The following is a 144,179-nucleotide window of genomic DNA, read 5'->3' as shown; positions in this document are numbered from 1 at the left end:
CAGTGTGGAGGTCCCTTAAAAAGTTAAAAATTGAGCTACCCTATGATCCAGCCATTGCACTACTGGGTATTTACCCCAAAGATACAGACGTAGTGAAGAGAAGGGCCATATGCACCCCAATGTTCATAGCAGCTCTGTCCACAATAGCTAAATCGTGGAAGGAACCGAGATGCCCTTCAAGAGATGACTGGATTGGGGCGCCTGGGTGGCACAGTGGTTGAGCGTCTGCCTTCGGCTCAGGGCGTGATCCCGGCGTTATGGGATCGAGCCCCACATCAGGCTCTTCCGCTATGAGCCTGCTTCTTCCTCTCCCACTCCTCCTGCTTGTGTTCCCTCTCTCACTGGCTGTCTCTATCTCTGTCGAATAAATAAAATAAAATCTTTAAAAAAAAAAAAAAGAGATGACTGGATTAATAAGATGTGGTCCATATATACAATGGAATATTACTCAGCTATCAAAAAGAACGATTTCTCAACATTTGCTGCAACATGGACGGCACTGGAGGAGATAATGCTAAGTGAAATAAGTCAAGCAGAGAAAGACAATTATCATTTGATTTCTCTCATCTATGGAACATAAGAACTAGGAAGATCGGTAGGGGAAGAAAGGGATAAAGAAAAGGGGGGTAATGAGAAGGGGGAATGAAGCATGAGAGACTATGGACTCTGAGAAACACACTGAGGGCTTCAGAGGGGAGAGGGTTGGGGGAATGTGATAGCCTGGTGATGGGTAGTAAGGAGGGCACGTATTGCATGGTACACTGGGTGTTATACGCAACTAATGAATCATCAAACTTTACATCAAAAACCAGGGATGTGCTATATGGTGACTAACATAATATAATAAAAAACATTAAAAAAAAAATGAAAGAAGGAGAAATAGCCAGGTGCCGAAAGCAAAGCGGGAACGCAGAGCGATAACTGTACACCAGAGCTGAGGCCATGTGACCCAGGGCTGCGGTGGAGAACAGGAACTGAGCCCTTAGCTAAGGGAGACAAGTACTGAAGAGTTGCACCGTCCCTGTGGAGTCTGGAAAACAGCCTACCATCCTGGACTGCACTCAGAATGAACCCTGGGGTCTCTTACGAGAGAGAAATCAGAGCACCACACCTGTGCTTCCTGAAGCCGTGGGGCTCAAACCCACACTGCTCCCTGGTACCAAATCCCCAGGCTGAGACTAAAAAGCGCTCCAGAGCAATAAGCACCATAAAATCCTAGACAACTACGAACCACCTCATGACGACAGCCCAGCCATTTGGAGAATTTCTACAGAAGATAAATCCTGCTAAAATGGGCTTACGGACAAACATTACATTGCACACGAGCGACCATTAGCTTATGCAACAGAGGAGAGAGACTTTGCACCTGAGTAATGAGAAAGAGCGAGCAATCTGGACAGGACGTTAACATGAGTATGTTTAAAATGTTCAAATAAATAGGGGTGCCTGGGTGGCTCAGCCAGTTAAGTGTTCGCCTTTTGATTTCAGCTCTGGTCTCGATCTCAGGATCTCAGGGTCAAGAGTTCAAGCTTTTTTTCCACACTGGGCGTGGAGCCTACTTAAAAAAAATTAACAAAGCAAGAAATAGGACACATAAAACAGAAACAGAAATACATAAAGGGAAAAACAGAACCAAAGTGAACTTCTATAAATGAAATATATAGTCATGCAAATATATAAAGATGGTCAGACTGGGCATTCCACAACAATTCATGGCCCCGCTCCAGTTTGGGGGGAGAGACACTTTCCCCCTTAGCTGCACCTCAAGACGACCTTGGTGCCTCGCCGCCTCACCTACCTCACAAGGACCCTATTGTACTGCCCGTGAACCTGGTGACAGGTGTGCTGGGAATTCAGTCAGAAATGCAGTGAGGACACACCTGTGCTGGGATCGCGATAATTCATGCTTTGTTTCTCTGCCCTCTGTAATCTCTTAAATCTCCCCCAGCTACTGCTGAAAGCATTCCCACAAAACTGCAGTCAAGAAAGAAAACTCTGGGAGGGAAAGACAAGTCTGCACTGGCTGGGAAATGCGTTCTGAGTGCTCTGAGCCCCCTGTGAGCACAGGCCGTGAAACAATGGTAATCTGGAGCCCGAGCCCCACCTCTCTCGGCTGAGAACTTGACCTTCCCAGAGAGCAGTGTTCCTGTTACCAGATTCGTATTTTAAGCCCAGAGCAGCTCAGTGTCAACACTACCATTAACCGTGATCTGCAGAGTCACCAGGGCTTCTGGTAGGAATGCAAAACAAAGACAACGACATAGGAACGTTGCAGGTCCAGTCCACAGGAGATGAACTTTGGCAGACGAAGAAAACCACATATGAAAGTCGGGGAAGGTGTAAATTAAGAACAACCAGGCTGCAGGGGTTGCTTCCTAAGTGGTAAATCACCTGCACCCCGTTCCCCCACTAAACTTAACCCCTCGCCATCTGGCTGCTTTCTGCTCCCTATGGCTCAAATCGCTTCCCCCAGGGTCAGACAAGTCCTTACTGTATTAGCAAATCCAGGAGCAGCCTCTACACCTTTCCAGTCCTCTGCTCGCAGCACTGTTGGACACTGGTGACTGCTTCCATGTCCCTGGAAAACAGCCCCTCCCTGGGTTCTGCCCGCACCACGGGTCTGCTTCCCCTGGTCTCAGACAACTGTGTGACCTTGAGCAAGTTCTCCAAGTCTCTCCCTCTTTAGTGGGAAAGCAGAGAAGACACCACCTACCCTATCTTCCTACGGTGTCGTGGTAAGACTGGAGGGCAATAATGAGCGTGAGAGTGCCCTTAAAAAGAGAATGCTAGGTGGGGCGCCTGGGTGGGTCAGTCAGTTAAGTGTCTGCCTTCGGCTCGGATCCTGATCCCAGGGTCCTGCGATCAAGCCCCACATCTGGCTCTCTGCTCTGCGGGGAGTCAGCTGCTCTCTCTCCCTCTGCCTCCCCCCACCACCCCAGTTTGTGCGCGCTCTCTCACTCTCTCTCTCTAGCTCACTCTCTCCCAAATAAATAAATAAAATCTTTACATATATATATAATCAATATATACATAAAAAAGTAACAAGAATTCCTTAATATAATGTTCAAATGTCCCCCAACCATCTCATGAAGGTATTTTCTTTGTTTGCACGAATTAGAATAAAATAAGTTCCCCTTAGTGCAAGTGATTGATACGTATCTTACAGCTCTCTTACTCTGCAGTCTCTCTCTCCTTTTTCCTCCCTGTCCCTTGCTATTTATTTATTGAAGAAACAAGTTCAGTTGTCTTGTAAGATTTCTCATAGTCTTTTGCTAATATAGTCCTGTGTTCATGTTTAATGCGTTCCTCTTCTTCTATACTTTCTAAAAATTAGAATTAGATCTGAAGCTTGATCAGACTCAGGTGCGAGTTTTTGGCTAAGAATACTTCAGAGCCGATGTGTGCTTTCATCAGGATTCTCAGAGCATCTATTTGCTTCTCCTTTGTGAGGTCACTAATGTTCACTGATGCTCATTATCCCAACCTATTATTTCACTAGGAGTTGCAAAATCAAAATAGTTTTATTCTATTCATTTTTAGTTATGATGCTTTTAAAAAGAGAAACTCTTCATCAACTATTTGGTTATCCTAAAGAACAGTTTACATAGGAACAGCAGGGTAAATCTGGATTCTTCCCCTTTATTTACCAGTTCTCAAAGTAGCAGTTGGTTCCCAAGTGTGATACTGTGATTTACAATGAGAGATATGTATTTGGTCTTTGTCCCTATTTCTGGCACAGAGCTCCTTAAACTCTTGGAATTAGTCTTCTGTTGCGGAACTGAGGAGAATTTTGGAAAGCTCCTGAGGATGGGGCTGGTTACCAGGGGAACCAACCGTGTGACTGACCAACTGGAACTTTCAGTCCAGACCCCTGACCTCCAGGGATGGGACAGGGGCTACAGATTGAGTCCAGTCACCAATGGCCAATGAGTTCATCAATCATGCCTACGGAGTGAAACCTCCACAAAACCCCAGAAAGACAGAGTTCAGAGAGCTTCTGGGTTGCTGACTGAACACATGCAGATGCAGGGAAAGTGACCCTCCCAGAGAGCATGGAAGCTCTGAGCCTCTTCTCACATACTTTGCTGGATGCGTCTCTGCCATCTGGCTGTTCCTGATTTACGTGTACCTTTTATAATAAACCAATAACCTAGTAAGTAAAATGTTCCTCTGAGCTTTGTGAGCCACTCTAGCAAATTAATTGAACCTGGGGAGGGGGCTGTTGGAACTTCCGATCTCCAGCCAGTTGACCAGAAGCACAGGTGGCCCCCTGGACTTACAATTGGCTCTGAAGTTGGGGGATGGGCAGTCTTGTAGGACTGAGCCATTAACCTGTGGGTCCCGTGCCACCTCCAAGGAGACAGGGTCAGAATTCAGCTAAATTGTATCACACCCAGCTAGTGTCAGAGAATTCCTTGGTGGTATGGGAGAAAAAAACCCACACATTATAGTTGGTTGCAGAATCATTACCCAGCATTCTCTAAAAGTGAGCAATGAGATCATTTTGTTATTTAGTTTCATTATTAACTCATGGATTTAAGCATATTTAGTGTGTTTCAGTTATGTTCTTGATGTTCATATTATTCCCTGTTTAGCCCATGGGAGCTCCTTTGAGTTGGGTCCCTTTTGACATGCCTCCGGTAGTCTTTGATAACATCCTTGCTTTCTGGTCTAAGGTGTTCCTGGCTCATCTTGTACATTTCCTGCACCAGACCTTTCTTCAAGGACCCCCTTCTTACTTCTAGTAATGCCTCTCACTCTTCGTTTCCCTTGCCGGCTCTTCTCCCTGTGCCTTAACTGTGGTCATTGCCAGACTCCGTCTTTGACCGTCTCCTCTTATGTCCCTATAATCTCTCCCATTGGTGAAAGTCTAACCAGTAATGCTTCAGCCAGAACTCCATGCTGGTCTATACTTTCACATCCTAACAAGAACAAGCTCCTCAACCTGGCTGGACCTCCACTGCCTCTGCACCTTTGACATTTCTCCCTTCACATGGAATTCCAATTTGACATAATTCAACGTAAATTTATCGAGAGTCTTCTATGTCCTAAGTGTTGTACCTCACTGTTGATGTCGGCAGTACTAATGGTGATAGCTAGTAACTTATGGAGCACTTATTACATGCCGTCCACTAAGTTTTACATACATTATCTATTCTATTCCTTTAATAATCCTATAAGCTCAATTATTAACGCCTATTTTACAGAGGTGGAAACTAAGGTACAGAGAGCATCAGAACTTTTCCCAAGTCTCACAGCAAATAGTGAAGAGACAAGGCCAGGTTGGCCTGACTCCAGGTGATGGTTAATACTATGCGTCAACTTGACTTGGGAAAGGGGTACTCAGAAAGCTGGTAATACATGATTTCTGGGTGTCAGTGAGTGTATTTTCAGAAGAGATTAGCATTAGAATTGATAGACTGAGTAAAGCAAATGGTCCTTCCCACTGTGGGGTCAGCATCATCTAATCTGTTGCGATCCCAAATAGAACAAAAAGGCAGAGGACGGGAGAATTTGTCCTCTTTCTGTTTGAACCAAAACCCCCATCGTCTCCTGCCCTTGGACACCGACACCTGCTTCTTGAGCTTTCAGATTCAGATGGGGCTTACATCATCAGCCCTCCAGATGCTCAGGCCTTTGGACTTGCACTGAATTATACCACCAGCTCTCCTGGCTCCCCAGCTAGCAGACAGCAGGTAGTGGGACTGCTCGGCCTCCATCCCCTCTTGAGCAGGTTTCTACAACAAACCCCCTCTTGCTTCTGTTTCTCCAGAGAACCCTACTACTTTCCAAAACCCTATCTTCACTGCCACGCCATGCATCGTTCCTCTCCTCTCTGTGTGGACTAGTCCCACAAATCCTACGGACTTTACCTCAGTTCTCACGTCTGCCAAAAGCCCACACCCATTCCGATCAGCATGGCTCTCCCTCTCCTCTGAACTCCTGCACCACCAAGAAACACTTGCGAACACACTGCCATGCATCTTTGCCCCACTCCTGCTGCAGGTTCTGATTCCCCGGGCCTGGGGCACAGCCCGAGTTTCTGCCTTTCTAACGAGCTTCCCAGGGCCGCCCCAGCTGCTGATCCATGGGCCACACTTTAAGTAGCCAGGGCTTAACAGACATGTCCACATACCTTCATCGAGTGTATTTTCCAAAACGTGATCAATGGTTACCTCTGGATGCTCCTCTTTTTCTTTATATTTCTGTATTTTCCATTTTTCTATCAAAGGATACAGATCACTTTTGTCATCAGACATACATAAGTATTGAACTTTCAGCATTCCTTACAGTATTCCAAATAAAGTTCAAGTTTCTTCCCTCAGCACTGGAGGCTGTTTGTGACCTGGCCCTTCAGGGATCCCATGTCCTGATCTCCCGCAACCTCCAAACACACACGCTTATAACCACCGAACCCTCCAGATTACCTATTATTTCTCCAGGTGTCCCTTCCTTACTCCCTCCCTCCCCCACCTTCCTCACCTGGGTAGCTCAGACTCCACCTCCAGATTAGCCTCGAGTGGCCTCCCCTGCAAGAAGCCTCCCCTATCTCCCCCACCTCTCCTCTCTGCTCTGCTCTCCAGCAACAACCAAGGGCACCTCGGCCATGACGCTGTTCACCTTTACGTGTTGTTTTGTCTGCCTGCCCTGCTAGACTGGGATTCCCGAAGGCAGAGACAATGTCTTTATTTCTGTTTCCACAGCATCTAGACAGTGTCAGGCATAAAGTTGGCACTCAATAACTTTCTGAATGAATATACCAGAACGATCTATAAAATGTAATGAGTTTCCCAAATATTGGTTATTGTTATCCTCACTTTGAAAATGAACGGCTTCAGAGAGGTGAAGTGACTTGCCCTAGGTCTCAAAGCTAATCAGTGGGAAAGCCTGAATTCAAACCTCATTTTTCTAATCCTCTTTCGACTTCACCACAGCTGCTACCATTAAATATTCACAAGGAAAAAACAATGTTACCATGGGTTGCGTCAAGTTGATGGACAGCTGTCTCATACCGGAAGTTTTTCTGTCATTAATAGACCTTGATGACACATCTACCGTTAACTTTTAAGAACAGATGAAGCTGAGAAGCATGAATGTGTTTTAAAACACGAAGGGCTTTAACTCATATTTGCTAGAATAGGTGACAGATATTAAATCAGATTTTTCACAAAGAGAAGGTGGGCACACTCAAGCTGAGCTGGGCTGTGGGGGCTTTCCCTGCAGTCCATCCTCAGGTGTCCCAGCGGGTTCTTAAGCGAAGGGCACGTGGCTCCGAGCCAGAGCCGCTGTCCCCAGCAGCCTGTGTTGACCAGCGATTTACACTCCCTGCCAACATCCTCCGTATTCTGCTCAGATGACACAATACACCAAGACAAATCTCTGTCCCCAAGGAACCTACAGGCCCTGACGGACACAAACAACCACACAAACAATTTCTACACCCTGTGATAAGGGCCATGGGGTGCTAAGGGAGGCCCGAAGACCAACATCCAGCCCTGCAGGGGGAGGATTCAGGGAGGTTTCATGATGAAATGACATCGGACCAGAACCTTGAGGGTGCCTGGCTCTGCAATCAGCCAGTACTTCCACCCTCTGACCTCCCTTCACTGTTTTCCCTCACAGCCTGTGTCCTCCCCTGCAGCACGAATTCCTCTCAAGGACAAGGAATTGCTGCCTTCATCCCTGCATTCCCTGAAGCACCTAGCCCAGCAGCTACGTCCTGCTTTCCAAATCCCAGTATGATGCTGTCGTCGCTGGGCTGAGCCTGGCCAGGAAAACCTCTGTGGGCACCAGGCATCCTTCCAGGACCCCAGCCTGACCACCAGCATGTGCAGGAAGCCATGGGGCCCTGTCCAGGGAAGCAGGCTCCGTGCAGCGACAACTGGGAAAGCCAGTGTCTACACACTCTCCCAAGTCACCATGCCAGGGGTAGGTCCAACAATTTGAGACTAATCAAAAGTAGGTCATTTCCACCTGGAACCCCACTAGCACCTTGTTCAGCACCTTCCTCCCCAACCAGTGTCTCCTCCCTGCGTTTGGCAGGCACCACAGTGATACAGGTGCCCAGGCTGGAAAATTTCAGGTGGTTGTGCTCCTTCCTCCTCCTCAGGTCCCCAGCTCAGTGGGGAAGCCCCGCAGATTCTTCCTGAACATTTTTCTCAAATCTGTACCCTCCTGCCCACTGTCACCGCCGTCATTCGAATTGAGGCCTGCATCATCCCCACCACCATCTCCTGGCTCCCACTCTCCCTGCTCCAGTTGGCTACTCTGGCTTCTGTGGTTTAATTGTGTCTCCAATTTAAATCTTTAGCCTGGAGTTCAAGCTAGTCCTTCCCCCAACCCAAGCCTTTTTCCAGCTGTACTTACTGTTTCTCCAAATGTGTCCTGACATTCGCCCCTCTGTGGTTCTATTCCTGTTAACCCCGTGGACTGCCCTCCCCTCTGATTGTTCCAAGTGCCACATCAATGCCTGTCAGAGGGGACAGCACCCAACCTTCAAGGCTCACTTCAAACCCTGCATCTCCCATGAAGTTATTCCTAAGGGTCCTAGCCAACAGGGAGGCGACCATTCTGAACCCCACTGGTCTTACTGTCTGCACTTGCGCAACACTGACCACAGACAGGACCTCCTATCAGAACTATTCGTGAACACCGCCTAGGTTCTGGTTACACTCTGAAGCAGCTAGCCGTCCTCGTTGTTGCTCTACCCAAAGAAAGGGAGAGCCGGCTGGCGGCAAGAGCAAGGCTCCGAGACTAGGCTTAGTGGGGTTCTGACAGGGCCATAATATGCCCTCAGGTAAGTTATTTAATCTCGCTGCGATTCTGTTCCTCATCTGCAGACAGACTCAACATCCATCATATAGGGTGTCTGGGAGACTAGAGATGATATATGCAAACCACAGTGGCTTATAATGACCATAATCAATCCGAAACACTTCTTGAGGTGACTACACAGAACAGACTATTGCAGACTATAGAACTATCATGTCAACTCTTTAAAAGATTTTATTTATTTGTTTGTCGGAGAAAGAGAGAGCACAAGCAGGAGGAGCAGCAGGCAGAGGGAGAAGCAGGCTTCCCGCCGAGCAAGGAACCCGATGCGGGACTCGATCCAGGACCCTGGGATCATGACCTGAGCCAAAGGTGGAAGCTTAACCCACTGAGCGAAACTTGGATTACATTTCTCTTCCTACGATATGACCAGTATAGACCTCAAAGATGCCCCTATTGATTACCGGCAAGCACATTCTCCAACAACTAGGCACTCTGGATATTTTGCTCAAAACAGTTAGAATGAATTACTTAAAAGCCAACCAATCAAACTGGTTGAATTCTATGCCCTATTTGAGGTTTTGATCACTATGGCATCAAGCACTACTTTAACCTAAATCTCTACTTTCGGACGCCCGAGTGGCTCAGTCAGTTGAGCGTCTGCCTGCGTATGCTTGGGTCACGATCCCAGGGCCCTAGAACTGAGTCTCACATTGGGCTCCTTGCTCAGCAGGGAGCCTGCTTCTCTCTCTGCCTGCCGCTCCCCCTGCTTGTGCTCTCTCTCTCTCTGATAAATAAATAACATCTTTTTAAAAAATAATGAAATAAAATAAATCTCAACTTTCACTTTTTGTTTGTTTTTTGTTTTTCTGGGTTTTTTGCCTCTCTTACATGGAAATTACTGTTCCCACAACCCCAGCCCTGAGAAATACTACCAAAGGCATGGGCTAATAGGGCAGGGTACCAACCTAAATCACAGCCTCCATCTCAAGCCAACTGGGTAAACTCCCCAGCCCCATATTCACTCCTGGGGTGCCTTGAGCAAGGCTTCCTGCCCCTTATCCTCCTGAGGCCGCAAGGAAGAAAGCCAACACCACAGCAGAGCTACTCACGCCACAGCCACCAGAGGGTCCCACAGCATTAGCTAGGAAGCAAGGACACACCCTCTCCCGGAGCGAATCCCTGCGGGCGCCCCACTGCGCTTCCCCTTGCTTCCAGCCGGGAAACAGGATTGCCAGGAAACCCCGGAGCTAGCTGCACACTGATGCTGTTGAGGCATCAGTTCTTTTTTTTTTATTTTTTTTAATTTTTTGATGTAAAGTTCGATGATTCATTAGTTGTGTATAACACCCAGTGCACCATGCAATACGTGCCCTCCTTACTACCCATCACCAGCCTATCCCATTCCCCCACCCCCTCCCCTCTGAGGCCCTCAGTTTGTTTCTCAGAGTCCATAGTCTGACCAAGCAGCCAGCTTTTGTTTTTTTGTGGGGCTTTCTTTTTTTTTTTTTAGATTTATGTATTTATTTGAGAGAGAGAGAGAGAGAGAGCACCCACAGGGGGAGGGGCAGGGAGAGAGAAACTTCAGCAGACTCCTCGCTGAGCTCTGAGCCGGAGGCTGGGCTCGGTCTCGCAACCCCGAAATCACTACCCTCCGAGATCATGACCTGAGCCAGCTGAAACCAAGAGTCGGACTTTCAACCGACCGTGCCACTCAGGGGCCCCCTAAGCAGCCGGCTTTTCACAAAGGGTTCGACTCACCAGGGCCCCATAGGTCTGAGCCCTCCCCAGCTACATTCCAGTACCGCCAACGAACACGCGGTCTCTGTGGCTCAAACAACTTGTTTTCACAGAGCCCCCAGAATTTCTGCCTGGAGCACCACTTGCTCTCCAGTGTTAGTAGAGGAGAAGGAGCTGCATGTGAGACTGGCAGATCATAGCTGAGAAGGAGCCCCTCCCCTGCAGCGTTCGCCCCAGCACCCAGCATTCTTGGGGTTCAGACAAGCTGCTGCTCTATTACGTAACTCAAAGTACAGGGTCTTTTTTGCTTCCTCCTTGCAAGAGACCAGGGAAATCAGAGTCTCTCGTGACAAGAAAAATGGAAAAGGAAAGCTAAAATTTCCAGATTTTTCTTTGTTGCCCACCCCAATCCATAACACCAAGTGGATTCACAAACTTTTTTTTTTTTTAAGATTTTTTATTTATTTGAGAGAGAGAAAGGGGAAGGGGCAAAGGGAGAGAGAGAGAGAGAGAATCTTTTTTTTTTAATGATTTTTTATTATATTATGTTAGTCACCATACAGTACATCCCCGGTTTCCGATGTAAGGCTCGATGATTCATTAGTTGCGTATAACACCCAGTGCACCATGCAATACGTGCCCTCCTTACTACCCATCACCGGTCTATCCCATTCCCCCACCCCCCTCCGCTCTGTAGCCCTCAGTTTGTTTCTCATAGTCCATAGTCTCTCATGTTTCATTCCCCCTTCTGATCACCCCCCCTTTCTTTATCCCTTTCTTCGCCTACCGATCATCCTAGTTCTTATGTTCCATAGATGAGAGAAACCATATGATAATTGTCTTTCTCTGCTTGACTTATTTCACTTAGCATTAAAGAGAGAGAATCTTAAGCAAACTCTGCGCTGAGCCCAGAGCCTGACTTGGGGCTGGATCTCACAACCCTAAGATCACCACCCAAGCCGAAACCAAGACTCAGATGCCTAACCGACTGTGCCAACCAGGTGCCCCAGATTCACTTATAACAGATTTTCATTCAGGTTTTGATTGTCTCTTCTGGAGTATTTACTAAGAGACTGGAATATCCAGGAAAATACTTCTAAATTCTAAGACCTGGGGCTCCTGGGTGAATCAGTGGATTAAGCGTCTGCCTTCGGCTCAGGTCATGATCTCGGGGTTCTGGGATAGAGCCCTGTGTCCAGTTCTCTGCTTAGCAGGGAGTCTGCTTCTCCCTCTCCCTCTGCGCTCGCTCTCCCTCTCTCAACTAATAAAATCTTTTAAAAAACACTAATAATAACTGCAAGACCTTAAGGGGCTGGTTCCTACCATCAGGATGACTGCACATAAATCACCTCATATAATTCCCATAATAATTACCCCCCAGGATAGAAATTTAAGGGATTTTATAGATGAGGAAACAGAGCATAGAGACTCACCCGCCCGTGGCACAAAGCAATCCTGCAGCAGAGCCAGGATTCAATACAGGCCCATCCAGCTTAACCCACCTCCACTTAATATTAATTATGGTTGACATGAGTGTGGCACTTACAATGTGCCAGGCACTCAGCTAAGCATTTACATGCATTTTCTCATTTATATTCACAACATCCCTGTGAGGCAGGCACTAAGATCAAGTCCCTTTTCCAAATGAGAAAACTAAACTTTGGAAAGGTTAGGTGACATATGCGAGATCACACAGCTAATGAGAGGCCCAGAAACAGGATCCACCTCAAGTCTGTGCTCTTCACCACCATGTTGAGATACAGCAGATGGTGCCTTCTACCTCATGTCCTGTCACCCTCCCCTCTGCTCCCCATGCTGAAGCCCAAGGATGGCTTTTCAATTCCCCTGCCCACCTCCCGGTCTCGGCACTTGCTTTTCCCTCCACAGGGAAAGCTTCCTCCTGGCCCTGCTCTATGTGCAACCGTAGCACCTCCTTGTTCTCTAAGCCTTCAGTATACTCTTCCATGACTTTTTTTAAAGATTTTATTCATTTATTTGCCAGAGAGAGAGAGAGAGAGAGAGAGAGGCGCGCACACAAGCATGGGGGAGGAGCATTAGAGAGAGAAGCAGACTCCCCGCTGAGCGGGGAGCCCGATGCGGGACTCGATCCCAGGACCCTGGGATCATGACCTGTGCTGAAGGCAGATGCTTAACCCACTGAGCCACCCAGGCGTCCCTCTTCCCTGACTTTTTACCTAAGACACATCCCCTTCAATTTTTCTGTCATTCAGACTCCTGTTTGTCCCATCATGGCCCTCATTACAACCTACCACAATTTTTATATTAGTTTAGTTTCCCCTTTACCTGTATTTTGTCTTTCCCATTAGAATGTAAGGCCTCGGAAATGTGTGTCTTGGTCACTGACATAGCAAGTACCCAGACCATACCACGTATTGGAAGGTGCTCAGTAAAAAAAAAAAAAAAAAAAAATTTAAAGTGCTCAGTGAATATCTGAGAGATAATCATTGGAATTTGCAGCTCACTTATAGAAGAAGCAGGGAGTTTCCACTCCCAAGCTAAGAGTTCTGTGTTTAAAAGGAAGGAAGGAAGGGAGAAAGACACAAGCTACAGTCCTTCAGCTTTTCCTGTCCCAAAAGATAAGTTACCATAGCAAATACATAGCCTCTATGGAACCCTCCAGCGCCCTGGAGGGAAGACGAAATCACACACCACAGACTTTAAGCCACGGGAACAGCCCCGCTTGGCCTCCCTAGAGCTTCTGGTTCACAGAGGAAGGGACCAAACGGAAGCTGGGTCGCTGTGCAGACCATGGTCACTCATGGTCACTCGCTGGTTCGTTTTTTTCTGACAACCCAGAAGATTGGTGTCTGTCCCCACTTTGCCCAGAAGGAGACTCAAGTTCACAGTGCTGTGATGACCTGCCCAGAGCCTGGCAGCTGGGAAGGGGGATAGCCACTCATATTCCTTTAACATTCTTCAGTGACTCCCTGTTACCTTCAAAAACAAGCTCCAAACTCCTTAGGAGAGTATCTCAGGTACCCCAGGAAAGGCATCGCCTCTCGGGACTGGGGCCGTTCCTGGGATAGAAACACTACTCCACAATTCCTTGCTCTGGCGCATGCTTGTCCCTCCTGTCCACCCCCACACAGGACAAGCCCTCCTTGTCCTTTAAGATTTCGGATAGGAATCTATCCTGAGAAAATACATAGGCGGGCAAAGATGTTTATTCAAAAGTAGTCCTGTTGTATACCGTTATAACGTAGGCAGTAAAAACGAAAAACTGGTACCAACCTAAATGTCCTATTTCTCTGTTTAGGGTGTACTAGTATAGCCACTTTTGGGGGGTTGTTGTTTTGTTTTGTTTTGTTTTCTGGATTGCCAGCAGCTAGTCTTGACCGGGCAACTCTACATTCGTGGTTTCCAGCCGAAGTGCCGTGGAAGACTGGGGGACTCCTTACCAGGGCCCCTCACTGACAGAGACAATTTCCACTTGCGACAGCTACAATTCACACCAGTAGCACAATTTCTGGGCACACAGCATGTGGAGCTAGGCTGCCCGCAGTTTCTGTGTGCTGCAGGCACAACCTGATACACGTGAAGAAACAAAGACGGTGTCTGTCTTCGCCAGACCTGGGAGAACTGCGCCTCCTGAGTATCCGAGAGAGTCTTAGGGAGGAAAGCTGGCTCGACTCTCCCAGCGCGACCGGTAGGATCGTGTAATTCCCACACGCCAGACTGAACCTTGCTGAGCGTGCTGCCAGCATTACTAGCACTCGAAAGAATGCCATTCTACCTGTCAGGGTTATGCCGTACCAAGTAAACCCCAAATCCCCCAGTTCTCTCTCACCCACCTAACTATTCCAGGGAAGCCGTGCCTGGCTAGCAGGTGGTTTTCCTCCCCTCAGTGATTCTGTAGCTCGGGCCCCTTCCAGCTGTGATTCGTCCAACCCTAAAGCCTCAGCGTCTCTGCCATGGAAAGAAAAAATGTGGTAAAGTCACCTCTTAACCAATTTGGTGGACAAGTGACACACGTCACTTCCAGTTCCATTCGGCAGTGACTAGTCAGAGTCCCACTTAAGTGCATGATTCCTGGCCGAGCAGCTACAGGGAGCCACTCCTCTCCACTCCGATGGGACGAACACACATTTCTGGCAAACAGGCCGCCCTCTGAGCGGCAGCTACAAAGCCCAAAAAGTTAAGAACCACCAGCTAACGGGTTTTGTTTCCACACTGAGAAGAGGACAACTCCCACTGTTGCCGTGGTCGTGGAACAATGCCCCCTGCTCCCAGGATTTAGTACACCAGAACATACCACAGACCCGCTGGAGAGCTTCAACATTGCCTTCTCTTCACTCCGGGGACCACACTGAGTCAGGCCTCTGTTCCCATTCCTTGGATGGCTCTTAACCTAAAAAATAAACTGCCAGTCATTTTACCAGCAAATATGGGTTTATCTGGGAACAGCAGAGAATTACAAACTGGGACAAGCAAACGTAGGCAAGCCAGAACAAAAGAGGACTGCTCCTTTATAGAGGAAATTGGAAGTTCACAGGCACGGTTATAAACATCAAGTCCATTCAAGTAAACTGGAAATGTGAAGGGTAGTGGCTTTTCATTGGCTGAGTTGTGACCGTCTCTCATTGGCTGGACTGTACTAGAAAGCCTTCCTCCCTCCCACCTGGATAGTAAAGTAGTATCCACCAGCAAGGTCCCTCCCTTCCTGTTGGGTCTGCAATTGATGAGTGCTAGCATATGAGAGCTCCCCCTGCTGGCTTAGTGACTCCATTTTAAACAAGATTCTCTCACTGATTTTCACAGGGCCATTCTGTCTGTTCCTTTCCGCACAAATTCCCTTCCGCTTGCTACTCTACCATCCTTGCTGGGCAGCTCTGGCTCAGGCACTGCTGCCTGATCCGATTGGTTGTCACTAGGGAAACAGAGCTGGCTCCACTGTATGCATGTGGTTTACCAGGCAAAACTACTTTCTCAAGGAAGAACTGCCTGGGGGCGCCTGAGTGGCTCAGTAGGTTGGGAGTTGGCCTGCAGCTCAGGTCATGACCCCAGGGTCCTGGGAGAGAGTCCTGCGACCGACTCCCTGCTCAACAGGGAGTCTGCTTCTCCCTCCCCTTCTACCTGCCACTCCCCCTGCTTGTGCTCTCCCTCTCTCTCTCTCACTCTGTCAAATAAATAAACAAAATCTTTAAAAAGAAAAAAAAAGAAAGAACTGCCTGGCACAACCTCTTCTAGAGGGAGATTATAAGCATGGCAGGTACTTGGGACTTTATGGGCCAGAACAAAATCGTAAAAAACTGCACAAAGGCAGAGACAGCAGCCATCCTACTGACCATTTTCACCACTGCATCCTCAGCACTTAACAGGGTTTCAGAAACCCAGTTCCCTCCGTCTTTGGAGCCACAGCTGCTAGGACCCGGGAGGCCTCAGAGTCTGGTACCAGCAACCAGAAGAAGGCAGTAGAGAAGCTACAGTGTAGCTGAATAGGGGGAAAAAGTATGAGTGAATGAATAAGCATGTTCTTGATAAATACTTAATGACAGAAAACAGTAAAAAGAGAAAGAAAAAAGGAGATAAAAGATAAAGTATTATGGAACAAAAATAGAACACATAATTCTATAATCAGTGCGATCACAATTTAGAAATCCCACATCAAAAGCAAAAAAAAAAAATTACTTATTTTTGACAATCTTCGGCGCTTCCTACCCCTTCACTAAATAACTACCACCCGACCCACCAATGGATTTAATAGCAGCTGTCACAGTGGCTACTGTTCACCAGTTCAGGCTGATGTCTGACTGCTCTTCAAGGAAGAGTGGGTGTGCTCCTTGGCTACGGGAGGCGCTGAGTTCTTCCTTCCTAACGCATTGCATCTGGAGCTTTTTCTTTGCCGCCCACTTTTCTGGCAGCAAGTTGTATGTTTGGGGAGAGGTGGGACAGCAGCCTGGACCCAGATCCATTGCCTCAACTCCTTTTATCTGAATTCTCTTTAGGGATCAAATTTGAGAATGCCCTCTGGGTTCAATTTTTTTAAATACCCCTCTGTCCCCTCCACAAATCCCCAAATTACAAATGCACACACGCACACACACACACCAGATGTATAAGAAGACTAGAAAACAGAGAAGTGTTTATCTTTGGTTCATAGGTTTACAAATAATTGTATTTTCTCTTCCATACATTGGTATATTTTCCAAACCTATAATAAGAATGTAAGTTTTTTTACAATCAGGTTTAAAAGTCACAATAAGTGTCATTGTTATTTTTAAAACATCGACCAAATGTTGCCTCCTCCAGGAATTGCTCTGTCAACATTCTCGAAGTATCCCCTAGTGTCCTCTACCATTCACTGGGGGCACCGGATTTTAATGGTTCGCTTATCTATCTTCCAACAAGATTTGAAGCTCTTTGAGGGAAGAAACTGAATCCCCAGGGCCTGCCACATATACTGAGTATTCCTAAAGGTTTGTGGATCAAATGAAGAAATCAAGTAAGCAAGCATATACAAACTCAGGTGCTCTCAATCTAAATCCAGTTTCATCTTCCCTGGGACTAACGGGATCCAGGATTTTCTCCACCCTTGACTATAACCTGGGGACTGGGAAAAACTTGGGAAGCATATGGCAAGATTTTGAAGAACTCCCCCGTGAACAGTCACCACCAGGGTTGCAGGATCCCAGCATGAGTGAGAACTGAAATCCAAACTGGGTTTTCCTAGCAAGAGCCAAGTTTAGTCACATGGTAGCACTTGGAGGATTCCCCGAGTCTGCTCATTCCTTTAGGATCACTCACTCCACTCCTCCCAGGACCTCCCCTGGGAACAAAGGAAAACCCAGGACTTGGGACTGGGCGCTTTTCCACCAACAGCTGCTAGTAGTTTGCATTTAACCCTAAACAGCAGTTAAAAGAAATGGGGGGAGGAGGGAAACACTGTGCATCCAGTAGAAACACAGGTTTTCTCTAAATTTCTTCCAGAAATTTCTCCTAAAGCATTTCGAGAACCAAACAGGCCAGTTACAGAACAAAAAGGAGGCTTAGGAACTTTGGTCTCAACGATGTCAACTACAACTGAAGAGGAACTATCCACCACGTGAAGCCTTACACACTGAGGGTCAATCCCTTGTTCCACAAAGGATCTGCGTGGGAGCCACCAAGCCCACAGCACCCTCCACCCGCACCCTGCGGGGCAGGCTTAGGCAGGGAACGGGCTTCTCCGCCAGCTGTAGGCTGACAGGGCCACAGGCCACGAAGACCCTCCGGACTGACGTCCAGGCCTAACCTGCGAACACGACGCCTTGGCGGTCGTTAGGACTCCACGTGCCCCTCCCTCCCTGCGGTACCAGAATCTAGGCATTAATTCCTAGACCCGTAGGTTACAGAAGAGCCCCCCACATCTGGTTCTGGGCCAGCGCGCCCCACCCGCAGGACGGCTGGATTCTCTGATTTCCGCGCGCGCTCGCTCTCTAAAACCAAACCCGAGAGGAAGGGCACGGCCCAGGGCGGGGATGCCCTGAAATATTCGAGAGCCCTCGAGTAGGAAGAGACGTTCTCAAGAATGCTGCAGGCGAGGTGAGAGCGGGCGGAGGCCGAGGCGCCGCGGCACGGCCGGGAGGGCGTGTGCCTGCGCCCGGCGTGGGGGGGACAGGAAGAGGAGGGCGGGGGAAGGGGTGGGGTGAGCGCGGCCGGGACAGCGGCCGAGGCTCCTCCCGCCTCCCCCTCCCCCACCCCACCCCACCCCCCACCCCCCGCCCCGTACTAAGGCTCCCAGCCCGCCGCGCTCTGCTCACTGGCCGTGCGTCCCAGCCAGCTAATCGTCCCCGCCGCGCCTCGGGCCAAGGTGAGTTTCGCCCGCCGCTGCCGGGCCGCCCCCAGCCCCGACCTGGCGCCCGGGGAAGCCCCCGCCTCGGCTGCCCGGGCTTCGCGCGGTGTTCTGGGCGCCGGGGGTTGCTGCGTGTCCACTTCTCAGCCCTGGGCCACACCCTGGCGAGGCGGGCAGCGCCCCTGCCCAGATCCTCGCGGACTGGAGGAGGAGCGCTCGTCCTTTATTCCAGCGCCTCGGTGTCGGCGCCCGGCGGCCTCTGCCCTCTCCTCCCTTTCCGTTTCTCCTTACCCCCGCTTTTCCTACTTTTCCACTAGTCTCCCGGGTTATCCGAAACCCCGCTTCTCGCCCCTTCCTGGCTGGCATGTTTCTCTGTGGGCTTCGGCTGCAGGCTGACCTCCGGCCAGTTGTGTGTGGCGTCCTCTGAGCTGGACGGCCCGAGCTGGCCGTGTTGGCAGCTGGCGGATTCCCTTCCTAAAGGGCACTGCTCAGTCCCTCGCCCAAGTGCAGCTGGTTGGGCTTCCTGTTGTCTGTGTTTAGGTCTACTTGTTTTCTTTATAAAGCTTGGCTGGCAGTTGGTGGTGGAGAGGGGAATAGATGAAGGGATTTCCCTACTGAAAGGATTCCCTTCTTGTGATCTTCATTAAACAAGTGGAACTATAAAGAGGGGAAGGGCAGCCTTGATGAAAGACCTCCCAATCCAGGTTAATCTGGCCGGGTGCAATGAGACGAGATAGACTTGCGGGTCGAACCGGGTCACCACTTGAGCTTAGCCAAAGGAATGCTGCTTCCTCCAGCCCTGGACACTGCTAACTGTCCAGTTAGACTCCACCTAACCGGGACTCTGCCAAGTCGGGTGGCTGGAGCTGGTGAGGAAAGCAAGGACAGCCGAACAGCTACAAGCTAGGCAGAAGAGAGCCCTAGGCCAGACTCTGAAATACATCAAGCCCACCCCTCTTCCCTCCCAAGGGGAGCTGGGAACATGGTGCAGGGCCTGGTGAGCACAAAGGACTCCCAGATTCTCCTAGTGCAGGCCTGTGACTCAGCTGTGAGACCATGTGGGTGTGGCCCCCGGATGGTTCCAGATACTTTCTGCAGATGGTTCGGACAGAACACTCCCTGAAGTAGAAGGGGAACTGTGCCATCTCAGAGGGCATTTTCCAAGAGGAAGTGAGTCACACCAGGATTGGCCAGCTATCTGAAGGCGAGGTTTCTTGAGTGATCTGTGGGTGAGGGCAGCAACTGGATTGGCAGGGCCACGGTGAGATGTCCCGTTGTTGGATGGTTGGCCTGTATGCCCCCTGGCAGGCTGCCTCAGCTTGACTTGTGCGGTAGCTCTTCCCGTCAAGATGTTTTCAGCATTTGCTGCAGGTTTCCACCCCCGCCCCCCCTGCAGCTTGAGTTTCAGACTGCTGCTGTGGATCTCTATGGCCTGTGCTTCGGGGAGGCCGGGCTCATGGAAACACCGTGACAGTGATCTTGGCCTCCAGCATGTTTCAGCAAACTTCAGAAGATAATACCAGAGGGGCGCCTGGGTGGCACAGCGGTTAAGCATCTGCCTTCGGCTCAGGGCATGATCCCGGCGTTGTGGGATCGAGCCCCACATCAGGCTCCTAGCAGAGGAGCCTGCTTCTTCTCTCCCACTCCCCCTGCTTGTGTTCCCTCTTGCTGGCTGTCTCTCTCTGTGTCAAATAAATAAATAAAATCTTTAAAAAAAAAAAAAAAAAAGAAGATAATACCAGAGGCTGGTGCAGAAATGAGTTCATAGAACTCATGTGAGATCTCTTCATCCTTCACTCCTATCCTGTTTCCATTTAGTTGTCTCTCCTCGATGGCATACATGCCTTCCTTGACAGCCAGAAGCTCCTTTCTTCATCGTGGTCCTTGGCCCACCATTTGAAGTTTCTTCTTTCAGTTCTTCCAGTTTTCTTGAGGGTGTACTGGACAAAAAGCATGCTGATTTCTAGGTGATACTCTTCCCTGGCTTTTCTTACAAACAATATCAGATGGTCCCTTTTCCTTCCGTGTCTGACCTTTGACCAGCCTCTCAAGGAGCCACCCCAGTGAAGTCAGACCTTGGGCTGGGTGGAGCTGAGACTGGGTGCCTCCCGGCTTTCCAATGAGAGTTCCAAAAATGTGGCTTTTTTAGAGCACTACCCACTTGGTATGCCCTTGGATACAGCCCAATATTTCAAAGATGAGGGAAACAATGGGATCTTTTCAGGGTTATGATGTATAAATTAGTGCTCTGAGTGCTGGGAAAGCTGGAATGAAGTTTTAGCATCTTTCTTAAGCTTTTCATTTTCCTGGGGACTCAACAATTTAGGAATCTTGTACCGAAAACAAAAAGAATGAATTTGCTTATTTTTTAACAATCTTCAGCACTTCCTACCCCTTCACTAAATAACTACCACCCAACCCACCGATGGATTTAATAGCAGCTGTCACAGTGGCTACTGTTCACCAGTTCAGGCTGATGTCTGACTGCTCTTCAAGGAAGAGTGGGTGTGCTCCTGGGCTACGGGAGGCGCTGAGTTCTTCCTTCCTAACGCATTGCATCTGGAGCTTTTTCTTTGCCGCCCACTTTTTTGGCAGCAAGTTGTATGTTTGGGGAGAGGTGGGACAGCAGCCTGGACCCAGATCCATTGCCTCAACTCATTTTTTCTGAATTCTCTTTAGGGATCAAATTTAAAAAGACCTTCTGTGTTCAATTTTCAAACAACAACAACAACCACCCCCCCCCCTTTTTTTTTTCTTTTCAAAATCTCCAAAGCAAAGGGAAGGAAACCTCAAACACATTTTTAAATAACAGATGTTTGTTTTGACTGACACCCCGCCAATTATTTTCTGGGTGGGCTGTAAGAAAACTAGGGTATGGACAAGACACAGAAGAGCAAAGTAAATCAGACCTCTTGCTCTTTAGAAGTGTCCTTTTTGAAATTACGGTCTGGATCTGGGCATGGGTCCAGAGCAAACATTTGGGATTATTCAGGAGCAGACACTTTTCTAAGGAGGCCTCCTGTTCCCTGCTACTCCCAGGAGAATCAAAATGTACATTATTGTCACTTTCATTCTTACCACTTCATTGAGCAGGCTGTGGGAGGGCAGGGTGTGCAAGGAACCCACAATCTGTGGGGAAAGAATCAGAAACACAATTAGCTAGAATTCAGGATATATTTTTAAATAGTATGCCATTAGCTGGTGAACTCCCCAAAGGCAAGCACCATGGAGAGAGAGCAAGTGAGAGAGAGAGAGAGAGAGAGAGAGAGTGTGTGTGTGTGTGTACGTGTGTGTGTGTGTGCGCGCGCGCGCACCGGCCTAACATCAGGGGCGTGCACAACAGGTGTTCAGTGTAGGACCAGAAGTGGAAAGTTTAATTCCCACCACTGTGACTAACTTTGTGAAGCCCCGAGAGAAAACTACACAGAGAAAGACCACAGAGGCCTGAGCCTCTGTCTTACAGACGTCTTACCCCGGCAAACAGGCAGGGAGGACACACGGACACCAGAATAAAATGACTCCATAAAAACGCAAGAACGACGAGGTAGTCAGTCTGTGGAGCTCGCAGTGAGAGCCAAGACACAAGAAAACAGCAGGCGTGAGAAGAGAAAGAGAAGTCATGTTCAGGGTCTGGCCAGACCTGTTTATCAGGACACGTTTTTTTTCCTGCGCTCATGGAATGTGCTTTCCTTGGTGCCCTGCTGTTGCGTTCCCAGGCAGCCCCTGTGGGCCCCTTCCCCAGCTTCTCCCAGCTTCACATCCTGCTGAGCTCCGAACTAGTGTTTGCAGTCTAGACCTGGGTAGTCACACCTGCACTTCAGGGCCTGCCAAGGGGTTCGTCTGATTTATTCATTCAGTTATTTAGCAAACACACATCGTGTGCTTCATAGATAGACCAGAATAATTCACACTTCTTAACCTAGAGGATCTTAAATCTGAGAGACAGACAGGTGAAAGATTAAATGGATTGAGGTTTCAGGCGCAGGACTAGGTTGTCCTGAGTACGGAGAGGATGCTGCCTCCTCTCAGCCCCAGGCCCCAGGCACCCCAGTGAAAGTGGAGCGAAGGGTGTCACGTGACTGGGGGGGGGGAAGCACCAGATTCAGGTCCCTGAACTGGCTACTTTAGTCACCAATGGTCAGTCCTGCAGCCTGCCCCACCCAAGACTGGAGGGCCGCTGACTCAGTGGCGCAGCAGCTGTACTTGGGGAAGAGCTCCGTGAACAGCTCTAATCACAACTTTTCCCCCTTTTTCCTTCATCCTGCTTTAAAACCAGTGCACTGTCTCCTCCTTCAAAACAGAATAATTTGCTTGTAGCTGTGCTCAGTGCTGTCTGGGTGCTGGTTCCTGATGAGACTGTGGGCATCTCCTCTGGTTTTCAAAGCCATTCACCTCCATGAACTCAGACTCCTGGCTAGTCACTGTTCTGCATTCTTGTTTCAAAGGTCTACCTGACAAATCGGGAATCAGCTGGCTGCTGTACTTACGGCCCATTCGTTAAATAAAACAGAGAGGGGGACGGGAAGATGGGGGACCCAGTGGGGCAGGCTTGTGGCTTCAGAGAGGAAAGCTTCGAAATGAATGGGGACAAGGATGGGACTGGAGTGACCCGAGACCTGAGCGAACGCGGGTTAGACTGGCCTCACTCTCTTGAAGAAGATACTCAGGGGTGGCCAAGATTTCCTGCTTACAACTTACATTTCTTAGAAGTTCCTAAATTAGCTTGTTCTCCTATTATGGGGCCCCTGCCATACTGTGTCCTCTTTCTTACTTCTCTGGCTTTGCTTTTCCCTCTGCTCTGCTCTGTGCAGAAGGTGAACTGGGTGTCTGGCAGCCAGGTCCAATTTTGGCATCTTTGGGAATAAGTTGTGAAGTACCCTACCGCTCTGAGCTTAGACATAGGTTTTTTTTAAACCTGTGGTCACTGACTCCTTTCCTGAGTTATTTCAGAACTGGGGTGGGATCCCACATCTTTCTCTCATAGGTGACTCAGTCGGCTCAGTTCTCTTAAACTGCTGGACTTCCAGAACAATCCAGGCAAGGGCAACTCCATCCAGGAACCGTGGGTTGCCATCTACAACCACTCGGGCTGTGCAGGAAGGGAGGGAAAAGGGTGTGGCTCCCCTGGAATTCATCTCACAGTGGACCTTGAAGCATTGATTTGCTGACTTCTCCAAGAGAACTGCCTTTCAGATGAATCATACCAGATTCCGGTGTATAGCGTTCTCTAGAATTGCACATTCTTTGGCATGCTGGTTCCTGCACTTTTCTGGGGATTAAGGGGATAGAATTTACAATTCATAAGTGTAATTGCTCAATCCCCGCGGTCACCAACTAACTCCACCTTCTCCTCTGTAACAGATAGCATTTAGAAATCTGTGTTGAATACAGATCCGTCAGCAGCAGGAACCAGACTGAAACCATGTTTCTGATTTCTTTGGGCACTCTTCAGCCCGGGAAGGTGCCAGCCTCTCCCTCAGCCTGTGCTCAAAACTGATTCCTGGGACGTGCAGTTTTGGGGGCCTTTTTTATTTATTTTTTTAAAGATTTTTTTTTATTTATTTGACAGAATGAGAGAGAGAGAGAGAGGCGCACAAGCAGGGGGAGCAGCAGGCAGAGAGGGAGAGGGAGAAGCAGGCTCCCCGCTGAGCAGGGAGCCCAATACGGGGCTCAATTCCAGGCCCCTGGGATCATGACCTGAGCCGAAGGCAGATGCTTAACCAACTGAGCCGCCCAGGCTCCCTTTTTTAGGATTTTTTATTTGTTTTTTGTTGTTGTTTGGTTTGGAGTGGGATACTACTGTCTCCATTCAAGTTCACCGGTTTTCTCTCCACTCGCATGATCTTTTTTTTTTTTTTTAAAGATTTTGTTTATTTATTTGACAGAGAGACAGCCAGCGAGAGAAGGAACACAAGCAGGGGGAGTGGGAGAGGAAGAAGCAGGCTCTCAGTGGAGCAGGGAGCCCGATGCTTAGCTCGATCCCAGAACGCCAGGATCACGCCCTGAGCCAAAGGCAGACGCTTAACGACTGAGCCACCCAGGCGCCCCTCCACTAGCATGATCTTAAGTGATGTTAGCCAAAACTACTCTGTTCTGGCCAAAGCATTCCTTCCAATTAAGCCAAAATCCACTGAGCTCCTGTTAAGTACCAGGCACTGGGTCTTGATGTGGCATATGCCTCCAGATCATTATACCTGAATATAATGATCTGACATGTTTCCTTTCCCTCCCTTTAAACACTTTTTTTTTTTAATTTTATTTATTTGTCAGAGAGAGAGCACAAGCAGGAGGAGGGGCAGGCAGAGGGAGAAGCAGGCTTCCCGCTGAGCAAGGAACCTGATGTGGGGCTCCATCCCAGGACCCCGGGATCATGACCCCAGCCCGAGGCAGACACCCAACCAACTGAGCCACCCAGGCGTCCCTAAACACTTTCTGGTGGAAAGTTCTTGCTCTCCCATTGTGCCCCAGACCGACAGCGGCTCTTCTGTGCTTCCTGCCAAAAACCAGGTCCCCAGAAGAGTTAGAGAGATACTGTTACTTGTTCTGGTTCAAGAAACTAGATAATGAGCTTTGGGTAGCTTTGAGAAACTGCATTTTACTACCAGAGATGCAAATGTCTGTACCGCAAGCAGTAACAAGTTCAGACTTTTAGTAAAGAGTACACACCCAGCGGACAAAATTCATTTGTAAGCAGATTTCTATTTTTCTTTTTCTTCTTTTCTTTTTTTTTTTAAGAGAGAGAGCGTGTGCACGTGCATGGCGGTGGGGGTGGGGAGGGAGGCGCATTGCAGAGGGAGAGGGAGAGAGAATCTTAAGACTCTGTGCTGAGTGGGGCCCAATCTCACGATCCTGAGATCACAACCTGAGCCAAAACCAGGAGCCGGACACTCAGCCAACTGCGCCACCCAGGCGCCCTGTGAGCAGGTTTCTAAACCTAGACTCAGACTGAATCAGGTTACCTAGTTAAGCTTGGAGGGTTGAAGTTTTCGATATTAACCAGGCTTGACTGTGTGGGTTGTTCGTATTCAGACATATCTAAGAGTCCCATATACCAGTGCCAAGAGAAAAGTTGAAACCTCTGCTCTTTCGCTAGATGCTTTGTCAGCTAAAAAGACGGACACTGACCTAGCTTTTCCAAGTGATTAGAGTTTGTATTCCTCATTAGGCGATTTATGCAGAATTGGTGGGCAACTAGACAAATTCCTCGTTCAGAGCACCAATACCTGAGGTGCCCATTTCCATCAGCAGGAAGCCCAACGCCTGGGGTGAACTGGGCTTTAGATTCATTGACCATTAGAGCTGGAAGGGGTCACATGAGTGACCTAATCATTCTCCTTCCAGTTACCCACAGAGGACTGGCAATATATGTGGCTTTAAAGGTTATGTAAACTCTTTCTTTACATCTTTTAAAAGGTTTCAATAGACCTCACCAAAATGCCGTCTCAAATGGAACACGCCATGGAAACCATGATGTTCACGTTTCACAAGTTTGCTGGGGATAAAGGCTACTTAACAAAGGAGGACCTGAGAGTGCTCATGGAAAAGGAGTTCCCTGGATTTTTGGAAGTAAGTGCTGAAAGGCCCGGAAAGAGCCAGACACGAACCCCAGTGCTTCTAGCCCTGGTTGCTGTTCCTTCCTCTTTCCATCCCTTCTCTGCGGAGGCCACTAATAGAAAGGTGTCTTTGTTCCTTTACTTATTAAACATTATTGAGTGCCTACTGTTTATGAGATATCGCAGGGAAAGCAGAAGGTAGAGAAGACACAGTCCTCAAGGAGCTTATAATTTGGAGGTGAAATAAGGCTGCACACCCATAACCACAAGATGTCCGTTGAGACAGAGACAGAGAAAAAAGGCCTCTTACCAGAGAGACATCAACCAGGAAGTGGCTGCCTCTGGTCATAAACCTGGCACTGGAGATGCCACATTCTGGTCACATCCACTCTGAGCAATTTGCATCTCTTCTTAAATCCCTTCAGCTAAAGGCTTTTTAAAAATATGTGTCCTGTTCTATAAAGGAACAGTGTCGAGCATCTGCTGCATGAGAGCCAAGCAGGACTCCAGAAATCACTGCTTTCCGCACTGAAAATGCTATGAGAACACGGGAGCATGGCTTGAGTCCCACGGACTGAGGGGCCCATCAGGGCTAGGAGAGGACTCTGCCATCAGCTCAGATACCTCACTCAGGACGTTAGGCCACAAGGCACAGTTGTCCTTTTACATCGTAGGCCCTCAAGACATGGTTGTGGTACTTAACCGAAGGGGAAACGTTGCTTGACAAAATATTAGCATGAAATGCAAGCCCCTCTTTCCCTGCCACTACCGTGGTCATTTGAAAGGATCATTACTGGGGCGCCTGGGTGGCTCAGTCAGTTAAGCAGCTGCCTTTGGCTCAGGTCACGATCCCAGGGTTCTGGGATCGAGCCCCATGTTGAGCCCCATGTCGGGCTCTCCGCTCAGCGGGGGAGCCTACTCCTCCCTCTGCCTCTGCCTGCAGCTCTGCCGGCTTCTGCGCTCGCTCTCTCTGTCAAATAAATAAATAAAATCTTGAAAGAATAAAAGAGAGAGAAAGAAAGAAAGAAAGAAAGAAAGAAAGAAAGAAAGAAAGGAAGGAAGGAAGGAAGGAAGGTTACTGTGCGTGGGGTAGAGAACTGCATCAGCCTCTAATGGGTGAAGGGAGAGGATGTTGAAGGGCTGGGTCCCGTGTCTTGTCATCTGCCTGATGGTTAGCACATTAGTCAAGCCCCTGCCTCCTGCCTCGGTAACCACGGGGTTTCACAGTACGCTCTACTGACATGTCATCAATACCAGTTAAGTCAACAGATACCGGTAGCCCAGCTGTGGGCTCACAGCTGCAGGTACCACAACGCAGCCCCGAAGGAGACAGAAGACGCTTTGCTTTGCTCTTGTCATCCTCTGATAGCAGCCCCAGACAGGAGTTAGAAGATCTGGCTTTGTCCTGACACTGGGCAGGTGGCTCTGGTTTCTGGGCCTCTGTTCCGGCCCCTGTCATTGAGAGGGCTGCACACGATTACTTGCGCTCTCTGTGATGCTTCCAGGCAAGCAGACAGCGCAGGGGCATGTGTTCATCGTAAGCCTGCCCTTCGCACAGAGGCCTTCCCCTCGTACTAAACCCTTGTTAACTGTGCTGTTGCGTAAAATGAGGAGCGGGGATGAACATCACGTGAGACCCAGACTCTCCCCATGAAGGCTTTGTGGCATGAGAAACATGAAGGGCGTACGGAGTTCGGAGCACCGAACACGGTGGCGTCCTATGTTCCAGGCATGGGCCCTAATTCCAGGCACACCCACACTCGCTGCACTGACAAAGCATTTTGTTTTTTGTTTTTTTTTTAAAGATTTTATTTATTTATTCAACAGAGATAGAGACAGCCAGCGAGAGAGGGAACACAAGCAGGGGGAGTGGGAGAGGAAGAAGCAGGCTCCCAGCGGAGGAGCCTGATGTGGGGCTCGATCCCGTAATGCCGGGATCACGCCCTGAGCCAAAGGCAGACGCTTAACCACTGTGCCACCCAGGCGCCCCAAAGTATTTTGTTTCTAAAGTTGACCCTAGTGTCATCTAAATTTGACCACAGCCAGGAAGCTGGGGGTGAGGCCAGAATTAAACCAACCCGAAGTGGAGGCAGCCACACAGAGTGAGTCGTAGTTCATGGCTTAGGATGGAGTTTATTTTCCTCAAGTGGGAAGTGCGGCTGCTTTAGCATAGGGGATTTCTGGGTGCAGTGTGGAAACATCCAGCACACCTGAGACACTGAGTGTGAGTTCCCTCACTCGTGCGCCAAGTCTGTGACATTATGGAGACTTTCCCTGAATGCCCGAACCCTCCAGAGGGCCGCATTTCCCTCCCTGGTTGATGGTCTGGCCTCGTAGGACAGCCACACTTCCCACTTCTGACCGTTCACTAGGAAAGGAGTGATCTGAAACTTAGTCCCTAAATTATCTTACGCGATCTTTTCTTAAGGAGTGTCCTTTTTAAGGATTTGCCCGCGCTATCAGAAATAAACACTCGCTGAGAGAATGTAGGCTGACACTACAAAAAATGGGGAGTTTACGGGGGTTCTTAGGCAGAATCCTGTGATTCTGAAAGTTGTGGAAACGGCTGAACTAGAAACAGAGCAGGTCAGAAGGTCATGCCAGGTTCACAGTGGCAAATGCGGTGGACTGAGAATTCGGAGGAGGCCTGCTCTAGCTTCTCTGCCATGAATCTCCTCTTTCTAGAAATAGGCAGTTCCTAAGACCCCTATAGCCTATGAAAGGATACCACAGGAACCTCTTTCCTCGCTTAATAATATGAATTTACTGAAATGCTCTCTCGAGGCAGAAAAATACATTTAGGTGACCTCCAAAGATCACTTACAACCTAAAACAAGAGTTCAGATAATTGGAAGATGCTATCAATGGTTGTCAGCAGGGCCAATCAGAGAAGTTTGTCACAGTAACCACTGACCGATATTTCTTGCCTTTGTTCTTTTTTTCAGAATCAAAAAGACCCTCTGGCCGTGGACAAAATAATGAAGGACCTAGACCAGTGCCGAGACGGCAGAGTGGGCTTTCAGAGCTTCTTCTCGCTAATCGCTGGGCTCACCATCGCGTGCAATGACTATTTTGTAATACACATGAAGCAGAAGGGAAAGAAGTAGGCAACACTGAGCAACACTCCCGCCCAATGAGAGTTCTCCCGAAGGGTCTCTTACGGAATCTGTCCCACAGCTTCCCCCTGTATAAAGGATTCCATGAGCAGATCGGGACCCTCCAAAAATGAACAAATAAAATCCAGCCCCCATTTGAGAAGCAGAGAAAGAGAAGTCAGATAAGCTTTTGATTTTTATATTGCTTGCATCCTCTTGCCCCCAATAAACAAATTCCTTTTTTAGTTCCTCACTTGAGATGGAATGTTTGTTCCTTCTTCAGAAATGCTTGGTCCCTGCTTCATTCCCCAAGAGCCTGCATGCCCTGGGGCAGCCGGCGCACCACACAGCAGGCAAGACTGGCAAGCGCTCTCCGTTCAGGCTTGGAGCCTGACTTCCCTGGTCGACACGCCCCTGGAGCTGTGTCTAGCTGAGGGACCAAAACTCCAAGGATTAAGAGAAGGCACTTCAAGAATATACCCTAATTTTCTAATTACTGAGCACTGTCTTGTTTAGTTAAGTCAGCCTTTCCAATAAGCTCTTGGAATGCTGAGATGTCAGAGTCCAGTTTTCATGCAGTTTCGGCAAAGTCTCAGGTAAAACTAAGTCCATAAGACGACCGATCGAGAAACCGAGTCTGGTGCGATGCTGCGGTGACTACACACTAACATATGTTGAGTTGTCGTGAGAGGTCGTGACTGGACTGAGATGGCAGGAGACAGGTTAGCACGACTTACAGAACGGGGTGGGCCTTTTCTGTTGAAAATGAAGTGCCAGTACTAACGTCTTAAAAAACAGCAAAATGGTTCTCGCAGCCTTGTCTGCGCCCATTAAAAGCTTCAGCGTACGTGCACTGTGTGCTGTATGCTTACTGATAACAATACTCTGTTTTCATGGAGAGATGATGAATGAATTGGCACATGAAATTGTTCCAATTAAACAGGTCAGTGAAGAGGGAAACATCTGTTCTTGTGATTGGACACAGCTACATAATTCTGGGGAAAAGCTCCGTATAAGGTCATCCATATTCACAAGGAAAAGCATGCAAAAAGGAACAGCTAGTTTCCCAAAACTAGCTTTGGGAAAAAGAAATCCGTAATAAAATCAAGGTCAAAGATCACAATTCCAGCCATTTAATTTTGTCTCGGCCAAGAAATGAACAAGGTAAGACTACTCACAGGTTTGCAGTGATGGGATTATATCAGGTTCCCAAAGAGGGATTTATTACAAGATGTTTAAAGGAGGGAGGGTTCGCTCCCGGGGAATGTCCTGTCACAGAACTGGGCCACCAAGAGGGCTGCTGGCTCAGGAAGCGGTCTGCTGACCTGGGAAGCCCTGGCGGCAGCGGGCAGCTGCAGAACCACACATCCCGGATACCCACTTCCCCGCCTCTTTCCACACAGGACTGGCTCCGCACCCAAGGCTCAAGGAAGCGCATCTAATTAGCACAACTGCACTCGCATCAGAGCCCTAACTTCAAGGGAGCCTGGGAAATAAGAGTTCCACATTTTCCAACCTCGGCACATTAGGAGTTGACCCATCCACCATGCCTACCACAGTGATGATTTTTTTTTTTAGGATTTTATCCACTGATTTAAGAAAGAGAGAGACAGAGCGTGCAGGTGCGCATGAGCAGGGGGGAGGGGCAGAGGGCTGAGCAGAGAGCCTGACTATCATGACCTGAGCCAAAGGCAGACGCTCAACCGACTGAGCCACCCAGGTGCCCCAACCACAGTGATGATTCTTAATTCTAAGGGAAGTCTTCCAACCTGTAGGTTAAAGAAACTGTGGCACTAGGGAAAGAAGGCTCTAAAAAGATAACTTCTGACGGCTACAGGGAATGGAAAAGAAGCTGACCCATCACAGTCAAGCAAACTGTCTGTCTAAGGAATGTGTATCAGCCCAGCTTTACCCCTTTAGTTTACACCACCTGCCTCCTGGGACAGATGTGTTTACTGAGTATTATAAACTTGGTGTTCAAGTCACAAACGGGCAAGTGAAATTGTAACACAGGGATGTTACTGTGGGCTCAGATGTCCCCAAATCCACAGCAAGCTTTCACACTCTAAACCTCTCTGCCTGAAAACAAAGAGAACTAGTCCAGGAGAGATTCTGGGCTTAGGGCAGAGGAGTTTCAATTTATGTTCATAGTGGGTATGTAGAGTCCAAAAAATTCTAAAGCAGTGTGTTATTCCTAGAAGATGACCCCAGACTCTGGCATTCAGAATAGTCCCCAATGCCAGGGAACCATCTGGGTGTGTGTGCATGTTGGAGCTGGTAGGGGGAGGAGAATAACACACTGTCCTTATGTTAGCCCCATTGCTCAAAACAGAGAGTTTTGAGCTAGTACAAAGAAAATAAAAAAGGGTTCAAAACCTAACGTGGCTCTCCATGCCAACATAAACAACGGATCCCACAATCTGACCTACCAAAACAGCCGTGTAGGCTTCAAGAGTCACCGCCTAATGGCTCCCAGAGGGCAAAGCTGTGATTATGCCAACAGCCATCAAGAGGAACCTCTGGAAAATTCCACTCATTCTGCTACAGGGCTGAGTTGTAAAAGCAGATCCCGCCCCTCTCCACACCCAGTTCTGAAGGAAGAACAGATGGCAGTGCGGAAACGCAGCTCATTTTCTCTCTTGGACCCCATGCCCTTGTCCAAGTCCCCAGAACATGAGCCAATTACCTGTGGTTTAATATTTTTCTATTAAAGTATTTTAACATTTAAAATTTAATAAATTAATACTTTAATATTTAAATAAAATATCTAAAAATATTTTCTATTTTCTAAGCCATCTCCATGGGAGACCAAGGGCAAGTATATATACCTCTTTCTCAATTTGGCCAACTTGGAAGTGATCGTTTATCTTCTCCAGCTCTTAACCGCAGAGGGATAGTTGTGAATAGGAATTCATTCATTTGACAATTATTTACAAGGGCTATCTATGGGAATGACACTGAGCAAAGTTTGGTGGTGAATAGAAAGAGGCAGATGCCCTCAGCACCTAATCAAGATTGCAATCCGGTTGAAAGATAATAGACAAAGCAGACAAAAAATAAATAACAACACAACGGAGCATTGGCAAGAGTGAGGTAGGATGGGCACCCTTGGTCACCGTTGACAGGCAAGTAATTTCTACAGCCTTTGGGGGAGGCAAAGTTGGCAGTGTACACCAGCCCCCTTCAATGTATTGTTTTTGACCTAACGTCTCTATGCCAGGAGAATTAATCCTAACAAAGTCACAAAAGCTCATTACAAAGATTCATTTACAAAGATACTTGATGCAACAATCTTTGGAGTAGCTAAAACCTGAATACAACTTCAAGATCCAACAATAGGGTTAAATAAGTATGGGGACGCCTGGGTGGCTCAGTCAGTTAGGCATCTGCCTTTGGCTTGGGTTGTGATCCCAGGGTCCTGGAATCGAGTCCTGCATTGGGCTCCTTGCTTCTCCCTCTGCCTGCTTCTCCCTCTGCCTGTTGCTCCCCCTGCTTGTGCGCTCTTTCTCGAATAAAAAAATAAAATCTTCAAATATATATATATACTTATTTATTTTTTATTATTTTAAAAAGATTTAATTTATTTATTTGTCAGCAAGAGAGACTGCACAAGCAGGGAGAGTGGCAGGCAGAGGGAGAGGGAGAATCAGGCTCCCCGCTGAGCAGGGAGCCCGACTCTGGGGCTCCATCGCAGGACCCTGGGATCATGACCCGAGCCAAAGGCACATGCTCCACCAGCTGAGCCACCCAGGTGCCCTGGGATTCCTTTCTTTTTAAAATATGTGCGTCTGCACACACACACAAGACTAAAGGAAATACATCCAGCTGTGTTTTAGTTTCTAAGGTAGAAATTACTGGCTGGGGAAACTGTCGTCTCCAGGAAGAAGTTTATGAGATTACTTGAATTTCCTTTCTATACACTGCTATGTCTTCTAAATTTCCTACAACAATTCTACTTTTGGAATTTGGAAAACAAAATTCTAATATTTTTTAAAAGAGCACGTGTATTTATTGAGGGTCCACAAAGGCCTGTATAGAGACAGTTCTTAAGCATCACCTTATTTAGCCTTCACAATAACTTCGTTAAGGTTTTGTAACATCCAGTTTACAGATGGCAAAACCAAGACTCCAGTAACTACCCCAAAGCCCTATAGTAAGTGGCAATGTCAAGATGCGAACTCAGACGCTGTGTTTCTTTCTTTCTATTCTGCAGCTGTCTGAGGGTGCTATTTGCGTAAATTAAGTATCAAGTATTTATACCATCAAAAGAGTAAGTGATCATTGTGGGTGGGGCAAGACTAGGCAGAGAAGATTACAGGTAATCTAGTCTTTGAAGATTAGAGGAAATTCAGATAATAGCTAACATTAATTGAGCTTTTACTGTTTTAGTGTCTTACAAGTATTAATTCATCTGCTCCTCCCAACAACCAGTGAGGTAGGTACTGTTGGTTTCCACTTTTCAGGTGACCTGACCGAGGTATGGAGCTAATAAGTGGTGGAGGCAGAATTTGAACCTAGACGATCTATGGTTTTAAAAGCCGTTCTTCTCCGCGGCCTTCCTGGACATGGTAATGATGGTACAGAGGAATGTCCGGGACACAGAGTCCCCAGGAGGTTACGATGCAGTGTATTCATTTGAGAGAGTACATGTGAGACAAGAAAGGAAGGTGATAAGTGGATGACAACCGGGAAATAGTAAGTGACGTGTGAAGTGTGGTAGGTGTGGTCACTGGATTAAAAACCCTACAAAGGGGCGCCTGGGTGGCACAGCGGTTAAGCGCCTGCCTTCGGCTCAGGGCGTGATCCCGAGTCCTGGGATCGAGCCCCACATCAGGCTCCTCTGCTATGAACCTGCTTCTTCCTCTCCCACTCCCCCTGCTTGTGTTCCCTCTCTCGCTGGCTGTCTCTATCTCTGTTGAATAAATAAATAAAATCTTAAAAAAAAAACAAAACCCTACGAAGCCAAGGTTTGGGTTAACTCTACTCCTATGGGAGATGGACCCTCTTGTCTAATAGGGGGTGATCAATAATAAATATGTTCCTGTGGGGGCACCTGGGTGGCTCAGTCAGTTAAGTGTCTGCCTTTGGCTCAGGTCATGATCCCAGGGTCCTGGGATGGAGCCCCGGGTCAGGCTCTCTGCTCCCTCTCCCTCTGCCTTTCCCCCTACTTGTGCTCTCTCTCCCTCTCTCTCTCTGTCAAATAAATAAATAAATAAATAAATAAATAAATAAATAAATTCCTGTGAATGTTCTTCCCACTATCCTCCAGCACTCTTATCCCAATCACAGTCCAGCTTACAAAAGATAAATCAGAGTGGGGATTTATATTTACCTTTCTAAGAAGCACTGAGAACAAAGAAGAAAGAAAAAAACTGACCTCTGGCAAGTCATACCAAAATTAAGAGAGGAAAAAAATCAAGATGATAGGGCCACAGGGTCTGGATGAGGAAGTTGCCTCCATGAAACACTAATTCTCGTAACCTACCAGGATTCCCACTTACCTGCAAAATGATATATTCAGTCTGACTAAAGCTACCTTCTATTTTTTTTACTGCATGAAAATAGGCAAAGTCTGGAAGCAGTTATATAAAAGTAAGAATGGTGATGTCATTAATATTTTCTTTAATGCTCTTATGTTGTCCTTCCAATAAGATTGACCAAAGGAGGAAAAATCATTTCAATTAGCTCTCTGGACCACAGAACTTGTACTGTGTGATGCAAAAATCCTATCATGTTACCAAGCAGCTAATCAATGAGCAGCCCGCACTGCGGATTCTTCCTGCAAAGGCTCAGCCTGTTCCCAGCAACCTCTTCTTGGCACATCCATCCAGGCTCTCATGAGCCGTAGCAGCACTTAGCCTCAAGCCTGTTTTTCTAGCAGCGGAAGGAGGAGGACTCAGCTTTGGTCTCTGTAGCAAGGACTCTGTTCTGTCCTACCTTCATTCTGCGTGAGTCAACGCACACACAAGCTTTCTTGGCTTTCCCACAGATTTTACAACCTATGAGATAGATACTGATGTGGAGAACAAAGGCAAAAAAGAAAGAATTAAACTTCCTTATAACTTACAGCCCATTGACAAGGACTTGAGACAGGCAGAGTGACCTTCCTCTAGAAACTCAACTGCCTCCATGTTACTACTTCGCTTAGAGGTAAAAGGCAACCTGAGCTCGACATTAGCCCGACCTCCAGGACCCTCTAAGTCTTCTTTAACACCTAAAACTCCCTTTGGAAACTTCCTTTATCTCTATCCACCCCCTACCCAGGATACACGTTAGCCATCATCCTCTAAGCATATGGCTCACCGATACACATCTGAAGGGTCCATGACTAAGGTTTCATCAGACGGTAACAAATGACCTTTTCCCAATAGCAGCTAGCCCCCCTCAAGGTCCTGGAGACCTTGCTTCCAAAGTCCTTAGAGACTTCGCTATCCCTAACCCCTCCCACCTTAGAGCCCAGTGCAGCTCTTTCTGCCCACAGATCCCGTTCCTGTGCTTTAATAAAACCACCTTTTTGCACTGAAGACATCTCAAGAATTCTTTCTCGACCGTTTGCTCCCAGACCCCAACATTTTCACATCAGTTACTATTACTGTTCCCACTTTACAGGTGATTTCCTGTAATGACATTTCCTTTCAACAATGTGACTGCAAGCACCACAGGAAGTAGCAAATGACACAGAAAATGGGGTCGCTGGCCCCCGCGGAGTTTGCAGTCCAGTAGAACGACAGCTGCGCGTATCAACCCTGTGCAGGTGACAGCAGGTGGGGCAAAGACGCAGCCTGAGTGCGAGTGGTAAATGCCACCATCAGTGCTGAGAGTCCGGGATTTCATGGAGAGAGGAGTCAGTAGAAAGAAGAGAGAGAAAGATCCACTTTGGGCAGGGCAGGGTGTGAAGAGCAGAGAGGAACAGAAAATGTGGAAAAGGCAAGAATGAGCAGAGAAAGGCGGGGCCTGGCTGGGATGGTGTGCTGTCAGATGCGGGAAGGGCAAGGACCACATCATACCTGGGAGGGAGGAAAGCACGTAGTTTGAGCAAGGGAGTGACAGTTCAGCACAATTAATCAGACACAAATGACAGACATGGGAGACACTAGAGAGAGGCCTACCAATTGAGAGTCTGCTGCCCACTGGGCAGTCGTGCAAAACGACTGATCTCGATAGGCTAATCTGTAACCATCACCAGACATATTGTTAGAGCAAAAAATAAAGTAGAGAATAGTGTGCATATGTCTATCTGTAAGTGTGTCCATTTCACCACCATTTGGGGGGAAATGATAGTGGAGAATACATGCCCATAATTACTTAAATATAGAAGAAACTGATGAAACTGACGCTTCCCAGAAAAAACAGGATGGCGGGGCAGGGGGTGGGGGAGAGGGAGAGGGAAGGAGAATATTTAGGTGTCCTTTCGTATCATTAGGATATGAATCCAAGTACAAAATGAATCCATGTACAAAAAAATTAATAAAATTTAACTTAAAAAAAATCCATTGCTTTTTAAACATTTTTAAGAAATATTCTGTCTTTAGTAAATATGTATTGTTTGAATAACTACATCACAATGTGTTTTTTTAAGATTTTAACTGCACATTGTAATAAGCCAAGTAAGAGAAGCTGAGATTTGGACTAGAGTATAGGAGATGGAAAGGTAAGAATAGGGTGGAGCAAAATACCCCAGCTCCAAGCCCCCGAGCCTGCGCTTCCCACACCATGGCTTTTAGGGGGTTGAGGTGGGGAGCAGTGAGAGCCTAGTCAAGTTAGAGCATGAGTAGGGAACACTCACTCTACTTGGTGCTGTCCTCTCAAACAGTTTTATATTAAAACACAGATCTTCAGTACAAAACATAAGACCTCAAAGAAAATTCTTTCCTACAGGGTATTCCTTTAGGCTGCATTTTTTTTTAAAGATTTTATTTATTTATTCGACAGAGAGAGAGACAGCCAGCGAGAGAGGAAACACAAGCAGGGGTAGTGGGAGAGGAAGAAGCAGGCTCATAGCGGAGGGGCCCGATGTGGGGCTCGATCCCATAATGCCGGGATCACACCCTGAGCCGAAGGCAGACGCTTAACCGCTGTGCCACCCAGGCACCCCTTTGCTGCATTTTTTGGACAACCACTCCCCCAACATGCCCACACATGCACGCGGGCACACACATGCTTGCGCGCATGCACGCACACACACACACACGCACATGCACACACGTGTTTACTTTCCTCCACAGTGAGCTGCAGTCTGAGGGACCCAGTTGAGAAGACTGCATTAGGCAGTGGGGCTCACCCCATTCCATGCAAACAGCCTCATGTGGCAAGTGCCCAGCAACCTCCTCACACCCTTGGACCCCCACCATTTACCTCACCCTCTGGGCTCACTCTCATAGTAGCCCCCATCCTGCCAGCATCTGATCACACTCTTACTTATGGCCCTATTTCACCTTTAGGACCTAAAGCACACGCGCAGTTTACCTGTAACAATCCTGACTTCTCTCCTTAACATGGATTCTCCCTAATCTATGCTTTCTCAGACCACCCTGGGAAATCTAGAACCTTCCACACTACTGGAGTCTTCTGGAGAGCAGCATTCCCAGCAGGCATTTTCAGGTCTCAAAATGAGGGGCCAGGACACAAAAACAGTTTCTTAAAAATGTAATAGGACTCAATGACCGATTAAAAATGGATGGAAAATAGAAGAATTAGATGCACCTTCAAAATCTATGCAAGATCATCAAAATCTAGCCCCTAGGGCTGGGGCTAGAGTGGCAGGCTTCCAAAAGAAGACCACCCGTGATGAATCATTCTATATGAGGATTTGTCTAAATCAGACCCTGACTTGGACCTGATATTAGCCCATAGACTTCGCACATTCCTGCCGGGAGCTGCCGGCAACACTGGGGGTCAAGCGTGTGCCCTCCACTGGCATTGCCTTCTTCTCCCTGCTGCTCTGGCCTCCAACTCCCAGTCTGGTCCTGCTTCTAGCTTCTCAGCACTCACTGCTATCACAGAGGGTCAGGAAGAGGGACGGTCAAAGGAGCCACCCGACTGGACTGAGCACTACATCACGGAAGTCTACAAGAGGGGCCTGCCAAGCAGCGGGACAGGGACACTTGGGAGGTAACTGGTACACTAGGGGATGTGGGGGCTCTGGAGTCAAGCCGACCTAGGCTCAAATCCTGCTGGTTATTGTCACCTTCACGATATATTGGTAAGAATAGGCAGCACCTATTGCCCATTGTCTACTGTGCTGCATTCCTGCTGAGCTCTTAACAAGCTTTATCTCATTTAATCCTCACACAGACTCTGTGAGTTAAGTATTCTCAGTGTCCCTGCATTACACACAAAGAAACTGAATGGGTAGAGAAGGGAAGTCATTTGTCCAAGGTCATATAACTCCGAGTGATAGAGCTGTGATTCATATCCAGGTCAGACTCCAAAGTCTATGCCTCTAGTCAAATAACTAAATTGGGTAAACAGGGAAGAAGTCAGAAAATCAGCTTTGAGAATCCAGTCTTGTTATTCTCCTTATTCGACAGCAAGAGCCCCTTCCTGAGCGGCAATAGCCCCAAATCAGGAGTCAGACTTTCTGGGTTCCAATCCTCGCTTTGCTACTTAGAGGCTGTGTGACCTCTGTTTGTGCCGCTCTGGCTCAGTTTCTCCAATGAAAGACGGAGACAATAATAGAACGTACCTCACAGGTTGCCCGGGGATTAATGTATTGCACCGACAGCACCTAGAACGCTGCGTGGTATACAGCTGGCACTTGCAATTCATCCTCCAGCCAGAAGGTCCCTCCCTACCCCTCAAGCTACATTTAGCAACGCTTTGTTGAAAGCAAGAGCTTTGGAGTCGGAAAGACTTGGGTTCAAATTTTCCCTTTGCCACCTACTCTGTGGCCTTGGGCAAGCTACTTGACCCCTCTGAGCCTCAGTTTCCTCATCTATAACACAGACAAGTTGTACCCACATGGTGGCACTTGTTGGGGAGAATGAGGAAGATAAGTTACACAAGATGTGCGTGGTGGTGCTTCTCAGCCACACAAAGAGGCAGAAGCAGGGTTGTTTATTCTCGTAAAGTCTTGCTCGGAAAGAAAATCAGACCTTTGGTATGCAGTTGGTCAAACATTAATTAAAGACTGCCTCTTTAGCCAAGACTCTACCAAACAGCACAGCGCATTTGTGGCAGTAAAACTTTTGCATCCTGGTTTATCAAGTCACAAAACAAGGACACAACTGGATTTCAGTCATCGTCCGGGCACTTCCAATGAGGAACCTCAGCTTTTAAAATATCACAGGCCAATGAGTATGACAGTTGCAGTTCAAAGCAACATTGGGGCTGGAAGACCTAGGTTCTCCAGTGCGACTCTGGACAGATTACCTAACTTTTCCAGGCCTCCATTACACCACTTGAAAACTGGGGAAAACAACATCTAGCTCCATAGAGTTTTGTAAAGATTAAGGGACATAGTACACAACCTATAGAATTCTTTCCTGCTTTCCTCCTGGCCAAATGTAGACAACCCTCTTCCCCTCTAAGGTTAATCCCTCCTCCTGTGCTCTGGTGCTGACCTCCTCCCTGCCTTCTAGGAGATTTCCCTCCAGCAGCTACCTACCCTCCTCTGTGTCTTCTTTCCATCACTCCTTCCAGCTCACTCCACTCATTCCCATCAACATTTATATATGTCTAAATATCTCCTGCTACAAGAAAAAGCACTCCCTCAAATTTGTATCTCACACATTTCTTGAAAAAATTAATCTCACCTGCTCTCTCCATTTCCTCACCTTTTCCTTCTCAATTCTTTCTGATCCATATTAGGCCCATACCACTCCACTCAAAATGTTTTCACCCAAACCACCAAAAATCTCCCTCCAAGAGACAATCTTTAGCCCTTAATTTATCTGACCTTTCAGCAGCATTTACTCTTGTTAGCTATTCCCTCATTTGAAATATTCTTCTCTGGGCACCTGGGTGGCTCAGTCAGTTAAGCATCTGACTCTTGGTTTTGGCTCAGGTCATGGTCTCAGGGTGCTGGGATCAAGTCCCACGTAGGGCTTTGCACTCACGGGGGAGTCTGCTTAGGATTCTCTCTCCCTCTTCCTCTGCCCTTTCTCCCTCTCTCTCTCAAAATAAGTAAATAAATCTTTAATACATTCTTCCCTTAGGTTCCATGGGTATCATTCTTCTGATTTTCCTCCTGCCTCTCAGGTTCATTCTTATTCTGCCTTGCTAGCATTTCTTTTTCTTCCTTAAATGTTGGGGTTTCTCGAGGACATTGCCTAGGTCCTCCTCTCTTCCCACATCAACTCTATCCCTGGGTAATCTCATTTACTACACCCCCTCCCCATTCAGGCATCATTAGTAGAGTAACAAATCCGCTTGGATGTTCCACAGGCCTCTTGAACTCAGCATAAAAACTATAATCGTAGGTTTCCGGTCTAGCGTGTAAGAAGCTTGCAAATCACCATTGCGTCCCAACAACAAATGAAAAACTGAACAAACTAAAAACCAGTAAGCCTTCTTAACATCTATATCCACAGAGAAGTGAGGCCCCCACAACTGCAGAGATCAGCAGGAGGAGGCAGAGAACCACAAACGGAGCAGAAACCTCATGAATGTCAAGGTAGGGAAACCTGGAATGTACCAAGTGTTGGAGGCTCAGCGTGGGTGAGTCAGAGAGAAGAAGTCCAGGGAGACTCAGTCCCTGGGAGCCTCTCACACTTCTGAAAGTTGTACCTCCTGAGCTCTACCAGGTCTCAGGGTCCTGGGAGAAAACCCCTAGAGAAAAATCCCGAAGCGTTTCCAGCACAGGGAGGAGAAGGGGAACCATTCTGAAATACTCCAAGCATTCTGTGCCTCTTAACAAGGTCTGCCCTTGGGAGAATCCATCAGCCGGAGCCTAATCTCTACCAAAAAGAGAGGGGAAATACCCAACTCCAGCCCACTCTAGGCACCCTGCCCCATGTAAGGGGGAGGGCAGATTGAGAGCCTGCAGGACGTTCATAGTCCAGAAGCACAGGCTCACTGAGACTAATCGCAGGCCTACGAAACTCTTCTCTCCTCACACCTTACCGCTGTGTTCTTAAAGGCCTATTTACAGCAGTGCCTTTTACCCAGTACGTCATGTCTGGCTACCAAGAAGAAATTAAGAGACATACTAAAAGGCAAAAGAAGAGGGGCACCTGGGTGGCTCAGTCAGTTAAGCGTCTGCCTTCGGCTTGGGTCATGATCCCAGGGTCCTGGAATCAAGTCCCACATTGGGTTCCCTGCTTAGCGGGGAGCCTGCTTCTCTCTCGCCCTCTGTCCCCTGGCTTGTGCTCTCTCTATCCCAAATAAATAAATAAAATCTTTTTTAAAAAAATTTTAAAAAAAGGCAAAAGAAGAAACAGAGCAAACATCAGGAACCAGATTCAGACATGGCAGGGATGTTAGAATTACCAGACTGGGGGGCGCCTGGATGGCACAGTGGTTGGGCGTCTGCCTTCGGCTCAGGGCGTGATCCTGGCGTTGTGGGATCGAGCCCCACATCAGGCTCCTCCGCTATGAGCCTGCTTCTTCCTCTCCCACTCCCCCTGCTTGTGTTCCCTCTCTCGCTGGCTGTCTCTATCTCTGTCAAATAAATAAATAAAATCTTTAAAAAAAAAAAAAAGATTAGAATTACCAGACTGGGAATTTATTTATTTATTTTATTTTTATTTTTATTTTTTAATTTGAATTCAATTAATTAACATATAGTGTATTATTAGTTTAAGAAGTAGAGGTCAGTGATTCATCAGTCTTATACAATACCCAGTGCTCATTACATCACGTGCCCTCCTTAATGTCCATCACCCAGTTACCCCATCCCCCAACCCCCTTCCCCTCCAGTAACCCCCAGTTTGTTTCCTATAATTAAGTCTCTTATGTTTTGTCTCCCTCTCTGATTTCATCTTGTTTTATTTTTCCCTCCCTTCCACTATGATCCTCTACGTTTTTTCTTAAATTTCACATATGAGTGAGAACATATGATAATTGTCTTTCTCTGTTGACTTTTTTCACTTAGCATAATACCCTCTAGTTCCATGCACGTCATTGCAAATGGCAACTTCTCATTTTTTTGATGGCTGAGTACTATTCTATTGCATATATACACCACATCTTCTTTATCCATTCATCTGTCGATGGACACCAGACTGGGAATTTACAGCAACTGTGAGTAGTATGCCAGGAGCTCTAATGGATAAAATAGACAGCATGCAAGGACAGATGGGCAATGCAAGCAGAGAGATGGAAATTCTAAGAAAGAACCCAAGAGAAATGCTGGAGACCAAAAACCCTATAATAACAGAAATAAAAAAATCATCCGATGGGCTTAGTAGCTTAGACGCAGCTGAGGAAAGAATTTCTGAGCTTGAGGATAAGAATTACATTCAAATTCTCCTCAGAAACCATGCAAGGAGGAAGAGAATGCAGTGAAATATTTAAAGTATTCAGAGAAAAAAAAACACACCATCCTAGAATTCCATACCAAGTGAAATTACCCTTCAAAAGTGTAGGAGAAATAAAGAGTTCTCAAACAAGAACTGAGGAAATTTGTTGCCAGTAGACCAGTCTTGCCAGAAATGTTAAAAGAAGTTCTTTAGAGAGAAATGCGGATCTACATAAAGAAAGGAAGAGCCTCTGAAAAGGAATAAGTAAAAGTGAAATTAAAACTTTTATTTTTCTTATTCTTCGTTCATCAAACAGATAATAAGTTGCTTAGAATAATTAGAATAATAATGTGGAACATCCGGGTGGCTCAGTCGTTAAGCGTCTGCTTTCGGCTCAGGTCATGACCCTAAGGTCCTGGGATGAGACCCCACGTTGGACTTCCTGCTCAGTGGGGAGCCTGCTTCTCCCTCTCCCTCTGCCTCTCCCCTGCTTGTGCTCGTGCTCTTTCTCTCTCTCACTCTCTTTCAAATAAATACGGAAAATCTTTTTTAAAAATAGCAATAATGTATTGAATTATGTAGCAGGAAGAAAATCAGTAAGGACATAGTTGAACTCAACAGCACCAACGATCAACTGCATATAACTGATATCTATAGACCACTTCATCCCACAACAACAGATTAAACATTCTTCTCAAGTTCTCAGGAAGCACTCACCAAAACAGACCACATTTGGGGCCACAGAAAACACCTTAACAAATGTAAAAGAATAGAAATCATAGTGTCTACTCTCAGACAACAATGGAATTAAACTAGATACCAAAAACAGAAAGGGAGCTGGAAAATCCCCAAATACTTTGAGATTAAACAACATGCTTTTAACTAATACATGTGTCAAAGAAGAAATCTGAAGCAAAATCTTAACGTATTTTCAACTAAATGAAAATAAAAGCACAACTTATTAACATTTGTGGGATGCAGTGAAAGCAGTGCTTAGAGGGAAATTTATGGCATTAAGTGCATATATTTAAAAAGAAGAAAGATCTCAAATCAATCACCCACCAAACTGAGCCTGGCAGAATGGCTCCTGCAAAGAAGGGTGGCAAGAAGAAGGACCATCCTGTCATCAATGAGGCAGTGACCAGAGAACGCACCATCCACAGTCACCAGTGCATCCATGGAATGGGTTTCAAGAAGAAACGGGAGCTCCAGATGTGCGCATTGACACCAGCCTCAACAAAGCTGTCTGGGCCAAAGGAATTAAGAATATTCCACACCATATCCATGTGTGGTTGTCCAGAAAAATGACAAGGATGAAGATTCACCAAACAAGCTCTATCATTGGTTACCTATGTACCTGGCACCACTTTCAAAAATCTACAGTTAACGTGGATGAGAAATAACCATGATTGTCAAATAAGTGTATAAAACTGAAAAAAAGAAAAAAGAATCAAATCAAATCAATCATCTAAGCTTTCGCTTTAGGAAATAGCAAAAAGAAAAGCAAATCTGGGGTAAGCAAAAGAAAAGAAATAATAAGAATTAGAGCACAAAGCAATAAAATTGAAAACAGTGTATCAATCAAAAAAGCCAATGAAACCAAAAGCTAGTTATTTGATAACACCAATAAAATAAAAAGGAGAGGTAATACAGATTATAACATCAGAAATGAAATGGGGATCTCACTACAGATCCTAAACATCAAAAGGATAATGAAAGAACACTCCAAGCAATTCTACGCCCGTGAACATGATAGGCTGGATGAAATGGGCCAATTCCTTGAAAGACACAATCTGCCAAAACTTGCACAAGAAGAGAGATGACGATCTGAGTAGGCCTATATCTGTTAATGAAATTGAGTCAATAACGAATAAGCTTCCAAAACAGAAAGCACTAGGCCCAGATGGGTTCACTGATGAATTCTACCAAACATTTAAGGAAGAATTATACCAGTTTTATGTAATCTCTTTCAGAAGGTAGAAGCAGAAGAAATACTTCCTAACCCATTCCATGAAGCCAGTATTACCCTAATACCAAAACCAGAGAAAGGCATTACAAAAAAAGGAAAAAAACTACAGAGCAAATCTCTCAAATATAGATGCAAAATCCTCAACAATACATTAGTAAATCAAATCCAACGATGTTCGAGAAGAATTGTATACCGTGACCAAGTGAGATTGAGCCCACATATGCAAGGCTGATTCAACATTTGAAAATCAATTAATGTCATCCATCAAATCAGCAGGCTCAGAAAAGTCACACAATGCAAAAAAAAAAGCATTTAACAAGGGGTCCCTGGGGGGTTCAGTCAGTTAACTGTCCGCCTTTGGCTCTGGTTCATGATCTCAGGGCCTGGGATCGAGTCCCATGTTGGGCTCTCTGCTCAGTGGAAGTCTGCTCTCCCTCTCCCTCTCCTTCTGTGCTCGCTCTCTCTCTCTCAAATAAATAAATAAAATCTTTTTTAAAGGCTTTAAAAGATTAAAAGCTTTTAAATGATTAATTTATTAATTTGAGAGAGAGACAGAGAGAGAAGAGGAGCAGAGGGAGAGGGAGAGAATCCTCTCCCCTTCTCCTGGGGAACACCTGTGCTGTCCTTCCAGACCCAGCTCAAGTGTCTCTTCCTCCATGAAGACTTCTTTGAATCCACTTCCCCCACAGCCACAGTTAAACATGTTGTCCTTTGAGCCTCCACTTGTCTTTGCACATACATTGATGATCACACTTGTCACACAACACTACACTTACTTGTGTATACGTCTGTCTTACCTATTCTGGTAGACCAGTCTTTTTTTTTTTTTTTTTTAAGATTTTATTTATTTATTTGACGGAGAGAGAGAGACAGCCAGCGAGAGAGGGAACACAGCCAGGGGGAGTGGGAGAGGAAGAAGCAGGCTCCCAGCGGAGGAGCCCGATGCGGGGCTCGATCCAATTACGCCCGGATCACGCCCTGAGCCGAAGGCAGACGCTTAACGACTGAGCCACCCAGGCGCCCCTAGACCAGTCTTTTCATCACTGTGTTTTCAGAGGCTAACATAATATCCAATATGTCCTAGGAACTCAAAAATATGTTTGACAAATGAATTAATGGAGGTAGATACATGCAAAGGGATCACAAGTCGTGCAGAGTGAATCTTGAGCGGTGACGTTCTTTTGTTGCTTATGGAAGCCAACGGAGAAAGATAATATCTCCAAGCCAATAAATATGCCTCTGGGGCCGCTAATTTCAATGCAGCTTGTGACTAGAAAACTCGAGACCAATTTCATTCTGATTTCAGATTGGGCTTGGGGGTCAAAACAGTATTTTCTCATTTCTGCTGACCCTTTTACACATGTTCATAAGTTTAAACCAAACATGTGAAACTAACTCAGACACCCAGATGGAACAGCAAGCAGGAGCGATCAACACAGCAGAGAACGCACACCCGTTCTAAAGCACTTTCTACGGGTGAAATGAGTACAAATTTTAAGTTTTGTAATCTCCTCTTTATAACAAGAACCACATAAAAACTGGTAAGCTGGTTTTTTAAAAAAACTTTTTAGAAAAAAAAGCTGAATAGTCACACTTTTTCTCAATTAAAATGCCACTGCTGATACCAAAAATAAAAGTTTTCTAAGTATCAGAAGACAATGAATTCATATAAATTTTCCTAGCCTATTAAATCTTTTATCTAAATCCTATGTCAAATTTTGATGCTTGAGTTTATATATTTGCAGTCCCATCCTTCATGAACCAGACCTGGCAATTTTATTAACCAGCACAATGCTAGGAAATAACATCCATTGAGATATAATATGTATCGGGTACTAGGTTACATGCTCTCTCTTTCTCTCTAGACATATATATATATATATGTAATCTTTTTTATACTTATATGTATATATGTGTATATATATATATATATATAAAATCTTTTTAAATCTCCCTAACCACCTCATAAGGAAGTGCACTAGACCCCGGATGGATTTTAGGCTGCCCAGCGTCCGAATCCCCTGTGTACATTTGAGGAATTCCCTGTCCCATGAGTCTTGCTGGAGGCAGTCTGCCTCCCTCTATAAAGGCTGGAAAGCCAGGTACTCACTTTCCAAGACCCCCTTGCAACTGGAAGTTAGCAAGAGGCCCTGGGTCAGACTGTCAGACTGACTGATCCAGACTTGAATCAGAAGCTAGTGACCCAGAGAGGAGGAACTATAAAGAATCTCTGTTAATTAGATTCTGACCTATGTCCACATGGAATAGGGAACCCACTGAAGGGAAGATATGAGGGACAAAGAAGCCACAGACCAACATGGACGGTATAAGGAATTCAAGGACTGTGGAGTGCAGTGGTTTCTTCTAATGTCACTAGACAGAATAAAGAAAGAATACTAAGCACAAATTCTTACATTTTACCCTTACTACATGGACTAAAATCCAAGACTTTATAACTTAAAAAATAAAGTTCTCTTATGTATACTTTTCCACCATTAAAAAACACAAAAACACGCAAAGGCTTGATTATGGGGCACCTGGATGACCCAGTCCACTGGGCATCAGACTCTTGATTTCAGCTCAGGTCCTGGAATTGAGCCCTGCCTCAGGCTCCATGCTCAGCACAGAGTCTGCTTGGGATTCCCTCTCCCTCTCCCTCTCTTCCTCCTGCTCAAGCTCTCTCTCTCAAAGAAATAAATCTTAGGAAAAATAAAAAAAGGTTCGATGCTGTGGATCACCAAATTTAATGTTGAACCCACAGTCTCACGGGATCTTTTGTGCGAGATTTAGGATACTGAGCAGAAAGAATTTAACCCTGAGTACTGGAATTGGGAATTATGCCGCCATTTGGCTGACTCAAAGCCCTCAAAAACCTCACTCTCACTGAGTCTTCCTCATCAACCACTCCCTTCGTGTCCAATGAGATGCTTTCAGCCCACGGTCCTGCACCTGGAGGGAGGCACCGTGCAAGGCGAAGCCAGGTCATCGCCCACTCCACCCACAATGACGCTCATTGTCTCTGAGCCTCTAACCAGAGATCTCAGGTGCCCTAAAGAGCCAATTATAAGGTCAGTCTCCTGTGCAGCCCGTGAAACGGGCTTTGTCCTTGTTCCAGTGTTGTAGAGGAAGGAGGGATGCCGCCACATAATGGGGCTGGGAACAGGCTGGCTGGATCCAGGAGCTCCTTGGGTTAACTCCCAGTACTCCCTGGGGGAGGGGTAAGAGCATTTAAAATTATACAGAGTTTAGTTGCAATAGGTTGTGCGGGAGGAATTTTTTCTTTTGAAAGTATAAATATGGGAAAAAGGAGCTAGGTCAATGTCAGACCAGCAAAGGAGTGGACTCCAGCAGTTGTTTGGTTTCGTTTGGTCTGGCTACCCGGCATCCAAATTTCTTCCTCATGTTTGGAAATTCCGCGGCCTTAAAAGTTTGGGTGGATTGGAAGAACCCACCTCTCACTATAGAAGCTGAAACACTACACACTTGCTTCCCCAGACTCCCTCACTGCTAGGGAATAGCAGATGACCTAAGCTCTGTAAGCAGACACACCTTACCCCATTGAATTAGACATTAGTGACGCTAGAGGCACAGACCGTAGAGAATCACTGCACCAACGGGCAGGAGGGCAGCAATGCGGAGTTTCCATGAGCGAGCGGTGCCACCTAGCAGCCAGCATCCAAGCACCGGACGTTGTTATGTCCACCAGACCGGCTGTGTGACGGACGTGCACTTCAGTCCCGGCAGCTGTCTGACCGGACTTCTTTGTACACTTTCCTTTCTTGAGAGTGGTAAGCTCTCCAATACCTTTCTAGTAAGTTCTTTTTTTGCTTCGGTGTATGAGTTAACGTGTATTGGTTTGTTGCCATACACTAAGAACTCTGATGCAGGTGGTTATTTTCTCATGGAAATCAAAACTTTAGAGACGTTAAATGACCCACAAAATAAGACAGAACCAAGGAGTGGCAGGGCTCCGTCCCTCTAGTCCATCTGTTTTCCATTCCAGCACACAGCAATATCCAGAACTGAAATGTTCCCCTCTGGGAAGAAAAACTGCTCAAATCAAAGATGCTTTTACATTAATGTGGAGAAAAATCATTCACAACATTTTAATGGGAGATTAGGAAAAAAACACTTTTTTCCAGAGACGTTTCCCAAATTCTGCTAATCAGAATCTACCACAAGAGTGGAAAGCATTGCAATGTAGCTAATACTTCCATCCTTTTCAAAACAAAATGTTTCCTTTCTCTGCCACAGCATGCCAGAAAAAATGTCCCTAAGAAAGCTACGAAAAAGTCAAAGCCATGTGGTTTGAAGGTTGGGGTTCAGAGCTGACGGCCAAGAAAGAATTCTTGAGACGTCTCTGGTGCAAAAAAGGTGGTTTTATTAAAGCACAGGGACAGAACCCATGGACAGAAAGGGCTGCTGCCCAGGGATTGTGAGGAGCAACTGGATTACACACTTTAGAGTTGGGGGAGGTAAAAAGGGAAGTTTCCAAAAGGACTTTCATATGCTAATGAAGACGCAGGATCCTGGAGGCCTGGCTGTTGTTGAACTAAGGTTGTTTTTCCCTCTAGCGAAGCATCAATATGAAGACAGCTGGGAGGAATGTCAGACTCCGTCTGCCTCAAGTGTCTGTCAGTGGGTTATAAGGAAATTTAATCTTGTCTACGTTTCTTTTCCTTTGTCCCCACATCAAAAGGACAGCACCACTTTCGTCCTGCTATAAACTAGAAACCATCTTTCATTGATAATTGACTAAAGGGACATCACCCCAGGGAGGCTCGGTTCCTGTCTATCGCCACACCCTTGTGGGAGGCGCACAGGTTCCAAATCCACAAGGCCGGCCCTTTCACAAGAACTCGCAGCTGGCTTGATGACTGCTTTTGACCAAACAGTGCCCAGCCTCTCCCTCCCAAAACACTCTGGACTAGTCACGTCTTGCACAGAGTGGCCACCCAATAAATACGTAATGAATGAACACATCTTTGTCATTCTTATATTAAGAGTTCAGGGGTGCTTGGGTGGCGCAGACTGTTAAGTGTCTGACTGTTGCTTTCAACTCAGGTCATGAGCACAGGGTTGTGAGATCCAGCCCTGCGACGGGGCGGGCTCGGCGCTCAGCACAGATTCTGCTTGAGATTCTTTCTCTCTCTCCCTCTGCCCCTCCCACTCACGCTCTCTCTCTAAAATAAATAAATCTTAAAAAAAAAAAAAAAAAGAGGGCGTCTGGCTGGCTCAGTCAGTTAAGCATCTGCCTTTGGCTCAGTTCATGATCCCAGGGTCCTGAGATCAAGTCCTGCATCAGGCTCCCTGCTCAGTGGGCAGTCTGCTTCTCCCTCTCCCTCTGCCACTCCCTCCTGCTTTCTCGCTCTCTCTCTCTCTCTCACTCTCTCAAATAAATAAATAAATAATAAAAATCTTAAAAAAAAAAAGAGTTCAAAGCCACCTAATTTGGAGTTCAGATCCTGTAGAGAGCGAAATGGAGTCCCTCCTGTCAAGCAGGTGCCTGCATCAAGCAACGACCCCGGCCCTTCAGGTACCCCGGCTAGGAGATCTCGCCAGACCGAAGTCAGCTGACGCCCGGAACTGATAAGGAGCAGAAGCAGAGGAGCTCTGCAGAGACCCGAAACCGATGAAATCGCTTTAAAAAGCGAAGGATTTTGGCAGCAAACTGTCAGACTCTTCAGACGTCACCCCTCTGTGTCTGACCACTTAGAAAAGGCAACTGCCGCAAAGGCTCTGCCCGAATGATCTCCGAGCAGAACCGAGAGCCTTCCCTGCTGGAACTTCAGAAGCAGTCAGTGCGCAGAGCTGCCCTGGACCAGCCCGAGGCCCTGTCTCAACTGTGCGCCCCCAGACTGACTCCGGGTTCGGCTCCTTAGCTTCCCGCACCCTTCTGTTGGCTTGTTTGCTGTGGGGCTTGTCCTCTGTCCTGCTCTGGGTGCTGTGGAAGAAGCCAGGTTTAATCCCAGGGTGAATGGTCATTGAGTTCGGAATCCTGAACCTGCCTTATCACGGTGGTTTCACTTTGCTGTATGAGTGAATGAAGCTGACGTCGCGGAAAGACACGAGCTGGGTGCGCCTTCACAGCCTGCTCATGACAGATCCCAGCACACGGAGGATCTGAAAACCAGAAATTCTTTTCTTTTCTTTTTTGTATTTTTGTTTCTGTCTTTCATTTCTTTTGCTAATGCCCAACTTCCATTCCCTGATATTGTCGGTGTTGAAGAAGATGAACTGGGAGCAAATAAGGCATGACCAGCAGGGCCGGACTTTCTAAAGTCGGCCTAGAAAAGCAGAGAATTCCAGGGACAGGGATGAAAGCTCTGGCCCAGAACAGAGGCTGTTTTCTGCCATTGCTGCTGGGTCTCAGAGAACATTCACTAATAGAATTAGACATCCTATTTTCTCAACCCTGAGCTAAAGGAAAGGCAAGATCCAGCATTCTCAGTGTCCAGGGTTCCCTTTTACCTACTGGGGGGGGGGGGCAGGGGGGAATAGTTTATATCCAATAAATATTTTCATCCTGTCCAGGATCAATATTCAGTGACTCTGAAGATAAACCTAAGACGAACTCTGCACCACAAGCCCCCCTCCCATTTCTTATCCACCTCCATCCCCTTTCTTTTATTTAAAACAAAACAAAACAAAACAAAACAAAACAAAACAAAACAAAACAACAACCTCCCTGGAGGCACGTGTAGGCAGAATAATACCTTCCTCCCCTGCACCCCCAGGCCCTCATTCTAGTCCTTGGAACCTGTGAATCCTAAACTGCAAGAGACTTTGCAGATGGAATTAAGATTAAGGGCCTCAAAATGGGGAGATTATCCCGGATTGTCTGTGTGGGCCCCATCTTATCACGTTAGTCCTTAAATGCAGAGAAACTTCCCTGGCACTGGAGAGCTGAGAAAGGAGAAGACTGGCCGGGGGAGGAGACGCAATCCGTCCAACAGCGAGGAATTAAATCCTGCCAATGACCTGAATGAGCAAGGGAACCGGACCTCCCCCAGAGCCTCTCTAGGGGAACACGGCCTGTGCACACCTGGATTGTAGCCCCGTGAAACCAGGTCAGACTTGTGACCTACAGAACTGTCAGATAAGAAGTTGGTGTTGTTTAAGCACCCCCATCTGTGGTCACGCGTTACGCCCGCCCCAGTAGAGTACGAGCACAAGACCTAAGCCTCCCCGTGAGAGTCCTTATTCCAGCTCACTTCAGGAACCAGTAGGCCGGCAAGCCCAGGGAAGTGAGCCTGCTTTTGTTGTTGCTTCTGTTTGTTTTCTCATTTGTTTCCCTGACCAAGGATGAAGTCTCTGCCTGTGTCTCTGGAGTGACTGCTAGCATCTTCTTTCCTGTGCGACATTCCTCCAGAGTGAGTGGGCCATTGAGCCGTGGCTGTGGGCAGGGCGGTGTCTGAGCTAATAATGAACGGCCCGGCAGTTTCTCCTCCACGAATCACAGAATGTTGGGGGCCTTGAGATCATCTAGTCCAATCTTATTTTATAGTTGGAAACAGATGCCCAGAGAGTTAAAATGATTTCCCAGGAGCACAAAAAAACACTGATGCCCAGCCCCTGTCCCCAGAGATTCTGATTCAATTGTTCTGGGGACAGGGCCTAAGTATTATTTTTAAAAGCCGTCCTTTCTAATGGGCCTTTGAATTTTGGCCTGCTCTCAGCACACACTGAATTCTACTTAAAGGTCCAGACTAATGATAATTCATTTCCAATATAACAAAGAGACCAATACCAGTTTTATGACTGGTTACTATAGGCTTTCACTCGATGCGAAGCAAAAGCAAAATATTTCATGGGATTTCCACCCGTTCTTCCCTAAAAGTTCTCTTTTTCCCTGTGCTTGTTTACCTTCAGAGAGAGAACATTTTGCCACTTAGAATTGCTGATATGTGACTCCATTTCCTGCCCCAGGTCCTATGCTGTCTGTTTCTTTTTCCTCTCCGCCTCCAGGAACTAAAGTCTCTCCCCAAACCTCAGTCCCAACAGTTAATGGACCTCGACCTGGTGCTCCCCAGCTGCCTGCCTGAACCACTTTCGGCCTGGGGGAGACAGCTTCCATGCTGTGCTCATGCCGAGCTGAGGTTGCTGGTGCCCTCCAAAGCAGCAGTCGTGCACAGAAAGCACTATTTTGGTTTATTAGAGTTAAATTTAAGAATCCAGTATTTCAGGGCGCCCGGGTAGCGCAGTCGTTAAGCGTCTGCCTTTGGCTTAGGGCGTGATCCTGGCGTTCCGGCATCGAGTCCCACATCGGGCTCCTGGGCTGGGAGCCTGCTTCGTCCTCTCCCTCTCCCCGCTGTGTTCCCTCTCTCGCTGGCTGTCTCTCTGTCACATGAATAAATAAAATCTTAAAAAAAAAAAAAGAATCCAGTATTTCTAATGCAAATCTCCATATTCTAGTTATTAATCAAGCAAAATTCAGCCATTGCTTCTCAGAGTGCCTTCACAAATGAATTAAATGCTCTTAAATATTTTTAAACTGACTTTGTAGATTTAATATATTCTAATTTTCTTTTTAATTTTTCTTCTGAGTAAGATCTTCCACTGGGCTCTGAAGTCACATTAGTCTCATAATGCCAATTCATCAGATCCCGTACGTGTTATGAAATTATACTGTAAACTTTTACACTATTGCATGATTTGGGTTGACTGAATTCTGCATTCCTCTCATCGTTTCCTTGCTTGGCAAGGCCATAACTCACACACTTTTAAATAGCCCCCTTTGTATTCTACGTGGCTTTCCTGGTTTTGCTTGGCTCACAAATTCTAGGCCCTATGCTAATGGCTCCCCACTATATGTTAATACTACCCCACACCAATGCCTTGTCTCTTCCCCAGTTTCTGGCCTCCCTGGGCCTGTCCTAACATCTCTACGTGCACCCAGTTCCAATGCTGAGGCCCGACCTCTGCACTGTTGCTCCTGTCTTTTCCCCTTCCTGAATACCCTTTCCCCGGCTCTACCCATCCTTCAAGGCTCGACTCAAATTCCACCTTGCTCCACCACAGCCCATGGGGATTTCTCTCTTCTCCACACACATATCACCCACTGCTGCCAGTATTCATTTTATATTACTTCGTGCATCATATTTTTGCTAGTTTTTCCTGTTTTTTGTTTTCCCTCACCTATATTAGAAACTCTTAGAAGGCAAGAGCTGTGTTTTAGAGGGTTCATATCCCTGCTTATGGCCTAGCATGGTGCCTTGGGCATGACTGCAGCTCAGTAAGATGACTGAGAGGTTGGGTGATCGAGAGGTTGACTTTCATCAGCGTGTGACTCCTAGAGAGCTTGTCTAATTCTGCTCCTGCCCCGTGTACTGCGGGTAGTCACTGATGACTGAGCGGTATGAATCCCGACGAACCACTCAAGGCCATAGCACATTCTATCAGCATGTAACTCTGCTTCTCAGCTTGCTTCCTGCAGAATTACTCACTTCAACCAGCTAATAAATTCCAGAGAAATCATATCTGGTACAGATTTTCCAACCTGAAATTACGATGCCTATAGTCCAAACACCTCCATCTGAAAAATATCCTCCTGTGTGCTTAACTCTGGCTAAACAGAAAATGCTGAATAATAACGCCTCGGTGAGCCTTATTTATAGACAATGAATATGCGTAAAGAGACAGGGGATGGGAGAGGGAGCGCACAAAAACCCTTCTGCTAGGTTTAGTTGTGTCAGGACCTAGAGGAAAACAGACCCTATTTCGATGAGAACTAAGTTTGCATTTCTTGATGTATGTAGAAGAGCAAAGGGGTAGCTATAGCTCCTTCTACCCAGGGAAAGGAAATTGGAAAAAATGTCCACGTGACAAACGAACCAAGTGCACAACCAAACCCCAGACCTGAGACAGCTCTGATTTACTGCAGGAACCTGGGGAGTCTCCCAACTCCACCCGGGCCTGGCGGTTTTAATTAAAAGCAGTTGCCCTCTCCCCACCCAGTACGAGTATGAGTCAACTCCTGTCCCCCGGGCCAAGTGTTTCACAAAACACTCTGCATCACCATGGCAACAGCCCAGCATCTGCTTTCATGTGGGTGTGGTTAGACTAAGGACTGCTGCTTTTTTTTTTTTTCCTGTTATCTGTTTGACCAGTTATAAATTTGAAACATTAATCACGGGAAAAGGCCATTTGCCACATAGCAGAAAGAGCTGTCACATAGCAGTGCAAAAAGCAAAGAGGAAAAGGGAGATCCAAAATGACGCAATTAACTTTGCGTTAAGCGCTCCTCTTCGGAATGTCTCTGATGTGACTTCAGTTACAGACGCGGCCGAGGATGAAAATGGTAATTCCTGAGGTCGGACCGTGAGGTGCTCTTAATGCTCACTGCACCACTCTTTATTATGCCTATTTTACAGATGAAGAAACTGAGACAGCAGACTTGAGGGCCGCGCGGCCGGTAAGTAACAGCCAGGATTCACTCTGGCCATCGGACTCCGGGACCCGCCTTCAACCGCGGGACCTGATCGCCACCGGTTAGAAGCCAGGAAGATCCTCCCAAGCTGTCCGGTTGGGTCTTTTGTTTGGTTTTGCCAGTTAAAGTTAGATTATATCAAGGCTTCAAGGACTAAACTAGGACGGATTTCGAATTTGACAGCTAACTGCTAAGCAAGCAAAAACCGAAGGAGCGGCGCAGGAGAGACCTCGCTAGTAGGACAGAGACGCTCCATTCACAGATACACGGAGAAAGTTCTGTGTTTGGTGCTCGTCAGCCCAATTCCTCCTTCCAGCGGGCTGCTTTACTTTCCTTCACAGCCCCGCGCTCTGCTCATTTAGGCCCGGTCTCCCAAGTCCCACCCCCGACCGCAAGGGGCCCTACGGGGGTGGGGGGAGGTTCCGCTGGGGCGGGTCAGCACAAGGCCACGGCCATCCCTCGCAACAATTCCCAGACCCTATCCGACAGAAGGCCATCAGGGGCACTGAGGACAGCCTTATGCCCTGGAGAAGTGTCATTTGCAAGGACACCCTCTCAGCTGCCTTATTGCTTGGACTCAAGGAGGGCAGGGCTCTCAGCTCTGAGTCCAGAGCCATTACCTGAGACTAAAGATGAAAAAGGAGGCAATGACCACTGTCATTTAATGCACAGCTGAGAGTGGAGGTTTGGTTGCTCCTAAATTCAAAAGCAAACTAAAACTTACATTCGACCACTTTTTTTAGGCCCTGAAGTGAGTTAAGTATTGTCATTGTTGGCTAGCAGTTTCCTTAGGTCTAATTTGAGTCGTTAAAGGTAACACAGAGTTCCTCTGGTCTTACAGCATCATGCTGTATCGTGATACTGCAGGGGCCAAGGCAGGCCACTCCAAAATGGGCCCATTGGCATGAAGATTATTTTAAATTAAACAGCAATCAAGTCCAGCATATTCCGGAAAAGCTCTTTACCTCCCCCACATCTACCTGAGAAGAACTGAGGTAGCCGACCCGCTCTACAAAGAGAGCTGTCACCGCGGATAACTACATTACACCATGACCTAGGTCTGGCAGGCAGGGAGGAACCTAGCAAGGCCTGTTGGATCAAAGTCCTCTGTGTCCCGTTGTTTCCCAGCGGCCCAGCACACGTGTGTTTACCAAACATGGACTCTTCATCTTCCCGTGAACTGCGTTCCTCCCTTTGAAGTCCCAGGCCCTACTCCTTCTCCTGAGCTCGGGACTACTATATATGTCATTCTGCCGGACTGTCTTTGGAATTTCCATGTCTGTGTGGATTCCCTATAGGTTTGAAATTAAATTTGATTTTCCTCTGTTAATCTGTCTCATGTTAGTCCAGCTAGAAGGACCTAGAAGGGGACAGGAAATCCTTGCTCCCCTACGCTACGAAAGTTTGGTGCCACAGTAAGCTAGTGTGCCAGGTGTGGCCACCGTGTTAGGTCTTCCTTGGAGAGGTCAGCAAAATGTGATTGCCAAGAAATTCGTTTCATCCTCAGAGGAGCGTGGATCTTGCAGCAGGGCTGCCGGGGCTCATACCCCACCTCTGTGGTTGACGAGCCGTGGAACAGGGCAACTTACTCTACTTCTCTGTCCCTCAGTATGCTTACTCCCGAACAGGGGGCAGTAATAGTTCCGACCTCTTAGGGTTGTTGTGAGGATCAAGAAACTAATTCATGCCAAGTACTTGCAACACTTCCTGGGACAGCCTGCCACATATTTCAGCCTTGGCTTTAAGAATCTGCTATTCATGGGGCGCTGGCTGGCTCAGTCGCAAGAATGTGCAGCTCTTGATCGTGGAGTACTGAGCTCGGGCCCCACGTTGGGCATAGCGATTACTTAAATAAATAACTTAAAAAAAAAAATCTGCCATTCAGTTGAACTTACTGTGTTTCCACATGAGCACAGCCTGCCTGCTAAAGTGACTTACGTGGGGTGAAATATGGTATGTGGGGGAGGTCAGTTTGCTTGCTAACTGGGACGCCACTATATAAAAAGGTTTATTTATCTTATTTGTCTCTAAGGTAATTCTGATCACAGTCCCAACCAAGCACCTGGATCAAGTTTGAAAAGGAGGTCAGACAGATTTCAGGAAAACGAACCACAAACCCAGCTTGTTCACTACAAATCAACTAATGCAGGGCTATCTAGTTCTGAGGAATGGGACCCAGTCCTCGTTGTTTTAATTCACAACACGTCAGTGCGGGCATGCAGGCTGTCACCAACCTTCCCGTGTTCCCTCGGAGGGTTCTAGGGTTAACAATCTGAGGGGACGGCATGGATACTTACCTTGCACCTTCCTTTGTGATAGCAAAATAGTTGCATATTTACTTGGAGGGCCTTTGTGGAAGGTATTTTGAGGAGGATGAAGGGCTGAAGTCCCCTAAACGGCCCCTTGGTTACGGCCACTTTATTCATTTCCCACTCAATGTCAGGAGTGTTTAGTTACATCGAGGAGTTATACCATGTTTTAAGAGTATTTTGAGGGCAGGTGCCCGGGTGGTGCAGTCTGTTAAGTGTCTGCTTTCGGCTCAGGTCATGATCCCGGAGTCCTGGGATCGAGCCCCACACTGGGCTCCCTGCTCAGCAGGCCTGTCTGCTTCTCCCTCTGCCTCTGCTCCTTCTCTCTCTCTCACTCACTTTTTCTCTCAAATAAATAAAATCTTTAAAAAAATATTTTGAGAATTTCATATCTCCCCCTCTCTCCTTCCCCAGTGAGACCAGTGAGGAACCCTGAAGTGTTTCAAAACTAGGCTGTGTCGAGATGTATCAGTAAAAGGAAGAGACAACCCACAGAAATGCTATTCGACTACATGCATTCTCCTAATTCAAGAACTGCCTTTCGAACTTTCAGCTAATGCCCCGCTACGGCAGGTGTGTAAATATACTCTTGTTCACTAGCTTGAAATGTTTCTGAAGAATGGGCTTAATGGTGCTAAAAGTGGTACAATTCCTGACATTCCAGGCCATTTACGGGAGGTCTTGGCTGATGCGATTTTCAGTGACTTTGCTTTGTTGGGTTCTTGCTTCCCAGCTCCTCCGCGTGGAAGGGCTGGACACGTGTTGGCAACACACGCGTGACCAGGTGCAGGCACTGGGTAAGATGTTCTGGGCACCAGCAGCTGACTCAACTGCCTTGGAGCTGGCAGATCACACATAAGTCAAGAGAGAGTTCGCCCATGGGGACAACCCCATTTCAGTTCCAGTCTACTGCTGCCAAGTGGGAAATAGGGCAGGGATTTCAGACACTCGTATGTTCTCAAGAGAAGCCAGAGATCTGGGTTGTTACATGCTACCTCCTGATTTGTGAGACTGGCGAATTACTCAAGTATTTTTAAAGGACTACATGGGTGACCACATATGTACATGCCACTAATTCACAACCAATGGCCACGAGGGACATGTCCTGTAGCTTGCTTCTGACCTTCAAAGGTTTGGTGGCCTTGGAGCACTCGTGATATTAAGCTCATGCTCTGCATTATTACTCGCCTTGGGTACACACTGGCCTGGTTTTTGTACACCCGTCACCTCATTTCATCCGCCACGGCGACACTATGAGTTAGGAACTAGTATTGTCTCCATCTACAGACAAGAAAACTCAGTCTTGAAGAGTTTGAGTAACTTATCCAAGGTCCTGGGGCAGCCATGCACTCTAGCTGAGGGGTGGGGCGCCACAGGCACCTCAGACCTAATACGCTGGGATTCCACTGAGCCCACCTCTCAGACTATGGGTTCTAATACATATAGTTCAGTGTGGTCACATACTGACCACTCAAATACAAAATTTATTTAATTCTTCTCTTTTAGTGAAGGACAGCAGTGATAGTTTTGCCAATAAATATCTTAAAGTAGCGATTTCAAAAGCTACTGTGAAGCAACTCCATGCCATGGATTTAAATGTCTACACTTGCAAAATTTGGCAAAAAGAATGCTGTAAGTGGATGCCAAACACAGAGGAGTGAGGGAAAGGTAAAGCATGAGGGACTATTGAATTTTTGTTTCTCTGTGATAGTACTGAGAACTACAGACTGTACACGGGGTGGAAAAATCTGTATGGACTTTTACAGAGCCATTTTCAATTTTTAAAAAATTGCTAACAACAGTGTATGGTTACCAAGCAACCGTAACCAAGTTACTACACCAGTGGTGAAAATACAATACACACACACGTTCATGATCTTTCCGAGAAAGGGCCCCTGACTCATTTTCACCAGTCCTCCATACCAGCATCCACGGATCTGCAGTAACTGTGATATCATCATTTCTTCCAAGGAGCCAGAGGAAAAGAAGTTATGCAAGTGTAGTGTGTGTGTGTGTGTGTGTGTGTGTGTGTGAGAGAGAGAGAGAGAGAGAGAGAGAGAAATGGGGCAGGGCAGCTAGAAAGGGAGTCAAATGATCTTCAACTTTCCCAACAGCAGGCTTAGATTAGTTTAGGACACTGATAAATTTCAAGAGAATCACAACGTATTTTGAGGGAACTGATTCAAGACTGACCACCTTCTACCATAAGGCAGTGGGTGCAGTGTTTACTCACCCGGGCTCTGCCCCAACTGACTAGGTGTGAATTCCAATTTCCTTACTTCCTTGCTGCGTTTTCTTGGACGAGCTGCCTGACCTTGATGCGCTTCAATTCCCCCATCAGTGAATGGGGGATAATAATAGACCCTACAAGGCAGAGTTGTTGTAAGGATTAAATCAGTTACAATAGATTAAGTGCTTCGAACGGCGGGTGGCACATAATTAATACTCAACAAATGTCGACTTTATTATCTCTCCCGAGGAAAATCACAGGTAACGAAAAAATGCTGACCCTTTTGACGGGTGATTCTCAACAAGGATGAGTCACCTCTAAACAGTGGGGACTTTGCAAGTGCTTTCTCTTTGGTCGTCACAATGATTGGCAGGCGCTGCCCGCACTCAGCGGGTAGGGTCCATGGTCCCACACAGCTTTATATATCCTCCCAGGCTTCATGTAGGCCAAAATGATGTTATGACTACCTGAACCTAGAACCCAATTCCATTTTACATATAAATGTAAAGCATTTTCCCCATAGCTGGAACATTACTGAATTTTACAGGAATGCACCTGTCATGTAAGTCAAGTAAAGCTAAACTTCGGTTGTTTAGAACCTTCCCAAGAATTGTTCACATTTGGTAAAATGAGGGACTAACCTCAAATCTGAGTCACCAACATACCGGCATTGCCAGAATCTGCACGATTACAGTCACAGTGATTCCATGTGTACTTGCAGGATTCAGGGTCCATCCTATATCTTCAGACTTATTCTATGAAGTTATAAAAATCTGTAGTCTTTCTGGGCCTCCAGTGTTCTCATTCAGATAACAGATATTTACAGAACACCTGCTACTACCCAGAATGTGGGCTGAGGTTTATGGAGTCAAAGACAGGACATTGTCCTTGGTCTCAAGGAGAACCTCAGTCATCCCAGAAGAGAAGAGAGGTGGCTAGATGCTCTCTGAGGTCTCGTTCGGCGTTAAGAGCCTATGAATCCAGGACTCTAAATAGAATGTAATGCTCACTACCTTTGAGGTTTGCGTGTGAGATTCCCTGAGCTAACCACCCCTGTCCCCGCATGTGCTCTCTCCTGCACTCTCTCTCTTTCAAATACATACATACAAACATACATACATAAATAAAATCTTAAAAAAAATAGACAAGTAATCTTAAAAGAGTAGGGAAGAGAGAAAATCAAAGAATAAGAAAATTAAGGTAAGAAGTAAACTGCAATTATGGTGGACAGGATCAGGAAAAAGAAAGTTAAAAGACAGTACAAAAACAAAAAACAATTTTTAAAGGAAAGGAGAGCAATATGGTAGGGAGACAGCAGGGAGGAGAGTGAGACATATCCTCTTTCCATCTGTAAGCTTCACTTTGTTTTATTTCTGCCCCACATCCCTCAAACACCTGGTACCCCTAGTCACAGTGCCCCTTGGCTTCTTTTTGTATCTGAATTTTGCCAAAGACAAAGGAGTACCAGGGTCAATGGGCCTCTGATGCCCCCTGCAGGTCCTCAAGGCAACCTGCCGTCCCTTTTCTAAACTAAGACTTCTCAGACTCCATTTAACCTGTATAAGATAGAGCAAATAAATACCGGTGCCTGCAGTTCCGGTGGTTTGTGCTCTGGAGTGAGAAATCCCACAGGCGGAGCCCATGTTTCCTGCTGCTGCCAGCTCTCCCGTGAGGAGGACCTCACTTTCCAGGAGGATCCTTAGAACTCATAGTACTTTTTTCTTGCAGACCTAGAAACTTGGTGGAGCATTCACCCACAGACTCTTCACACAACAGCTGTCTGTGCCTTGAAACCTGCTTTCCCTGACCCCAGGCCACTCAGAGGAGAAGCTCTCAACGTGTCTGCTGCAGGGTACCTGGCAGAGTTCCCGAACAGCAACAGTGCAAAAGCTGCCCCCTCTTCTAGTCCATAAGATTTGATGCAGACAAGCTCTGCAGTCCAAGTTTCAAGGTGATCTAGGACGGGGACTCTTGGTGGCAAATTCTGAGCTAGTTTGAATCACAAAACGTACTGCATTGTCCTCCAGGCACATTTAGTCCTGCTATCGATTTAAGAACTGGAGAAAGAGGAAGGGAGCATCTTATCCCTCTCTTCACGAAGAGGAAACAGTCCCAAGATTTCATTGTATATCTCTGTATAAAAGGTCTCTTGCGGGGACGCCTGGGTGGCTCAGTTGGTTAAGCATCTGCCTTCAGCTCAGGTCATGATTCTGGAGCCCTGGGATCAAGCCCCACGTGGGTCTCCCTGCTTGGTGGGGAGTCTGCTTCTCCCTCTCTGTCTGCCGCTCCCCCCCCCTGCTCCTGCTCTCTCTCTCGCTCACTCTCTCAAATAAATAAATAAAATCTTTTTAAAAAATAAAATGTCTCTTCTATACCCAGTTTGGAACCAAAATATTAAATAACAATTTATCACTGTGTAAGGCTCAGCAGACAAAGTTTTGAAGTTTTTCTAAGCCCTTAATAAGACAGTAGTCATCAGTTAAAGATACAAACTATTAAGTATTGTGATAGACACCACTTACTAGCTTATTGAGGAAAATTAGCCGCAAGTGTACAGGGAAATAAAGATGTATAAAATCTTCCTAATTACCCAAAGGATGTTCATAAATAGCCAAAAATTTTACCTACTGACTACAAATTCGGAAGATTTAGGCTAAAAGTCAATGGAAGCTACAGATAACTCCCTAAAAACACTTCACGTAGGCAGAACAGAAGGCCCCCAAAGACGTCCACGTCGTAGTCCCCAGAATCTAGGAATGTTGCCTCATGTAGCAAAAGGGATTTTGCCAGATGTAATTACATTAAGGAACTTGAGAGGAGGTTATGCTGGATTGCCTGGGTGGGCACACTTGTGTACTCACAAGTGTCCTTAAATGTGAAGAAGGCGGCAGAAGAATCAGAGAGGTCCGCTGGCAGCAGAGGCTGGAGTTGCGCCCTTGCACGCTGGGGGCCCAACCAAGGAATGACGGCGCCCTCTAGAGGCTGGAAAAGGCAAAGAGCCAGACTCTTCCCTAAACCCTCCAGCCCTGCTGACACCTCAGATTTTAGCCCCGTGAGACCCATTCTGAGCTTCTGACCTCCCCAACTATCTTTGCACGGTTTTAAGCCACTAAGTTCGTGGTAATATGTCAGAAGCAAAGGAAACTCATACACACTATTTGGGCTATTTCAGGTTCATGGGCAGTTTCGGTAAGAACGTACTGAACAGCATTGTCAACAAATTCTGTGATGTTCCTTCTGCGTGTACTCAGTGTACCATAAGGTAATTCCAAAAGAAATGAAAGGGGAAAAATGTAATACATAAATGGAAGCAGAGCCTACTCGGAGGTATTATAAACCACAAACTTTATGAACGGGTAGCTGCAAACAGTACCACACAAAGATACAAAAAGGGGTAATAAAAAACTACAGGAAGTCCTAATGTATTTCTCTATGAGCTGGGAAGATGTCCAGGGATTATGAACGGTGCTTAAAGCCCACCTCTCATACAGAATACCAGCCTAAAAACCCACATTTACAGTTTTTTGAGCAAAAGAAAGACGGGAAAAGGCATACATTTGACAAAGAATGTCTCATAAGCAAACAGATCTATAATGTTGGTGTCACTTCTCATTATCTATCAAAATTTTTAGGTAGGATTAACTGAAGTATATGTAAGTTACAGCACATTTTTCTCTGAAAGAGGCCAGATTGTCAGAAGCTATATACCTATTGCCTTCCCTGCTGGGTCTCTCCATTGCCCTTGAATTTCTTTCCTTGGACTTTGGTACCATCAGCTTATGTTGAGGGACATTACATGGTAGAGTTATATGAGACTTTTTCTGTCTTTACAGTCAGGATCTCATTGCATTATATAGAATTCCCTCTGTGAGAACCCCTGTATACACCCATGCCTTAAGGTCTCAGTACCAGAAACTGGTAAGCTATTTCTAAGCAGAGGGTCATTCTTTTTACCGCTTATGGAAATATAACATACATGACATTATACATTTGTCAAAAACCAAACACAACATAAGGAGCAAACTCTAATATAAATGATGGGCTTTACTTATGGCATCGCTACTCGTTCATCATTTGTGACAAAGGCAAGGTGTTAATAATAGGGGAAACTGTTTGGGGGAGAAGGGGTACGGGAGAACTCTCTGTACTTCCTGTTCAACTTCTCTGTGAAGCTAATATTGCCCTAAAATATAAAGTCTATATAAAATATCTATACAATGGGGCGCCTGGGTGGCTCGGTCGGTTAAGCATCTGCTTTGGCTCAGGTCATGATCTCAGGGTCCTGGGATCGAGTCCCACATCGGGCTCCCTGCTCAGTGGGAAGTCTGCTCCTCCCTCTCCCTCTGCTGTTCCCCCTGCCTGTACTCTCTTGCTTGTGCGCGCTCTCTCTCTCAAATAAAATCTTTAAAAATAAATAAAATAAAAATTAAAAAAATAAAATATCTGTACAGAAAAGTGCACACATCTGCAGTGAAGGGGATTCAGCAGGGGTGGCAGCAGCAGTTTTTCAACCTCTGAATCCTAACCTGAAACCAGACAAGCAGGGGCGCCTGGGTGGCTCCGTCAGTTAAGTGTCCAGCTCTTGATCTCAGCTCAGGTCTTGATCTCAGGGTCGTGAGTTCAAGCCCTGCATTGGGCTCCTCCACTTAAAAAAAAAAAAGCAACCCAAAACCTCATGGACATTCACCGCGTGGGGAGGAAGAACGTCTGGCCCCTTCAAGGTCCCTCTGGCTGGACTAAGAATCAAATTGACTTGAGACAGATTAACAGGAGAAAATCAAATTTAATTTCAAACCTACAGGGAATCCACACAGACATGGAAATTCCAAAGACAGTCCGGCAGAATGACATATATAGTAGTCCTGAGCTCAGGAGAAGGAGTAGGGCCTGGGACTTCAAAGGGAGGAACGCAGTTCACGGGAAGATGAAGAGTCCATGTTTGGTAAACACACGTGTGCTGGGCCGCTGGGAAACAACGGGACACAGAGGACTTTGATCCAACAGGCCTTGCTAGGTTCCTCCCTGCCTGCCAGACCTAGGTCATGGTGTAATGTAGTTATCCGCGGTGACAGCTCTCTCTGTGGAGCGGGTCGGCTACCTCAGTTCTTCTCAGGCAGATGTGGGGGAGGTAAAGAGCTTTTCCGGAATATGCTGGACTTGATTGCTGTTTAATTTAAAATAATCTTCATGCCAAAGTGACCCATTTTGAGGTGGCCTCCCCTTGGAGCCTTTAACAGTAAAAGTAGGTGGCAGAATAACCCCATGAACCCCAAAATAAAAGTGAGTAGAGATAAATCAACAGTCACAAAACGTGCACAGTATCAGCATCAGGATGAGAAGAAGAAGGAAGAAATGGAGGCAAGAACAGGAAAACTTCAAAACAGCAACAGACGCAGAAGGCCCAACTGAAACCAGGAGCGATTCTGCTCTCTCAGTACTAGGTGAGTGCAAGGGCCTCCAGTAAGGACCAAGGAGGCTGGAGCAGTCTGGCCCCATCTCCCAGGGCGTCCTTCCAGCACAGAGAGGAGGCAGAGGTCCTGATCAGGGAGGAGAACAGAGTCCAGAAATCTCAGAAAGCAGGCTTCATATTCTTAACATTACACCAAACAGCAGAGGGAGGGAGCTCTGTGAAGTTGGAAACACTTTCTTACCGCATTCTAAAAGTTCAAGAAAACTACTTTCATATAAAAGTGAGCAACAAAAGAGGATTTAGGTTGAGTCATCACAAAGTTCTTATAACACTAATTTTTAAAAAGAGCTAAGGAACAGAACAGTATCCTCACAAACAACAGAGCATGAGAGAAAGACATGCCCACAAAATGGATCAAAACTGTAACCGAGGGGCATCTGGCTCAATCCATAGAGCATGCAACTCTTGATCTCAGGGTTGTGAGTTCAAGTCCCACACAGGGTGTAGAGATTACTGAAATAAGTAAATAAACATTTTAAAAAATCCCTGTAACCTATTATTTCAAAAGGAGCTTAAAGACATTAAGAATACGATATAAATCATAAGAGCAGCTCAGTGGTTTTATACAAATGAATGTATATGTGTAACACTGCGTCTCAAGAATTGGAACATTACCAGCAACTTTGTAGGTTCCCATGTGCCCCTTCCTTATCAATAACCCCCCTCCCTGAAGATAACACAATTTGGACTCTATCATTTTAAATTAGTTTTGCCTGGTTTTGAAGGCTGTACGAATGAACCTTCAACCTACTCTGCGCGCCTGGCTTTTGCTCACTCTGTACCGTTTACGAGGCTCACCAGGCTGCCGTGGGAGGCACGGGCCATTGTCTATCAAGGCGCTGAAGAAGTTGTGTGAGTTTGCCACATCAGCTATCCAATGGATCCAGCCCTGTTTGTTAAAAAGAATGCATTGCCCCTGCTCTGTTGCAATGACCCGTTGGTTATAAATCCGGTGTCCATATATATGTGGGTCTGTGTCTTCATGCTGTTTTCTATTCCATGGATCTGTTTGTCTATCTCAAACCTAATGCATCCAAGACTGAATTCCTGATCTTCCCCCTAAAACCCACTCCTCTTACTGTCTGCCTTGTCTCAGGTACTGGTGGTTCCATACTTGCAGTGCCCAGGCCCAAATCCTTGGTCTCATCCTGACTCCTTTCTTTCTCTCACACTCCACTTGCAATTCACCAGCAAATCCTCTCTCGTCTAGATTACTGCATTAACTTCTTAACTGGTCTCCTTACCTCGTGGTAACCGGTTGGATGTGAGGCACAAGATAGAAGGCGGACTCAGAATGCCATCTAGGTTTCTGGGCATGAGTGGTGGAAACTGATTTCCAAAATGGTATAGGGAAGAAATTGGTTTGGGGGCAGAGGGAAGAAAGCCCCCGCTCCTGTCAACTGCCCACCTAGTGGCCAGGGTAATACTGCTAAGTTAGCTTATGTGAGTCACATCCAGCCCCTGCTCTATGCAAAAGCCTCCAGTGGCACCCCATTTTGCTCAGAATAAGAGCCAAAGTCTCTACGATGACCGACAAAGCTCTGTGGCTTCCATTAGCTCTTTCCATATAATGTTCTCCTTCACTCATCTTCATGTGGCCATAGTGGTCTCTTCGCTCTTCCTTGAAAAACCAGGCAAATTCCCACCTCAGGACAGTTGCACTTGTCATTTTCCCAAAACCTCCCTTATTTTCACCAAGTCTTTGCTCAAATGTCATGTTTTCAGGGATCCTTTCCCTGATTACCCCATTCTAGTACTCCCTCTCTGCTTTTCCTGCTTTATTTTTTCCTTAGTTCTGATCACCTTCTAACTCTAAAGTCAACAAAAGCAGTGTTGAGAAAGACCAAGCCAGCACTCTTTAATGAGAACCGTATGGTAGAGGAATGAATCATAACACCCCTAAGGACTTCTTAAAAATTTTTTGTATATTTTGTTCGTTGCTATATCCCCAGCACTTAGAAGAGAACCTAATATATAGATATTCAGTGAATATTCGATTAAATAAATTCAACAAGTGACTCAGTGAACCAAACTTGTCTTAAAGACCTCAAACATTTAATGGTTTAGTCAAGGAAGATTAACCTTCAAAGGAGACTGAGAAGAAACAGCCCAGAAGATGGAAAAAAAGCTAAGAGAGTCTCAAGCCCCAGACACAAAGGGGAAATTTCCCGAGTGCTACAGTGTCTATTGTCATTCATAATAGGCCCTTCCAACCATACCTGAGTGTAAGCTAATGAAGGGACTCAAGGCAGAGCCCCTAGATATCTTCAGAACTGCAGAGCCAGCCATGAGTCTGGAGGGTTGGGACTTGCAGTACCCCTCTGGACCTCTGGAGAAGCGAAAGGGGCTGGAGATTGAGTTCAAACACCAGTGGCCCATGATTTAAGCAACCATGCCTACATAATGAAATCTCAATTTTAAAAACAGGGTTTGGGGGAAATTCCAGACTGGTGAACCTGAGGTGCTGGGTGGGTGGCGTTCTCAGAGAGTCATGGAAGCTCCGCATCACCCCTTCACCCACACGCCTTCCTTGGATTTGGCTGTCCCTAAGCTACGTCTTTTATGATAAGATTGTTATGGTAAGTACGTGCTTTCCTCAGTTCTGTGAATTACTGAAGTGAGTGGGGAGAAGGGTGTGAGAAGCTCTGAATTTTTAGTCAGCTGGCCGAAGTGAAGGTATCTGGAGCGCCCCATTTGCTGGTCGCACCTGAAGTGGGGACAATCGTGTGGGACTGAGCCCTTCATTCACAGGGTCTGGAAAGAAAATAGTCACTCAGCCAGATTTGAACCCCAGCTTTTTACCAGAATGTAGTTAGAGTAGCCGAGGTTGCCAGACCACAAGCTGCGAGAAGAAAGAGAGCAGGAGAGGTGTCCCAAGATGTAGTAAGAAAGTTGACGACTCCACATAGAAGGAACTTTCCAGAGACCCAAGAATTAAACTTGGATGAGGTGGTGTTAAGAGAACCAGAGAAAAGGAAGCTTAAAGAAAACAGATCGATACGCTTAATTGCTGTGAAGAGACCCAAGTAAGAAGAAGCCTTCAAACACCCGCTGAATCGGCAGTCGTGAACGACAATTCAGTAGTACCTGGGGACGGAATATAACGGGTTGAGAAATGTGGGGTTTTTTAGAGCTGTGGCTGCGGTGGAAGAGAGGGGGCAGCACGGGGAAGGAGGGTGTCTGCTAGCATTATTGCTGTTTTGGGTGAAAGAGCAGGTTTAAACAGAAAGGGGCCGGGTATAGAAAGCACCAAGGGGTAGGTGCCAGCCTCCCCCCCCCCCCCCCCCGCTCAGGAGCCTGGTCACCAAGCAGGCTGACAACTTTTTACTTTTACTTTTATAACTTGTGCTGTTTGAATGTTCTTAGCATGTAGAGTTGATACTTTTTCTGTATTAAAGAAGAAAGAACAACCCCCAAAATGAACCTCATTTTTAAGAGCAAACAGTCCTTTCTTCTGCTGCAGCTGCTGCTGCCCCTTCTCCTCACAGGGAGGCTTCTGAGGGGCAGTCAGTCCATTCCCATCTCTGTCCTGTCTGCTTGCGCCCACCCATGCTACGCACCTCTCCAGTCTGGCCACCAGCCTCACTCCGCCCATGCAGCTCTTGGGGAGGCCTCCCCTGTGCTCTGTGCAAATAAATCCAAAGACATTTTCAAGTCTTTCTCTCAAACTCCTCACTTTTCTATTTGCCCATTGGACATCTCCATGGGTATCTCCAACTCAATAGATATTCCTTCTTCCCTCTGCCCCCAAACACACTTCTTTTCCCGCTTTGAACAGTACCTTCTACTCTCAAGCACATCCCTGATTCTAATGCAATTTCCACAAAGTCTCCATGGTGATCGTTCTAAAATACAGAGCAGGTAACGTCACTCCTTTGCTAATAGGACTCCTGTGGCTCCCCATGGCCTAGAGTAAACACCAACACATCAGTATGGGTGGCAATGGTCCTTGGGGATCTTGAAGACCCTCGAAGATCTGCTGCTCCACCCTCATCTTTCCCTACATCCCCCTCCTAACCAATGCCCAACCCCCACAGAAACCACTGGTGGTTCCCTGGACTTGCCGAGCGACTCCACGCTGACCTCTGGCATTAGGAATTGCTCCTGGATACCCTGCACCTTCAATGTCCTCTCCTGCTTCACCTGCTGGGCCAACTCCTCTTGGTCCCACAAGACTTAACTCAGATTTCATCCGCTCAGGGACTTAGTGACTTTTACAGGGACGGTTTTGCTATTAACCTATTGCAGCTATAATTTTCAAGACTCTTAAGGCACTTGGGCTAGTGCCCAATCCTAAATGGTTTCATACGGGGCGCCTGGGTGGCACAGCGGTTAACGGCTCAGGGCGTGATCCCGGTGTTGTGGGATCGAGCCCCACATCAGGCTTCTCTGCTGTGAGCCTGCTTCTTCCTCTCCCACTCCCCCTGCTTGTGTTCCCTCTCTCGCTGGCTGTCTCTATCTCTGTCGAATAAATAAATAAAATCTTAAAAAAAAAATAAATGGTTTCATACAGTAGCAAAACAAGTATGGCCTACAGTAATCCCAGAGCTATGGATGTAGGTATGTTTCTTAAGTCACATGTTGGTGCCTTAAAATGTATATTGAGCATTTATAAGTATTTATTTTTAAAAGATTATATGTACTTGAGAGAGAGAGAGCATGGACGCGGGGAGGAGCAGAGGGAGGAACAGAGGCAGAGAGACGAGCAGAGTCCACACTGAGCACGGAGCCCAGCACGGGGCTTAATCTCACAACCCTGGGAACATGACCTGAGCCAAAATCAAGAGTTGGGCGCTTAATCCACTGAACCACTGAAAATTTATAAGTATTTTTAAATGGTGCTTTTTATTAGTCATGGTGTACCAAGGCAAAAATAAGCTTTCTTAAAACACGATGTTGTAAAAACACTGTTTATCCAGTTCAGCAGACCCCACGCGCTACCAGAATCTTCATCTAACAGCGCGGTTGGATCCGTCAATCCAGGTGTCTTTACATTACAAATCTTATGGAGCCTTTAACTCTGAAGTCAGCAAAAGCAACATTGAAAAAGACTGACCCCGCATTCCGTGATAAGAATGACAGAGCCGAACATTGTTAGGAATGCATCCTAACATCTAAGAAGCCGTAGCTTTGATGATGGCACCAGGACATATAATTTTCTCCAGGTGTTTCATCTGTAAAATAGGGATAATAACAGTCATCTCACACAATTATCCTAATGATTAAGCGAAGAGAGCGTTAAATTAGAGATAAAAGTTAGGAGCATCAGCATATAGATAGTGTTTACATCCGTGGGAAAGAGGAGATAATCTAGAGAGGGGCTGAGAGAGGAAAAGAGTCCTCAGCCTCTTTCCAAATGTTTCCCATTCGTTGGGTCATTCGACAACTGTTCTCTGAGTGCTATGATCTGTCCGTTACTGTGCCAGATACAGAGACGCAGGGCTGAGCTTAGAGACCTGGAGAACGCTCACAGTCTCCCGAGGGAGGCAGAGGCCACACAAATATAGACTTCATGACAAACTCTGCGAAGTGCTTTAAAGGAAAAGTTCCAGCTACTGTGGGAGAACTTAACAAGGACCTAATTCAGATCAAATAAAATATCGAATGTTCAGCACCTAGAATTGCCTCTGACGCGCTTGGTCAAGGAAGGCATCACTAAGAAAGTGACCATTATGCCGGCACCAGGGGATTAGTTGGAGTTAGCCAGGTGCAGAGCTGGGTGTAAGGGCACTGCCAGAAGAGGAGCAATATACAAGAAGGCCCGAGGCAGGAAAGAGTCCGGGGTGTTCCCTGAAAGGGAACCCATGTGGGGAGTGCACATGACAGTTAGAAAATGGCAATGCCCTCTGTCTGGCCACTAAAGGCAGAACTCTCCCTCTTGCCTCTTGGTTAAAAGGACTGTCAGAACCACCCAATACCTCTAGATACCACATCAAAATAGTAATGAGCACATGAATTGCACCTGCCGGAAATGGTCCTCTTTCTAACCTCCCCTTGGCTCCCCACCTGCTCCCCACCGACCTGCACACTTTGCCATCCAGAACCTCACTTTGGTTCACTACCCTGGGGATAACAATTTAAGAATGCATCCTACCTTGGCATGATATATTCGAAGTGCCGAGTGGGAAAAATCTGCAGCCAAGAATACTCATCCAGCATGGCTGTCATCTGGAAGAGAAGGAGAGATAAAGAGTTGCTCAAACAAAAACGGAAGGAATTCATGATCACTAAACCAGACCTACAAGAAATATTAAAGGGGAATCTTTGAGTGGAAAGGAAGATCATAAGGGAGAGTACCAAAAATAGGAAGCACAAAGGCAATAAAAATAAATATATCTATAAAAATCAGTCAAGGGAGGGATGCCTGGGTGGTGCAGTCAGTTAAGCATCTGCCTTCGGCTCGGGTCATGATCCCAGGGTCCTGGGATCGAGTTGCGAGTTGGGCTCCCTGTTCAGCGGGGAGTCTGCTTCTCCTTCTCCCCTCCCCCTGATCACTCTCTCTCTCTCTCTGTCAAATAAATAAGTAAAACCTTTCTAAAACTCAGTCAAGAGATTCACAAAATAAAAGGATATAACATACGACAACATATAACTAAAATATGGGGAGGAAAGGAGTAAAGAATGGGTTTAAACTTAGGCGACCATCAACTTCATATAGAGTGCTGTCTGCAAAAGATGTTACACGAAAAACGTAATGGTAACCACAAATCAAAAACCACTAACAGATATGCAAAGAATAAAGAGAAAGGAATCCAAGTATATCGCTAAAGAAAGCCAGCAAACCATGAAAGAGGGAAGAACCAGAAAACAACTGCAAAAACAACCACAAAACAAGTTTAAAAAAATGGCAATAAATACATATTACCAATAATTACTTTGAATATAAAAGGACTAAATGCTCCAATCAAAAGGCATATGGTGACAGTGTGGATAAAAAAAAACAAGACCCATCTCTATGCTGCCAGAAGAGACTCATTTCAGACCCAAGGACACCTGCAGATTGAAAGTGAGGGATGGAGAAACATGTAGCATGCAAATAGATGTCAAAAGGAACCTGGGGTAGCAGTACTAACACCAGACAAAATAAGCTTTAAAACAAAGACTGGCTCTCGCTGGCTGTCTCTGTCTCTGTCAAATAAATAAATAAAATCTTTAAAAAAAAAAAAAAAAGGGGGCGCCTGGGTGGCACAGCGGTTAAGCATCTGCCTTCGGCTCAGGGCGTGATCCCGGCGTTGTGGGATCGAGCCCCACGTCAGGCTCTTCCGCTATGAGCCTGCTTCTTCCTCTCCCACTCCCCCTGCTTGTGTTCCCTCTCTCGCTGGCTGTCTCTGTCTCTGTCAAATAAATAAATAAAATCTTTAAAAAAAAAAAAAAAACAAAACAAAACAAAAACAAAAAACAAAGACTGGAACAAGAGACAAAAGACACTATCTAATAATAAAGGGGACAATCCAACAAGAAGATATAACAACTATGAATTTTTATGCACCCAACATGGGACCACCCAAATACATAAAACAGTTAATAACAAATATAAAGGAACTAATCAACAGTAGAACAGTAACAGTAGGAGACTTTAACACTCTACTTACATCAGTGGACGGGTCATCCAAACAGAAAATCAACAAGGAAAGAGTGGTTTTGAATGACACGTCAGACTAGATGGATGTAACAATTATATACAGAACATTCTATCCTAAAACAGCAGAGTACACATTCTTTTCCAGTGCACATGGAACATTCTCTAGAATAGATCACTTATTAGGCCACAAAACAAGTCTCAACAAATTCAAAAAGATTGAAGTCATACCATACATCTTTTCTGAACACTACATTATGAAACTAGAAATCAACCACAAGAAAAAATCTGGAAAGAGCATAAATGCATGGAGGTTAAATAACATGCAAACTAAACAATGAATAAGTCAACCAAGAAATCAAAGAAGAAATAAAAAATGACATGGAGGGGCACCTGGGTGGCTCAGTCAGTTAAGCATCTGCCTTCAGCTCAGGTCATGATCCCGGGGCCCTGGGATGGAGCCCCTCCTTGGGCTCCCTGCTCAGCAGGGAGTCTGCTTCTCTATCTCTCAGCTTCTGTCCCTCCCCACTACTCATTCTCTCTCTCTCTCAAATAAATAAATAAATAAATAAATAAATAAATAAATAAATATCTTTATTAAAAAACAAAAGAAAATGAAAACATGACAATCCCAAATCTTTGGGATGCAGCAAAAGCAGTTCTAATCGTAATACAAGCCAACCTCAGAAAGCAAGAAAAATCTCAAATAAACAACATAACCTTACACCTAAAGGAGCTAGAAAAAGAAGCAAAACCCCAAACCAGCAGAGGGAAGGAAATAATAAGCATTAGAGCAGAGATAAATGTTACAGAAACTAAAAAAAAAAAAAAAAGAACAGTTCAATGAAACCAGGGGCTGGTTCTGTGAAAAGATCAACAAGATTGATAAACCTCTAGCCAGAGTCATCAAAAAGAAAAGAGAAAGGACCTAAGTAAACAAAATCACTAATGAAAGAGCAGAAATAACAACCAATACCAGAGAAATACAAATAATTTTAAGAGAAATTATGAAAAATTGTATGCCAACAAATTGGACAACCTAGGAGAAATGGATAAATTCCTAGAAACATAACCTATGAAAACTAAAGCAGGAAGAAATGGAAAATGTGAACAAGACTGATTACCAGCAAGGAGATTCAAACAGTAATCAAAAAACTCCCAACAGGGGTGTCTGGGTGACTCAGTCAGTTAAGTGTCTGACTTTTGATTTCAGCTCAGGTCAGATCTCAGGGTTGTGAAATCAAGACCCACATCACGCTCCTTGCTGGCTGTGGAGCCAGCTCCAGATTCTCTCTCTCCCTCTCCTTCTGTCCCTCCCCACTGCCCCCCTCAAGACAAACAAACAAAACAAAACAAAAAATCTCCCAACAGGGGCGCCTGGGTGGCGCAGCTGTTAAGCGTCTGCCTTCGGCCCAGGGCGTGATCCCAGTGTTCTGGGATCAAGCCCCACATCGGGCTCCTCCGCTGGGAGCCTGCTTCTTCCTCTCCACTCCCCTGCTTGTGTTCCCTCTCTCGCTGGCTGTCTCTGTCAAATAAATAAAATAAAATCTTAAAAAAAACAAAAAACAAACCTTCCAACAAACAAAAATCCAGAACTAGATGGCTTCACAGGTGAATTCTACCAAACATTTAAAGAAGAGTTAGTATCTATTTTTCTCAAACTATTCCAAGAAATAGAAGAAGAAGGAAAACTTCCAAATTTATTCTATGAGGCCAGCATTATCCTGATACCAAAACTAGATAAAGACACCACTACAGGCCAATATCTTTGATGAACATAGATGCAAAAATCCTCAAGAAGATACTAGCAAATCAAATCCGACAACACATTTTTAAAAATCACTCACCATAATCAAGTGGGATTTTTTCCTGGATGCAAGGGTGGTTCAGTATTTGCAAATCAGTCAACGTGATACTTCACCTCAACAGAAGAAAGGATAAAAACCATACGATCATTTCAACAGATGCAGACAAAGCATTGGACAAAGTACAGCATCTGTTCATGGTAAACCCTCAACAAAGTAAGTCTAGATGGAACATACCTCAACATAATAAAGGCCCTACATGAAAGAAAAAAAAAACCCACAGCGAACATCATACTCAATGTGGGAAAACTGAAAGCTTTTCACCCAAGGTCAGGAACAAGTCAAGGATATCCACTGTCACCACTGTTATTTAACATAATGCTGGAAGTCCTGGCCACAGCAGTCAGACAATGCAAAGAAATAAAAGGCATCCAAATTGATAAGGAAGAAGTAAAACTTCACTATTTGCAGATGACATGATACTCTATATAGAAAACTCTAAAGACTCCACCAAAACTTACTAGAGCTGGTAAATGAATTCAGTAAAGTCACAGAATACAGTATCAAGGTACAGAAATCTGCTGCATTTCTATACACTAATAATGAAGCAGAAGAAAGAGAAATTAAGAAAACAATTCCATTTACAACTGCACCAAAAATACTAAAATACCTAGGAATAAACTTAACCAAAGAGGTGAAAGACCAGTACTCTGAAAACTATAAAATACTGAGGAAAGAAATTGAAAACAACACAAAGAAATGGAAAGACAGGGCACCTGTGTGGCTCAGTCGATTAAGCCGACTCTTGATTTTGGCTCAGGTCATGATCTCAGGGTCATGAGATCAGCCCCACATTGGGCTCTGTGCTCAGCTCCATGTTCTCTGTCTCTCTCTAAAATAAATAAAACAGGGGCGCCTGGGTGGTGCAGTCGTTAAGCGGCTGCCTTCGGCTCAGGGCGTGATCCCGGCGTTATGGGATCGAGCCCCACATCAGGCTCCTCCGCTATGAGCCTGCTTCTTCCTCTCCCACTCTCCCTGCTTGGGTTCCCTCTTTTGTTGGCTGTCTCTGTCAAATAAATAAATAAAATCTTAAAAAATAAAATAAAATAAAAATAAAATAAATAAAACAAATAAATACATACATAAATACATATATAAATAAATAAAATCTTAAAAAGAAAACCAAAGGTGTGCAATATAGCGATTCAACAATTCTGTACATTACTCAGTGCTCATCCTGGTCGGTGTACTGCCTTGTGCTCTCTTTCAGGAATTTTGTATTTTCAAGTCTCACATTTAAGTCTTTGATCCATTTTGAGTTTATTTTTGTGTATGGTGTAAGAAATGGTCCAGTTTCATTCTTTTACATGTAGCTGTCCAGTTTTCGCAATATCACTTATTGAAGAGACTGTCTTTTTTCCATTGGATATTCTTTCCTCCTTTGTCGAAGGTTAATAGACCATATAGTTGTGGGTTTATTTCTGGGTTTTTCGTTCTGTTTCATTGACCTATGTGTCTATTTTTGTGCCAGTACCACACTGTTGTGATTACTGCAGCTTTGTAATATAACTTAAGTTTGGAATTGCAGTGTCTCCGGATTTGTTTTTCTTTTTTAAGATTTCTTTGGCTATTCTGGTTCTTTCTTGGTTCCATACAAATTTTAGGTTTGTTCTAGTTCTGTGAAAAATGCTGTTGGTATTTTGCATTAAATCTGTAGATTGCTTTGGGTAGCATAGACATTTTAACAATATTTGTTCTTCCAATCCACAAGCATGGAAGCATGGAATTTCTTCCTATTTCTTTTTTTTTTTTTTTAAGATTTTTATTTATTTATTTTGTAAGCACATTTTTTATTCTGCATAGTTAATGTGCAAAATATCCCCACTTCCCTCAAGAAACACTATCATATCTAAAACACACTTTGATGAACACTGAATATTATAACATTTTATGACACTACATAAATTGTTTGACCAGAAGTGAACACATATACACACTCTTCAATTTTCAATATGCTAACGATATATCACGTTGATAAAATGAAGAAAAATATTTGGATTTATTTTTAAATTCAAAATTCTTCTGGTTGTTCATCACGGAGGGGCTGCAGAGGTGGAAAGGTAATCAAGTTACCACCAAAGGAAACGTGTCTGGCATGACCTTGATGTCTCCTCCCCACCTGCAGTTTAGGCCTGGCGAATCAAGAAGACGGCACTCAGCAGTGAGACTTGGAATATCAAATACTGACCGAGAAATTTCCGCTTTCTCTTCATTTTGACATAAGATGTCATTTTGTGATGGTATTTTTTCAGGGCTGCTCATCAAAGCATTCTGGGCTGTAAATGAAGAATGTAGTTCCACGCCTTCCACAGCATCTGGGATTTCTTCCTTTTTATTAGTAGTCTTATCATCTGTCACTTCACTAGCAAGTAGAGGCAAATTCATTCTTTCACTGGGTAAACAACCCATCTCAAAGTTTATCTTGGTTGCATCAGAATTTACATCAATTAAATCTTGTAATCCAGGACACTGAGCATCTCCTCTGCTGTTCCTGTTTTTAGGAATAGTTGAAAGCAAAGTCTCTTTCGGTGCTTTGCGGATCAGGATTCTGTGGTGACACAGGTTGTGGTAGATGGTCCGTCTCAGGCCTGCTCTCAGACACAGCTTTGCGGACAGACTTAGGTGTCCTAAGTCTTTGGAAAGACATTCAGAAGAGATAGAAAGTCCTGAGAAGGCTTTAACAGGACTGTCGATTCTGAAGAACCCAGCACCAGACACAACTTTATCAACTTCCTTTGGCATCACAGAGGCCGCTGCCTGCGCGGTGTCTTCCTGCTTCATCCTCTCTCGTGGAACTTTTTACGGCGGCCAGGCAATTCCTAGCTGCAATTCTTTCACCATCTTCCTCTTTGGGTTTACTTGCTACCCCCAAGACAACTTTCTTCTGAAAGACTCTTTAGTTTATACTACTGCTGTTCTGCCATCCAGATTCCTCAGGTTTGGTCCAATGGTTGAATTTCTGGTGACCATATCCCCAGATCCATCCGGACCTGTACGGGCAGTCTCCTTTTCAGCTCGTTTCTATTCACGATTATCCACCAGCCCTTCAAACTGCTTGAAACTTCCTCGCATACAGAGTCTCGTTTGCCCAGCTGCAGCGCGAATAAGATCTTTCGCATCGTCTGGAATGTCCAGTTCAAGCTTCCTGTCCCACCCCAGGCAGTGCGACGTTAATTTCTCAGTTCCTAACTGAAGAATATCTCTGAGATATGGCACGTCACGGCTGGGCTGAGATATCGGATCTTCATTTATTTCAAGTGATGGGACTCCTTTTATTATAAAGCCATTTGAATTTTTAGTAGTCTCATCTTTATTTAAGACATGTTCTTTATTCCAAACTGTTAGAGAACCCAAAGCACATTGCAGTTTATCTGAATCCTGAGGTACTGTCTTTGCAGAGTAAGTTATACATTTTTGAGCCAAAATTTCTTTTGTCACTTCTTGAGACTTACCAACGTCTGTTTTTAAAAGGATCCAGGTATAACTGGGTGTCAAGAAAGTATTGGCACTTCTGGGAGTCATAGGTGTTACTTGATAGGTCTTCAGACCATCCAGTGGCTGAAACATAAAATCCTGAGGTGCGAAGGAATTCTTCCCTTCCGTTTTTGCAGTATTTGTCTTAGGTAAGTTCTCCATTTTTGGTAAGACTCCATTTGGATCCATTCCATTTCTTGCACTGGTTTGTGAATCCAAAGTATTTTCTTCACTATCGACTTTAAAAGACACGACCTTATCAGGTTTTGTTTCTATCTTTTTGGCAGGTCTTCCTTGACTTGGTGCCTTTCTTTCTATTTCATGATCATTAGTAGCTCTTCCCTATTGTTGATGAGGCTGTTCTGGAAATCTGCTTTGCTCCTTGAGTGGCGGCTGATCGAGTCCTCCTCACCGATGTGGTCATTACAGGCTGCACAACTTTTTTCTCTTTGCCCAACACTTTTCTTTCAGAAGTTTGTCTTTAACCAGGTTGGATTGCTCAAACATCACTCCCATTATTCATCTCAGTCTGCTCCATTTGGTCTTTGGCCTTTGACCTTGTAATCCATACAGAAAATGGAACAGCCTTTTTTGGCTCAGCTTTCATTGTAGTCTGGTTTGGTAACAGAAAACAAGGCATATCAGGTCTATAAAGACCCACTTTATTTATTTATTTTTTTAAAGATTTTATTTATCTATTTGACAGAGATAGAGACAGCCAGCGAGAGAGGGAACACAGGCAGGGGGAGTGGGAGAGGAAGAAGCAGGCTCCCAGCGGAGGAGCCTGATGTGGGACTCAATCCCAGAACGCCGGGATCACGCCCTGAGCCAAAGGCAGACGCTTAACGACTGAGCCACCAGGTGCCCGTAAAGACCCACTTTAAATACTCCTCATTTAGCTTTCTCTCTCTGCTCTTTCAATTTCTGAAGCTGCTTTTCTTCTTTGTATTTTTGGAGCGTTTGCTTTCGTTGATCACCTAGAACAGTTTTCATTGACCTTGTCTTGACACTGGCCTTTTCTGGAACAAGCTTCTGACATGTCTCATCTAATTAAAGAAGAATTCTATTTTCCAAGGTTGGAATGTTGACATCTTTCAAACCAAAGTGTCTATTTCGTTCATATTCCCTATGTCTGTTTTCTTTTTGAGACAGTGATTTCCTATGAGCAATTCTGGTTCTCATCATGTTGATACTTAAATCCTTTCTGTGTCGACTGGCAAAATGTGATGAAGACATCCTGAGGCAGCTTCTGGGGTAAAACCTCAAGAGAACTAAAAGTAAAGGAACCCTCTGGGTCTGAAGAACCACTGCCACCTCGAAGCAGGAACCCCTCTATTTATTTATTTTAGAGAGAGAGAGAGAGGGCGAGCAGGGGGAAGGGCAGAGGAGAGGGAGAGAGATACTCTCAAGCAGACTCCCCACTGAGCACGGAGCCCACTGTGGGACTCGATCACCACAACCCTGAGATCAGGACCTGAGTGGAAATCAAAAGTCAGATACTCAACTGACTTAGCCACCCAGGGACCCCTAAAGATTGTATTCTTAAGTAATCTCTACACCCAATGTGGGGCCCAAACTCATAACCCCAAAACCATGAGTTGCATGTTCTACCAACTGAGCCAGTCAGGTACCCCCGTACTCCTAAAACTAATATAACACTGTACATTAACAACACGGGAATTAAAATTTTTAAAAAATAAAAATAAATGCATCCGTCCTAAAGAAGTCTTATGATGACAAATCTGAGAGAAATTCAGCAAGAAACATTAGATGCCAGCATCTTATTGTCACCCAGGTAATATATAAATGCAAGATTCAGAATTTAACTTAAAATTCAGAAGTGAAAGAGTTTATCAGAGGGATACATATTAACGCCATTATTTAAACTGAAAAATGACACTTTCTAATGGAAAGTCTGATTTAACTGGCTGATTTTCCAACGAGGATTGATGTTGCCAATTAGTTCATATGGCAAACATTTTCCAGAACTTGAATGAGCTAAATCTGCAGCCCTTAAGATTTTGATGAAAATACATCTGAAACGGGTGCCTGGGTGGCTCAGTCAGTTAACTGCCTGACTTTTGATTTCTGCTCAGGTCACGATCTCAGGGTGGTGAGATCAAGCCCCACATCTGGCTCATGGTCACTAGGGAGTCTGCTTCTCTCCCTCTCCCTCTGCCCTTCCCCCTGCTCTCACGCACTCTCTCTCAAATAAAGTCAATTTTTTAAAAAGAGAAAATATATCTGAAGTATATATTCATTATACAATGCACAAAATATTATAAACCTTACAACTATTTAAATTTATGGGGAAAGATGGGGAGTTAAGATGGCGGAGGAGTAGGGGACCCCTTTTTCAGCCGGTCCCCTGAGTCGAGCTGGATAGGTACCAGACCAGCCTAAATAACCACGGAATCAGCCTGAGACGCAGGATGATGCATCTGGATCTCTACAAATGAACATCTCCAGCGCTGAGTATTGAGGTACGAAGAGGGAAGCTGTAAACCATGCATGGATATCGGAAGATAAACGGAAGGGGGAGGGAGCCGCCGCGTTTGGGCGCCGGGAAGCGGCAGCCACCTGCACGGGGGAGCGGGCGGACTCACAGAGGGCCCCCCCCCCCCCCCCCGAGAGAGCGGACTGAGACCGGTGAGCTGTGAACGCGAACGCGCGCGCCACCAGGCATCTCCCGGAACACCGGAATCCCGGTGTGCTCACGGGATCCAGACTGAGACCGGGAACTCCCGGAGCGCGCGCGGGGCGGCTGGCGGCTGGCGGGCCACCTGCACGGGGGAGCGGGCGGACTCGCGGTCGGCACCCGCGAAACAGCAGACTGAGACCCTGAACCGGGTGCGCGCGCCACCAGGCTTCTCACGAAACTCCGGAATCGAGGTGTGCTCACCGGGCATAGACTGAGACCGGGAGACCCGGGAGCCTGCGGGGCGGCCGGTGGCTGGCGGCATTAGAAACACAAAGGACAGAGACGCGCCGGCCCTGGAAGTGAGGGCAGGGTCGCCGAGTTGGTGCGCACATCCCGGGACGGCCGCAGGGTTGAGCAGCACCAACAGTAACAGAGTTAAAGTGGCCAGAACATCAGTGGAGAACGGGCCGCAATCCCTCTGTTCTGTGACAATGCAGCCTCTGCTGCTCTGACCCTCAGAAGAGGCATAGCCGGCCGCCAGGGAAAGCCGCCAGAGAACAAAAGCCTGGAAATACCGGCTCAGAGAGTGCCCATCCCCATCCTCCCTCGCAGGGGACACGGAGACTCTACCCAAACAGGGTTGCCTGAGTATCGGCGCGGCAGGCCCCTCCCCCAGAACACAGAAGGCAGGCTGAAAAATCAAGAAGCCCACAACCCGAGGCGCCTGGGTGGCGCAGTCATTGAGCGCCTGTCTCCGGCTTAGGGCGTGATCCCCGCGTTCCGGAAAGGAGTCCCTCATCGGGCTCCTCCGCTGGGAGCCTGCTTCTTCCTCTCTCACTCCCCTGCTTCTGTTTCGTTCTTGCTGACTGTATGTCTCCCTCTCTCAGATAAGTAAATAAATAAAATCTTTAAAGAAGAAGCCCACATCTCTAAGATCCCTATAAAACAAGGGGCACGGCCTGGGACCCAGTCAATAATTTTGGGCTCTGGAAATCCTGCAACCTCTCTTCATCAGAATGACAAGAAGGAGAAGCCCCCCCCAGCAAAGAAAAGACAGTGAGTCAGTGGCCTCTGCCACAGAAGTAACAGATATGGATGTAACCAAATTATCAGAAATGGAATTCAGAGTAACAATGGTCAAGATAATGAGTAGACTTGAGAAAAGTATTCAGGAAAATATTACTGAGAATATAGAATCCCTAAGGGCGGAAATGAGAGCGAATTTGACAGAAATTAAAAATTCTATGAGCCAAATGCAGGCAAAACTAGAGGCTCTGACGGCCAGGGTCACGGAAGCGGAGGAAAGGGTTAGTGAATTGGAGGATGGGTTAATAGAGGAAAAAATAAAAATAGAAGATGGTCTTAAAAAAATCCACGCCCACGAATGTTGGCTACGGGAGATTACTGACTCAACGAAACGATCCAATGTTAGAATCATCGGCATCCCCGAGGGGGTGGAGAAAAACAGAGGCCTAGAAGAGATATTTGAACAAATTGTAGCTGAAAACTTCCCTAATCTAGCAAGGGAAACAAAAATTTGTGTCCAAGAGGCAGAGAGGACCCCTCCCAAGCTCAACCATGACAGACCTACACCACGTCACGTCATAGTACAATTCGCAAATATGAGATCCAAGGATACAGTATTGAAAGCGGCCAGGGCAAAGAAATTTCTCACGTACCAAGGCAAAGGCATCAGAATTACGTCAGACCTGTCTACACAGACCTGGAATGAGAGAAAGGGTTGGGGGAGCATTTTTAAAGCTCTTTCAGAGAAAAACATGCAGCCAAGGATCCTTTATCCAGCAAGGCTGTCATTCAGATTTGATGGAGAAATAAAGACATTTCAGAATCGACAGTCACTAGCCAATTTCGTAACCACGAAACCAGCCCTACAGGAGGTATTACGGGGGGTTCTATAAAAGTAAAAAGGCCCCAAGAGTGATACAAAACAGAAAGTCACAGCCAATACAAACAAAGACTTTACTGACAACATGGCAGAATTAAAAGCATATCTCTCAGTACTCAGCCTGAACATTAATGGTTTAAATTCTGGCTTCAAACGCCACAGGGTTGCAGATTGGATAAAAAGAAATGACCCATCCATTTGCTGTCTACAAGAGACTCATTTCGAACCCAAAGATGCATTCAGACTGAGAGTAAGGGGATGGAGTACCATCTTTCATGCAAATGGACCTCAAAAGAAAGCTGGGGTAGCAATTCTCATATCAGATAAATTGGATTTTAAAATACAGACTATAGTTAGAGATGCAGAAGGGCACTATATTATTCTTAAAGGAAGTATTCAACAAGTGGATATGACAATTATAAATATATATGCCCCCAACAGGGGAGCAGCAAGATACACAAGCCAACTCTTAACCAGAATAAAGAGACATATAGATAAAAATACATTAATAGTAGGGGACCTCAACACTCCACTCTCAGAAATAGACAGAACACCCTGGCAAAAACTAAGCAAAGAATCAAAGGCTTTGAATGCCATACTCCACGAGTTGGACCTCTTAGATATATATAGTACACTACACCCCAGAACCAAAGAATACTCATTCTATTCTAATGCCCATGGAACATTTTCAAGAATAGACCATGTTCTGGGACACAAAACAGGTCTCAGCCGATACCAAAAGATTGAAATTATCCCCTGCATATTCTCAGACCACAACGCTCTGAAATTGGAACTCAACCACAAGGAAAAATTTGGAAGAAACTCAAACACTTGGAGACTAAGAACCATCCTGCTCAGGAATGACTCGATAAACCAGGAAATCAAAAATCAATTTAAACAATTTATGGAGACCAATGAGAATGAAAATACAACAGTCCAAAACCTATGGGATACTGCAAAGGCAGTCCTAAGGGGGAAATACATAGCCATCCAAGCCTCACTCAAAAGAATAGAAACATCTAAAATGCAGTTTTTATATTCTCACCTCAAGAAGCTGGAACAGCAACAGAGGGACAGGCCTAATCCACGCACAAGGAAGCAGTTGACCAAAATTAAAGCTGAAATCAATCAAGCAGAAACCAGAAGTACAGTAGAGCAGATCAACAGGACTAGAAGCTGATTCTTGGAGAGAATCAATAAAATTGACAGACCACTGGCAAGACTTATCCAAAAGAAAAGAGAAAAGACCCAGATTATTAAAATTATGAATGAAAAAGGAGAGGTCACGACGAACACCATTGAAATTGGAAGGATTATTAGAAATTTTTATCAACAGCTATATGCCAATAAACTAAGCAATCTGGAAGAGATGGAATCCTTCCTGGAAACCTATAAACTACCAAGATTGAAACAGGAAGAAATTGATTTCTTAAACAGGCCAATTAATTATGAAGAAATTGAGTCAGTGATAAACAACCTTCCAAATAACAAAACTCCAGGCCCGGACGGTTTTCCTGGGGAATTCTACCAAACATTCAAAGAAGAAATAATACCTATTCTCCTAAAGCTATTTCAAAAAATAGAAACAGAAGGAAAGCTACCAAACTCATTCTATGAGGCCAATATTACCTTGATCCCCAAACCAGGCAAAGACCCCCTCAAAAAGGAGAATTACAGACCGATTTCCCTAATGAATATGGACACCAAAATCCTCAACAAGATACTTGCTAATAGAATCCAACAGTTCATTAAAAGGATTATCCACCATGATCAAGTGGGATTCATACCTGGGATGCAAGCGTGGTTCAATATTCGCAAATCAATCAGCGTGATACATCATATCAACAAGAAAAGACTCAAGAACCATATGATCCTCTCAATCGATGCCGAAAAAGCATTTGACAAAATACAGCATCCTTTCCTGATTAAAACCCTTCAGAGTGTAGGAATAGAAGGTACATTTCTCAATCTCATAAAAGCCATCTATGAAAAGCCTACTGCAAATATTATTCTCAATGGGGAAAAGCTGGAAGCCTTTCCCTTAAGATCAGGAACACGACAAGGATGCCCACTCTCGCCACTATTATTCAACATAGTACTAGAAGTCCTTGCAACAGCAATCAGACAACAAAAAGGGATCAAAGGTACTCAAATCGGCAAAGAAGAAGTCAAAATGTCTCTCTTCGCAGACGACATGATACTCTATATGGAAAACCCAAAAGAAGCCACTCCCAAACTATTAGAAGTTATAGAGCAATTCAGTAACGTGGCGGGATACAAAATCAATGCTCAGAAATCAGTTGCATTTCTGTACACAAATAACGAGAACGAAGAAAGAGAAATCAGGGAATCCATCCCATTTACAATAGCACCAAAAACCATACGTTACCTTGGAATTAACTTAACCAGAGACGTAAAGGACCTTTATTCTAGAAACTATAAATCACTCTTAAAAGACATTGAGGAAGACATAAAAAGATGGAAAGATATTCCATGCTCATGGATCGGATGAATTAACATAGTTAAAATGTCCATGCTACCCAGAGCAATCTACACTTTCAATGCTATCCCGATCAAAATACCGAGAACGTTTTTCAAAGAACTGGAACAAATAGTCCTTAAATTTGTATGGAACCAGAAAAGACCCCGAATCTCCAAGGAACTGTTGAAAAGGAAAAACAAAGCTGGGGGCATCACAATGCCGGATTTCGAGCTGTACTACAAAGCTGTGATCACAAAGACAGCATGGTACTGGCACAAAAACAGACACATAGACCAATGGAACAGAATAGAGAGCCCAGAAATGGACCCTCAGCTCTTTGGGCAACTAATATTTGATAAAGCAGGAAAAAACATCCGGTGGGAAAAAGACAGTCTCTTCAATAAATGGTGCTGGGAAAATTGGACAGCTACATGCAAAAGAATGAAACTTGACCACTATCTCACACCATACACAAAAATAAACTCCAAATGGATGAAAGACCTCGATGTGAGACAGGAATCCATCAAAATTCTAGAGGAGAACATAGGCAGCAACCTCTACGACATCGGACAAAGCAACCTTTTTCATGACACATCCCCAAAGGCAAGAGAAACAAAAGATAAAATGAATTTATGGGACTTCATCAAGATTAAAAGTTTCTGCACATCCAAGGAAACAGTCAGAAAAACTAAGAGGCAGCCCACGGAATGGGAGAATATATTTGCAAATGACACTACAGATAAAGGACTGGTATCCAAGATCTACAAAGAACTTCTCAAACTCAATACACGAGAAACAAATAAACAAATCAAAAAATGGGCAGAAGATATGAACAGACACTTTTCCAATGAAGACATACAAATGGCTAACAGACACATGAAAAAATGTTCAAAATCATTAGCCATCAAGGAAATTCAAATCAAAACCACACTGAGATACCACCTTACGCCAGTTAGAATGGCAAAAATAGACAAGGCAAGAAACAACAATTGTTGGAGAGGATGTGGAGAAAGGGGATCCCTCCTACATTGTTGGTGGGAATGCAAGTTGGTACAGCCACTCTGGAAAACCGTGTGGAGGTCCCTTAAAAAGTTAAAAATTGAGCTACCCTATGATCCAGCCATTGCACTACTGGGTGTTTACCCCAAAGATACAGACGTAGTGAAGAGAAGGGCCATATGCACCCCAATGTTCATAGCAGCAATGTCCACAATAGCTAAATCGTGGAAGGAGCCGAGATGCCCTGCAACAGATGACTGGATTAAGAAGTTGTGGTCCATATATACAATGGAATATTACTCAGCAATCAGAAAGAATGAGTTCTCAACATTTGCTACAACATGGACGGCACTGGAGGAGATAATGCTAAGTGAAATAAGTCAAGCAGAGAAAGACAACTATCATATGATTTCTCTCATCTATGGAACATAAGAACTAGAATGATCAGTAGGGGAAGAAAGGGATAAAGAAAGGGGGGGTAATCAGAAGGGGGAATGAAACATGAGAGACTATGGACTATGAGAAACAAACTGAGGGCTACAGAGGGGAGGGGGGTGGGGGAACGGGATAGACCGGTGATGGGTAGTAAGGAGGGCACGTATTGCATGGTGCACTGGGTGTTATACACAACTAATGAATCATCGAGCCTTACATCGAAAACCGGGGATGTACTGTATGGTGACTAACATAATATAATAAAAAATCATTATTAAAAAATAAATAAATAAATAAATTTATGGGGAAAAATTTAAATATCAGGGGCGCCTGGATGGCTCAGTTGGTTGAGCCTCGGACTCTTGATTGCTCAGTTCACCATCTCAGGGTCACGGGGTCAAACCCTGCATCAGGCTCTGCACTCAGTGTGGGGTCTGCTTGACATTCTCTCTCCCTCTCCCTCTGCCCCTCACCCTGCCCTCTCTTTCTCTCTGTCTCAACATAAATACAGGGGCGCCTGGGTGGCTCAGTAGGGTAAGCATCTGCCTTCAGCTCAGGTTATGATCCTGGGGTCCTGGGATCGAGGCCTGCATCAGGCTCCATGCTCAGCAGAGAGCCTGCTTCTCCCTCTCCCTCTGCCTGCCACTCCCCCTGTTTGTGCATGCTTTCTCTCTCTCTCTGTCAAATCAATAAATAAAATCTTAAAAAAATAAATAGATAGGGGCACCTCGGTGGCTCCGTTAGTGGGGCATCTGCCTTCGGCTGGGGTCGTGACCCTGAGTAGGTAATGTTTTAATCTCAATTTCACAATTAGGAAATTGAGGCACAGAGTAGTTAAATAAATAACTTGCCCAAGGCCACACATATTGTGTCAAAGACATGGGGCTGGATCTCACAACCCCAAAATCACAACCCAAGCCAAAACCAAGAGCTGGACCCTCAATGTACTGAGCCGCCCAGGCACCCCCACACCCACGCTTTTAATCATGACACACACTATCTTTCATACGATATATGCATATACACAGTCATACGACATATACATGCCTGTGCTGCATTTCAGTCTCCGCATATGCACATGTATGTTCTTTATTTTATCTGTTCTATTTCTTTATTTGAAACCCCATACACTTAGACAGATTTTATCAACAACTGAATCCTAATTTGATCTGAGTTATTTATACATAATTTCCCTTTTGAGCATGAGTCTCAGTTACATTTCTGAACTTTATTTTAGCAAACAGAAGGGCACCTGGCACTGGTCTCTTCCACACACTTAGTCTTGAAATGCTCTTCCTCTACAGATCATGTGTTCAGCACTCCGTGTGAGCTGTGAAGAACAGAGTCACGTGTAGAGATCATTAGAAACACATGGTCGGGGGACAAAGAAAAAAATCAGTGTGACTCATTCACACTGTAAATTTTATTTTACTTATTTTTTAAAAAGATTTATTTATTTGAGGGAGAGAGACAGAGAGAGAGCACGTGGGGGGGGGTAGGAGCAAGGGAGAGGGAGAAACTCAAGCAGACTCTGCACTGAGAGCAGAGCACAAAGTGGGCCCCAGTCCCATGACCCCAAGATCACTACCCAAGCCGAATCCAAGAGTTGGAGGCTCAACCAACTGTACCACCAGGCACCCTGATCTGAAACAAATTAAAAAAAAAAGAAAAGAAAACCTGATCATCTCAATATGTAGAAAAAGCATTTGATTAAATCCAACACCCATTAACAGCAACTCTTAGTCAACTAGGACTAGGAGGGACTTCTCCACCTATTAAAGGGCATCTACACAAACCCTCCAGTTAAGTGATACTTAATGGTGAAAGACTGAATACCTTCCCCTCTGGGATCAGCAATAAGACAAGGATGCCTGCTTTCATCACTACTATTTAACATTGTATTGGAGATTCTAGCCAGTGCAATAGGGGAAAAAAAAGAAAAGAAAAGAAAGAAAGAAAACCTGTAAGGATAGTAAAGAAAGAAGTATTCACAGATAACATCATCATCTATGTAGAAAATGTAAGGAATCCATTAAAGAAATTACTAGAACTAATCAATGAGTTTAGCAAGTTTATAGACATAAAATCAATATATAAAAAGTAATTGTATTTCTTTTTTTTTTAAGATTTATTTACTTTAGAGAGAGAGAGAGAGTGTGTGTGTGTGTGTGTGTATGTGTGAGTGGGGGAAGGGGCAGAGGGAGAGGAAGACAAAGGAGGAGACTCCCGGCTGAGTGCAGAACCCTACAGAGGGCCGGATCCCAACATCCTGAGATCATGACCTAAAATCAAGTCAGACGCTCAACCGACTGAGCCACCCAGGCACCCCTAAAAATTAATTGTATTTCCATATACTAGCAATGAACAACAAGGATTGACATAAAAAATACTATTTATAATAACATCATACATATGAAATACTTAAAGATAAATACAGGCATACCTCAGGATATTATACACTGGGTTCCAAACAACCAAAATAAAGCCAGTATCACAATAAAGCAAGTCAAATACTTTTTTTGGTATCCCACTGCATATAAAAGCTAGGTTTACACTACACTGTAGTCTAGTAAATGTGCAATAACATTGTCTAAAAAAGCAATGTATATGACTTAAAAATACCGTATTGCTAAACAACGCTAAGCACCACCTGAGCACTCAGTGAGTCATGGTCTCTGATTACAGATCAGCATAACAAATATAATCATATGAAAAAGTTTGAAATATTGAAGAAATACCAAAGTATGACATAGAGTCATTAAGTGAGCAAATAGTGTGGGGAAAATGGCACCAATAGACTTGCTCCATGTAGGGTTGCCACAAATCTTCAATTTGTAACAACACAGTATCTGCAAAGCATAGTAAAAACAAGGTATGTCTGTATGGCAGAAGATGTACAGGACCTAGATTACAAAACACTATTGAGAGACATTACACAGGACTCAAATACGAGGGAAGATACAACTTGTTCAGAAGGAGACTTGTCGATGAAATACAACCTTCATGAGGAGACTCCATTTGCTGAGATGTCAACTCAAAATCCCAGCAGGGTTTTTTTAGGTATTGACAAGCTGATTCTAAAGTTCCTATGGAAAGTCAAAATATCTAGAATAGCCAAAACAACTTTGAAAAAGAACAACGTTGGAAATAATTTAAAGCCACAGGAATAAAGACAGTATGGGATTAGCATAAGATAACTGGCTTACCATACAGAATACAGAGTCCAGCAATAGTCCCAAACATATATGGATACCAGTTTTTGATCAGGCGCAAAGACAACTGAATAGAGAGAAGAGAGCCTTTCAACGAAGGGTGCTGGAATAATTGGAAAGTAGTTTCATAGATACTAATTGCTCACAAAAAAAGTAGAAGGGTGCTGTGACACCGCCCCCGGAGCCGCAGCGTGATCCAGGAAAAGGACAAGGCACAGGCAGGTTAGCTGCGAAAGAAAGCGTGGGTGCAGGGGACGACCGCAAAGAGTGCGATCGCCCCAAACAGCTGCAACCTCGCGTATTTATTGGCGGTAAACAATCAAAGACAGTCAAGGGGAGTCTCGTGATCCCAGTGAATAGCAGTACATCACGGGGAAGGTCACGGGATTAGATGATGTAACATTCAGCAAGTGAGGCCTGTTCTTACACATGTTTCTACGGACCCCCGGGCTATTGTCAGGAGCAATCAGGTTTTGGTTGGGGCAGCGCTCGGCCCTTAGCCGACCAGGCGTTCCTGGCCAGTCGCTATCTGAGGGGATTTCGGGAAGGGCAGCGTTCCACCCTGAGCCAGCCGGGCGTTCCCAGCTGCTCCTGCTCTGACCTTTATGCTAAAGTCCGCAGGGTCACAAACATGTTTTCCTATTATATCCTTAGCATAAGCTCTGGGCCAGGGGCTGCTGCAGAAGGGGGCTCTCTGAACTTAGCACCAAGCCCAAAACCAGGTTTATTTATCTCTGATAAACCTTTCCTGATAATGGGCCCTCCAATTCCACCTTTACTATGGGAGTGGTGACAGAGGTGTGTAGTTGGGAAAATATCATTAATGAATGACGTGCCAGGTGTAAGCAAGTTTAGTAACATATTATGCAGTAACCCCTTAGGGTTTTAAAACTTCAAACCAGGGTGGACTAGGACAATGGTATATTGGTAAATGTTTACTAAAAAGGGGAGAGAAAGCCCTCATTTGCAGTATCTGAATGAATAGTCCCACGCAGTGGATTTCAAGCCACCACCTGATGTGACTGAAAGTGGATGTTGGGAAGGCACGTGCCTACTGTTCCCACCACACAAACATGGGAGAGGTAAATAACCCCAAGAGCATAGATAGTAGTGAAATGTAGTAATTAGGAAGTTACAGATTTTAGTATTGAAGACCTTTGTTTTCAATACAATTTATTCAATTATAAGTTGACATAATTTTTGAAAAAGATTTTCTTTATTTTAGACAGAGCACATAAGCATGGGGGAGGGGCAGAGGAAGAAGCAGAGGCTGGGCTGAGCAGGGAGCCCAATGTGGGGCTCCATCCCAGGACCCCAGGATCGTGACCTGAGCCAAAGGCAGCCGCTTACCCGACAGAGCGACAGAGGCCCCAGGACGTAATTTAAATTTTAATAACAGCAGTATTTAAGGATTGGCTAGCCAAATTCTGAAAAATTTTTTTTTAATTTGAGAGAGACAGGGAGGGAGCACGAGCAGGGGGAGGGGGGAGAGGGAGAGGGAGAAGCAGGCTCCATAGGACATTGGGACCACAACCCCAGCTGAAGGCAGACGCCCAACCGAGCCATCCAAGCACCCCGAAATTCTGAATTTTTAAGTCTGCCCCCGTGAGCTTATAGGAACCAGCTCCAGCACACCACTGGCCTGGGCGGTTTACTTTTATTTTATTATTTTTTTAAGATTTTATTTTTTTGAGAGCGAGCACACGAGAGAGCACAAGCGGGGGGGGGGGAGGTGTCCCACGGAGAAACAGGCTCCTCTGAGCAGGGAACCCCAGGCGCAGGACTGGATCCCAGGACCCCTCATGACCTCAGCCCAAGGACACTTCACCGACTGAGCCACGCAGGCGCCCCTGGGGGCAGTTTCCCGAGGGAAGTGCAAGGTAATTTCTTACTTCCTGACTCCCACTGAAGGAGAAGGTCCTTTTGGGCACTTTTTCCTACGCACAACAAACATGGAACAGAGGCCAGGCGCAGAGTCTCCACAAGGTGTTGGGCTGTGGAAGGGAGTTTGAGCTCAGGCCTGTCTCCACAGCTAGAGATAAATACATCCTTAACTGTTCCTACCAGCGCTCTTTCTTTTTGAAAAAAAGCCTGACTTAGGACTTGTAGCTCTGCGCCGGGCTTTAAGGGGGCGGGGGACGAGGGGCAGCGGAAGAGGCAAGAAAAGGCGCACTTGAAGAGCGTAAATGCGCTCAGTAGGCGAGAGGCTCCCTACGAATCAATAGCAGCCGGGTCCCGGGAACGTCCGTGGCCCGCACGAAAAGACCTTACTCCCACTACTCGTGCGCACTCCCACCTGTCCGAGCGCCCTTTGTCTTCTGCGGGAGGGACCGGGGGCGGGGAGAGGCTGCGGCTGCAGAGGGGCGGGCTGGCGACCCCCTCCCCCTCCAGCCGTGGGGTTTAACAGCGGCTGCGTCCGCCGAGGTGCCGGCGGCACAGGCTCACCAGACCGAAGGCCGCCGCCCCGCCCGCCCCACGCCGCGCCCCCTGGGTCACGTGGCCCGTCCGTGACTGGGGAAGAGCGCGCGGGCGGGCGGCTCCCCCGCTGCTGCCGCCGTGGGAACCATGCTGCGGAGCGGCGCCTTGCGGCTGTGCCCGCCCGGGGCCCTGCGCGGCCCGCGGGGAAGCGCGTCCCCGCCGGCGAGGGAGTCGCGGCCGCCGCCGGTGAGTCCGGGAGCGGGGCGTGGGGAGCGGGCGGCTGGGCGGGTGAGGACGGCCGCGCCGAGCTGTTGGTCCTCAGCCCGCTGGCCGCAGAGTATGAGCAAACGTCGGTGTTAGCGGGGTCCCTTTCATTCCCGAGGCCGAAAGGCGGACAGGGACAGGGAGCGGACTCGCTTGGAAGCAGCGCGCGAGACGCTGGACTTCGGCCTACAGGTCGGGGAATTCCGCTGCGGCTGGTCCAGTACAGAAGGGGTCGTGGTGGGGGCAGGGTCACGCACGGGCAGGTGGTGGAGTTGGGACCTGACCTAGGCGGTACCGGTCCTGACCGTCACAGTGCGTGCTCGCGACGAGAGCGCTGTCTCTCCTAGGGTTTCACCTCGATCATCTCTGCCCAACCGATAATGGTGCCCTAAGCCACTTTCTCAGCTTTTAAGGCTGTTTTAAGAGTAAAATAAGGTAACATTTAACGCACTACCTGGCGTTATTAAATAATAATGCTTGTTCTTATATTCCTATGTTTTGTTTCACCGAAGTATTCAATTAGTATTAATAAGCCGCAACAGTATGTAAGACATGGGTCTCTGATGATATAAAGATGAGTAAGAAACCCCTTTCTCTCAAGGAGCTCACAATCTAGTTTGGGAGAAAAGGGTGAAATTGCAAAATTAAAATACTGTATGCTATGATGAAGGACTAAGGAAACGTAGGGGGAGGGAACAGTTCTGTCCTGAGCAAGAACTGCAAGCTCTTGAACCTTTCTTTTAAACAGTAACCTGTGCAGACTGGTTATTAATCCTGGACCAAATTTCACCTTGGAAGAGAAAATGACTCGTGCTCCTCTCACAGCAACAAAGATAAATTTGTCCTTTAATTATATGTCAGTGCCTTGTAATCTGTGTTGAGAGTATTTAACAGTAGTATTTAGAGGCTTTGTAAGCTGTTTTTTTCTGTTTAGTAACTTAATCTTAAAACGAAACACATTAAAAAGCAGTCATAACTTTAGTTAACAAGTCCCGCTTGAAAAATACATAGCCAAAGATCAAGAAAGACTTCTCCTCTACAGAGAGGTACAAAAGGTAATGATTATCCCTAACATCTGTCCCCCATAGACACAGTCTGTGCTGGAATTTACAAGTGCCTTTACATCAAGTATCTCTTAGTTCCTGCCCTCTTGAACTGAAACTTTCATTATTTTTATTTCTCACAACATCACAGTGTTCATCTGAGGTCCTAGACTCTGCATACCTCTAACTAAAATTAATCCAGTCCTCCTCATCCTCCTTCTAACATACACAGACACTAACAAAAACCTCCTTTCTTCTTTCCACCCCAATCTGCGAAGCTACAATCCTGGAATCATCCAAGGCTCTCCCTGTTTCTATTTCCCCATGATCATTCTCCACATCCCTTCGTCCCAGTATCCTAAAAGTCTCCTAAATCTTTTTTTTTTCCTTCTTCATTTCTCTCTACCTAATTCAGCTTCTAACCATATCTCATCTTTATCTTTGCAACAGTTTTTTAACTGCTTTCCCTGACATTTTTCTCACCTTGCAATTCATCCTTTACACCAGAGCAAGGTTTATAAAACCTAAGTTCATGTTACTGCTTTGCTTAAAACTCCATAAGGCTCCCCATAGTGGAAAAAAGTATTTTATCATTCAAATATGACATTCATGGTTTTTCAAAGACTACCTTTCTTTAATGAGCTTCATCCTAAGGAATAACATTTGTGAGATCACCAAGTGTGATGTGTTATTTATGTCCTTTAATAATATGCATTTTTAAATACATATGCTGGGGCGCCTGGGTGGCACAGCGGTTAAGCGTCTGCCTTTGGCTCAGGGCGTGATCCCGGCGTTGTGGGATCGAGCCCCACATCAGGCTCCTCCGCTATGAGCCTGCTTCTTCCTCTCCCACTCCCCCTGCTTGTGTTTCCTCTCTCGCTGGCTGTCTCTATCTCTGTCAAATAAATAAATAAAAATCTAAAAATAAAATAAATACATACATACATATGCTGTAGTCCTTGTGCTACCTAAAATCATCATTCGTTTTGGCATTTAGAAACATTGACCTATCAGATGAAATCTGAGCCCTGTGTTAAGGCCAAAGAGGCTCAGTGGTGTGTTCCCCTTTACCTTGCCATCCACATCTGGCTACTATTCTCATTGCACCTTACATTCATGAAGACTAGAATATTGGCAGTTCCCCAAGGTGTCAAACAGTTGTGTCATCTCTCTCTGCCTTTGCTTGGTGTAGCCCTCCCATTCTTTCCTTAGTGAACTTTTTATCGTTTAGAAATCATTCCATCAGTCCTCATCTTTTTGAAATTTTCCCTGAATGTCACTCCTGGGTCTATTATATGTACTTCTGTTGCGGCATTTTTCACACCTGAGGCTACTAGCACCTGAGGGCAGGGCCTAAGTCTTCTCTCTTTGTCTTAACCAGTTCCTGGCACAGAACCAGGCAGTTAGCAGACACTGAAAAGTTCACCACGGGGCACCTGGGTGGGGCAGGCGTTGAGGTCTGCCTTCTGCTCAGGGCGTGATCCCGGCGTTCTGGGATCGAGCCCCACATCGGGCTCCTCCGCTGGAAGCCTGCTTCTTCCTCTCCCACTCCCCCTGCTTGTGTTCCCTCTCTCTCTGGCTGTCTCTATCTCTGTCAAATAAATAAATAAAATCTTAAAAAAAAATAAAAAATAAATAAAAACTAAAAAAATAAAAAGTTCACCGCATTTAGTTGAATCCCACACTTCAAAGTTAAAATCAGGTAGGAGAGCCCACAGCCAAGGGAGTCATTCTAGTTCCTGAAAGCCTTCAATTACCTCCATCACCCTAGTCCAGGTCCAGAAAAAGACGCCGGAACTGATCCATCCTAGAGTTGCCTGTTGAAATGACAGCTATGGATGAGCCAAATCCTACATATTCTGTTCCTCAGCTGACATGTATTGCTCAGTGCATATTTATCTGTGACTACTTGTATCAGTTTATTTCCAGAATTCATGTACTTTAAAAGCCATGTGATTGAGACTGGATTCTAAGGAAATAATCCAAAATAGAGAAAAGGCTACAGTCATAATTTGCCAATAAACATTTTTATTTAAAGCAGCAAAAGATTAGAAACACTTTTTTTTTTTTTTTAAAGATTGGGGAACACCAGCAGGGGGAGTGGGAGAGGGAGAAACAGGCTTCCTGCTGAGCAGGTAGCCTGATGCCCGGGACCCTGGGATCATGACCTAAGCCAAAGTCACGCTAAGTGACTGAGCGACCCAGGCATCCCAAGAAACACTTTAAATGCCTAACTTAAATGGTTAAGTAAGTTATAGTACATCAGTCCAAAGGACTATTTTTCTGCTGTTGAAATTGTGGTAATTGAGATTAAGGACATGAAAAAGTGGGAACTTAATAATTCTAAGTGGTGACGCACGAAGAAAAAAATACATATCTTACATTTAGAGGCACCTGGGTGACTCAGCTGATTAAGGATCCAACTCTTGATTTCTGCTCAGGTCAAGATCTCAGGGTCTTGAGATTGAGCCCCGTGTCAGGCTCCGTGCTCAGTTCAGCAGAGAGTCTGGTTGAGATTCTCTCTCCCTCTCCCATCTGCTCCTTCCCCACCCTCAAGCACACTTGCTTTCTCTCCTAAATAAATAAATAAATGAGAGAAAGATCACACTTAAGAAAAGTTGGTAGAAAGACATCAACATTTATCATTGTCTTACGATGGAGAGATAATGGATGGATTTTAAAAATTGTTTTATTTTTGAGAGAGAGTGTGGGCACCAGTGAGCACGAGTGGGGGGAAGGGCAGAGGGAGGAAGCAGGCTCCCCGCTGAGTAGGGAGCCTGATGCGGGCTCAGTCCCAGGACCCTGAGATCATGACCTGAGCTGAAGTCAGACACTTAACTGACTGAGCCACCCAGGTGTCCATAGATTGTTTCTTCTTTTCTTTCCCAAATTTTCTGACCTGGGTTCCAAAGAAATGAGCGAATCTAAAGCCATAGGGAAAAAAGGTACAAATCCTGGGCTAGGGAGTGGAGTAGTCTCTACCCTGCTCACATTTCCAATCATGAAGTTGATACGTCCTTCTGTTCAGCCAAGGAGATTTTAATTCTGTAGTGTTTTTGAGACAGGCTGCCTGTATTCTCAACCATCAGGCCAGGATCAAAGCCCACCGAGGTGTCAGCACAGCACAGACTTGCTGTTCTGGTTTGGGGATGTGGTCCAGGTGTTGTAGGTGCATTGAATCTGAATTGACAGGGGTGACTGGAAGTGGAATGCCATAGAGTTGATAGCGTCCGTGATCTTAAATATTCTAAGATTTCTGCTGAAACCAAAAAACCCCCCAAAAAACAAAAAAATTTTCCTTTCTCGTGCCTACGGCCATTTGCTTTGTCCTTCTTCTCAGTAAGTCACCCCTTGTCCCCCTCCAGGGCCTCTGCACCGTTCCACTTGATTCCTGGGCGCAGGAGTGGTAGCGTTGCCCAGTGCTGCAGAGAAGTAGCATCGGTAGAAGCCATGGTTACTGTTACACCAAGCCCCTGTCCCCCAGCCTCCTCCTCCTCTTCATGTTCTCTTTCTTGGTCATTGGCTCGGCCGCTCACTGTGTTGCATAATTCAGAAACCTGGGGTTGGTGTTTGTATTTTTACTCTTCCCTTCCTCCTTATCTGCTTCACGCAGTGATAATTTTTAACTCGGGTTACCTCTAAAAGCCTCACACAGGGTTGGCAGATCCAGTCTTGGGTCTTGGTCCCTTCTGCTATCTTTTATATGGTGGCCAGATCAGATCTTGTCATTTCCCTGTTAAAATCCCCCTGGGAACAACTGCAGATACAGACCAGTTCAGGCCAACTAGCTTAGTATGGAAATTTCTCACAGCCAAGCCCTTGTCTGCATCTCTGCAGCCGTCTGCTCCTCTCCTTGCACTGAAACAAAGCCAAACTTCTTCTGGTCTTTGTTTCATCATCTGTAAAATGGGATAATAATTAGTACCTACTTCGTAAGTATTTCATAAGTGTGCTTGTTCTGAGGCCCCACAAAACTATGTCACGCCTCCTTGCTTTTGCATATGGTTTTCCCTTACCTACAATACCCTTTCTTGCTGGTGAGTTTCTGCTTGTCTAATTGATGTGGGAAACAAAGGCAGAAGAAAAATTATTAAATTTCCTTACTACCTACAGCCCATTGACAAGTCCTTGAAACAGGCAGAGTGACATTCCTCTAGGAACTCTGCTGTCTCCATGTTAATACTTTGCTAAGGGCATAAGGCAATCTTAGCCCAACCCTCAGGACCCTGTCAGTCTACTTTAATATCGAAAAATTCCATTGGAAACTTCCTTTATCTCTCCCACCCAGATATATGTTGGTAGTCATCCCCCAAGCATATGACCCACTGGTATACATCTGAGGGGTCTCATGACTAAGGTTTTATTAGACAGTAATAAATGACCTTTTCCCAACAATAGGACCCTTCCAGGTCCTGGAAACCTGGAAACTTGCTTCCACAATTCCTTAGAGACTTATGCCATCCCTAACCCCCTCCCAACTTGAAGGTATATAATCACCACCCCTCACGACTCCATTGCAGCTCTTTCTGCCCATGGGTTCTGTCCCTGTGCTTTAATAAAACCACCTTTTTGCACCGTAGACGGCTCAAGAATGCTTTCTTGGTCATTACCTTCGAACCCTACCATCTTCCGTACATCAGAAGCAAGATTCAAGTCAAAGAACTCCTCCCTGAAGCCCCCCCCCCATCCGAGGTAAACACCTCACCTGTGCTCTGGCTCCTGCATGCCCCACTGCTAATGCTTTTTACGTGGAGGAAAATGTCGTCTCATCTGTGTATCTCCAGTTCCTGGCTCAGCTGTGCTTGATGAAGATGTCTTGTCTTGTTTTGTTTTGTTTTGTTTTGTTTTGTTTTGTTTTAAAAGAAAGGAATCCACAGACCAGGGCTTTGTGCTGTTCTGCTAGTAGCTGGTTGGGTGACACTGAGCCAATTACTTACCGTCTCTCTCAATCTCTCCTTCTCTCAAGGAGGATGGACCAGCTGATTCTTAAAATTTGCTTCCACTCTGAAATGATGAACTTCTGGGAAGAGGAGAAGCAGCAAGGTAGTCTCAGAAAATAGGAGAGTATGTTACAAAATAGGGTTCACTTCCCATTCTTCTTTTTCTCCTCTCTCTCTTTTAGAGGTCATTTGCTTCAGAGGCCATTCGTGTGGACCTTTCTCTCCCGAACCCCAGCTGGAGCAAGGACATGAGACTTCTTTTTGACCAGTTCATGAAGAAAACTGAGGATGGCTCTTGGAAACGTTTGCCTTCGTATAAATATGTATCTCCTCAAAGCACTGAAGTCAAAACCTTTTTTCCCGGTAGGAACAACCACTCTCTCATAAATAATATTTAAATGTCAAATATAAAACAGAAAATATTAAGGCACTGGTTATTGATGTGGAAAAGTTGGGGTCTGGAGCCAATGGCCAGGAAAGAATTCTTAAAATGTCTTTGGTGCTAAAAGGTGTTTTTATTGAAGCGCGGGGTCAGGATCTTTGGGCAGAAAGAGCTGCTTGGGATTGTGAGAAGCCGCTGATTATACACTTTGGAGTTGGGGGAGGAAAAGACAAAGGGAAGTTTCCAAAAGTCTTTCATATGCTAAAAAAGACTCACTGGATCCTGGTGGCCTGGCTATTGTCAAGCTAACGTTTTTCCCTCTAGCAGAGCGGTAACGTGAAGACAGTTGGGAGTTTCCTGGAGGAGTGTCCTGTTCTGTCTGCCTCAAGTATTTGTCAGTGGGCTGCAGGTTATAAGGAAATTTAATTTTATCTACATTTCTTCTGCCTTTCTTCCTCAGATCAGTTACCACTTGAAGAGGGAAGGAATGTAATATAGGGGTTTCGTTACTCTCCATTGTTTTTCAAGTAGGCTCCATGCCCAGCGTGGGGCTTGAACTCAAAACCCTGAGATGAAGAGTCAGCAGCTCTACTGACTGAGCCAGCCAGGCACTCCTCTCTAATCTCCAGTTTTATAGGCCAGAAATCTCAGTGTATTTTGCAGATTGTGGGAGAGCATAAAGCCTATTGCCAAGAATAAGACTGCCCCTCACCCTGGCCTCCTCTGTCTTGAGGCTGTCCTCCCTCATCTCATTGTTCTGTTTGTCCCAGTCTCTGTATGGCTCCTTCACTGTGAGAAGCTCAGCACACTGGCATTACGCTGTCTTCTCCCAGACTCTAAACTCCCAAGGCAGCCTGCCCTGCCTCCAGTACACACACACTGCATTTCCTATTCTTTGGTGTGTGTGCTTTTTAAAATTAAGACTTTTTTTTCCAGTAGCTTCAAGTTTACAGAAAAATAAACGGAAAGTACAGAGTTTACATATCCCTCTTATCCCCCCCCACCCCCGCCGAGCTTCCCCTATTAACTGATGTAGTTTTTGAATGTTGGTAAGGTTGGTGCGGTTTCCATTGTCAAAGCTGCCCCCCCCTTCTCCACTTGTTCATCCTTCCCATGTTCCCTCTGAACTGTTAACAACGACTAATCTTTTCAGTGTGTCCATAGTTTTGCCTTTTCCAGGATGCATATAGTTGGGATCGTATAGTATGTGGCTTTTTCAGATTCTTTTCTTTTCCCTAATAATAGGCATTTATTCAAGTGCATTTGTTTTTTCTATAGCACTTATCACCATTTGCAAACTATGTTTTGTCTCTCACACCAGGGTATGAGCTCCATGGGGGCAAAGTTTTTTGTTTTTGTTTTTTAAGATTCTTTTATTTGAAAGAGAGTGCGCACGTGCCAGGGGAGGGGCAGAGGGAGAGGGAGTCCCAAGCAGACTCTGTGGAGCTCGGAGCCCTACAGGGGCTTGATCTCCTGGTCTCCGGACCCTGAGATCGGTTAACCTCCTGCACCACCGAGGTGCCCTGAGGACAGATTTTTGTGTTTTATTCTCTGTGGGGTATCCAGTACTTAACAGTACCTGGTACCTCGTAAGTGCCTTGTAAGTATTTGAGGGAAGAAGAGAGGAAAGGAAGAAGGGAAAGAGGGAACAAACCAGGGGATCTGTTTAAGGTGCTCTCCTTATTTTTCTTTACCTAAAATTTCTGCCCTCGTGGAACTGACACCATAGAGGGGACAGACAAGCCATTAAATAAGGAAAACACAAAGTATGGCAGACGGTGATGAGTGCTATGCAAGAAGTAAATGCACCTTAATTCTTAAAAACTTTTTAAACTGACATAACAATGTTATGTTAGTTCGTTGTATGCCACATAGGATTCAGCAATTCTATCCATTACTCAGTGCTCATCACTATAAGGGTAGCTGCCCTCTGTTACGGCACGTTGTTATCCCAGTAATACTGACTGTAGCCCCTGTTCTGTTCTTTTCACCCCCCAAAGAGGACTTTTTAGTCCCTAAAATGTGGTGCCAAATCTCTGGTATAGAAATTGGGAAGAATACTGAACCATTATCTTCCCTGCCCATTGCTTTCTTTAAAAAAAAAAAAAAAAAAGGCAAAAATTTAAAAAAATGGAGTTGAACAAGTATAGCTCGGGTGTACATGGAGGATGCTCAGGGAAAAGTGAGTAACTCCCCAGGTGGCCTTAGTCACCAGTTTAAACAGCATCTTCAGCTGAAGACTGAAGCAGGACATGGGGGAAGGGGGCAGTTGAGTTGTGGGGAGGTTACCAGGAAAAGCACCGTAAACAGGGTAGTGTTTGTTAGGCAGAATTGACTTGGTGCTTTCTCCATTGGTAAGATTCTGTTCAGTTGAGAGCGCTCCTCCTGCTGTCTCTATAACAGAGGGGGAGACACCCTTACAAATGGAGATTTCCTTTATAAGTGTAAATTTTCCACGCAAAAGGTTAACTTTTGCTCTGTTTTCAGAGGTTCCCATATCTGCTGTCCCTCGAAGTAATCTTGATGTCAAAGAGCCATATTTTAGGTTGGCACGTCCTGCTCTCCTTCATTCCCACCTTTGAAGCTTCCCCAAGAAGTTTTGTGGCTTTGAACCAGTCTGTTACCTGAGAATATGTCAGTTAAACAGTTGTGTCTCATATCAGGAGGTGGTATTGCAGACGGGCTCTATATGGCGTGAGCAGTCACCTATTTAATAAGAGGCATTTTTTTGTGGAAACAAAAGAAAAACAAAGGTTAATAGTTGGAACAAACCATAAACTCTGTTTTTGAGTCCAGAGGACAGTCAGGAAGATTTGTAGATATTGGGCTCAAAGCAACTCAGATGGAGTGAGGGCCCTGCCAAAAAACAAAATTCAGCCGAGCAAATTTGAAGATCTAATTGGCTTTATTAAATGATTCCTGAATAGGGCAGCATCCATCTGGCAAGTAGAGAGGGACTCCCAAGAGTTGTACAAAATAGAAGGTTTTTGTAAGTAATAGGGTGGGGCAAGGAGTTGATAGCAAAAGAAAAGAAAGGATTCCAGGCAAGGTCACTATCACTTGGGGGAAAGGGCAGGGGGTCTTATCAATGCAGGTGACCTCATTTGCTTTTGGCACAGAGAAGGCCTGGGTACAGATTACCTCATAGTCATGACCAAGACATTTTCGACCGACTCAGTTGAAACGTCTCTGGGGAAGGCTGACACTGCAGTTAGGGTAGATACTAAATCCCGGTTTCAGGGGCCTGGGGGCTCAGATGGTTGAGCATCTGCCTTCCACTCAGGTCGTGACCCCGGGGGCCTGGGATGGAGCCCCGTGTCAGGCTCTCTGCTCAGCGGGGAGCCTGCTTCTCCCTCTCCCTCTCCTGTTCCCCCTGCTTGTGGTCTCTCGCTCTGTCAAATAAATAAAATCTTAAAAAGATAAATAAATAAACCCCAGTTTGGTGACTTGGCCTAAGTGACACTGATGTGGGAAACAAAGCAAAAGGAAGGCAAGACTGTGACTTGTTTTACAAATTAGTCTTAATTTGGCTGTTTCTGGAAATGAAGGTGATTATAGAGAGAAAATTATGTTTCAGTAGTCCACCTTTGTAGATGTTAAATTCTAGTTCTCATTGTCTTTGAATGTTTGTTGTTTGCCTAAGCTAGACAACTTGAGGTAAACTTCAGAGAAATTGCCACAGTAGCTCGTGTACAGACAGTCATCGTGCTTGTCAGAGGTTCCTGGTGTCAAAGCGACCCAAAGTGCCCCTTGAATGACGTCACTGTGATCACCGCCCTGCCGATAAAGACCCTGTAGGAGGGATGGTCGCAGCCCCCAGCTTCCCCATCACATTCTAGACTGCAAGATGATGCCAGCGTGGGGACAGAGATACCATACCTTGCCTTGCATGAAGAACCCACCATTTTTAACCCATGGAAAATATTAGGAAAGTTTTTATAGGAGGAAATTAGCCAATTCTGTAGTTGTAAGTGGAAAACATTGACAGAAGACAGTAGAGATAGAAATCCATCATCGTCTAAGCGACATTCCAGCACATGTAGACTTTACAGCCACCTTCTCTGTGAGATGGTTCCAGTTGGGCTTCAGTTTAGCTGGGTACTGGTTTCAGCCGGTTCCAAGTGGAAGTCTCGTGGCCAGAGGTCACTAGACCAGAGATGTGGAGAACATCACGTGAAACCAATGCGCAGGAATCCTCACATGGGAGTCTTAGAATTGGCAGCTGTGCTAGGAACTGAAGTGGCTGTCCTATGCCCAAAAAAGACAACTTGGTATGAGGACAGGAATAAAGGGAGGGCATCAAGTTTCTGGGTCTTACTGATACAGGAAAGAACATTAGGGTTTGAAGCTGACGGCGAAGAAAGAATTCTTGCAACATCTTTGGTGCAAAAAGGAAGTTTTATTACGGCACGGGGACAGGATCTGTGGGCCAAAAGAGCTGCACGGGGGTCGGGGGTCATGAGTAGTGGCCCATTATATACTTTCAAGTTGGGAGGGAGTTAGGGATAGCCTAGGTCTCTAAGGAATTTTGGAAGCAAGGTTTCCAGGACCTTGAGGGGGGCTAGCTGCTATTGGGAAAAGGTCATTTGTTACCGTCTGATGAAACCTTAGTCATGGACCCTTCAGATATATATAGGTGGGCCATATGCTTGGGGGGTTTAGAGACAAAGGAAATTTCCAAAGGAATTTTTGTATGTTAAAGTAGACTTACAGGATCCGGAGTTGGGGGGGCCGGTTTTGGGCTAGGATTGCCTTTTGCTCTTAGCAAAGTATTAACATCGAGGCAGTTGAGTCCCTAGAGGAGTGTCACTCTGCCTGTCAAGGACTTGTCAATGGGCTCTATGTAGGTAGTAAGGAAATTTAATAAATTTTTCTTCTGCGTTTGTTTCCCACATCATTATTACTGTTCCATCCAGGGAACTAACTTCCAGCCAAAGGCTGGCTTTCTCCTCCCTGTAGAACAGCCCCAGGCTAGAGGATTGAAGCCTGAGCAGTCGTCCTGAAAGTGTTCCAGTAAGACCATACTCCATGTAAAGCCCCTGAATGGAAAGGAAAGGAAGAGAAAAAGTACTCACCAAGTTTGTACCACGGCTCAGAGTCCAGATGAGAAGACTAGCCACACGTTCAGGCGCCAGATGAAGTGGAAGTGTTGGAGTTCGGAGCCAGCGGCCCAGGAATTCTTGACATCTTTGGTGCAAAAAGGTGGTTTTATTAAAGCACCGCAACAGGACCCATGGGCAGAAAGAGCTGCACCGGGGTCACGAGGAATGGCCCATTATATACTTTCTAGTTGGGAGGGCGTTAGGGATATCCTGAGTCTCTAAGGAATTTTAGAAGCAAGGTCTCCAGGACCTTGAGGGGGCTAGCTCCTATTGGGAAAATGTCACTTATTACTGTCTAACAAAACCTTAGTCATGAGACCCTTCAGACGTAGTTCAGTGGGACATATGCTTAGAGGATAATTGCTAACCTGTATCTTGGGGTGGGGAGTAGAGACAACGAAGTTTCCGAAGGAATTTTTATGTGTTAGACTCACAGGATCCTGGGGGTTGGGCGAAGATTGCTTTTTGCCCTTACAAAGTATTAACATAAAGGTAGCTGAGTTCCTAGAGGAATGTGTCACTCTGCCTGTTTCAAGGACTTGTAGGCAGTATGAAGTTTAATTTTTTCTTTTGCCTTTATTTCCCACATCAGGAGCTGCTTCACGAAGTAATGGTCTCTCCTCCTGGGTGAGGAAGAGTTATCCCCCTTTGCTTCTAGTAAAGGGTTTTATAGGTTTTTAAAAATGAGCTAACCTATAGGGAGGAGCTTACTCTTTAACTTGGGTGTATCACTCCGATGGGGCAGTTTGTTTTCCCAGTGTCCTGCCTAGAGTTGTGGCATTACCTACAGGGAGGGAGCAGGTTAGACGGTGAAGGATGGACAGTAAAGTACCCCAAGCTAAGAAGGCACTTTGAAACCAGGAAACAAAGCAGGCCACTGCATACGGTTTACATAGAGATGTACTCGGGTAACTTACTGACAGAGGGATTCAGGTGGAGGACAGTCCCCAGCAGGTGCTTAGTTACTCTCCATGAAATCCAGACCTTCGTCCGCAGGTTTTCTAGGGTGGGGAACACACAGGAGGCCACTGTAGTGAGATCAGAAGGTTTGCACACACCTCAGAGGGCTTGCATGCACCTTATTTGGCAGCTGACCTTTAATAAGGTCTTGTAGCACCACCTGTGCTTCAGGAAGGGGCGAAACTGTTACCTCTAACAGATCCGTGGGAGGCCACAATAAGCCCCCCCCCCCGGCCTTGGCAGGCGTTTCTAAGGTATATACGTTAGTCTCCAAGGGACCTGGGACGTGTAGCCCCAAGAGAGGTTACTGAGCAAACGTGAACAAGACGAAGGGCCAAAGTTAGGGTCAGTATTGTCAGCACAACAGTCCTACAGAACAATGTCAAGAATGTCCACCCGATGTGGCTTTTATAGCCAGAGGGAGTGGGGTCTTAATGACTCTTTGTGACCTGCTGACTTAAGAGTCAATCTAAAAACCAAAATGGCTTTACTTAAGTCAGCTTCCCGCCTGAGCCTCCATTCCCTGCTTGCTCAGTTATGTAGCGGTCAGGCTGAGGATTAGCTTGGGATCATCGCAGGTCGGGCTCTTGCTGGTCTAGGGGTCCTTATTGCTTGAGGGGGGTAGTTTTGGTCCCCTAGGCAGGATACTTTGCCTGGAGGACTTTTGCCTGAGTTAAGAGATGAGCTGGAAGAACTTAACTAGAAAGCTTGAGGTCAAAACAGAGGTAGTTGAGAGGCCTCCTGGAGCAGTCTCATTCATTTTCCTGGTTTGCAGTTTGACTGTCTGGTGATGTCATCAGGTGTGAACCGTCTGAGAGCCTAACTGCAACAGGCAAGACAGTCCACACGTGAGCTATTGTGGTGATTTCTATGAAATTTCTGTCAAGTTGTCCAGCTCAGTTTGCAGGGCTTCAGCAAAAGCAGTTTAGTTCTTAGTGATTCCAGGTCAGAAGGGTGGGAGAAAATTGGAAATGTTAGTTTGCAGAGTCATAATCAGATACTTGAGGAAACTAGAGGAATGTAGGGTCCGGGTCAGTTTGCAGATAGAGAACAACTTCAAAGATAGCAAACAGCACTGGGATCTGATACCCACAAAGGTGTGCTCTTGAAACATACTTTTTCTCCCTCCAGTCATCCATTTGTATCAGAGATAATCACAGGAAGACTAATTTGTTTGCAAAATAACTCTAGTTTCATTAAATAGGGCCTGATTATTTATATAAGTACCACAAGAATAGTGATTGGCCACATGGGTTTTCTGGGTTTTTCTTTTTTATTTATTTTTTTTTAAGATTTTATTTATTTATTTGACAGAGAGAGTGAGAGCACAAGCAGGGGGAGTGGGAGAGGGAGAAGCAGACTCCCCACCGAGCAGGGGGCTGGATCCTAGGACCCTGGGGTCATGACCTGAGCTGAAGGCAGACATTTCACCAGCTGAAGCACCCAGGTGCCCCTTGGGTTTGCTTTTTTTCTTTTTTTTTAGATTTTATTTGAGAGAGAAAGTGCACACACACATGGAGAGGGAGAAGCAGACTCCCTGGTGAGCAGGGAGCCCGATGCAGGGGTCGATCCCAGAACCGTGGGATCATGACCTGAGCCAAAGGCAGACGCCCAACCAGCTGAGCCACCCAGGTGCCCCTCAGATTGGACTTTCAAAAGCCACTCAAGGCCAGAAGCCAAGCCAAGGACTGACCGTCCTCGCCTGCAATACCTATGAATTTGAGTGGATTCCTCTCTTCTCAGGGCCCCCAAAATATTCTGAACTTCCTCAGGCTGCCAGTAAGTGACCATCTTTACCCACTATAATGCCAGGAACCCAGTAAGCAAGATACCAGGCAGTTTTCTGAAGGGGCTTTACTGGTCGCATAAAGTCAGGCCTAGTTCCTTGAGGCTGTTGTGTCATATCTGTGTCTGTTATAATGAACAGATTATTTGCAAATATATTACTATGAAAATAAGAATACTCAATAAGCATTTCTGAATTCTGATGAGATCAGGTTAAGGAGAAAGATAAATGTTTCAGTTCTGTTTATCTTCATCAGTTCATTTTGTCCCGTGTAACTGATTCTTGTTCTGCTTGATCTTGGCGGTTTTGTGAATTGTTTTCCACTAAAGTCATGGAAATTCTTACCCAGTTCAGTGGTATGATCTTGAAGTTATCCTGTGCTTATCAGAGTCCTTCTCTTGAATCTCAGAAGACAAAGCACTTTTGTAAAATCATCAGTAAAACTGTAAATGGCAAAAAGACTTAAAAATGGCCGTGGTTAAAGATCTGGTGAGAGTTCATTCTAACGCAGATGACAAGGAAATGCGGTTATTTCTGTGGCACAGATTTTAAGCTAACTAGAATTCTGACTGATACTATACCAGGACCTAGCAGACCTCTAGGAATTTCACACAATTTAAATAGTTCGTTATCTCTCCTTTAAAAGATGTTCCAGGGAACATGCTGGGAAATCCTGAAGTTATTAGTCTGAATTCAAAAAGACTTGACTTAGACTTTGGATAGGGGAAGTTTGTCAAGTATCAAATATTTAGAACACCTTCTTAAATAGATCACTGTGAAACAGCAGTTATTCCTTTAAACAAAGTGATGGTTAAAAGATGTTGGAGGCAAACCAGAAGAGTACTTAATTGTTAAAACATAAAAAAAACCACTTAGATCTGTGAATAGAGAAGACTTCGTTTCTTAAGTAATCTAAGACCTGCAAAGACAACACAGAGCACAGGAAATGATGTTGGTAAGATACAAAGTCTTTGCTTTCTAGGCAGACTGCTTAGAAGGTTAAAAAAAAAAAAAAATCCACAATCTCTTATCAAGAGCAGACTAATAGTCTTAAAACTGTGTCCTCCTAATAGATGAAAGGTGGTTAAATTTTAACTTTGTACAGGCATTCTGTTAAAACTTAGTTAAAAAATCATTTATAATAGGGGCACCTGGCGGGCTCAGTTGGTAGAGCATGCGACTCTTGATCTCAGGGGTGTGAGTTAGAGCCCCACGTTCGGTGTAGAGATTGCTTAAAAATTAAATCTTAAAAAAAAAAACCCTCAATAATTTCATTCAGTTCTAGCCCCCTTGACCACACAAAGTGAGATTCTCCTTACATAGTTTGTCCTTTATTCTCCCCTTTTCATTCTGAAACAACTACTTTAGGACAAATTTACTTTTTTTTCTTAACAAAAATACATTTCCATACCTCATACATTTTCTTACTAAAACTACATCCTACTTGTCTTGCATAGAGTTGTTTCCCCTATTACTTCTAGTATGTTTAATGACATATTCGAATTCTTAACCCATAGATACTTCTAGTGAAAATGAAGAAGTAAGCAATTAGGAACTGTGTCATGCCAGCGTTGTGAAGATTGGCAAGTTTGTGAAGACATTTTTATAATTTCTAGAAGCATACACCTCATAGTACAGTTTTTCAGTGTGGCACAAGACACGTCCACTAACAGACCCAAATATGTTTAGCTCCTCTGTAATAAGAGGCCACAAGCAGGTAAACTTAGGCTTAATATTTAGCAATTAATGTTTCAGTATTTTATCTTATTTGGAAATGATCTAGATAATTAATGAATATCCATCACTTAGCAAAATTCAAAGAATGTAAGTTACCAAAGAGATTTAAGAAACTATTTTTAGGTAGACATAAAATCTAATTATTGTTCATTTATAAACGTTTAGCTTACATCCATTTGTTCTTAGCAATGTTTACTCATGAGAGTTTCATCTTATTTTTCTTGCTAACAAATTTTTATAACCGATAACATGAGCTCATTTGACAAGTAAACCAGTAGAAAAAGTTGTATGTCTGCATTTAGTGCTGACAACTCTGAAAGTGTGTCTGTTTTTCTGGGTTAGTGCTTGTCGTTTTAGTAAACCAACAGTATTTCTATTAACCAAAGATTACCCAAGTCATGTGAATTCGAAAAACATTTGGGTTAGTCTCTTTATTTCTGAGTTTGAGGAATACTTAATTTATATAAGCACTTTTCTTTTTTATTTATTTATTTTTTTTTAAAGATTTTATTTATTTATTCGACAGAGATAGAGACAGCCAGCGAGAGAGGGAACACAAGTAGGGGGAGTGGGAGAGGAAGAAGCAGGCTCATAGCAGAGGAGCCTGATGTGGGGCTCGATCCCACAACGCCAGGATCACGCCCTGAGCCGAAGGCAGACGCTTAACCGCTGTGCCACCCAGGCGCCCCAGCACTTTTCTTTTTTAAAGCCAATTGAGCTCTTGTTACAGAGTAATTTTGGCAGTGCCACCAGAGGTAGAAAAATATCACACATCTAGAACGTCCGTGTATAGACCTACATAAATATACGGACAAATGCTAACAGAAATCTTCTACTCAGTAGCTCATAAAAGAACCATTGAATCCAAGTTGTGTTTCAGGCAGATGGAATAAGTTAGGGCCAACCCGCTCAGCTAAAGCTTCCTATGAGTATTTGTGTAGAACACTTTTAAGAGTTTTTCATTTGCCCCAAATAGCTCTTTTTTTCTTTGCAGCCTCAGAGAGTTGCTTGGGGTCTCTGGGTCCCTGGAGACCCCCAGTAGAGGGAAGCAGCCTGAAGCTCAAGCGGCTCTAGGGGGCTGAGGGGCTGAAGGGAAGGGAAAATCTGGCAGGGTGGAGAAGGTTCGGACGAGGTAGGAGTTTGATGTGGGGGACGTAGCAAGGATTCAGGGAACTGAATGGGGGATGAAGGTGACAGTGGGAAGGACAGAAGCAGTAGGAAGGAAGAGGTCCCAGAGGATCCAATCTAGGGAGATCTTAAGTTTCCCAAAGAAGCCAGTTAAGTTCCAAATTATCCTTCGCTAAGTCATGGAAACGAGGAGGTGGACAGAGCTGGTGGGGCATGTAGTCGGCAGGGTTCAAGAAGGGGGTTTCAGTCAATTGAGAAGTCCCCATGGGAGGAGCAAGGATCAAGTAGAACAGAGGCCTTTAAAAAACAACAACAACAACAACTCCTGGGTTTATCTTCACATTGGAAAAGCCACTCTTACTGAACTCATCTTTGGTTTTATCTCCCTTTAAGTGGAGGTAATAACATCCACCTTTATCTGCCATTTCAGGTGATGCTCTATTGCCCAATTAGTCTCTTAAATTAGACTTCTGCATTTAAAACAAAAACGAAAACTTGCAATACCTGCCTTTCTGAGAATGTAAGAAGTAGGTCAGTCTTTCCGATAAACACTCAAAGTAATGGTCTCCCTTCCCTAAGGAATGTCCATTTTTTTAGGGACCAGTTGGACCAGTTGGTGTCTTTCTCTAAGATCCCCAAAGGAATCCATGACCTAAAAATGTCAGGAACCACTAGTTTAAAGAGTTACAAATGTGGAGAGTTATTGATATAAATATGTTAATTAGCTAAATCAAACCAGGATAAAATAGAATCTGAGAGTTGGGACCTGGAAGGTTATTTAGTCTGGGATATACGGATGTAGTCATTTAGGGAGGGTTCTTAGAAATCATTACTGCTTCCTCCTTCCTCTCTTGAGATTGCTAGCTTTCCTCCTCACACAGATATTTACCGAGCATCTGCTGTGTGTCAGACACTATGCTAGGCCCTGGGGTATAGCAGTGAAGAGAGCAACTGGGATGCCCACCCTTGTGGAGCTCACAACCCAGCACTCTCATTAAGCCACTGCTGTTGGAGAGGACAGTGGGCTCCCTTGTTCTGGAATGGAAGGAAGGTTGGGACCCGCTACTATAGTCTAACTTTTTCTCTGTCTTCTCGCTTTCCATGTTAGCCCTTATGACTGTTCATCCAGACCTCACTTGAACCCCTCCAGTCAGTCATAGGGTGCTTGGGACAAAGGGGCTTTTCCCACTTTGGACAGCTCTAATTATTAGTGATTTCTTCCTTAGACTGCATTGAGCTACAGTCACTCTTGTGCTTTTCACCCATTTGTTGAGGTCTACCACCTAGGAACACACACAATAAGCACCTTTCACGTCCTTTTCCGTGTAGGAGTTCGATACATCGCATCTCCCTCCTGTGCCTGACAGTTCTTGTTGCCAGGCTTCTCTCCTCTGTTTTTTCAGATATTTCTCCCGGAGGTTATTTCAGTCTCCTGTACAAGCCTCATTGCTTTTTCCAGGACATATTCCAGCTTCTCAGAATTCTTCTTAGTGTGTGCTTCCCAGAACTAAGCTTGAAACCAGTTCTGTCCTTTCAGTGTGGAAGAAGACATTAGCGCCAGGTGGGTAGCCATGTCGCACTTCCCGCTAAAAGTCAACTAACACCCTGTGTCTTTCGTGTGAACGGTTGGTCTCCCCTCTTCTGCACCCACGTGGCCAACTTGGTGAACCTAAGAAGTTTATGCATATACCTAATATGTTCTTCACGTTTAGAGTCAGCCTATAAAGACCTTTTTGGCTTCTTATTTGCAAATCTAGTCTTTATTCCTTCAGTAAGTAACTGCTGAGCATCTGTGCTGCCCTAAGTACTAGACCAGGCCAGAGTACACAGATAGGGTCCCTGACCTCCTGGAGCCTATACAGATATTTCCTAATTGACTCATTATCTTTTAGTCATCCAAACTTGTCCTTAGGATAGTTTGGGGATTGTGATGGGTTTTTTTGTTTGTTTGTTTTTTCTTAAGATTTTATTTATTTGTGAGAGAGAGAAAGAGAGCACAAGTGGCCGGTGAGGAGGGGCCAAGAAAGAGGGAGAAGCAGGCTCCCACAGGGAGCCTGATGTGGGGGAACTCGATCCCAGGACCCTGAGATCATGACCTGAGCTGAAAGGCAGACCTTAACCGATTAAGCCAACCAGGTGCCCCGGGATTATTACGGTTTTTTACAAAATGACCTCAAGTAGGCCCTTAATGTTGCCTGACAGGCATTTTTCATTTTCCTGTTTATGCACACTCCTGCTCTTCTAGATGGCTGTATCCCACCTTCTCAAGCCTTGCTTTCAGTTGATCTTGGCTCCTGTTCCCCTAAGAGAAAATAGAAGCAATCAGAACAAAACGTCCGAGCTCCCACTGCCTCATTTATCCACTCCCTGCATCCGTGCCTGGTGTTTTGCTTTTTCCTGTTACCGATGAACTGCCCGCCCTCTTCGGGGAGCCAAGCCTTGTCTCTGTGCACTGCGTTCCCTCCCCTTTGGCCTACTTAAAGACCTCCGGCTGTGCTGGGTCTTTCTCATCAGTGCGGACCCAGGCCACAACTCTCTTCCACTTTCTCTCCCCAGTCGCTCTTGAACCCACTCCAGTCAGAATCTTATTTCTCCATTGAAGCTACTCTTATCAAGGGCACAGTGACCTTCATGATGCTAACCAATGACCTCTCAGCTTTTGGCACAGCCAGTGTCTGCTTTCCCCTTGAATTTGGCTTGGAAGACAGCACACTCCCCTACTTCACTGGTCCTTACCTGTCTATGTCTTTTGCTGGTTCCTCATTGTCCTCAAACTCTTAATGTTAGGGTGCCCCACATCTCAGCCCTCGGGACTCCTTTCTTCTCTCTCCTTTGTTGATAATCCCATTCAGTCACGTGGCTTTGGACACCATCCAAAAGCTGACGGCTTCCTACTTTAATGTTGAAGTCTAGTGTGTGTGTTCAGTTCGGTTCCACGATTTAAAGCTGTATGATCTTGGGCAAGTTACTTTACCTTTCCTTGCCTCCGGTTCTTCATGTAGGTACTTCAGCGTTTGTTGAAAGAATGGATGAAATAAAAATAAAACTACTTTTGGGGCGCCTGGGTGGCTCAGTCGTTAAGTGTCTGCCTTCGGCTCAGGGCGTGACCCTGGGGTCCTGGGATCGAGCCCCACATCAGGCTCCTCTGCTGGGAGCCTGCTTCTTCCTCTCCCACTCCCCCTGCCTGTGTTCCCTCTCTCGCTGGCTGTCTCTCTCTCTCTCTGTCAAATAAATAAATAAAATCTTAAAAAAAAAAAAAAAAAGAACAGTAGCTTTCAGTCTTGGCTTTGAAGTGACCTGCATTTTGACTCACAAGCCACTAACTGCAAAAGCCTGTCTAAACAAGTGTACTAGCTGTTGCCCAGGGTATATGTGAAGCATTCTGTTTCTTTTTTAAAGTCTGATTACAACACACTAATTTCACAAACCTTAATGCTTCTAACCCTGAGTTTGGGGCCTTAGAGTCCTAGTCACACAGAATACTGGACTGAACTGGACCTGATTTTGATTCAGTATGGTAACTTTTCTTCTGCTGAGGCTAAACTCACTTCTGCCAAGAAAACCTCCCTACTGCTACGCTCTCCATTTTCTTTAAGTCCCATTTAAGCTGTACTTGTTCCAGGAAGGCTCTGTCTGTACCTTATCTACTGTTCCGTTCCGTGCGCCCTCGGCATTTATGTGCTATATTTCCTGATTGCCATGTAAGTACTTGGTTTTGATTTCATCCGTTTGCTCTGCCCCCCGTCGTCCCTTAACGTGTGGTTCCCGCAAGGCACAGATGCTCAGCTCTCTCAGGGCCTCGTTCTCGTGCCTGTTTTCTCATGTGCCCATCCCCCTCACTTCCCTACAGATGCAAAGCCTGTAAAAGGAGCTGATATGCCACAGGCCCAGCTCTTTCCCAGAAGCCTTGAGGAAGGTCGGGGGTTTGAATACGCTATGTTCCATAATCATGTTGAAAACAGGACAGTTTGCATATTTCAAGGAGGTCCTTACCTGCAAGGAGCATCTGGGTAAGAATGATAGCATCCCACTGATCAGTAGAAATGTTGACCTGAAAGGTTGCTAGCTTATAGTATCCATACATATCCCTAGACTACAATAAAGGCACTGAAGGGGCATGTAGATGCCTATTTATTGACATGGAGAAATGTTTATAAATATTAAATCACAAAAGCATGGGACAGGGCAACGGGGTATAATTTGAGAGAGTACCATTAACATGTTAACAGTGATTTGTTACTGGATGGTGGGATTATAGGCCTTCCAATTTTTAATTTATTTTTCTTTCTGTTTATCTGCATTTCCTACATTTTTAAACAATGATATATACAGTTAAATAAGAACATATAGATTTCTTAAATTATTTTTTAGTTTTCTGTTTTTTTCGGATCAGATTACCATTAAGTTCTGGTATGTTATCAATACTACTATTATGCTATGAATATAATAAAGCCGGGGACATGGATATTATTTGAGTTCACTGAATATGGACCAAGTGGACCTTTCATAAGTAAATTACATGGAGATGTGCTTAGATAATTTCTCTCCAGGGGCTCTGTTTTTAGACCTTCTGAAAACATTTTTCTTTCTCTGTTGTAACCAGATTCCTTCACGGAGGTGCCATTGCAACCATGATGGATTCTACTCTTGGTGCGTGTGCACTTAGAGCTGGGGGAGTTGCCATGACTGCCAACCTCAACATCAATTTTAGAAGGTAAATTCCTGGGTATTCTCTGCTGCTTAGGTGTCATGGATCAAGCTCCCCAGCAGCAGACCGAGACAAAGATTCGTGTGCGAATGACAAAGGAAGTGCTCTCAAGGGAAACTAGCAAGGAGTCGGAGGAGCAGAATAGGGAAAGGGAAGAAGCCAGCAGGCTTGGGCTCTCAGAGTCCTGCAAAGGGCAGCTTCAGCCTGGTCACCCAAGTGCTCTGGAGTGAGATGTGTGCCTGTGAAATGTTCCTGCCTTAAGCAGGAGAGCTCTCTCACACAGTAGTCATACGATGAGGGCCATCCTGGGGACCAAGATTCCAGGCCCGTTGGGCTCTCTGCGTTCGAGCAAGGTAGGCTCTAGGCAAAAATAACCAAAAAACCAAAACAAACGTGAGAAAAGGATTGAAGGGGATCTGTGTGGAGCACCAATATCCACTACATAACGAAACATAGGAGTTTTTCGTAACTTCACGCAGAAATAAAAGGACCGGCAGCAAAATGAGGGAGGCATCCGTCAGAAATAAAGCTCCACAGGCTCTTAGTTCTTCAGTCCTACAGCGATACCCTACAGTTAACAAAACAGTGCACACCAGCACAGGAACAAAGAACAGAAAGAGCGATAGTGCAAAACAGAGTTTAACAACAGTTCAATAGATGCGGTGTCCAGACGAGGTTTGTGGGTTATTACTTCACACAGCGGGAGGCATTTAAGTTACAAAACATCTCCGTTTTATGCCCCCAGAGAGTTGTATGGTTTATGTGGCCATCAGGAAGCCATGCCTCCTAGATTGTGGGTTTATTTACTATAAGAAATCCTTAGCCAGGCCTTCTACAGAAAAGGACACTTCCCCCTAGCAAATATTAGTTTATTTCAGGGGCCGACAAAAGTTTTTCTGTAAATATTTTATGTTTTGGAAGCCATAATGTCTGATATAATTACTCAACTCTGCCATTGCAGAAGAAGAGCAGCCATAGATACTACATAAATACATAAATGGGTATAGCCGTGTTCCGGTAAAACTTATTTACAAAAACAGGCAGCTGGCCAGTGGGGCCATAGGTTGCCAGTTCCTGGTCTGTTCACCTGGAGGGCCAGTTGGAAAAAACTAGATATGGTCACTTATCTCCTTTTCCCTAGGAGTGTTTGTGTCTGCTCCCTGCCACCCCCCGCCCCCCAACACACACAGAAGGAAAGAATTGGAGGCCAGCTGCTTTAACTTCTCCCTCCCCAGCTGCCAGTAATAGTAACTTCAAAATAAAAATAGCTTAATAGAAATGTAAACGAGAGAGAAATGTATCACACAAGGGAGTCCAAAGGAAGGCATCCTGGGCTGGTGCGGCAAGCTCCCTGGTCCCCAGAGAGGCAGGCTCCTTCTAGCTCACCTTTTCAGAGTGCTGAGTGCCAGTCAGAGCCATCGCGTGTCCTGACGGCGGTACTGACGAAGCGCAGAAGAAGAGCTGTCTTGTCTCTTTAGGAGACTTCTGGAAGTTCTGCACAACACTTCCATTTACCATCATTAGTGATAAGAGAGCTTGAGAAAGTGGTTTCTTTACTGATGTCATTATCACCTCAAATGTATTTAAGGTCAGCAACTAACACAACCACAGACATATTAATAAATCCAAACTTATAAATTATGCAGTATAAATTCTTTCCAATGCTGAAACAGTGACTTATAATCAAATTTTACTACGTACTTCAGTAAATAAAATAGTAAGCCTAATACAGCGTTTTTTCCCAGATGCCTCAAACACAAAATTATCTCAGTGATCATAAAACTTAATTATTTTGGGGTGCCTGGGTGGCTCAGTCGGTTAAGCAACCGACTTGTGATTTTGACCCAGGTCATGATCTCATGGGTCGTGAGATCAAGCCCTGCGTTGGGTGCTGCGCTCAGTGGGGAGTCTGCTTGAAGATTCTCTCCCTCTGCCCCCCTCCACTTGTGTGCTCTCTCTCTAAAATAAATAAGTCTTATAAAAAAAAAACTTATTATTTCACCTAGACTTACTAAAAAATTTTCATTCTAGGCTTGATTTATTTCTGTAGGATGCCAATATTTATATTTTCCTGAGGTTAGTACACTTGTTCTTACAGTCTCATTAGTTGTCCAGTACTTGTGTCAGACCCTAAAGGAACCATCTCAGCTCGGCCGAATTTGTAGGTTCTGAGCAGTCATCCTGGAGATTCTTAATGGAATAGGATTTTTCCTTTGAGGCTGATTGGAACACATGCCAGAGTTCATAAAGCCAAGCCCCTGTTGGAGTCAAGATTTCCTTACCACGTCCAAGGGACTTTCCAGACCTACAGCCTTTCTTCTAACGTAGCACTTCCCCTTTCTTAGTGTCCAAGTCCATTGCGTCTGTAGTTGTATATTTTCTGCTTTGGTTTGCCACTTACCTACAATTAAATGTATCTCCCGTAAATGGTGGAGATTCCATCTCCCAGGAAACAAGGACATGAGACTGTCCTTTTCTTCCGGAGATACTGAACTGGGCAAGACATTTGCCTTCTTTCCAGCTGGTTCTTTTCTGTACCCAGTCCTTTCTGTTAAGGGTACAATTCCTGCATTTTCTGGAATTGTTTGGCTTCCTGACAGTTTTCTGCCTGCTGGTGCGGGGGAGAGGGTTAATGAGGGTTCTTATGGACATTGTGCCAGACTTAATATAAACCCCCAAATGGCATTTGTCAATGCTGTAAATCCAACAATGTACATAGATGTTCTGTTCTTTTCACCTGTCAGCTCACCTGTACGACACACACTTGGCAGGGACGTAAGAGGTAACATCCTGATGGGGATGCTGAGGGTTTTCCAAGTCTTTGCCTACCCCCCGTTCATACAGGCTCTCAAAGCGCCTTCGACTAACAAGTGGGAGATTGCTTGCTGAATGTAGGTATCCTTTATAGATCTGACCTTACAGCTCCGAAAACTACCAGATTGTTTATGCCATGAGTGTGTAAACATAATCCTTCCAGTGCAGCCTCCCCAAACCTGACCGATACACATGCCTCACTATGTGTCTGCCGTGGCCTTTCACAGAGTAAAATACTGTAAGGCAGACATATGCTTTCCTGTCTGCACTGTTCTCTATATGTCAGCTGCTTTAAAAAGTCAACTTAATCTGATCGTAGCCATCCTTATTTTTGAATTATAGCTATAGTTTCATATTCTTGTGTTAATTTTTCCCTTTTTTCAGAATCATTAGTGTCTCCTGGCTTTCCATAACTTAGTTAACCATGGTTCTTACCTCTTTTCTGTGCTTAAACTGCATTTGGCCTGTGAGGAGTCTCTTTTAAAAATGACTGGTTCCTGTCCTTTCAATTCTATCCGGATGGATTTTTAGGTACTTTTGTCTCCGGAGAGACAGTATAATGTACTGGTTAAGAGGACAGACTTTGGAGCAGGTTCACATGCCCGTTTTGCCACTTACCAGCTGTACGAGTTGGAACTTGGACAAGTTCCTCAACCTCTCTGTGTTTTAATTTCCTCATCTTTAAAAAGAGAATAATAATATCCACCATATAGTGTCATTATGAACTGTAAATGAGTGAATGTATATAAAGCACCCAGAACAATATCTGGCCACATAACTAGTACTCAGTGTTGACTGCTTATTACCATTATTGTTAATGTTGTTATTATCATTACTTTTATTTCGGCAACAATGAGGCATATCTGTGCCAAGACATAGAGCGGCTACTCTACAAAGATCGCTGATTTCTTTTTACTGGAGAATAGAGCAAAAGACTAGGAGAATATTAGATGTGTTCTCATGGTGGGCAGGATAACCTTGCTCCTAGGCCATTTTTGTGTCCCACCTAGAAAGTTTTTAACATTTAATAAGGTAATGAGTTCACAGTGGCATTTTAATTTTTTTTAAAGATTTTATTTATTTATTTGTCAGAGCACATAAGCAGGAGGAGTGGCAGGGAGAAGCAGGCTCCCCGCTGAGCAGGGAGCCGGATGCGGGACTTGATCCCAGGACCCTGGGATCACGCCCTGAGCTGAAGGCAGACGCTTAACGACTGAGCCACCCAGGTGCCCCCACAGTGGTCTTTTAGATTTAGTGGGCTTCGTGCCTTGTATTTTAAAAATTTTTTTGAGTAGCGTGCAATACGTTCATATTGTTGTGAAACTGATCTTCAGAACATTTTTATCTTGCAAAACTGAAACTCTATGCCCATTAAACCTTAACTCCCTATTTTCCCATCCTTAAAACCCCTGGCAACCACCATTCTACTTTCTATGAATTTGACTTACCTCATGTAAGTGGAATCATTCAACGTTTCCTCTTTTTGTGACTGGCTTATTTCGCTGAGCAAAATGTCCTCAAGTTTTGTCCATGATGTAGCATGTGACAGGATTTTTCTTTTTCTTTTTTTGCCTTAAAGATTGATATGTTATCATTTGAATGAATCAGATGAAAGTTAGGATAAATTTGTCAAAATCTACCAAAAAAACAAGGTGTGATTTTGATAGCAGTTACATTAACTTAAAGATTAACTTGGGAAAAATTGTCGTCTTTACATATAGTCAATGTTTTATATATTGACTTTATTTTATACATTTACATATATCCATTTATATATACGCATGTATACATTTATACAGTGTATATTATTTATACACTGACATTAAATAGATAGTTTTATACTATGAAATTAGATCCTAGAGGTGGTTTTTCAACATGATAAAGAATATATTAAAGTTTAACTTTTTAATCTCTTTCCATGTTCCATGTTTTTTAAAAAACACTTTTCTTTGTTCAAATAAAGTTGAAGAATACTACAGCCTCCGTTCTCAATTAGAAAAAAAAGGGGTTAATTTGAAAACAGGGTCAGCAAAGTATTTGGATTACAGTTCAGCTTAACAGGTGTCTTGAGCACATGCTACTGGCCAGGCCCAATGCTTAGTCCTCGTCCCACCCAACAAACTACTCACATAAATCTGTTCTGGTGCTGTGCATTTCTTACCCATAGTTAGAATACTTACTAAAAACCAGTTTTGCATGAAATCACACGGATAGAGAGACTACAGTCAGGGTCAGAACCAAAGTCTTCTGACTCTTTGGTACTCCTCACTACAACACACAGCCTTCATTCCCTTCTGTTAACTGATGATTAAAGACCAGAATAAAGCACTGGGTGATGTAAGCAGAGTTGACACAGCTTTGAACTGCATCGGTCAATTAATACTTGGATTTTTCTTAATAAATACACTACTGTAAATGTATTTTCTCGTTCTTTCTCGTTCTCGTATTTTTTTTCGTTATTATAATAATATTTTTTTATTATATTGTGTTAGTCACCATACAGTACATCCCTGGTTTCTGATGTAAAGTTCCATGATTCATTAGTTGCATATAACACCCAGTGCACCATGCAATACGTGCCCTCCTTACTACCCATCACCAGTCTATCCCATTCCCCGACTCCCCTCCCCTCCGAAGCCTGCAGTTTGTTTCTCAGAGTCCATAGTCTCTCATGCTTCATTCCCCCTTCTGATTACCCCCCTTCTTTATCCCTTTCTTCTCCTACCGATCTTCCTAGTTCCCTAGTTCCCGTGGTTCCCAAAGAAATCATATGATAATTGACTTTCTCTGCTTGACTTATTTCACTTAGCATTATCTCCTCTGATGCCGTCCATGTTGCAGCAAATGTTGAGATATCGTTTTCTTTTTCTTTTTTCATTTTTTTTTTTTTAAAGATCTTATTTATTTGACAGAGAGAGACAGCCAGCGAGAGAGGGAGCACAAGCAGGGGGAGTGGGAGAGGAAGAAGCAAGCTCCTAGTGGAGGAGCCTGATTTGGGGCTTGATCCCAGAACACCGGGATCACACCCTGAGCCGAAGGCAGACGCTTAACGACTGCGCCACCCAGGCGACCCGAGATACCGTTCTTTCTGATAGCTGAGTAATATTCCATTGTACATATAGACCACATCTTCTTAATCCAGTCATCTGTTGAAGGGCATCTCGGCTCCTTCCACAATTTAGCTATTGTGGACAATGCTGCTATGAACATTGGGGTGCATATGGCCCTTCTCTTCACTACGTCTGTATCTTTGGGGTAAATACCCAGTAGTGCAATGGCTGGGTCAGAGGGTAGCTCAATTTTTAACTTTTTAAGGGACCTCCACACTGTTTTCCAGAGTGGCTGTACCAACTTGAATTCCCACCAGCAATGTAGGAGGGATCTCCTTTCTCCACATCATCTCCAACAATTGTTGTTTCTTGGCTTGTCAATTTTTGCCATTCTAACTGGCGTAAGGTGGTATCTCAGTGTGGTTTTGATTTGAATTTCACTGATGGCTAATGATTTTGAACATTTTTTCATGTGTCTGTTAGCCATTTGTATGTCTTCATTGGAAAAGTGTCTGTTCATATCTTCTGCCCATGTTATGATTTGTTTATTTGTTTCTTATGTATTGAGTTTGAGAAGTTCTTTGTAGATCTTGGATACCAGTCTTTTATCTGTAGTGTCATTTGCAAATATCTTCTCCCATTCCGTGGGCTGCCTCTTAATTTTTTTGACGGTTTCCTTGGCTGTGCCTAAGCTTTTTATCTTGATGAAGTCCCACAAGTTCATTTTATCTTTTGTTTCTCTTGCCTTTGGAGATGTGTCATGAAAAAGGTTGCTGTGGCCGATGTCATAGAGGTTGCTGCCTATGTTCTCCTCTAGGATTTTGATGGATTCCTGTCTCACATCGAGGTCTTTCATCCATTTAGAGTTTATCTTTGTGTATGGTGTGAGAGAGTGGTCATGTTTCATTCTTTTGCATGTAGCTGTCCAATTTTCCCAGCACCATTTATTGAAGAGACTGTCTTTTTTCCACTGGCTGTTTTTTCCTGCTTTGTCAAAGATTACTTGCCCATAGAGCTGAGGGTCCATTTCTGGGTTCTCTATTCTGTTCCATTGGTCTATGTGTCTGTTTTTGTGCCAGTACCATGCTGTCTTTGTGATCACAGCTTTGTAGTACAGTTCGAAATCCGGCATTGTGATGCCCCCAGCTTTGTTTTTCCTTTTCAACAGTTCCTTGGCGATTCGGGACCTTTTCTGTTTCCACACAAATTTAAGGGCTGTTTATTCCAGGTCTTTGAAAAATATCATTGGTATTTTGATCGGGATAGCATTGAAAGTGTAGATTGCTCTGGGTAGCATGGACATTTTAACTATGTTAATTCATCCGATCCATGAGTATGGAATATTTTTCCATCTTTTTGTGTCTTCTTCAATGTCTTTCAAGAGTGACTTGTAGTTTCTAGAATATAGATCCTTTACGTCTCTGGTTAAGTTAATTCCAAGGTAACGTATGATTTTTGGTGCTATTGTAAATGGAATGGATTCCCTAATTTCTCTTTCTTCAGTCTCATTGTTCGTGTATAGAAATGCAACTGATTTCTGAGCATTGATTTTGTATCCCGCCACATTACTGCATTGTTCTATAACTTCTAGTAGTTTGGGGGTGGATTCTTTTGGGTTTTCCATATAGAGTATCATGTCATCTGTGAAGAGAGACATTTTGACTTCTTTGCCGATTTGGATACCTCTTATTCCTTTTTGTTGTCTGATTGCTGTTGCAAGGACTTCTAGTACTATGTTGAATAATAGTGGCGAGAGTGGGCATCCTTGTCGTGTTCCTGATCTTAAGGGAAAGGCTTTCAGCTTTTCCCCATTGAGAATGATATTTGCTGTAGGCTTTTCATAGATGGTTTTATGATATTGAGGAATGTACCCTCTATCCCTACACTCTGAAGTGTTTTAATCAGGAAAGGATGCTGTATTTTGTCAAATGCTTTTTCTGCATCTTTTGAGAGGATCATATGATTTTTGGCTTTTTTCTTGTTGATATAATCTATCACACTGATAGATTTGCGAATGTTGAACCACCCTTGCATCCCAGGGATGAATCCCACTTGGTTGTGATGGATAATCCTTTTAATGTACTGTTGGATTCTATTAGCTAGGATCTTGTTGAGAATTTTGGCGTCCATATTCATCAGGGATATCGGCCTGTCATTCTCCGTTTTGATGGGGTCTTTGCCTGGTTTGGGGATCAAGGTAATATTGGCCTGATAGAATGAGTTTGGTAGTTTTCCTTCTGTTTCTATTTTCTGAAATAGCTTTAGAATAGGTATTATTTCTTCTTTGAATATTTGGTAGAATTTCCCAGGAAAACTGTCCGGGCCTGGAGTTTTATTATTTGGAAGGTTGTTTATCACGGACTCAATCTCTTCATAATTAATTGGCCTGTTTAAAAAATCAGTTTCTTCCTGTTTCAGTCTTGGTAGTTTATAGGTTTCCAGGAAGTCCTGTTGATAAAAGTTTCTAATAATCCTTCCTGTTTCATTGGTGTTGGTTGTGACCTCTCCCTTTTCATTCATAATTTTATTAATTTGGGTCCTTTCTCTATTCTTTTGGATAAGTCTTGCCAGTGGTCTGTCAATTTTATTTATTCTTTCAAAGAACCAGCTTCTAGTTCTGTTGATCTGCTCTACTATGCTCCTGGTTTCTAATTCATTGATTTCTGCTCTAATCTTGATCAACTACTTTCTCGTGCATGGATTAGGCCTGTCCCTCTGTTACTGTTCCAGCTTCTTGAGGTGAGAATACAAAAACTGCATTTTAGATTTTTCTATTCTTTTGAGTGAGGCTTGGATGGCTATGTATTTCCCCCTTAGGACTGCCTTTGCAGTGTCCCATAGGTTTTGGACCATTGTGTTTTCATTCTCGTTGGTCTCCATAAATTGTTTAAATTGATTTTTGATTTCCTGGTTTATCCAATCATTCCTGAGCAGAATGGTTCTTAGTCTCCAAGTGTTTGAGTTTCTTCCAAATTTTTCCTGGTGGTTGAGTTCCAATTTCAAAGCGTTGTGGTCTGAGAATATGCAGGGAATAATTTCAGTCTTTTGGTATCAGTTGAGACCTGTTTTGTGACCCAGAACATGGTCTATTCTTGAGAATGTTCCATAGGCATTAGAATAGAATGAGTATTCTTTGGTTCTGGGATGTAGTGTTCTATATATATCTATGAGGTCCAACTCTTCTGGTATGGCATTCAAAGCTCTTATTTCTTTGTTGATTTTCTGCTTAGGTGATCTGTCTATTGCTGATAGTGGAGTGTTGAGGTCCCCTACTATTAATGTATTTTTATCTGTATGTCTCTTTATTCTGGTTAAGAGTTGGCTTGTGTATCTTGCTGCTCCCCTGTTGGGGGCATATATATTTATAATTGTCATATCCACTTGTTGGATACAACCTTTGAGAATAATATAGTGCCCTTCTGTATCTCTAACTACAGTCTTTAGTTTAAAATCCAGTCTGTCTGATATGAGAATTGCTGCCCCAGCTTTCTTTTGAGGTCCGTTGGCATGAAAAATGGTTTTCCATCCCTTTACTTTCAGTCTGGATGTATCTTTAGGTTCAAAATGAGTCTCTTGTAGACAGCAAATGGATGGGTCATGTCTTTTTATCCAATCTGCCACCCTGTGGTGTTTTATGGGAGCATTTAGGCCATTCACATGGAGAGTGATTATTGAGAGATATGATTTTAATGATGCCATGTTGCCAGTAAAGTCTTTGTTTCTATAGATTGTGACTTTCTGTTCTGTATCTATCACTCTTGGGTCCTTTTTACCTTTATAGAACCCCCCTTAATATCTCCTGTAGGGCTGGCTTCGTGGTTACGAAATTGGTTAATGACTGGCGATTCTGGAAGGTCTTTATCTCTCCATCAATTCTGAATGACAGACTTGCTGGATAAAGGATCCTTGGCTGCGTGTTTTTCTCTGAAAGAGCTGTAAAAACGCCCCCCCCCCTTTCTCTCATTCCAGGTCTGTGTAGACAGGTCTGATGTAATTCTGATACCTTTGTCTTGGTACAGGAGACATTTCTTTGCCCTGTCCGCTTTCAATACTGTATCCTTGGATCTAATATTTGCAAATTACACTATGCTGTGATGTGGCGTAGGTTTGTCGTGGTTGAGCTTGGGAGGGGTCCTCTCTGCCTCTTGGACACGAATGCTTGTTTCCTTTGCTAGATTAGGGAAGTTTTCAGCTACAATGTGTTCAAATATCTCTTCTAGACCCCTGTTTTTTTCCACCCCCTCGGGAATGCCGATGATTCTGACATTGGAACATTTCATTGAGTCAGTAATCTCCTGTAACCTACATCCTTGAGATTGGATTTTTTTGAGCCAAGTTTCTGTTTTAGCTTTCTCTTCTACCATCCCATCCTCCAATTCGCTGATACGTTCTTCTGCCTCATTTACCCTGGCCGTCAGAGCCTCTAGTTTTGACTGCATTTCATTCATAGCATTTTTAATTTCTGCCAGATTCACTCTCATTTCCGCCCTTCGAGATTCTATATTCTCCTTAATATTTTCGTTAATATTTTTTTCAAGTCTAAACATCATCTTCACCATTGTTACTATGAACCCCATTTCTTTCTTTCTTTTTTTTTTTTTAGAGATTTTATTTTATTTATTTATTCGACAGAGAGAGAGACAGCCAGCGAGAGAGGGAACACAAGCAGGGGGAGTGGGAGAGGAAGAAGCAGGCTCCCAGCAGAGGAGCCCGATGTGGGGCTCGATCCCAGGACTCCGGGATCACGCCCTGAGCCGAAGGCAGACACCTAACGACTGAGCCACCCAGGCGCCCCTGAACGCCATTTCTGATAATTTGGTTATATCCATATCCATTAGTTCTGTGGCAGAGGCCACAGACTCATTGTCTTTTCTTTGCTGCGGGGAATTCCCCTTGTTATTCTGATGAGGAGAAGTTGCGGGGTGTCCAGAGCCCAAATTACTGACCAGGACCCAGGCAGAGCGCACTTGTTTTATAGGGATCTTAGGGACGTGGGCTTGATTTTTCAGCCTGCCTTCTGGGGGAGGGGCCTGCCGCGCCGATACCCAGGCAACCCTGTTTGGGTAGAGTCTCAGTGTCCCCCGCGAGGGGTGATGGGGATGGGCACCCTGTGAGCCGGTATTTCCAGACTTTTGCTCTCTGGCGGCTTTCCCTGGCGGTTTGCTGTGCCTCTTCTGAGAGTCAGAACAGCAGTGGCCGAATCTCAGCCTCTGTCAGAGAACAGAGGGATTGCGGACCGTTCTCCACTGATGTTCTGGCCACTTTAACTCTGTTTCTGTTGGTGCTGCTCAACCCTGCAGCGTCCCGGGATGTGCGCCCCACACCCGGTGTCCCAGCCCTCACTTCCAGGGCCGGCGCGTGTCTGTCCTTTGTGTTTCTAATGCCGCCAGCCACCAGCCGCCCCCACGCTCCCAGAGCTCCCGGTCTCAGTCTGGATCCAGTGAGCACACCAGAGCTCCGTTTCAGTCTGGTCACGCGCGTTCCCCGGCTCACGGTCTCAGTCTGCTCTCTCGCGGGTGCCATCCGCGAGTCCACCCGCTCTCCCGTGCAGGTGGCTGCCGCTTCCCGGCGCCCGAACGTGGCGGCTCCCTCCCGCTTCCATTTATCTTCCGATATCTGTGCACGGTTTCATAGCTCCCCGCTTCGTACCTCAATACTCAGAGCTGGAGATGTTCATTTGTAGAGATCCAGATGTATCTTCCTGCGTCTCAGGCTGCTTCCGAGGATGTTCAGGCTGGTCTGGTACCTATCCAGCTCGACTCAGGGGACTGGCTGAAAAAGGGGTCCCCTACTCCTCCGCCATCTTAACTCCCTCCCCTCGTTCTTGTATCTTCTTAAATTTTTCTTTTCTCTGGCTTACTTTATTGTACGAATACAGTGTATAATATGTGTTAATTGACTGCTTATATTACCAGCAAGGATTCTGGTCCACAATAGACACTTAGGAGTTAGATTTTTGGGGCAGTCAAGTTCTACATGGATTTTTGGCTTTGCAGGAATCAGTGCCCCTAACTCCCACATTGTTCAAGGGTCAGCCGTAGCTTAACATCTGTCAGGCCTTTTATTTTGTATATAGTTGTTAGAGTTATAATAATAATAGTAATAATAAATTAATCAATTGGTGGCCCTCTGGGGGATTAGAGATAACAACCTGGGATTAAATTTAATTGAAGATAATTTACAGTGTTAAGCATGGGGTCTTAATCTACCCTTCTTCTAAGAAGCAAGATTGCCTCTTACTCAGGTCTGATAGTTTCCTGACACCTGATAGAAATGTCATACTTTGCGTTTAGCGTATTAAGATAAATAAACAGGAAGATCGGTGGGAGAAGAAAGGGATAAAGAAAGGGGGGTAATCAGAAGGGGGGAATGAACCATGAGAGACTATGGACTCTGAGAAGCAAACTGAGGGCTTCAGTGGGGAGGGGGTGGGGGATTGGGATAGACTGGTGATGGGTATTAAGGAGGGCATGTATTGCATGGTGCACTGGGTGTTATACGCAACTAATGAATCATGGAACTTTACATCAAAAACCAGGGATGTACTGTATGGTGACTAACATAATGTAATAAAAAAAATTATTATAATAAAAGAAAAAGATAAATAGACAAAACAGCTAATGATTAGTGGTAGCTAGCCAGCTATGAAAGATTCGATAGCTCAGCATTTTTTTTCAGCTCATTCATGGCACATTGATTGGGAAGCCCTGGATTAGACTTCTGCAAGCAACATAGCAGACAAGAAATTCTAACAAACAATTTCCTTCCTTCAACTTTATAGGACATTTTTCCTTTAGAACAGTAGATCCTGTGCCAGATACAAGGATATAAGCCTGAGGAAGTAAACCACCATAAGTAAGAATCAGCAGAAAGAATAAATAACAGATTTAAACCCTCAGGGACTTAAGATATGATAATCAGACACACAATATAGAAGATGATATAGGGGCGCCTGGGTGGCACAGCGGTTAAGCGGCTGCCTTCGGCTCAGGGCGTGATCCCGGCGTTATGGGATCGAGCCCCACATCAGGCTCCTCCACTATGAGTCTGCTTCTTCTTCTCCCACTCCCCCTGCTTGTGTTCCCTCTCTCGCTGGCTGTCTCTATCTCTGTCAAATAAATAAATAAAATCTTTAAAAAAAAAAAAAAAAGATGATATAAAGAGATGTTTAAACAAATAAAAGCAAAGTTGGAGGTTCAGGAAAAGCTAATGGGAGCGAAAACCGGGCTGAGTCATCACTGTGATGACTTTCCTTGCACCTGGAGTGGTTCCTTTACATGGCGGCACTGTAAGTAGGAGCACGGACACGTTATGTTTCTGCCAAATAAAATTTCACCCTTGAAAAGGTACCTTTTTCATCGTGTCTCCAGGATTCCCAAAGGTAACTGTAGCCACTGGTCCCAAGAGGCTACTTAAATTCAAATATAAATTCACTAAATAAATTTAAAGATTCAGTTTCTCATTCACAGCAGCCACAGTTTGGGTGTTCATTGTAAGGTGGCTACTGTATTGGACAGCTCAGGTGGGACATTTCTGTCACCACAGAAAGTTCTCTTGTACAGCCCTGGCTTATTAGTACATTTAGCTGTTTACCTGCAGTTTGCTGTTATTGGGTGTCTTTCTAGTGACAGTCACTCTAAAGGGGATTGGATGAGAAATTTGGATTATGATAGAAAATGAGAGATGCTGATGAGACTGTCCCATGGTCCTGTTTTCATTTCTTTAAAGGATTCCAGAGCCCTTCAGACTTTGCTCTGGGGTTTTGCTTTTTTTTTTTAAGATTTTATTTATTTATTTATTTATTTGACAGAGAGCAAGAGCATAAGTAGGGGGAGTGGAAGAGGGAGAGGCAGGCTTCCCACTGAGCAGGGAGCCTGATGTGGGGCTCAATCCCAGGACTCTGGGATCATAACCTGAGCCAAAGGCAGACACCCAATGACTGAGCCACCCAGGCGCCCCAGCTCTGGGTATTCAGATGGGACAGCCTATGCCATCGAAAGCTAGGATCCCTGGCGGTCTCTGATACTAACTCCAGGGCCAGCCTGGGCCCAGGTACCCAGTTGCCACCTGAAATCAGTGGCACTCAAGAGGAAGGGGAGGTGTGGATGGCCCCTGGGTACAGCCTGGGTAAGGGGTGTCTGATCTGAGACAGTTTTATCTGACACATGCTGATACCAGCTGTTACAGATTTCCACCCCTTCACAAGCACTTGGTCATCTCAGTGTTACATAAATTTTCTCAGTGTTACATATATTTAATAAAAACAGATTGTCTCCTTTTTTTCCTTCTGCAGGCCTATCCCCCTTTGTTCTGTTGTTGTGATTAATAGCCAGCTTGATAAAGTTGAAGGAAGGAAATTGTTTGTTTCCTGTAATGTCCAAAGTGTGGATGGAAAGACCCTACACTCCGAGGCAACAAGTAAGAAAGTGCCGCTATGTCTTTTTAGTCTGGTTTAGTTTCTCGGGTTTTGTGTTTGGGGGCTTGGGAGTTGTTGGGTTTTGTTTTGTTTTGTTTTTGTTTCGCTTTGGTTTTATGACCCACAAATGCCCAGAAATTTTCAGTTCCCCATCATGTAAAAAAATAAGTTAGAGGTGTTCTTAAACATTACTGGTAGAGAGCTGCTTGTCAAAATCTATAAAACTACAAAGTCATGTGCTCTTTTTCACCCATTTCCAGGACTTTATCCCACAGATGTGGGAAAAAGTGTGCAAAATTACAATATACATGTTGCTCTTCTGTCACAGTAATTGTGTTACTCATGTGAGGTTACTTGGAATAGCAAAAGATTGGCAAGACAGAGAGACCCATCAGTAGGAGAGTGGTTGAGCAACCGTATTGTGTGTGCCACAGAAAATTTTGTGAAATGTTACGGTACCATAAATAATAGGGAAATTATTTAATTATGGGGCTATCTCATTAATACATCTTTTTTTTTTAAGATTTTATTTTTATTTATTTGACAGAGAGAGAGGCAGCCAGCGAGAGGGACTACAAGCAGGGGGAGTGGGAGAGGGAGAAGCAGGCTCCCAGCGGAGGAGGGAGCCCGATGTGGGGCTCGATCCTAGGACTCTGGGATCACGCCCTGGGCTGAAGGCAGACGTTTAACGATGAGCCACCCAGACGCCCCTCATTAATACATCTTGAATGAAAAGCGCAAGATGCAGGACTGTGAATGTAGTATGTTATCATTAGTATAGAAAATGTGGAGAGATCTTTTGCATTCTCTTCCCCTTTTCTTCCTTTCCCTTTTACCCCTTCCTTCCTTCCTTCCTGAATAATTTATTCCAAAAGCCATTAGGTAGAGTGGGCCTGGTAGGCTTGGGATCGACTTGGAGGCTGCAGCGGGGTGGGGCTGTGATGGCTGAACACCGTGTCAGCCTGCGTGGAGTGAAGAAGGGGTCCACCCGGGCAGGTGGCCCAGTGCAGGGTGTCAGAGCCCAAGTAGGGTAGGGAACGGCTCCACGTCAGGTGTCAGAGCCCATGTGTGACGGTGGCATCTACACAGTGCCTTACCGTCAGAGAAGGGATTTCCAGAAACGGAAAGAGAGAAAACTAGAATGAACCCTGTGGTGTTGGGCTGGAATTGGAGATCTTGGACATGAAAGTTTTCCTAGTCTCTTGCTCTTAGAAATAACATTGTGAGGAACTTCATATATTGTCATTTTACACACATTTTGGCAAGTTAATCTCCAGTGTTTCCAGAGGAAGCCATTCTTTGTACTACTCTCACAGTTTTTCTATCAGCTTGACATCTCAAAATAAAAAGTAATACATGGGAAGGAGGGGAAGATATCTGTGTGTGCTTGTGTTGCAGAGACCTTCAGGAATGCCACACAAAGATTGGTGTCCTCTGGGAAGAGGACCGGGTAGGTCGGAGGGAGAGTCCACCAGAGGCCCTTGTGTAACTTGTAACATGGTTATGTCAGTGGATTAGCAGGACGGGAGAGCTAGGTTTTGTGGCACCTTAAAGCTTGCACAATTTAAGAAAGTGAAGAAAAAGAATGCAAAACTGGGTACGAATGTGAGTTTTTATGTAAAACGAGGAAAGAAACCGCAGATGCTGCTGCTGCCGTCTGGGAGACGCAGGTCCTTTGCCTCTGCGGTCTGGATAGGCAGTTTCCTGGAAGTGCTTCCAGAGGGCAGCCCTGAGCTCGCAGCCGCTGCTCTGACGGCACCTTTGCAAGGGAAGAGCCTTTGAAGCCTTACCTTCCGTAGCTTCAGATTCAGTCAAGGTGATTTAGATACTCACTGCTTTTTGTTTGTTTCTGTTCTGCTTTATTTTAATGGACCTCAGATGCCTGGGTTTGGCTTAATCAGACTCTTTGAGTTAGGACACAGTAGGCATCATTGATGCATGAAACTGTCATCTTTATTCATTCACTAATGTTTTTTTCTGTTTAATAATAAACACCCTGAAACGTACCATCAGCCAAGAACCAGAATCTTAATATCATATCCCTATCTAATTACTTTCCCATCTTATCCTCCTGCTTTTCCCCTGTGGTTTTTGAAGTATAACTAACATACAATGTTATATTCGCTTATACCTAATTTTTTATTTTAGTAAGTTTTATCGAGAATAAATGTGTGTACCCAAGGAATGTACAGTTTAGTTGTTTGTTCTGAACTTTGTAAAAAAGAGATCATGCTATATGTACTTTTCTGGGGGTTGATTTTCTTTTCATTCAGCTTCACATTGCTGAAGTTCACTCTGTTTTCGGCGTGTAGTTTCCTCATTTTTCCTGCTTAGTGATACTCCATTGTACGACTATACCACAGTGAATTTATCTCCTCTTCTGATGTTGGGCTTTGGACTCTTTTTTTTTTTTTTTTAAGAGAGGGAGGGGGAGTGGAGGAGGGGTAGAGGTGGAGAGAGAGAATCTTAAGCCGACTCTACACGCAGCCTGGAGCCTGATTCAGGGCTCGATCTCACAACCCTGGGGTCATGACCTGAGCCGAAGAAATCGAGAGTCGGTCGCCTAACCGGCTGAGCCACCCAGGTCTCCCGTGGGCCTTGGACTCTTCCGAATGGGCTGCTGTGAACATTCTGGTAGTGAATGTGGACAAGAGTTTGGCATGTAGTCAGTAGAATTTCTGGGGTGCAGAGTCTGGGAGTGTTCAGCTTCACAGGGGAACGCCAGCTTGTTTTCTAAAGCTGTTACTAAATTATACTCCCACTGGCGACATCGGAGATTCTGTCGATCCGTCTTTTCTAGCATTTAGTAAAGTCAGACTTCTGGATTTTTGCCAATCAAATGGTTATAAAATGTTATCTCTGTGTGATCTTGTTTTGCATTTTCCTGATCACCTATGAAGATGAGCATTTCATCATATATTTCTTTACCATATTTGTTTCCCATTCTGTAAAATTCCTGTTTGTTCAGCCTCTTTTACTGTTTTTTCCCCTTTTTTAAAACTGATATATAGGATTTCTATCTATATTTTGTATTGAACTAATGTTTTTGTTGGACATGTAAGCTGCACCTTCCAGTATGTAAGTTACCTTTTATTTTCTTTTAGGTATCATTTTTATGAACGGAAGTTATTTTTCATGTTAATGTAGTTGTACTTACTAAATTTTTTTCCTTTATCATTAATGCTTTTTGTGCCTTATTATTCATTCCTCCTCCCCACCCCCTGCCAATTATTAACTGCAGAAATGATGGATAAAAGAAGCAGGAATAAGATCTGAATAATTTGAATCCATAGTCAGTTTAAACACTCCATTCCAGGCTGTGGTTTGTGTGTCCTGGCTCCCTAAAGTTTTCAGTATCAAAGGTTCCAGATGGCTTAGTTGTCATTTTGCTTGCTTTCCCTTTCCTAACTGTATCTAATGGAAATGGTAACGAACCATGAAATGATGAAGTGGGAGAAGACTGGTTCCCTAGGGCACTATTGTGTTGTGATAATCAAAAGCTGATTCTTAATTTGGCTAAGAAAGGAAAGTAGGCCCAAAGATGGAAGGTACAAATATGAATCAAAATCCCTTTCCTGGGGCACCTGGGTGGCTCAGTCGCTAAGCATCTGCCTTCGGGGCTCAGGTGATGATCCCAGGGTCCTAGGATTGAGCCCCATATTGGGCTCCCTGCTCAGCAGGGAGCCTGCTTCTCCCTCTCCCACCCCCCTGCTTGTGTTCCCTCTCTTGCTGTGTGTCTCTCTGTCGAAAAAATAAATAAAATCTTTAAAAAATTAAATAAATAAATAAATAAAAGGTCCTTCTTTAAAAAAAATCCCTTTCCTTACATATACATTTCTTTTTTTTTTTTTTTAAAGATTTTATTTATTTATGTGACAGAGAGACAGCCAGCGAGAGAGGGAACACAGCAGGGGAGTGGGAGAGGAAGAAGCAGGCTCCTAGCAGAGGAGCCTGATGTGGGGCTCGATCCCATAACGCCGGGATCACGCCCTGAGCCGAAGGCAGACGCTTAACGACTGCGCCCCCCAGGCGCCCCTACATATACATTTCTGCTCAGAGAATTCCTATCTGACTGCAGCCAGCCGACTTACCATCACCTTCTGTTATTTTGTTTGTTTAGGCCTGTTTGTAAAACTGAATCCTAAAAAAGTTTGACGTAAAAGAGCTTCTGGTGCATTCTACACCAGTCTGCGTTGGGCTCTCCTTCCCTCCAGAAGATCCTGTTGTCTCCAGTCCTGCTCTGCTTACCTGCTTTTGAGTCCCCCAGAGAGTGAAGCCTGCTAACACTGATCTTCCTGAACAGATCTTCGGAATACAACTCCAGGAGCTCTGTGTCCACCTTCTAAACTCTTGAACACAGAAGGACTCCGTGTGACGGTATCAGCAATTCTTTGTGTCTCCTTAGAATAAGTTTCTGGTTCTCCTGAATTTGAATGGGCTCCTTAAGGGTGCATGAGCATTATGTCTGCCCCATTGCAGATTGAAGAAAAAATTCATATTGAAACTCTTACCACAAACTTGAAAATGCCAGAAAACCAAAGGGAGGAGAGTGTGCGTGTGTGCGTGTGTGTGCGTTATAAATGACAAAGCTGGCTTTACTGTATCCAAACAAGTCTTTTTGGCCACAGTAGGAAGCACAACTAGTTCCTGTAGGAATGAAGGAATACCTCAGATCTGGATCCTAGGGATTAAACAGCTTTACCATTCTCAATATAAGCCGCCCCGTTGTGTCTTACCAACAGCGTCGGTGGTCGTCACTGGAAGGAACCGGTATTTACTTCCTAGGTATCTTCATCCATTCAGGCTGCTATAACGAAGTACCACAGACTTGGGTAGCTTATATAATAACACAAATGTATTGTTCACAGCTCTTGAACCTAGAAAGTCAAGGACCAAAGCACCAGCACAGTCACCTGGTGAGGGCCAGCTTACTGGCTTATACCTGGCACCTTCTCCCTGTGTCCTCACGTAGTAGAAGGGGCTAGAGAGTCTCTAGATCCTCTTATTAGGGCACTAACCCCACTCCTGAGGGCTCTACTTCATTATTTACGTATTTCTCTACAGCCCACCTATGATGCCATCACATTGGGCATTAGGATTTCAACATAGGAAGGCAGGGGCGGGAACAAACATTCAGACCTTCACATTAGGGCTCCTGTGACAAAGTACCACGTACGGGGTGATTTGAAACAATGGGAAGTCATTGCCTCACAGTTCTGGGAACCAGAAGTACAAAATCAAGGTTTCTACAAGGCCAAGCTCCCTCTCAAGGCTCTAGGGAAGGCATTGCTCAGGCCTCTCTCCTAGCGGCTGGTAGCCTCAGCCATTCCTTGGTTTGTAGGTGCAGCCCTCCTGCCTTCACATCGTCTTCCCTCCAGCCACATTGCCCCTTTCTGTAAGGACACCAGTCATTGGTAGGACCCACACTAATGACCTCACTTTAACTCAGTTACATCCATAAAGACCTCATTTCTGTGTCACCTGGGTGGCTCAGTCAGTTAAGCATCTAATTCTTGGTCTCAGCTCAGGTCTTGACCTGAGGGTCATGAGTTCAAGCCCTGAATTGGGCTCCCATGCTGGTCATGGAGCCTACTTAAAAAAAAAAAAAAAAAAGACCCCATTTCCAAATATGCTCGCATTATGAAGTAGGGGGATTAAGACTTCAACATACCTTTTGGGAGGACACAGTTCAACCCATAACAGAACCTTAAACAAGATGAAAGATGAAAAAATGAATTGGGAGACTTACTGTTCTAGGAAACCTATTCTGCTAATAGATTGAATAGAATCTACTGCAGACAAGAGTCTGGGCTTCAGTTTCTTGCCTTTCTTTCCCCTTCATTGAAAGTTTAGGTTGAACTGCATGAAATAGCCATATTCAAAGGTCAGAATGGTCCAATATTGACAATTGCCTGTGGCTCAATCTAATGACTTAGGGATAGCCTTGTGGTGCCCATCCATTGCCAGAGCTGACTGACCCTGGGACGGGCAAGCCCAGAGAGGACTCGCATCCCTAGGGCCCAGCTACAGTTCCCAAGCTGCAAGAAAGGCCCCAGCAGAGGATTAGGGTCATAGTAACGGCGAGGCTTGCAGTTTTCTCTCCCTAGAGATCCTGGTAGAGCTTGGGAGGTGACTGGCCCGCAGCTGTGCAGTTTCCATGTCTGGCAACAGCCACCCTTTCTTCCTAGTCTTCCCTCTGTCTTACGCCCCTGGAGACCCTGGGCTCTTGTGGCAGCTCTCACAGCTTGCTTTTCATGGATAGTAGGCATGTGTAAAAATGTGAAGCTGAAGGAATGAGCCAGCGCTGCTGTCTGGTTTCACTTAATTAGTACAAAGGAGTTTAGACAGAGAAGGTACTTTAAAAATTTCATTTATTTGAACAGGCTTGCCAAACCGCGAAAGTGCACCAGGCCTTCATCCAAGCTAAAAAGAACCTAACTGAAAGAATGCCAAAGGACCAGTTTTTCTTCTATTAAGCATGTGCGTACCTCCCTTGCCATCCACATGGAAGGTTTTCGTCTCACTGGTTCGATGGTGTCCAGCCTGCATTGTAGTATGTGGGTTCTCTACCAAGGGGGAGGCTTGATAGCTGTTAACGCAGGGGTTCCCCACAGCCAGCAAGGGCAAAATGGTTTCCCTGCTACACAGCAGACTCTGTTCCGAGGCTTGACCAAACCTGCATTCTTGCCTTCATCCGCTTGTGTTTTGGTCAGTCTGTGAGATTGACGGCCGGTGGCTAAGCAGGAGGAAGTTGCCCTGAGAACTGTCCCAGCTCTACTCAGCCACCGGCTTGCCGTGGAGCCGTTGCTGTGCAGGTGTGCCTCTGTGCCCTTTTCCCTCTTTACCCTGGCTGGTAGGGAACAGTTTGAATGAAGATTAGGAATTGATGTGGGTCAGTGTTAAAATAGCTTTGAACTATCGGTACAAACATAATTAGGCAGCGAGCTTTTGCTCTTAACCCCAGGTTTCTAAATGCCTAGGAAATACAATAGAAAGATAGTCATGGACAGAAATACATTGAGGGAATTTTAAAAATAATGGAAAATAAGATTAACCTTTTTCTCTAATGGGAAGGTAGAATGAAACATGAAGTCAAGAAAAACCCTTTGTTCTGTATCAGGGTGCTCATGTCCTTTATGTTGTGTTTCATTTCCCACGTCATTCTCGAGACCCTGACCTTCCTTCTATCCCAGGGAGTCGGGAGGCAGGTGGTTATTTTACCTAATAACCAGCCATCGTGGAACCCTAGACAAACATCTCTTTCAATGCCAAGCGTACAGCATTCTCTATGGTAGATAGAAGAAAATCTCTAAATTAATTTAATTAATTTAAATCAATAAAAGTCGTGGAATTTATGTCTCAGGAAGATTTAAAATTTCTTTTGATAATATTCTTTATCTGGCACTACTATGATCACCTCAGAATTACAGAATTAGCTTACTTCTCATCTTAGTTATGGATTTAAAGTTAAGTGAACTGCAGCAAAGATAATAAGGGGAAAAACCGTAGACCGATATCCTTTATGAATATAGATGCAAAAATTTTCAGCAAGATACTAAATCCAACAGCACGTTTTTTTTTTTAAGATTTGTTTATTTATTTTAGAAAAAGAGAGGAGGGGTGGGGCAGAGGGAGAAAGAGAATCTCCAGCAGACTCCCAGCTGAGCGAGGAGTCTGACTTGGGGCTGGATCCCAGGACCCTGAGATCATGACCTGAGCTGAAATCAAGAGTTGGACATCCAACCAACCGAGCCACCCAGGTGCCCCCCAACAGCCCATTTAAAAGATTAAACACCATGACTAAGTGGGATTTATCACAGAAATACAAGGGTGGTTCAAAAGAAAATCAATGTAATACACCAAGTTAATAGAACAAAGGAATAAAACCATATGATCAATTGATACAGAAGAAGCATTTGACAAAATTCAATACCCTATCATGACACAAACACTCAGAAAACGAGGAGTACTTCCAGAACATAATAAAGGGCACCTAGGAAAAACCCACAGCTAGCACAATACTCAGTGGTGAAAGACTGAAAGCTTCCTTGCTAAGATCGGGATTCATTATGTAGCCATCAAAAAAAAAAGAAAGAAAGAAATCTTGCCATTTGCAAGGATGTGGGTGGAACTAGAGGGTATTATGCTAAGTGAAGTAAGTCAGAGAAAGACAATTATATGATCTCACTGATAACGTGGAATTTATTTTTGATATGTGTAATTTAAAAAACAAAATAGGATCATAAGGGAAGAGAGGAAAAAATGAAACGACGAAACCAGAGAGGGAGACAAAGCATAAGAGACTCTTAATCATAGGAAACAATCAGGGTTGCTGGAGGGGGTGGAGAGTAAAGGGATGAGGTAACTGGGTGATGGACATTAAGGAGGGCATGTGATGTAAAGAGCACTGCGTGTTGTGTAAGACTGATGAGTCACAGACTTGTACCTCTGAAACCAATAATATGTATTAGTTAATTGAATTAAAATAAAAGAGGATTTTTTAAAAAAAGGACTCATAAGTTCACTGCTGCTATTCAACATAGTACTAGAAGTCTTGGCAGAGCATTTGAGCAACAAAAAGAAAGAAAATGCACCCAAATTGGAAAGAAAGAAGTGAAACTATTTGCAGGTGACATAACTCCATATATAGAAAATGCCAGAGAATCCACTGAAAAACTACTAGAGCTAATAAGTGAATTCAGCAAAGTTGCAGGTAATAAAGTCTTCATAAAAATTAAGAACTTTTGTCCATCAAAAGAAATTATCAGGAAAGTGAAAAGATGACCTATCGAATGGGAGAAAAAATCACTTATATGATACGGGTATAGTATCCAGAATACAGAAAGAATTCTTACAACTTAACAAAAAACAACCCAATTTAAAAATGAGCAAGGGGGGGCACCTGGGTGGCTCATTTGATTAAGCAGCTGGCTCTTGATTTCGGCTGGGGTCGTGATCTCAGGGTCATGGGATTGAGCCCTGCATCAAGCTCGCACTCAGCAGGGAGTCTGCTTGAGGCTTCTCCCTCTCCCTCTGCCCCTCCCCTTGCTCACACTCTCTTTAAAATAAATAAGTCTTTTAAAAAATTAATAAATGATAAAATGAGCAAAGGATTTGAATAGGTCTTTGTCCAAAGAAGAGATAAAGAATGCCAGTCAGCACATGGAAAGATGTTCAACATCATTGGTTATTAAGGCAGTGCATATCAAAACCACAATGAAGATGGAGATGCACCTCTGTCTATAGAGAGAGAGATACATATATAGAGAGAGATATCTGTATATAGATATGGATCTGTATATAGATAGATTTTTTTTATGGAAATGACAAGTGTCAGCAAGAATGTGAACCCTCATACATTGCTGGTTGTAGTTATTAAATGGTGCGGCTGCTATTGGAAAATAGTTCGGTGATTCTTCAAAAGGCTAAACGTAGAATTACCATATGACTGGGCAGTTCTACTCCTACATATGTATCTAAGAAAAATGAAAACCTATATCCACACAGAAACCTGTACACAGACCTTCATAGTAGCATTATTCATAATAGCCAAAAGGTGGAAACAACCCAAAGGTCTATTAGTGGAAGAGTTGGATGAACAGATTGTGGTCTGTCCACATAGTGGAATATTACTTAGCCATAAAAAGGAATGAAATACTACAACGTGGGTGAACCTCAGAAACATTATGCTAAATGAGAGAAGATACTATGCAGAACAGGAGAATCCATAGAGACAAAGTAGATTAGTGGTTGCCAGGGAATGGGAGAGGAGAGAACAGGTGTGATTACTAATGGGGTGGTCTTCTGGGGTGATGAAAAAATTTTGAAACTAGAGAGAGGTGGTGGTTGTACAACATCGTGAATGTATTAAATGCCCTGAGCCATACATTTTAAAATAATTAATTCTGTGCTATGTGAATTTCACCTTGATTAAAACACACATGCACAAGGAGATACCGCTTCACACCCACCAGGATGGCCGTGTGTATATCTTGTTTGTTTGTTTTAAGAAAGAAAAATAGGGGCGCCTGGGTGGCACAGCAGTTAAGCGTCTGCCTTCGGCTCAGGGCGTGATCCCGGCGTTATGGGATCGAGCCCCACATCAGGCTCTTCCGCTGGGAGCCTGCTTCTTCCTCTCCCACTCCCCCTGCTTGTGTTCCTTCTCTCGCTGGCTGTCTCTATCTCTGTCGAATAAATAAATAAAAATCTTTAAAAAAAAAAGAAAGAAAGAAAAATAAGTGTTGGAAAAGATGGAGAAATTGTAACCCTCATATGATGCAGGAGAGTCTCTTCATTTCCTGTGGGTGTATACCTACAGGTGGACTTGCTGGTTCATACAATAATTCTGTTGAGTTTTTTGAGGAACTGCCAGTTTTCCATAGTGGTTGCACTATTTTACATCCCCACCAGCATCATATGAGGGTTACAATTTCTCCACAGCTTTCCCAACACTTGTTTCTTTCTTTAAAAAAAAATCTCTGGGGCGCCTGGGTGGCTCATTCGTTAAGCGTCTGCCTTCGGCTCAGGGCGTGATCCCGGCGTTATGGGATCAAGCCCCACGTCAGGCTCTTCTGCTATGAGCCTGCTTCTTCCTCTCCCACTCCCCCTGCTTGTGTTCCCTCTCTCACTGGCTGTCTCTCTATCAAGTAAATAAAATCTTTTTTAAAAATAAATAAAAATCTCTATGGATATTTTATATACATATGCACATATGTACATATATGACCATCCCTTGTGCATGTGTGTCTTAAGATGAAATTCACATAACATAAAATTAATTTTCAAAATGTATGGCTCAGGGCATTTAGTACATTTACAGTGTTGTACAACCACCACCTCTCCCTAGTTTCAAAATTTTTTCATCACCCCAGAAGACCACCCCATTAGTAATCATCCCCTGTTCTCTCCTCCCCCATTCCCTGGCAATCCGCAGGAATTGAAAAGAGAGACTCACCTTCAGCTCAGGTCGTGGTCCTGGGATCAAGCCCCATGCTGGCAGGGAGCCCGCTTCTCCCTCTCGCCCTGCCCCTCCCTCTGCTTGTGCTCCCTCTCCCTCTCTCTCTAAAATAAATAAAATCTTGAAAAGAGAGACTCAGATACTTGCATGCCAGTGTTCATTACCACATTATTCATAATGGCCAAAAGGTAGAAACAACCCAAGCGTCCATCAACGGATGGATGGATGAACAAATAAAATATATACATTTAAAAGAATATTGTTCAGCCATAAAAAGGAAATTCTGAAATGAATGAACCTTGAAAACATTATGCTAAGTGAAATCAGCCAGACAGAAAAGGACAAATATTGTGTGATTCCACTTGTATGAAATATCTAGAATAAGCAAATTCATTCAGGAAGTAGATTACAGGTTACCAGAGAGGCTTGGGGGGAGCCCAGAATGGGGAGTTACTGCACAATGGATATGGTTTCTGTTCCAGGTGCTGGAAAATTTGGGAAATAGATGATGATGGTTCCACAACATCGTGAATGTGATTAATGCCGTTGAATTGTACACTTGAAAGTGGTTAAAACGGCTGATTCTATATTATATATTTTCCCACAACTTTTTTATAAGTGTCTTTATCTTTTTTAAGTTTTTATTAAATTTTCTTTTTTTTAAGATTTTATTTATTTGAGAGAAAAGAGAGAGGCAGGCTCCCCATTGAGCAGGGATCCTGATGCAGGGCTCAATCCCAGGACTCTGAGATCATGACCCAAGCCTAAGGCAGACATTTAACCGACTGAGCCACCCAGGTGCCCCTCAATTTTATTTTTAAATCAAGTTTACAAACTGAGGGCTTCAGAGGGGAAGGGGGTGGGGGAATGGGTTAGACCGGTGATGGGTAGTAAGGAGGGCACGTATTGCATGGTGCACTGGGTGTTATACGCAACTAATGAATCATTGAACTTTACATCAGAAACCAGGCATCCCAGGCATACTGTATGGTGACTAACATAATGTAATAAAAAAAAATTAAAATATTTTAAAAATTTAAAATAAATAAAGTTTTATTTAAATTCTAGTTAACGTACCATGTAATATTAGTTTCAGGTGTAGATTTATTCACAACACCCAGTGCTTATGGAAACAAGTGCTGTCCGTTTTTTGTTAGTGTTTTTTTTTGAGAGAGGGAGGTGGGGGAAGGGGGGAAGGGGCAGAAGGTGGAGAGAGAGCATCTTAAGCAGGCTCCATGCCTAGTGTGGAGCCCGACGTGGGGCTTGATCTCACAAACCTGACATCATGACTTGAGTTGAAATGAAGAGTAGATGCCTAACCGACTGAGCCACCCAGGGGCTCCTACATGTGCCCTTCTAATCCATCCCCCCATCCCCCCACCCAAGAGTACATTTTTAATGAGCACTGAATAATGTATAAATTGTTGAATCAGTATATTGTACACCTGAAACTAATATAATAATGTATGTTAACTATACTACAGCTTAATTCCACCCCTTGAGTGTGGGTGGGACTTAATGACACTTCTAAGAAGTAGAATGCTTATATCTTGGGGTTCCTAGGTGGCTTGGTTGGGTGTTTGTCTTCAGCTCAGATTGTGATCCTGGGGTCCTGGGATGGAGCCCCATGTTGGGGCTCCCTGCTCAGCTGGGGGTCTGCTTCTCCCTTGCCCTCTGCTGCTCCCTCCCTGTGTTCTCTCTCTCTCTCTCCCCCACCTCCTCTCCTTCCCCTCTCTCCCCTTCCCTTTTTCCTCTCCCCATCTCTCTCTCCACCCCACCCACCAGGTTGACTGAAACCTCCTGACAAATGGGGCCACAACTACCGAGTTAACACACTTCCAAATTCCTCACTCTCTGAAATGATATGAGATAAATGTTATTTTGAGCTAAAATTTTAGGTAATTTGTAATGTAGCAATAGATAATTGATAGAGAATTAGGTGATTAAATGCTAGTGGCACAGATGATCCCAAACTAGATAATGGTAGGGGGAAGATTTTTATGAAGCAAAATTTTTATGTAGCAAGTTTTCAGGTCTAATTAATGGACTGATATTAGGAGCGAGTGATTTCCTGACTGTACATTGTATTTACCTGTGGTAAAAGCCTGGGGTGATGTTGAAGTAAAAATATGTGTTAAGTCAAGAAATGGGCGAAGACATGAACAGACATGTCTCCAAAGAAGACATACAAATGGCCAACAGACACAAGAAAAAATGCTCAACATCACTTCGCATTGGGGAAATACAGATCAAAACCACAATGAGATACCACCTCACACCAGTCAGATGGCTAAAATTAACAAGTCAGGAAACAACAGATGTTGGTGCAGCCACTCTGGAAAACAGTATGGAGATTCCTCAAAAAGTTAAAAATAGAGCTACCGTATGACCCAGCAATTGCAGTAGTAGGTATTTACCCCAAAAATACAAATGTAGTGATCCAGAGGGGCACCTGCGCCCCATGTTTAGAGCAGCAATGTCCACAATAGCCAAACTGTGGAAAGAGCGCAGATGTCCATCAACAGGTGAATGGATAAAGAAGGGGTGTGTGTGTGTGGGCCTGTGTGTGTGAGAGAGAGAGAGAGATAGAATATCACTCAGCCATCAAAAAGATCAAATCTTGCCATTTGCAATGAGTGGATGGAACTAGAGGGTATTACGCTAAGCAAAATAAGTCAGAGAAAGACAATTGTATGATTTTACTCATGTGGAATTTGAGAAACAAAACAGGATCATAGGGGAAGGGAGGGAAAAATAAGACGAAATCATAAGAGACTCTTAACTATAGGGAACAAACTGAGGGTTGCTGGAGGGGAGGGTCGAGGGGATGGGGTAACTGGGTGATGGGCATTAAGGAGGGCACATGATGTAATGAGCAGTAGGTGTTAAATGCAACTGCTGAATCACTGAACTCTACCTCTGAAACTAATACACTATATGTTAATTAATTGAATTTAAGTTAAAAAATAGGGGTTAAATATTGGCAAATAAATCACAGAGAAGAAAACCAAGAGTTCATGATATTTTTAAAAAATATAAAACCAAGATTGAGGCTCCCAGTGCCAGCATTGAGTTTTTAAATTTAGTTTCTTAAGAGACAATTTAATAGAAATCTCAAATATTTAATTGCTGAATACACAAATTCTTACAAAGGTCCTATTAAAAATATAGCTTACATAATTTGAACTTTCATAAGTTCTAACTCAAAATAAAATATGGAAATGTTAGTAAGGGAAATAAAACCAGAGTATAAACCCAACAACGGAAAATCACTTTAAGCAATTTTTTAAAAACCAAAGGAACACTACAATAGTTAAAAGTGATTGAATCTGTGAAAGTGGAAAATGGAGCAGTGTGGAGGGAATATGTTGTTTTTAATAATAAACCTTACTTCAGGAGGGCCTGGGTGGCTTAGTCAGTTAAGAGTCCGACTCTTGATTTTGGCCCAGATCATGATCTCAGGGTCGTGAGATCGAGCCCCACATCAGGCTCTGGGCTCCGCGCAGAGTCTGCTGGTCCCTCTCCCTCTGCTCCTCCCAGTCTCGCGCTCTCACTCTCTCGCTCACGCTCTCTCTCAAATAAGTAAAATCTTTTAAAAAAATAATAAGCTTTACTTGCATAAGACTTGACCTTAAACTCTGTGCAAGAAATTACTTTGATAAGATAGGAGCTGGATTTTTACAACAGCTCATACCAGGGGCGTGGGGTGGCTCAGTATGTTAAGCGTCTGCCTTGGGCCCAGGTCACGATTTCAGAGCCCTGGGACTGAGCCCTCATCGGGCTCCCTGCTCTGCGGGGAGCCTGCTTCTCCCTCTGCCTCTGCCCCTCTCCCTGCTTGTGCTCTATTGCACTCTCTCTGTTAAATAAATTTAAAAAAAATTTTTTTAAATAACACGTCATGAGGATATGAGGCTTAAAACAGCAAATCCATACACAGCATTTAGTACGATGCAGAGAAAGTGTTCAGTAAAAATGTATACAGATTCCCAGGTGGAGAAGTGATTTGAATAGGACAGCCTTGCCCTTACAGAGAAAACAGAACTTGCTGAAACTTGGCTTCTGCTGGCTCGGGCTGGGCCACACAGATTACTCCAAGAGAGACACTTACACCATCATGTACAGCCTCTAGCTAGAGGAAGAGCTCGGTAACTCTAGGTCGTCCTTCTGGTAGCTTCTCACCTGCCCAGGTTGCCTCAGAAGTCTTCGGGCCGTCCTCGATCTGTCCGGGTCTGTTCCAGGGAAGGAAAGTCAGAGCCTGGGCTTCCGAGCTTGACGGCCTGGCTTCAAATCCTGACCGTGCCTTTGAGCAAGTTAGGTAGCCTCTGAGCGCCCGCATTCCCTCGTCTGTTACGTGAAGGTCATCTTGGTCCCGAGTTCTTGATTGTAAAGGGAATTAAGGGAGTGAATGAATGTAAGATGCATGTTTGCTGTTTCTGTCACTCTCATCTTTGCCCACATCGGTTGGGAGCCATGTCAGCGCACTACCGAGCCCACAGGACACAGCGATGTGTCAAGTATTTGAAGCTTAAATATTAAATAAGTGTAGCTATAGTCCAGGAACTATGTATATAGTCTCACATAACTTCTAGGAGATAAACTCAACGTATAATTAGCAGAGAAGTGCCTGGTGAGTTAATATAGCAAAACACCTTTCCAAAAAGTTAGCCATTTCTGGTTGACATATCACCCCATTTCTGTCTCTACTAGTGGAATCCTGTCAGACTGAGAGAGGGACAGGCGGAGCCAAATCGCCCTTCTTCCCACCCCCTCGCACGCTCTCCCCCTCCCACTACTGACAGGTGGAGGCCAGAGAGTCCGTGAGGAGGTAGGCCCTTCTTCCCACCCCCTCGCACGCTCTCCCCCTCCCACTACTGACAGGTGAGGGTCCGTGAGGAGGTAGGGAGGTAACTGCATAAGGACCCTGGGACCTTTGAAGATTCTAAGTTGTTTTAATCATGTCTGGATGTTCGGGTGAAGGGGTGAGGTGCGGTGGGAGGCAGGAGGGCAGAAAGAGTAGGGAGGGGCTGTGTGATGGCTGGACTCTATAGGGTCGACTCCTTCCAGCCCCCGGGTGCCAGAATCTGCAGAGCCAGAAGTGGCCACACCCATGACCCCCGCTGAA

At 44.9% G+C, this 144,179-nt stretch overlaps 2 protein-coding genes and 1 pseudogene across 2 annotated transcripts; 2 read left to right on the top strand and 1 right to left on the bottom strand.

The window, feature by feature from the left end:
- Window positions 1-18,198: 18,198 nt before the first annotated feature.
- Window positions 18,199-29,205, top strand: S100A10 (S100 calcium binding protein A10). The gene is made up of 3 exons (XM_045790509.2): window positions 18,199-18,322; window positions 25,718-25,870; window positions 28,803-29,205. The coding sequence occupies exons 2-3, from the start codon at window positions 25,739-25,741 to the stop codon at window positions 28,962-28,964; spliced, it is 294 nt and encodes a 97-aa protein (XP_045646465.1). The 5' UTR covers window positions 18,199-18,322; window positions 25,718-25,738; the 3' UTR covers window positions 28,965-29,205.
- Window positions 29,206-75,377: 46,172 nt separating this feature from the next.
- On the bottom strand, window positions 75,378-78,913 carry LOC123787692 (disks large-associated protein 5-like; annotated as a pseudogene).
- Window positions 78,914-91,538: 12,625 nt separating this feature from the next.
- THEM4 (thioesterase superfamily member 4) lies at window positions 91,539-136,958 on the top strand. Its single transcript, XM_087865742.1, has 8 exons — window positions 91,539-91,547; window positions 91,760-92,016; window positions 97,658-97,769; window positions 98,200-98,380; window positions 112,963-113,122; window positions 113,716-113,826; window positions 127,978-128,102; window positions 132,221-136,958. The coding sequence occupies exons 1-8, from the start codon at window positions 91,539-91,541 to the stop codon at window positions 132,253-132,255; spliced, it is 990 nt and encodes a 329-aa protein (XP_087721868.1). The 3' UTR covers window positions 132,256-136,958.
- Window positions 136,959-144,179: the final 7,221 nt, after the last annotated feature.

This window comes from Ursus americanus, chromosome 12 (genome assembly GCF_024610735.1).
Source record: "Ursus americanus isolate L20-20 chromosome 12, mUrsAme1.1.p, whole genome shotgun sequence".
Taxonomy (NCBI): Eukaryota; Metazoa; Chordata; class Mammalia; order Carnivora; family Ursidae; genus Ursus; species Ursus americanus.
This window is presented reverse-complemented; position numbering and strand designations above follow the sequence as displayed.

Bases quoted from the DNA above. Each gene is read 5' to 3' on its own strand.
- S100A10 (XM_045790509.2), top strand. From the start codon at position 25,739: ATGCCGTCTCAAATGGAACACGCCATGGAAACCATGATGTTCACGTTT. The intron at 25,871-28,802 runs GTAAGTGCTGAA...TCTTTTTTTCAG, and splicing joins AGTTCCCTGGATTTTTGGAA to AATCAAAAAGACCCTCTGGC.
- THEM4 (XM_087865742.1), top strand. The intron at 92,017-97,657 runs GTGAGTCCGGGA...TTTGCACCGTAG, and splicing joins GGGAGTCGCGGCCGCCGCCG to ACGGCTCAAGAATGCTTTCT. The intron at 98,381-112,962 runs GTAGGAACAACC...ACTTCCCTACAG, and splicing joins AGTCAAAACCTTTTTTCCCG to ATGCAAAGCCTGTAAAAGGA.